This window comes from Caretta caretta, chromosome 2 (genome assembly GCF_965140235.1).
Source record: "Caretta caretta isolate rCarCar2 chromosome 2, rCarCar1.hap1, whole genome shotgun sequence".
NCBI classification, from domain to species: Eukaryota; Metazoa; Chordata; order Testudines; family Cheloniidae; genus Caretta; species Caretta caretta.
In genome coordinates, this window is record NC_134207.1 from 2,951,603 (window position 1) to 3,073,498 (window position 121,896).

General features: G+C 58.5%; 4 protein-coding genes and 1 long non-coding RNA gene across 10 annotated transcripts in view; 3 read left to right on the forward strand and 2 right to left on the reverse strand.

Moving 5' to 3' along the window:
* LOC125632946 (riboflavin transporter 2-like) overlaps nt 1-1,419 on the forward strand; it is a 12,515-nt gene extending 11,096 nt beyond the window's left edge. For both annotated transcript variants that reach the window (XM_048841899.2, XM_075124872.1), the window contains exon 4: nt 1-1,419. This exon is cut by the window's left edge and continues 447 nt beyond it. The gene's annotated coding sequence lies outside the window, so the exon portion shown is untranslated.
* Nucleotides 1,420-26,574: 25,155 nt separating this feature from the next.
* ADCK5 (aarF domain containing kinase 5) lies at nt 26,575-38,469 on the forward strand. 2 transcript variants are annotated; one of them, XM_048841897.2, is made up of 15 exons: nt 26,575-26,651; nt 30,406-30,506; nt 32,344-32,493; nt 32,694-32,769; nt 33,273-33,473; nt 33,935-34,075; nt 34,706-34,819; nt 35,155-35,286; nt 35,704-35,787; nt 36,231-36,312; nt 36,544-36,622; nt 37,197-37,288; nt 37,522-37,774; nt 37,952-38,068; nt 38,169-38,469. In XM_048841897.2, exons 1-15 carry the CDS (start codon nt 26,634-26,636, stop codon nt 38,272-38,274), a joined length of 1,746 nt encoding a protein of 581 aa, XP_048697854.1. In that variant the 5' UTR covers nt 26,575-26,633; the 3' UTR covers nt 38,275-38,469. The 2 variants fall into 2 exon arrangements, with proteins under 2 accessions (XP_048697854.1, XP_048697855.1); XM_048841898.2 differs by having other exon boundaries at nt 37,554-37,774.
* Nucleotides 38,470-38,818: 349 nt separating this feature from the next.
* On the reverse strand, nt 38,819-73,109 carry CPSF1 (cleavage and polyadenylation specific factor 1). Of its 2 annotated transcripts, XM_048841895.2 has the most exons (38): nt 73,000-73,109; nt 70,929-71,095; nt 67,037-67,064; nt 66,497-66,630; nt 65,887-65,967; nt 64,872-65,023; nt 63,793-63,939; nt 62,978-63,117; nt 61,748-61,858; nt 59,769-59,862; nt 58,631-58,718; nt 57,752-57,877; nt 57,057-57,108; nt 56,568-56,662; nt 55,900-55,974; nt 55,113-55,193; nt 54,209-54,298; nt 53,747-53,857; nt 53,099-53,240; nt 52,592-52,770; nt 51,180-51,316; nt 50,569-50,743; nt 49,467-49,673; nt 48,589-48,678; nt 46,764-46,907; nt 46,076-46,228; nt 45,721-45,837; nt 45,234-45,324; nt 44,685-44,769; nt 44,183-44,324; nt 43,502-43,654; nt 42,716-42,892; nt 42,413-42,479; nt 41,982-42,029; nt 40,944-41,099; nt 40,021-40,150; nt 39,117-39,255; nt 38,819-38,988 (listed from the first exon to the last, which is right to left on the reverse strand). In XM_048841895.2, exons 2-38 carry the CDS (start codon nt 71,070-71,072, stop codon nt 38,941-38,943), a joined length of 4,329 nt encoding a protein of 1,442 aa, XP_048697852.2. In that variant the 5' UTR covers nt 71,073-71,095; nt 73,000-73,109; the 3' UTR covers nt 38,819-38,940. The 2 variants fall into 2 exon arrangements, with proteins under 2 accessions (XP_048697852.2, XP_048697853.2); XM_048841896.2 differs by lacking the exons at nt 38,819-38,988; nt 39,117-39,255; nt 40,021-40,150; nt 40,944-41,099 and adding an exon at nt 41,256-41,515.
* A 54-nt stretch (nt 73,110-73,163) lies between these two features.
* LOC125632943 (uncharacterized) lies at nt 73,164-86,481 on the forward strand. 3 transcript variants are annotated; one of them, XR_012666846.1, is made up of 4 exons: nt 73,164-73,362; nt 74,953-75,051; nt 78,806-85,072; nt 86,216-86,481. It is a non-coding gene; the product is annotated as an uncharacterized LOC125632943 (long non-coding RNA). The 3 variants fall into 3 exon arrangements; XR_012666845.1 differs by lacking the exon at nt 74,953-75,051; XR_012666844.1 differs by lacking the exons at nt 73,164-73,362; nt 74,953-75,051 and adding an exon at nt 74,469-74,693.
* A 733-nt stretch (nt 86,482-87,214) lies between these two features.
* SLC39A4 (solute carrier family 39 member 4) lies at nt 87,215-119,286 on the reverse strand. Its single transcript, XM_048841887.2, has 12 exons — nt 118,956-119,286; nt 115,768-116,052; nt 97,542-97,746; nt 96,466-96,716; nt 94,188-94,359; nt 93,634-93,806; nt 92,272-92,433; nt 91,538-91,645; nt 91,066-91,120; nt 89,809-89,961; nt 89,327-89,514; nt 87,215-88,276 (listed from the first exon to the last, which is right to left on the reverse strand). The coding sequence occupies exons 1-12, from the start codon at nt 119,163-119,165 to the stop codon at nt 88,145-88,147; spliced, it is 2,094 nt and encodes a 697-aa protein (XP_048697844.2). The 5' UTR covers nt 119,166-119,286; the 3' UTR covers nt 87,215-88,144.
* Between the last annotated feature and the right edge of the window lie 2,610 nt (nt 119,287-121,896).

Sequence of the window (121,896 nt, forward strand, 5' to 3'; positions counted from 1 at the left end):
GAGTGGCCAGTGTGCAGTGCTGGGATAACTCGCATGGCCACAGATGTGTTTGTTCCACTCAGGTTATTACACTGTGCCCACCACCCTGGCATCCTCTCCCCCTGGGGACAATTCTAAGCACTGAGCAAGAGCTGCTCCATTAACCCCCTGGTAGATCAGGATTATGCCCATTTCACACATGGGGAAACTGAGGCACTGGGAGGTGAAGGGACTTGCCCAAGGTCACCCAGCAAGTCAGTGGCTGAGATGGGAATAGAACCCAGGAGTCCTGCCACCCGCTGCTGTGCAAGATGACAGGAGCAGCCCAGTGCCTTCAGAGATCCCCATCACCTGGGTACCGGAACGTGTCACCGGGCTGCTCTCGGTCAGCTGCTGAGCTGCCTGGTAAAAGCTGCTCTAGGAAACAACTCCCACTTCCCCCGGGGGGTTTGAAACATCAGAGCCAGGACGGGCTGGGACCAACTGTGCTGCCCCAGAGCAGGTAAGGACTGGACCCTGCTCCCCAGCCCGCCGCCCTCCCTCAGCCTGTCCTGAAATGGACAGTGGGGCCTGGCCTCCCTGCTTCGACTAAAGGTCACCAGGTGTGAGGTGTATGAAACCCATTGGTCAGGGGGTTTGTCCCCTCTAGCTGCTGGGCCACAGAGGATAAGAGCCTACTACTGCTGCAGCAGCCCATGACCAGAGTGACTCCTCTAGCTCAGACAGCAGAATTCTGTGCTGTGAAACCAAAGGACCCCAGTTCTAATCCTCCTGCCTACGTGTGCTCGAGCCATTCCCTGCTAGGCAGCCCACCCCCTGTGGGCAGCTAGCACCAAGCAGGGCAGCAGGTTGCTCTTAGTGTGGGTCGTAGGAAAGGCTGGGTGACCATGTTGGGGGGAAGGGGTGACCCGTAAGAACTCCCCGGTGAGGTGCATTAATTCCTGGGTAGAAGTTTGGCTCCCCTTCTGTGTCCAACCCAGCTGGCAGGTTCCCAAAGAAGCTCCCAGAGGCCATTGTTGTGGCTTGGGTGATTCAAAGGGGGAGCGTGATGGGTTCCCTGGGATGCTGCAAAGTGGTACTGTGGTACCACTAAGCTCTCTGGCTTACTCACTGGGGCTCCCTCTCACATGGTGAGGCTGTGGCAAGCTGCAAACCCCTCCAGGTCCTGAACTCACCCAGCCATCCACAGGCAGGGACATGTCCAGCTGAGTTACATGACTGCTTCTCCCAGCCACTTATGAGCTAACAGCAGAGAGACTCCAGCCAGTTGCCCCCAGAGCTGTACCATCCTGCCCTGATCACAAGCCTGACCAGTGTAAGTTTATAACCCAGCCTGCCCCCTCCCTCAACGTGGCGAGGACACGCACCAGTTTTTGGATACTAAGCAGAAGTTTCCCCAGCACTTCAAGCAAAATACACGGTTTTAGTTAAAATATAAAACACGTTTATTAACTCCAGAAAGATCGATTTTAAGTGGTTATAAGTGGCAGGCAGAAAAGGACAGAGATGGTTTCCAAGAGAAGAAAATAAGTGCCCAGTCTAAATTCTATAAACTAAAGAGCATTGGAAAGAAGCAATGTCCTCACCCCACTGCCGGTTACAGTCCTTAACGCTCAGACGTCCCTCCTGACGTCTGAACCAGTGCCCTCCGATGAGCTTCATCTTCTCGGCATCCCAGTTGTTTCCAGTGTGGGGCGGGGGGGGGGGGGGTGGAGAAAGGCTTCTCATGCTGCAACTGTTCCTTATTTTGTACCTTTGGCCCATGTGCCTGGCAGAAGCCAGCCCTGCTGGGCCCCGAGTCACGGTGACCGATCAGTTCCCATTGTGTGGTGCTTGGGCAGTTGAGTCACACATTTGATTAATGGGTGGTCACTGGTCAACCCCGACCGGCGCAGGGATCCTTTGCCGGTAACTAGGAACCTTACAGCTCATTTTGGTAACACTCATACAGCAAAATCGCATACCTGGGTACACGCTAATGATACACCTATTGAAATAGGACAACTGGTTTCAGCAGCTCTTGACTTTTCCTATGATACCTTACATGGGTGCTTTGTCTGGACTATCACAGCCATGTAGGAATGATGACTAGGGGGGTTCAGTGTCCTTCTGAGGTACAGTGTGTCACAGGAAGGGAGGGCAGCTGGTGCAAAGGATTTTGGGGCAACTCTCCCTGAAGACACCCAGCCCCCCTTCCCCTTCAGGGATCTAAGGGCAGAAGCAAGTGGCCCAGGCATGGCCCGGCAGCAGGTGAGCAGGGTCCTGCAGGACGTCTCTCCCCTGCCTCGGCGCCCAGGGAGCAGATGGCACCCAGAGCCCAAGAACCCGCCTCACCTCCCACTCTCGCCCATGCAGGGGGCAGATGTCTGGGGGCTGTCAGGTCTGAGGTCTTTTCCTTGTGTAAGCAGCAGCAGCCATGAGCTAAGAAGCAGAAATTCACAGCCTCACATTCCCTCTAAAGTACACCACACCATGCCCTAGCAGGACCCAGCGCCACCAGAGGAAAAAACAGATCTTAAGATGTTTACAGAAAACGTTGCTTGAAGCCTCCTGTCTGGCAAGGACCCACGTCTCACCAGCTGTGACTGTGAGATCCCCCCTTCTATTGTTCTGCCGTCAGGGTCCCCACTTCTCGAGGGTTTAGCTGTAGGATCCGGCTGGCTGGTTCCTTGATTGGTTCTGTCTGTTGCGTGGCTAGTCTTGCAAGGTGTAAGTCAGCCAAGGTGGTGGGGTCTGAAGGGGCTAGGACTGGTGAGAAGTACTGTCTTGTACTTTAAAATGACGGGTGAAGGCCCAGCTACGCAGGACTCAAGTTTCGCTGTATGAACTGGGGTCCACAAGGAAGTGCTTTGGGACCAACTCCAGGACACGGCCCAAGAGCAGAGCTGCCAGACCTCGGCACCCAGCCCGTGACACCGGGCAGAAACTGGAGTCCCCGGATGACCTGATCCTGACTGGCCACCAGGGAAAGCTCCGGTCTCCTTGGGAGCGGGGAGCGTTGTGTGCTCAGCGTGTGTGTTCTGTTGCGGTGACTGGTAATCAATAGAGGTTAGGGTTATTACTGTGTGAGGCTCTTTCTCTGGGAAAAGGCTCCACAAACCCACAGAAGAGAATGTCCTGAGCCCTAGGAACGGGGTAAGGGGGGGCGGTGCCTAAATGAAGCAGGTTATGCCTTGAGCCCACAGAACGGTAAAGGTGGGGTGCCCTAGAGTATGCGGGTAACAGGGACTTGCCCACATCCTCAGGGCACGGTCAGCACTTTCAGCCAGAGACAGGGGGGAGGGGGGATGACACATGAGGGGGGGGCCCCGCAGGGGGCCACGTGGCAGGGCCTCCAGGCGGTGCACGAGGGAAGAGGGGCTCAGCCGCTTGGAGGGGGTGGGAGACCCTAGAGAAACAGCAAAGCAGCCCCATCAATCTTCTCATAAGAACATAAGAACGGCCAAACTGGGTCAGACCAAAGGTCCATTCAGCCCAGTATTCTGTCTACCGACAGTGGCCAATTCCAGGTGCCCCAGAGGGAGTGAACCTAACAGGTAATGATCAAGTGATCTCTCTCCTGCGATCCATCTCCACCCTCTGACAAACAGAGGCTAGGGACACCATTCCTTACCCATCCTGGCTAATAGCCATTAATGGGCTTAACCTCCATGAATTTATCCAGTTCTCTTTTAAACCTGTTATAGTCCTAGCCTTCACAACCTCCTCAGGCAAGGAGTTCCACAGGTTGACTGTGCGCTGAGTGAAGAAGAACTTCCTTTTATTTGTTTTAAACCTGCTGCCCATTAATTTCATTTGGTGGCCCCTCGTTCTTGTGTTATGGGAACAAGTAAATGACTTTTCCTTAAAAAGAAAAGGAGTACTTGTGGCACCTTAGAGACTAACCAATTTATTTGAGCATGAGCTTTCGTGAGCTACAGCTCACTTCATCGGATGCATACCGTGGAAACTGCAGCAGACTTTATATATACACAGAGAATATGAAACAATACCTCCTCCCACCCCACTGTCCTGCTGGTAATAGCTTATCTAACGTGATCATCAGGTGGGCCATTTCCAGCACAAATCCAGGTTTTCTCACCCTCCACCCCCCCACACAAATTCACTCTCCTGCTGGTGCTAGCCCATCCAAAGTGACAAATCTTTACATAATGTGAGAAAACCTGGATTTGTGCAGGAAATAGCCCGACTTGATTATGTAAAGAGTTGTCACTTTGGATGGGCTAGCACCAGCAGGAGAGTGAATTTGTGTGGGGGGGTGGAGGGTGAGAAAACCTGGATTTGTGCTGGAAATGGCCCACCTGATGATCACTTTAGATAAGCTATTACCAGCAGGACAGTGGGGTGGGAGGAGGTATTGTTTCATATTCTCTGTGTATATATAAAGTCTGCTGCAGTTTCCACGGTATGCATCTGATGAAGTGAGCTGTAGGTCACGAAAGCTCATGCTCAAATAAATTGGTTAGTCTCTAAGGTGCCACAAGTACTCCTTTTCTTTTTGCGAATACAGACTAACACGGCTGTTACTCTGAAACCTGACTTTTCCTTATTCACTTTCTCCACACCACTCATGATTTTGTGGACCTCTATCATACCCCCCCTTCGTCTCCTCTTTTCCAAGCTGAAAAGTCCTGGCCTCTTTAATCTCTCCTCATATGGGACCCGTTCCAACCCCCTCGTCATTTTAGTTGCCCTTTTCTGAACCTTTTCTAATGCCCGTATATCTTTTTTGAGATGAGGGGACCACATCTATACGCAGTATTCAAGATGTGGGCATACCATGGATTTATATAAGGGCAATAAGATATTCTCCATCTTATTCTCTGTCCCTTTTTTAATGATTCCTAACATCCCGTTTGCTTTTTTGACTGCGACTGCACACTGCGTGGAGAGCTTCAGAGAACTATCCACAATGTTCTTCGGAGAACTATCCACATAGTTCTTCAGAGAACTATCCACGATGACTCCAAGATCTTTCTCCTGATTAGTTGTAGCTAAATTAGCCCTCATCATATTGTATGTATAGTTGGGGTTATATTTTCCAATGTGCATTACTTTACATTTATCCACATTAAATTTCATTTGCCATTTTGTTGCCCAATCACTTAGTTTTGTGAGATCTTTTTGAAGTTCTTCACAGTCATCTTTGGTCTTCACTGTCTTGAGCCGTTTAGTATCATCTGCAAACCTTGCGACCTCACTGTTTACCCCTTTATCCAGATCATTTATGAATAAGTTGAATAGGACTGGTCCTCGGACTGACCCTTGGGGAACACCATGAGTTACCCCTCTCCATTCTGAAAGTTTACCGTTTATTCCTCCCTTTTGTTCCCTGTCTTTTAACCAGTTCTCAATCCATGAAAGGATCTTCCCTCCTATCCCATGACAACTTAATTAGTGTAAGAGCCTTTGGGGAGAACAGGACATAACAGGTCATTGCGGGGAGAGGGGGGAGTGTCACTATATGTGAAAGAAAATGTAGAATCAAATGAAATAAAAATCTTAAATGAATCCACATGTTCCATAGAATCTCTATGGATAGTAATTCCAGGCTCTACTAAGAACATAACAGTAGGGATCTATTATCGACCACCTGACCAGGACAGTGACAGTGACAATGAAACGCTAAGGGAGATGAGAGAGGCTATCAAAATAAAGAACTCAATAGTAGTGGGGGATTTCAATTATCCCCATATGGACTGGGTACATGTCACCTCAGGATGAAATGCAGAGACAAAATGTCTCGATACTTTCAATGACTGCTTCTTGGGGCAGCTGGTACAGGAATCCACAAGGGGAGAGGCAACTCTCGATCTAGTCCCGAGTGGAGCGCAGGATCTGGTCCAAGAGGTAACTATAACAGGACTGCTTGGAAATAGTGTCCATAATATAATAACATTTAACATTCCTATGGTGTGAAGAACACCTCAACAGCCCGACACTGTGGCATTTAATTTCAGAAAGGGGAGCTATGCAAAAATGCGGAGGTTAGTTAAACAGAAATTAAAAGGTACAGTGACTAGAGTGAAATCCCTGCAAGCTGCATGGACACTTTTCAAAGACACCATAATAGAGGCTCAACTTAAATGAATACCCCAAATTAAAAAACAGAGTAAAAGAACTAAAAAAGAGCCACCGTGGCTTAACAACCATGTAAAAGAAGCAGTGAGAGATAAAAAGGCATCTTTTAAAAAGTGGAAGTCAAATCCTAGTGAGGTAAATAGAAAGGAGCATAAACATTGCCAAATTAAATGTAAAAATGTAATAAGAAAAGCCAAATAGGAGTTGGAAGAACAGCTAGCCAAAAACTCAAAAGGTAACAACAAAATGTTTTTTAAGTACATCAGAAGCCTGCTAAACAACCAGTGGGGCCCCTAGAAGATCGAGATACAAAAGGAGCACTTAAAGACGATAAAGTCATCGCAGAAAACTAAATGAATTCTTTGCTTCAGTCTTGATTCTATGATTCTTCATGGCTGAGGATGTTAGGGAGATTCCCAAACCTGAGCCGTCTTTTGTAGGTGACAATTCTGAGGAATTATCACAGATTGAAGTGTCACTAGACGATGTTTTGGAATTAATTGAGAAACTTAACAGTAACAAGTCACCGGGACCAGATGGCATTCACCCACGAGTTCTGAAAGAACTCAAATGTGAAATTGCAGAACTATTAACTATGGTTTGTAACCTGTCCTTTAAATCAGCTTCTGTACCCAGTGACTGGAAGATAGCTAATGTAACGCCAATATTTAAGAAGGGCTCTAGGGGTGATCCCGGCAATGACAGACTGGTAAGTCTAACGTCAGTACCAGGCAAATTAGTTGAAACAACAGTAAAGAATAAAATTGTCAGACACATAGAAGAACATGAATTGTTGCACAAAAGTCAACATGGTTTCTGCAAAGGGAAATCATGTCTTACTAATCTATTAGCGTTCTTTGAGGAGGTCAACAAACATGTGGACAAGGGGGATCCAGTGGACACAGTGTACTTAGATTTCCAGAAAGCCTTTGACAAGGTCCCTCACCAAAGGCTCTTATCTCCAGCCATAAGCACGCCCCGTCCTGTGCACAGGCGATGGGCAGACCTGTACCAGGCAAGGGGGGAGAGTGACTAGATTGCAGCTTGGCTGGCTCAGGACTATCTCCCATCAGCCTGACCCACCTCCAACCCAGGCTGGCCCTGCAGTGCCGGGAGAGGGGTATCCTTGGCATGAGACCTTTGCCCCAAGGCTGGAATGGCTTGGGGCAGGGCCAATGGGACATGGAACCAGTCACCACAACAGGCCCCACAGCATTCCCGTCCTACGTTCCACAGGGCAGACCCAGCCCTGCCCTCCTGTGGGCCAGAGACTGTCCTGGCGTCCCCGGGCAATGCTCTGGAACTGCTCCCTACGAAGCGAGGCAGGACTCTGGGGAAGTCTCCTCTCTGGGAGCAGCCTGTCTGCAGGGCAAAAAGCTCACACAGCTTCCACCTTCTTGGGTCTGACCTCGGAGCATTCAGCATCCTCCACCCCTCCGTGCGCTTCCCACAGCGAGTCCGCCCAGGCGGGGTCCTGGGGAAGCCAGAGGGTCCTGCCCCCCAACACCACAGTCAGACGGGACTCTCAGCCAGCCAGTAAAACAGAGGTTTATTAAATGACAGGAACATGGTCTAACACAGAGCTTGTAGGTGCAGAGAACAGGACCCCTCAGCCGGGTCCATTTTGGGGGGCAGTGAGCCAGACAGCCACGTCTGCCCTTCACTCCATGTCCCCAGCCAGCCCCAAATTGACTCCCCCTCTAGCCCCTCCTCCTCTGGGCTTTGTCCCTTTCCTGGGCCAGGAGGGCACCTGAGTCCTTTGTTCTCCAACCCTTTAGCTCTCACCTTGCAGAGGGGAAGGGCCCAGGCCACCAGTTGCCAGGAGACAGCGTGTTGGCCATTTATGTACACTGGCCCTTTGCTCTGCAACAATTACACCCCCTCATCCCATCCGCTAGAGACTTTAGAAATGCCTAGGGGAAGCTGAGGCACCCCTACAGTATTCAGAGGAAACATTAAGAACAGTCCCACTGCATCACAGAGACACACACACACACACACACACCAGGCACAGAGCCCCCAGAGGACTCCCCAAAACCCAGGGCATTGGCCAGTGCTCAGCTGACTGAGTGGGGCATACAGATAGCTTCTTTCCTGGGGTGAAATCATACCAGCCAGCACCTTTCTGCCCCTTTGCCATGGTGTGGAGGTCGCTGGCATGGGGGTTGGTGCAGCACAGGGCTGGGCTCCCAGCCGGTCTCTGCCCGGCCAGCGCAGTGCCAGGTCCTCTGGGGCAGGGCTGGATGAAAGCAACCCGCCTGCTAGCATCACGCTGTGGCCAGGGCACCCTGAGAACCCGTGCTGGGGAGGCTCAGGGACGCCAACCCCAATTTCTCCCCTAGGTGGCAGCATCTCCAAGGGGACCATGAGCCTGAGCACTGGCAGGGAACCGACCTGCTGGAGAGCCCGGGACCCAGGAGTCCGGTGTCGCGCCTGTCCAGCAGCCCCTGGGCTCTGTGGAGCCGCCGTGGCTCCTCTCCCCTTCCTAGCCCCACTAGACCGGCCTGGTTCCCCCACAGTGTCCTGGTGGGAGCAAAGGAGGGCGGGCGGGGGGCAGACGTATCTGTGGGGGGTGTCAGCCCATCCTGTGCCAAGGGCAGGGCCCCAGGGCCTGGAGCAGGAGGGGGAGGTGACGGGCCGGCCCAGGATGGGAGTTTCACAGGGGGAGAGCAGCCAGGCAGCGTTGTGGGGGCCACAGCTACGGTTCCACGGACACGCGGATGCCCGACATGGGGTTCCGTGGGGCTCAGTGTCAAAGGTGCTGTGTGCCTGCAATTTGTACTGGGCACTGCAGGTGCTCGGCACCGCCACGGGGGAGGGTCAGGCCCACGGGGTCTCGGCACCGCCGGGGGGCAGGAGGTCAGGCCCACGGGGTCTCGGCACCGCCGGGGGGGAGGGTCAGGCCCACGGGGTCTCGGCACCGCCAGGGCGGGAGGGTCAGGCCCACGGGGTCTCGGCACCGCCGGGGGGCAGGGGGTCAGGCCCACGGGGTCTCGGCACCGCCGGGGGGGAGGGTCAGGCCCACGGGGTCTCGGCACCGCCGGGGGGGAGGGTCAGGCCCACGGGGTCTCGGCACCGCCAGGGCGGGAGGGTCAGGCCCACGGGGTCTCGGCACCACCGGGGGGGAGGGTCAGGCCCACGGGGTCTCGGCACCGCCGGGGGGGAGGGGGTCAGGCCCACGGGGTCTCGGCACCGCCGGGGCAGGAGGGTCAGGCCCACGGGGTCTCGGCACCGCTGGGTAGGGGGGTCAGGCTCACGGGGTCTCAGCACCGCTGGGGGAGGAGGTCAGGCCCACGGGGGGGGGGGGGGGGTCAGGCACCCAAAATCAGTACCCATTTTTGGAGCTGTGGCCTTGGTGAGCAGGCACACAAGAGGATCAGTCAGGAACCCAGGCCATACCTCCAGCCGGGACCCCCTCTCCAGCAGTGGGTGCCTGCTGCTTGCTGGATTCGCCTCCTCGCTGGAGACAGCAAAACCATCAGGACACGTAGGGCTGGCTGTGGGGCCCCTTCTGGCCATGGGGCTCCTTCTGCAGGGTTCTGCTTTGGCCTTTGAAATGGGCCAGCTGCCACCACACAGAATCACTGTAACAGAATCATTCCCTGGGGCTAGGGGGTGTGGGGGTCGCCACGGGGTCTCTGTCCTCAGCTTCCAGTCCAAGCCACCGGCCTGAATGTCTTAGACCAGCCATGGCCCCAGGAGATTCCAGCCAAGTGCAGCCTAGTCCCGGTCTGGGGGGTGCCCAGGCAAGCGGCTTCCCTCCTCAGCTTGGTGAGCAGACAGCGGGGCTGGTTCAGTGGGAATACGAGTGAACAGATTCCTCCGTCCCCGGGGCAATCACAGCCCCACACATAATGTAGGCACGGACTTGGGCACATAGATACCCAGATTCCCTGGCCAGACAAGACCAGTGTGACCATCCAGGCCAGAGACCCGCCCCCAGATCATTCCCAGAGTAGAGCTGTTAGAAACAGAGCCAGGCTGGATTTTGAAATGGCCAATGATGGAGAATCCACCAGGACCCTTGGCAAGCTGGTCCAGTGGTGAATTACTCCCACTGCTAAAACTTCACTCCTTGTTTCCAGTCTGAATTTATCTCGCTTCAACTTCCAGCCATTGGATGGTGTTAGACCTTCCTAGACCTTCCTCTGCTAGACTGAAAAGTCCATTCTTACATTTCTGTTCCCACACAGGTACTTACAGACTGTGATCAAATCACCCATAACCTTCTCCTTGTTCAGCTAGATAGCTGGAGCTCCTGGAGTCTCAGATTTTCTAACCCTTTAATCATTCTCGTGGCTCTTCTCTGAACCCTCCCCAATTTACCAACATCCTTCTTGAATTGGGGGCCACCAGCACTGGGCCCAGGATCCCAGCAGCGCTCGCACTGAATGCAGAGGTAAAACCTCTCTGCTCCTCCCCGGGGTTGCCCTGTTTCTACACTGTAGGATCCCATTACCCCTCGTGCTCACAGCGTCACACTGTGTTCAGCTGATTATCCACCATCACCCCAAATCCTGCTCTGAGTCGCTGCTTCCCGGGACAGAGGCCCCCAGCATGGACTCACGCCTGCGTTCCTGGCCTCCAGCCTGAATTGCTGCAATTCATTCCCTGTGGGAACAAGGCCGCTTGCCCTGGCAGATCTCCAATTGCTGCAGAGGCCAGCCGCCTGTCTGCTCCGCAGCACGGGTCACTGTGAGAGCTTTGCCCGCTCCTCCAGCCTCAGCACTAACCCCGCACTGAGCAGAGCCTCGTTCCAGGTTATGGTCTCTCTCCTCCCGACCCTCAAAGCCTCCTGCCCTGGCCTGGCCCAGTGACCCAAGAAACCCTGCCCTGCAGCAGCCGGGTCCCACTGAGACAATCAAACTGCTGACAGACAGACGGGGAGGCCGACCGCAGGACGTGGCTATTAACCGGGAGCCGAACCTAGGCTGGGCTCCAGCAGCCCTGTCCATGTGGGAGGCGCTCTGGCATGTCAGGGGCTGGTGTAGGATCCACACACCGGGGGGCTGGGGCATGTCAGGGGCTGGTGTAGGATCCACACACCGGGGGGCTGGGGTGTGTTGGGGGGCTGATGTAGGATACACACACCAGGGGGCTGGGGCGTGGGGGGGGCTGGTGTAGGATCCACACACTGGGGGGCTGGGGCGTGTGGGGGGGCTGGTGTAGGATCCACACACCGGGGGGCTGGGGCGTGTGGGGGGCTGGTGTAGGATCCACACACTGGGGGGCTGGGGTGTGTTGGGGGGCTGGTGTAGGATACACACACCAGGGGGCTGGGGCGTGGGGGGGGCTGGTGTAGGATCCACACACTGGGGGGCTGGGGCGTGTGGGGGGGCTGGTGTAGGATCCACACACCGGGGGGCTGGGGCGTGTGGGGGGGCTGGTGTAGGATCCACACACCGGGGGGCTGGGGCGTGCAGAGAGCCAGGTTAGGACACACATCAGGGGGGCTGGGGCGTGCAAGGAGCCAGCGTAGGTATGACATTATGAGTGTTATATAATATCTCATTGAAAGGTGACAGGGCCAGAAAGAGCTAATTAACTCACAGACTGACCTGACCCATGGCCGGACTGTAGAGACTGGTTAGGAAGAGATGAAAATGAAGAGAGCTGTGAAATGCAGTCAGCATGGTTAGAGATAGACGAGTAGATGTTTGCTCAGGTCTTGTGATGTCCGCAAACAAGCCTTGTCTATGGCTACGGCTTTGATTCAAAGATTAAAAAAAAAAGAGGAATATTGACATTTATGAAGACACTGGAGTGACAGAGTATTATTGTCTATGTCTCTTTGAAGGTTGTGGTAACCTGTGTCTGAACTGTTTAATGGATAAACTACCCCGTGCTAATTGCCAGGATGTTTGGGAGAAGGAAAGTCAAGCCGATTGTTTTCTCAGGCCAAATAGCTGCAGGAAATGTATAAAACCCTGGGACATGATCCTTCTTCATCTCAGATCTGCTTTGGGTTTCAAGAGGGGGAAACCTTAAGCCATCAGGATTGAGATCCCCAGTCACTGACTGGAGTCACCCTGAACATGGCCATTGGACTATAACCTCTGGAATAGTTCTAAAAGGACTTTTGGCAACTACAAGCTCATCTCTGCTCTGTATCTGGACCTCAAGAATTGAACTCAAATCTGTCTGTATATTGATCTTTTAACCAACGAGCTCTCTCTTTTCTTTTTAAATACATTTTAGTTTAGTTAATAAGAATTGGCTATAAGCGTGTATTTTGGGTAAGATCTAAGTTATAATTGGACCTGGGTGTGTGGCTGACCCTTTGGGGTTGGAAGAACCTTTTGATTTATATGATGAGGTAAGATTTTCAGTAACCAACATCATATCTGACAGGTGTGTCTGGATGGAGGCCTGAGGCTGGCTATTTAAGGGAACTGCATTGTTTGGACGTCTGAGTACCCAGGGAGGTGCTGTAGAAGCTGCTTTGGGCTGGCTGGGTAAATCTAACTATTGCAATATCCATCAGCGTTTCGGGTTTGTCTGCCCTGGTCTGTTTGCAGTTCAACCTGATTGAGCGACCTCAGCTGGCTCCCGCGGGCAGCATGGTCACAGTGGCATAGTCAGCAGGATCCACAGAACCAGGTCAATTAATGGCCAGGGATCAGGAGGCAGGAGCACAGCCGTTACCTGATGCTACAGAAGATGCAGAAAAAATTAGACTGCAAAAGGCAGCAAATAAATTGCAACTTGAGCATGAACAGAAACTAGCAGATCTTCGATTGCTGGAAAAGCAAAAGAATGCTGAATTAGAAAGAGAAGCTGATAAAAGAAAGAAGGAGGCTGATGAGAGAGAAGAGAGAGCTCGTAAGAGGCATCTGGAGCTGCTGGCTGCTGAAGAGAAAGCTCGACAGACAGCCAAACTTCAGCTCCAAGTCATGGAAGAACAGAGAAAGTCATCACCACCTGGTACTCCACTTCCTCACTGCCACAAGAAAAACTGGGAGAGGATGTGTCCCATTTACGATACTGAGGATCTAGAGGAGTTTTTGTCTACCTTTGAATGCCTCTGCAATCTGTACCAGATCCCCGATGATCAGCGAATGCCTGTCCTGCTGACCAGACTGACTGGAAAAGCCAGGTAGGTATTTTAGGAACTGGGGGAACAAGAAGCCTTGGATTATGAGCGGTTTAAAGATTCTGTGTTGAGGCGGTTCAAGGTTACTCCTGATTCTTACCGTTTAGAAAGTCTAAAATGTCCAATGATTGTACTTCTGTAGAATGTGCTCATAAGCTGATGGGTTTTGTTAAAAAGTGGGTTGTGGGAGCAAAGGCGCAGGGGAGTTTTGAGAAACTGCTGGATTTGATAACTTGGGAACGGTTCTTAGAGATTGTGCCTGACCAGGTGAGAGCAGCTGTGTGTGATAGGGACCCTGAGTCAATCCTATGGGCTGCAGAGATTGCGGATGCCCATACCCAAAACAGGGCTTGGGAAGGGTATAAACCCCAGGAGAAAATTAATCACTGTTCTCCCCAGTTCAAGAGGAGGGAAGGATTTAAAAGTAAACCTGGCCCTGATTCTTATAAAGGAGCTCATGGGGGCCCGGAGCAGAAAAACTCCTACTCCAAGGGAAAACAAGCGGTACGTCATTTGTCTGGTACACCTGGGCACATCAAACCAGAGCGTCCAATGTAAAAAATAAAACCCCAAATGCCACTGTAAATGCTAATCCTGTTACTTTAAACTCACAGGCAAGCAGCACAGAGCCCAGCGTTGGTGCCCTGTGTGCAAATGCTGTTTCTGTGGTTTCTGAAGAATTTGACCTTAAAACTCATATTAAAGCTAAATATGGGAAAAATAATGCAGAGGTTATTAGCAGGGCAGAAGTGAATGGAGTGAGGTGTGTGGCATGGAGGGACACCGTAGCAGATATTACGTTGGTTAAAGCAAGTCTTGTCAGGGAGGAAGATTATTTGCCAAGTGAAGGTGTAACTGTTGTAGCCCTCTCTTGAGTATTTTGTCAGGGTGCCTTTGGCTAAAATCCACCTTAAATGGAAGGGATTTGAGGGCACCATGATTGTGGGAATGAAAAACACAATCCCTAAGGATCTTATGATTGAAAATGAGATGAAAGCTATGTTCAGTCAGGTTAACATGAACCAGGCACAGGAGAGGATTAATCCTAAGGTTGTGTCTATGGAGAGTTTTTCCAAAAGTTTGTCTTTCGAAAGTAGCTGTTTGGCTGTGAATGAAGTTTCTGAATGTCTATCTGATGTTCCAGAAGTAAATCTGGAATTAGATCAAGCAAAGGGAGAGGAGAACAAGGAGATTTTGGATGAGCCTAGGCAGCCTAGTGAGCTGATGGCTTTGTCTAGTCAGCAGTGTGGGAAGGTGAGGAGAGTGGAAGATGAGTGTCCCTGGACCTTACCTGTTACCTGGGTGCAGAATTGTGACAGTGAAGGGAATGTGCCTGTGTCTGTCAGGGGTATTGACTTGCCTGTGGAGGGAGCTACCCTGATCTCCAAGCAGTTGTCTTTGACCAGCCTTGTGTGCTGGGACAAGGGGAAAGAGATCCCAAGCTGTGTGTCTGGGAAAGGAGAAAGTGTCTCCGGCTCTTTGTCTGTGGAGCAGACAGAAGGGGCCTTTCAGCCTGTGATGGTTGAGGGTTGTGCAGTTGTCTCAGAGCTGGTTCTGGATTCAGCTAAAGCCCAGGAAGGGAATGGCCCTAAGTTTGTGTCTGCTCAGGAGAATGGCCCTGTAACTAGGTCGCATCCAGTTAGCGTCTATGTAAAATCCCAGAGACCAGACAATTCTGGTGCTTGTATTTTGCCTGTTGCTAGTGTGTTGTTGGGAAGGGGTGTAGCAACTCTGTCTAATCAGGGTGACACCCCAGCTGGGGCACAAGGAGAGCAGAAAGGTGATTTAATTGTGTTACCTACTGATGGTGTTGTTGCCGGCACCCAGTGCCCAGAGGCAAAACAACAGCAGGGGTTCATTACCCGGTGTGCTTCACCCAATAATCACAACAGGGTGGAGAAGCAGAAAAGTTTATTTGCAGCTGCAAACAAGGTACAGGGAGAATAGAATCTCAAATCCTGCACATCAGAGCAGGTTATTACACACACTTTTATATTTTTTAATGCTACTGCACTACACATTAGCCAATCAAAACTTTGCACAAATACTCTGTCTTCCTTATATGGGTTACAACAATGTTTATTTTCTGCAACCTTTAACAAGCATTTTTAGCAACTTAAACAACCAGCACATTTTGTCTGGCCTCGTAACTGTTTTTTTTTATTATTTTTAATTTGGCGTCAGCAAACCTTACACTATAAGGCATTATTTACAACTGCAACATTGTTTTAAGAGCAAAAGAGCTTACTTAAATCAGCCAGGCCTGAATTTTATTAAGGGGGGTTGAGAAGAAGCCCTTAGGCCTTCAGCAGGGAGACCTCCTTGACCCTTATGGCCTTCCATCCCCTCAACTTAACTAGTGGCCATGCCCTGGGGTCTCCAACAATTCCCTTTTTTGAGAATACTCATTTTTATTTCTTGAGTCTTTTCATTTTTATTTATTTACTAGTGGGCTATGCATAAAATTAAAATTTTTAAAACTATGCAAAATAAGCATTTTTACACAGGACCACATATAACACAGTAAACATAACATGATTAATACAGGGAAAAAAAACTTAAATAATAGGCTAAACAATCTACTTAGCCACGGGGAAAGGCCCCAACCAGAAAATAGAGAGCGTAGCCAATTTTTTCCAGTTTGCTGACGAATGCTCTTTGCCAGCTGCTTTAGGCGTTGTAAATTAGCTTGTACGGATGGCCCTGCTTCTGTTATATTAAAGCAACACATGCCTGCAAACTTTTGGCATAGGTGACCATGGCATAGAAGCAAATAGTTTACAGCCAGCCTGTTTTGGAGCATATTTTGACGTACTTTCCCTAACTCATGGGAGAGTTGGGCCAGGATGGTTGAGGTTAAATTAATGGCCGTAAAGATACCAACTAAGTTAATGGCCTTTGCCACCGTGCAGGCAAGGTGCTTTACTGCGTGATAATTATGCACCACAAGCCCAGGGATACCACCTAAGAAAAGGCCAGAGCTGCTGCCTCATTTTTTGAGAATAAGGTTACCTTTGACCTACAGGTGGAATTAAGGGGAATAGCATCCCTTTTATGACGGGCAGATAACTGCGGAGGGTATGGAAAAATTAATGGGGCCACGTGACCAAGAGAGCAGGGACCCCCAGAACTATTGGCCAGGACATAGGAATATGCATGTTTGCCACATATAAGGAACCACCCTGCTGGCAATTTCATATGCCCGTAGGCAAAGGAGATTTTTACATTGTTATTACATTTAAGTTTTTTATTGGTGAGATTTTTCCCAATGTGAGTAGCATTTACAAACCTCATACAAGAGGGGGCAAGGGTTGTATTGGCTAGGAAATAAGAAAACATGGAGGCATTTAACTTATACTGGGCAGATTCAAGGGTATATAAATCAGTATAAGTAAATGTTTTATTTATGGTTTTTAACAGGGAATAATGCTGAACCAGGGTTGGGGCTGCACATACACCAATAAAACAAGTCTCCATGATTGCACCCACTGAAAATGTATGTGGCAAACAAAACGACGTTGCGTTTACTGCACTCTGGACCAGTGCCACCCAGGTATTTACGGGTACAATGCCTGAAACAACAGTACCGGTTAGGCACATGGCCAAGAGGGGGAATAAAATATACCCTTTTATCTATTTTCCTGCCTTTTCGGCGGGCTGCCGTTTAAATAGTCATTTTAGTTTAAGATTTTTAGTGGAGGGGGCTGAATGCACGGTTTACCTTTTAGCCGGGGGGGGTTGACACCTCTTTTAGCTGGGTATAATGAATTTAATTTTTGTGTTCCTTGACCTTTGCTGCCGTGTGGGAGACCAGCAGGACGGTATAGGGTTTTTTCCACTTTTCCTGGAGGGGCTCGTCTTTTTAGGTACGTACGAGCACTGAATTACCAGGCTGCAGGGAGTGGATGGGCGAATTCAAGGGTAGAGGCTGGGAATTCTTAGTATACCTGTGAAGAGACAAAAGAACAGCAGACAGGAAACACATATACTGAGACAGAAACCCATTTTTTAATTTTTACTTTTTTCCTGACACAACCGGTGTACCATTTATAGACCATGCCCTTTCAAACATAATTTTAAAGGGACTGAGCCCTAATTTACCCTTTGGGAGAGCACGGATCCGGAGCAGAACTAGGGGCAGGGCATTAGGCCACCGTAGGGAGGCCTTCTGGCATACTTTTGAGAGATGTTGCTTAAGGGTTTGATTGGTTTGCTTCACTACCCCACTGGCTTGTGGTTTTTAGGGTGTATGGAGCTTTTAGGGGATTTGTAAGGCATCTGAGATGCTTTGGATGATTTTTGACGTGAAGTGTGTTTTATTGTTAGATTTTATTCACTGGGGAAGTCCAAAGCGAGGAATAATTTTTTTAACAAACTTGAGAGCCACTGTTTTGGCAGTGCAATTGTGATATGGAAAGGCTTTTGACCATTTACTGAATTTATTCACTATAACAAGGAGATATTTGAATCCTTGGGTCCGGGGAAACTTAGTAAAGTTTATTTGCCACACCCGTCCGGGGCCTGGAGTGGGTTTCAGGGCTGCTGGTGGTACTGGGTGTCCTGGTCGGGGATTATTTTTTTGACAGACTAGGCATTCCGCCTGTACCTGGGCAGCCAGGGGTCTGAGTCTGGAGGTTATGAAGTACTTTCCCATTAGTTGGATGAGTGCCTCCCTGCCAGCGTGAGTGGTTTGATGTCATTTTTGTAATACTGGCAGAATTGGGCCCTTTGGTAAGAGGACTTTCCCTTCCGGGGAATGAAGCCATTCCTTTTTTTTTTGGAGACCAAGTTTGTCAGCTAGCTGTTTTTTTTTTTTTTTTTAGAATACTGAGGGGTCGGGAGCTCCCCCACTGATGGGATCAGGGCATGCACATAGGTGTTCTCAGTCTGAGGGGACATTAGGGTGGCAGCATGCTTTGCCTCTCTATCTGCCCTGGCATTACCCCTGGTCACATCTTGATCCTCCCTCTGAGGGGCCTTACAGTGTACCACTGCCCCTTCCGAAGGGAGTTGCACGGCCTCTAGGAGCCGGAGAATTTGGGGCCCGTACTTGACTGGGGAGCCTTGGGCTGTCAGCATTCCCATTCTGCTTCCACAGGCCAGCATGGGCATGCAGTGCACCAAAAGCATATTTGGAATCAGTGAAAATATTGACCCGGTTTTTTTTGGACAGTTTGAGTGCATGGGTCAGGGCCACTAGCTCAGCCAACCGGGCAGAGGTCCCAGCGGGCAAACTTTTAGCTTTCACAGTGTTATTGAGGGTCACAATAGCATAACCCGCCCTTTTTTGCCCTTTAGTACCATGCTGCTACCATTAGTGTACCACTTATAATTTGCATTTGAGAGGGGCACATCCTTCAAGTCCGGGCGGCTAGAATATTGGGCATTTATGATTTTTAAACAGTCATGTTTTTGTTTTTTAGTTTTTGGTAAGAGGGTGGCAGGGTTAAGGGATGGACAAGGCTGCAGTGTGACCTTAGGGTTTTTTAAGAGCTTTGCTTGGTATCTTGCCATACGCGCTTGTGTGAGCCAGAGGCCGCCCTTAACATCCAGTAAAGCGCGTACCATGTGTGGTGTAAAAACCTGTATTGTTTTCCCTAGTGTTAGTTTTTCTGCTTTTGCCAGGGTCAGGGCGGTGGCTGCCACTGCCCGCAGGCACGCTGGCCAGCCCTTGGCTACTTGGTTTAATTGTTTAGAAAAATATGCCACCCAACGTTTTTATGCTTTTAGCAGCTGTGTGAGTACTCCCAGAGCCACCCCCTTTTGTTCATGTACATACAACTGAAATGGCTTGGAGAGATCTGGCAGACCTAGAGCCGGGGCTTCTATTAGCCTTTTTTTTTTAGGATTTTAAATGCCCTGTTAGCCTCTGGGGTCCAATGAAAGGGGTCATGGTTTGCTCCTTTTACCCAGTTGTACAGGGGTTTAGCCCATAGTTTAAACTTCGGGATTTATATTTTACAGAAGCCTGCCATTTCCAGAAATGCTTTGAGCCACTTGCGATTACTTGGGATAGAAACTTGGCATATGGATTCCTTCCTCTCATTTGAAATCTGGCATTTCCCCTGCCGTATGTAGAACCCTAGGTACTGTACCTGTGGGAGAGCAATTTGAGCCGTACTTTGTGCTACCCGATATTTTCGGAGTTTCACAAAATTTAGGAGACTTACGGTGGCTTTAAGGCAGGGAGTTAAGCCCACAGTGGCAATTAACAGATTATTTACATATTGCAAAAGGAGGGCTCTCTTATTATCCCACTCCTCTAGGTCCCTGGCCAGAGCCTGGCCAAAGAGGGTGGGGGAATTTTTAAACCCCTGTGCTAAAACTGTTCAGCAAAGTTGCTTTTTAACTTTGTTTCGGTCCTCCCATTCGAAGGAGAAAATTTCCTGTGATGAGGTGTCAACTGGGATGGCAAAAAAAGCATTTTTTAAATTAAGAACTGAAAAATGGGCATACTGTCCCCCTATAGAAGCCAATAGGGTATACGGGTTAGGGACAAGAGGGTGCAAAGTCTTAACCCATTCATTAACTGCCCTTAGGTCTTGTACCAGCTGGTACGTGGCATCAGGTTTCTGTACGGGTAAAATGGGAGTGTTCCAGGCTGACTGACATTCCCGGAGAATACCGTACGTTAGAAATCAATTTATGGTTTCCTGTAACCCCTTTCTGACTTCCTTCTTGATTGGATATTGCTTTACCCGCACCTGGCCTTTCCCGGGTATGAGCTGGACATGAATGGGGGGTTGGTGAGTAGCTTTTCCTGGGATCCCTGATGCCCACACAAGGGGATACACTTGAACTTCCCACTGGTCCCATTCTGGGGCTTGCATAGCTGAGGGTTCAACTGCAAGGGTCATAATCCATGCATTTTCAGGGGGTAAGGTAAGGGTTATTTCATCTTGAGTAAAATGCAGGGTGGCACCTAGGCGACACAGCAGGTCCCATCCCAGCAACGGTGTTGGGCATTCAGGGAGGTATACCAGCTTGTGGGATATTGTTCTGTTTCCCAAAGCATAGTTTGCTGGGGCATACACTAGGCTCTTGGTATCTTTGCCTCTGGCTCCTGTCACAGTGAGGGAGTCTGCTACTGGCAACTGAAGAGGTTGATTTACAGCAGTTTGTGCCGCTCCAGAGTCCACTAAAAAAATCTATTTTTTCATTTCCCACCCGCATTTTTACTCGGGGTTCTAAGGGTAGGATGATCCGTCTCCCCTGACACCCCTATTCCTGTTCTTCTGTTGCCATCATAGAGGTACCCCCCCTTTCCTTCTTGTTTGGGCACTCATTCTTCCAGTGTCCCTCTTGCTGACACAGGGACACTGATTGCTCCCCAGTTGTCTCTCCCGCGGGCCTGGACGTCCGCGTCCACGGCCCCTTCCTTCTCGTTCACTTTCCTTCGTGCGTGCCTGCCTGCAAAGCCGCTACCATCAATCTCACTTGCTCCTTTTTTCTTTTTCACTTCTTTTAAACTATACACTTGATTTGCTGCTTCTAAAATCTGTGCCATGGTCATACCCATTAAATCCTCCTTTTTCTGTAGCTTTCTCTTAATGTCGGGGGCTGCCCTGCTTGTAAATACTTCTTTAATAATTGCCTCAGTTTGCGGATCATTAGGATCTGCATTGGTATACTGTCGGATCGCGTCTCGAATGCGCTGTAAAAAGGCTCCAGGGCTTTCCTTTGGGTCCTGCACTACCTCATATGGTTTAGTCCAATTATTCTGTCTGAGAGCTGCATGACGGAGTCCAAACAGTAGCAGCTCCTTATAGGAGGTGAGGTGGGTCACAGCCTGATTGTCATTTGGGTCCCACCTAGGATCCTTTACGGGAACCTGATCATCTGGGGTCGGGATATTGTTACGGTCCTGGTCATATCGCCTCTTTGCTTCCTCCCTTGCTTTAGCTATGACCTGTTCTTGTTCAACCTCAGTCAATAATGTTCGCAGAAGGACATTACAGTCATCCCAGTCTGGCTTGTAGCTACTAAGACATCCCTCAAAAACCGATACAAACTTGCTTGGGTTGATAGAAAATTCTCCAGCCTGTGCTTTGAAAGCGGCCAGGTCCATAGGATTAAAAGGTGCATGAGTATAGACCTGCATGGTTAGGGCTGGTCTATCTTCTGCTGCATTCCGAGCAATTTTAGTCTCGGTAAGTAACGGGTATAATCCAGCAGATGGAGCTCGAACCTCACTATGAGCTTCACTAGGAATCTTACTCTGAGCCTCGCTCTGTGTGGGTGTAGGGGCCGAAGGGGGCACACTCTGTGTGGGTGTAGGGGCCGAAGGAGCCTCACTCTGTGTGGGTGTAGGGGCCGAAGGGGGCACCGGATCTGCCATTACATTTGGGGTGGGGGTCCGGGGACTGACATTAATTGCTACCAGGCCAATCGGGGTTAAATTACAGCATTGTAAAATATCAGTACGAGATCACAAGGTCATAAACAAGTAAGCATACAAATGCTCATTCCACTTCCCCGTTCACTGACAGAACAGGAGTAACTGGAGGATTGTATTATGATTTAGTGATCCTCCAGGAGGCCACTGTTCCTGGTCCTCTAATTGGTACTGAGGCCAGGCAACCGTACAAAATTGCTTCAATTTACCTTTAGTCGTTGGATCTGATCCAAATACCTTCCAATTTACTAAAATACACTCTAGGGGCATGCACCGTACCCTACCTCCCGTGCTCTGTTCCTGTCCCATACCTACAGGGTAACTCTGGGCGTCCCCAGGTTCCAACAGAGCATACAATCTGGATTTCAAAAGGTTCCTACCTTATCCGAGGGACCGGTTCCTCACCGTCGCCCACAGCTGCTTCTCCACTATATGAGTGCGTTGCACCGTTGTGCCCTCCGGGGTCGATCAAATCGCGTCTCCTCCGAGGCCCCCAATGAACTCACCGGTGCGCGCTGGGCGTCGATTGTCGCTACAATCCTCGACCTCCAGAAGGGATCCGGGCAAGGCTAAATAGCAGCCTCGTCGCCCCACGTTGGGCGCCAAAAGCTGTTGCCAGCACCCAGTGCCCAGAGACAAAACACCAGCAGGGGTTCATTACCCGGTGTGCTTCACTCAATAATCACAACGGGGTGGAGAAGCAGAAAAGTTTATTTGCAGCTGCAAACAAGGTACAGGGAGAATAGAATCTCAAATCCTGCACCCAGAGCAGGTCATTACACACACTTTTATATTTCTTAATGCTACTGCACTACACATTAGCCAATCAAAACTTTGCACAAATACTCTGCCTTCCTTATATGGGTTACAGCAATGTTTATTTCCTGCAACCTCTAACAAGCATTCCTAGCAACTTAAACAACCAGCACATTCTGTCTGGCCTTGTAACTGTCTCTCCTATTATCTTTAACTTGGCGTCAGCAAACCTTACACTATAAGGCATTATTTACAACTGAAACATTGTTCTAAGAGCAAAAGAGCTTACTCAAACCAGCCAGGCCTGAATTTTATTAAGGGGGGTTGAGAAGAAGCCCTTAGGCCTTCAACAGGGAGACCTCCTTGACCCTTATGGCCTTCCATCCCCTCAACTTAACTAGTGGCCATGCCCTGGGGTCTCCAACAGTGTGGAAACTTGTAGCAAGAAGGAAAAGATTCCTGAACTTGTGTGTGGCAAAGGGAAGGAGAATGCTTCTGACCTTTTGTCTAGTGAGTCTATAAATTTGCCTGAAAGGGGATTGTGTAGGAATCCGCCTGCCAAAGGTGATCATGGATGTAAGTGAGACCCAGAAAGAGTCTGTTGTTGCTCAGGAAAGTGTTCCTCTAGAGCAAGCCCTCGGTGAAGAGGGTAAGGGCAGAATTTCTGAGAGGGGTGAATTGTTGCTTAGAGAATCTCCCAGGAAAAGAGATCCTCATGGTAGTCTATGCAAGCAGTTTGCCGCAATTGAAGGGTGCAAAAGTGAGTTAATCAAGGAAGTTTCAGTTCCTAACAGCCAGAAATTTTCTGTGGTGAATGGATCCACTGACTTTCCTGTTGAAAGATCCAGTGTGGATAGCTTTGAGAAGGTCTCAGATGGAGTAAGAGCTGTTAAAAAAGTTGAACAGCCCTATAACCAAGTGGCTGTGCTTGACCAGTTTGTTGGGGATACAAGGTTGTTGAGAAAGGAATGTCTCCATGCCAATTCTTTGAGTGAGCAGTCTGTGCTTCAGGGTCTAAGGACAGATTTAGTTACTGGTGTTTCAGAGCAGAACACTTTTATGGCTGAACGCTTAAGGATGCAGGGGAGAGCAAGCAAACTGTTACCCTCAGACACTTTGGATTTGTGCGGTATCTCTTTAAGACAGAGTCCAGCCTTGGAATTGGTAGCAGCTGAAAATCTAAAAGCTAGTGTCTGTGTTGATGCAAAGTACCTGGCTGACAAGGAGAAGAAGGACTTGCTAATAGCTATTAGCACAGAAAGACCAATTCTGCTGAGCAAGAGAAATCAGGGTTTGATCCTTCAGGGCAAGGGAAAAGAAGAGAACTTACTTTTGCAAAGGGAAGCCACAGGTTAACCCTAAAAACGCCAAAACCCCAATGGTATTGAGTGAAAAGTGTGGCATGACGAAAATAATTGTAAATGGACACTTGCAATGAATTTGTTGTTATTGCTCATGGTAATTTTGTAATGAATGTGTTGCTAATACCAAGAATTGTAAAAATGTACAACGTGCCCAATCTTTTGGAAAATCCCTTAATCATGTTGAAAGTGATACATAAGAACACACCTTATGTTAAAAGGCCTTGCAATACGGATGGTGCACTGTTAATGCCTGTAAACAGTATTGGAACTTTTCACAGGGGAAAAGACATTCCAGACTTGATGTGCTGTATGAAAAGGGAAACTGAGGCACGCTACCATATTGCTTTCACGGCTAAATGCCAAGATTCCTGTACTATGGACAACATTAATATCTACATTGACTTGATGTAAATTGGATTCCAAACATTTGCAAGAGCTTGTATGGATAAAGTAGCTATTTTCTTTAGCTCTTGGCAAAATCACATGAGACATACAGGAACCACGCTGCAAGAGCAGATCCAATCCACTGTTGTTCTAATCAAGTTGTATCTTAAGTTTGTAAAGAGATTCAATCATGTTATTGAACATGACTTTGGAAAATAATTTTTGTTATAGACTAATATGGCTTCTAACCCAGTACAAGCTATAATGAGACAGAACCCAGGATGGGGAGCTCTTGGGATGCACTCAGTGATGTTTGTGTCATCCCCTCCTGCATCACTGAGGGTGTGACGTTAAGAGTGTGATATAATATCTCATTGAAAAGTGACAGGCCAGAAAGAGCTAATTAACTCACAGACTGACCTGACCCATGGCTGGACTGCAGAGACTGGTTAGGAAGATGTGTAAATGAACAGACCTTTGAAATGCAAGTCTGCATTGTTAGAGGAGTAGATGTTTGCTCAGGTCTTCTGATGTCAGCAAACAAGTCTTGTCTATGGCTACGGCTTTGATTCAAAGATAAAAAAAAAAGAGGAATATTGACATTTATGAAGACACTGGAGTGACAGAGTATTATTGTCTATGTCTCTTTGAAGGTTGTGGTAACCTGTGTCTGAACTGTTTAATGGATAAACTACCCCGTGCTAATTGCCAGGATGTTTGGGAGAAGGAAAGTCAAGCCGATTGTTTTCTCAGGCCAAATAGCTGCAGGAAATGTATAAAACCCTGGGACATGATCCTTCTTCATCTCAGATCTGCTTTGGGTTTCAAGAGGGGGAAACCTTAAGCCATCAGGATTGAGATCCCCAGTCACTGACTGGAGTCACCCTGAACATGGCCATTGGACTATAACCCCTAGACTATTTCTAAAAGGACTTTTGGCAACTACAAGCTCATCTCTGCTCTGTATCTGGACCTCAAGAATTGAACTCAAATCTGTCTGTATATTGATCTTTTAACCAACGCTCTCTCTTTTCTTTTTAAATACATTTTAGTTTAGTTAATAAGAGTTGGCTAGAAGCGTGTATTTTGGGTAAGATCTAAGTTATCATTGGACCTGGGTGTGTGGCTTACCTTTTGGGATCAGAAGGACATTTTCTTTTATATAAGATTTTCAGTAACCATCATCATATCTGACATGTGTGTCTGGATGGAGGTCTGAGGCTGGGCATTTTAAGAGAACTGCATTGTTTGGACGTCTGACTAACCAGTGAGGTGATACAGAAGCTGCTTTGGGCTGGCTTGGTAAATCTAAGTGTTGGGATATCCACCAGCATTTGGGATTTGTTTACCCCATTTGGTTTGCAGTTCAACCTGATTGAGTGATCTCAGCTGGCTCCTGCAGGCACCATCATCACAGTAGGATACACTCCGGGGGGCTGGGGCGTGTGGGGGGCTGATGCAGGATACACGCTAGGGCGTGTGGGGGGCTGATGCAGGATACACGCTGCGGCGTGTGGGGAGCTGGGGCGTGCTGGGGACCTGGGGTACGATACACCCCAGGGGGCTGGGGCATGTGGGGAGCTGGGGTACGATACGCACACTGGGGACCTGGGGTACGATACACCTCAGAGGGCTGGGGCATATCCTACACCAGCTCCCCACACGCTCCAGCCCCCCAGTGTGTGTATCCTACATCAGCTCCCCACATGCCCCAGTGTGTATCGTACCCCAGGCCCCCAGTGTGTGTATCGTACCCTGGCTCCCCACACGCCCCAGCCCCCCAGTGTCTGTATCCTACCCTGGCTCCCCACATGCCCCAGCCCCTCGGGGTGTATCATACCCCAGCCCCACCCATGCCCCAGCCCCCCAGTGTGTATTGTACCCTGGCTCCTCACACACCCCAGCCCCCCAGGGTGTATCCTACCCCAGCCCCCCACACACACTGGGGGTCTGGGGCATGGGTGGGGCCGGGGTACAATACACCCTGGGGGACTGGGGCATGTGGGGGGCCGGGGTAGGACACACCCTGGGGGTCTGGGACGTGTGGGGGGCGGGGTACGATACACACCAGGGGTCTGGGGCGTGGGTGGGGCCGGGGTACGATACACACCCGCACCCTGCAGGGCTCTGGCTGCTCTGTCCCCTCCAGACACAGCCCCACCCACCCTGAGACTCCGCTGGGCCCAGCCCCCACGAGCAGCCAGAGCCCCGACCTGCGGAACTCCCCGCCACACGGTGCGCGGCCACGCCCGCCCCGCCCCCAGCGCCTCGCCCCAGCCCCGCCCCGTCCAGCTTCAGGGCGGGGCCACATGAGGGCCCCGCCCATTCTGCCCACCACTGCGACGGGGGCCTGCGGGCCAATCAGCGAGCGCAATGCGGATTGGGGGCGGGGCCTGAGTCCGCAGGGTCCCGTCAGAGCGGGGCAGGAGAGAGGCGCCGCGATCCGGGCGGGCCAATCGGCGCTCGCGGTGAGCGAGGGGGTGGAGCCTGGGAGCGGGCGGGCCAATCGACGCGGGGCTGAGTGAGGGGGCGGGGTCTCGGCGGCCCGTGGCGGCGGTGGCGGACGGTGACAGCGGCGGTCATGGAGCTGCGGCGGACGGTGAGGAGAACTGCGGGCCCCGCGCCTGGGCGGGGGCTGCCGGGACCGGACCCCGGGGCCTGGGTCCACCCGGCTGCGGGGCGGGGGGCGGCCGGGACTGGGGCTGGCTCCTCCTCCGCCCGCGGGCTGGTTACTGGGTTTACGGTGTCGCCCCCCCCCCCGCCCCCGCCCCGCCGTGCATTCCGCGGGCTGGCTATTGTGTGCATTACGGTACCGCCCCGGTGCTTCCCGCGGGCTGGCTATTGTGTGCATTACGGTACTGCCCCGGTGTTTCCCTCGCGCTCGTTATTGGGTGCATTACGGTACCTTCCGCCCCCCGCCCCGGTGCTTCCCGCGGACTGGCTATTGTGTGCATTACGGTACTGCCCCGGTGTTTCCCTCACGCTCGCTATTGGGTGCATTACGGTACCGTCCGTCCCCCCACGCTTCCCAAGTTAGTGGGTTAGTGGGTCCATTACTGTGTGCATTACGGTACCGCCCCTCCCCCCGCCCTCCCTAGTGTTGGGTATTATGTGGATTTTAGGATATTCCCCCACACACACCTGTGGTTCCTGAGTGCTCGTTGTTATGTGTATTACGGTACCCCCCCCATGGTGCACTCACCCCCCCCTCATGGTGCCAGGTGCTGCACTGGCCTGGGGCTCCCACAGTCGGAGAGCCCCAAGCTCAGTGCTGCCAGTTTCCCCTCTGCCCCAGCCTGGCCGGGCTGCACAGACGCCCTTGGGAGTCGGTCTCTGCCACGCCGGGTCCCGGCGGGCTTTGACCACGCGTGGCCGGGGCAGGGGAGGCGGATGCCTGCTCCCGGGCCTGGTCTGCCCCAGACGTCGCCCCAGCTGGGACATCGCACCGGGGACCCTTGCCAGGCAGGGCTGGTGGCTCACTCCTGGGACAAGGGAGGCCGTTTGCGCCCGGGCACCAGATCCGCCCAGTGTGCCTGGCACTGGAAAAACACCCCGAGGCCGATTAGGAAACAGCTTCCTGAAGGCGACTTGCCAAGGCCGGCTGGGGGGCTGTGCTGGGGTGGGGGTGAGGGTGAGGGGGAGGAGAGGGGGCTGCGGCTGCAGCCTTGAACCACCGCCGCCATGGGACTGGCGGGAGGCTCCTTGATCTCATGTTTCCTCCCTCTCCCAAGGACAAGTTGTTAATCCAGCCTGAGGCTGGAAATGGGGATAAAAGCCGCCAGCTCCTTGTGAGTGCCCATGCTGGGCTCCCAGACAGGGACTGGGGTGCCCCATGGTGCTGCCCGGGGCGGCCCAGCTGTGCACAGCCTGGCAGGGAGCAGTCGGGGTGGCAGATCTGCCACCTCTCCTCCCACTGAGTGGCATGAGGGAGGGTGCGAAGGCAGGAGCCAGGGCAGTGTGCCCGCAGCTCGGCCAGGCTTTGGGCAGTCAGCGCCCATGGGGTGAAGCTGGTTTTGCCTGGTGGCTGCTGGGGGCAGGGACTGCCTGGGCTGGGCACTGTGCCAGGGGACCCTACGCCAGGGATGGGCAGCCCCAGGGCCACGTCGGGTTCCCAGATCATTTTATTTGGCCCACCACAGCCCAGGGCGGAGCAGCAGTCTGGTGGTGCCAGGGCTTAAGGCCACAAAGGGGTGCTGCGGGGGGAGGCCCCCTCCGTCTGTATCGTGTGATGCTATGGTGAGAGCCAATGGCCAGAGCCGGGCCCAGCCCTGCGGGACAGGCCCCTACCTGACCCCTCCTTCCCCAGCATCACTCGCCATCCTGGGGGCATGACCTGACCCCTCCTCCCCCAGCTTCAGCCACCACCCCTCCCCCGGCTTCGCCCACCCACTCCGGGGACAGGACCCGACGCCCCCCTCTCCCGGCTTTACCCACCCACCCCAGGGACAGGACCTGACCTTCCCGCTCCCGGCTTCGCCCACCCATCCACCCCGGGGGCAGGACCCGACCCCCCCCCAGCCCGGCTTCACTCCCTCCCCTCCTCCCCCGGGGCAGGCCCAACCCCCTCCTGCTCACAGCCCCTGGCCCACCAAAAGGTGGCTCTCTACCACCTGACAGCTGCCCATCCCTGGATGCCATTGAACTGTAGAGAGAAGTAGCGGCCAGCACACCTGTGGAAGGCGCAGTGAGCACCACGTGAACGGGCGTTACGCTCCCGGTATTGATCTAACCCACGTCTATGGGGAGTTGGGGTGTGACGTTCACCGACTGGAACGCGCTCTCCCAGCGTCTGGGTCACCCCAGCAGGTGTCCCCGGCACTTTGCCGGCGTTCGAGGGCAGGCAGGCTGTGAAAGCTGGGAGAGGAAGGGGGCTGTCGCCTCGCCCCTCCCCGGGCTGGCACTCAGCATCTGCCACGGAGACAAGGTGAGGACAGAGCAGGTTCAGGCCCAGGCGGGCACAGTCTGGTGACTGCAATCCAGCTGGGAACCCGGCTGGCTGGAATGCAGGTCCCCGAGGGGACGGGCTGCGAGATACGTCTCCTCTGGGTTCTCCTTTCCCGGGCTTTGCACCAGCGTTTGGCTCCAGCCGCCGTTTGGTCTCTAGAACAAGTCAGCTGCTCCTCTTCGCTAACGAGTGCGGCCGGGAGCCGGCTCAGCGCCCGTGGGGCTTGTTTGGGGCTGCGCTGAGCGGGCTTCTCCGCCGCGGAGGGGTGGGAAAGCTTTCTCCTAGGCCGGCTGGCCCAGACCATGGGGGAGCGGCCTGTTCCCAAACGCCCAGCCAGCCCCGAGCCTGCGCCCGCTTGCTGACTTCCCCAGTGGTTGAAGCAGTCGGCTCCCGAGGCATGTGCTTGCGACATAACACCCGTTTACCCAGCGTAACGATGCAGTGCTGATCCAAACAGGTCTAGCGGGCCCCTCGCTCTCCACGCAATGCCTCCGCCTGCCCGGGGAGCAGCGAGGTCTCACTGCGTCCTCACCTCCTGCGGACCAGCGCAGTCAGCTGGCAGGAAGTGGGCCTGCTCGGCAGGACTCCTGGGTTCTGCTGTAGGGTGACCGGCTGGCAAGTGTGAAAAATGGAGACGGGGGGTGGGGGGTGATAGGCACCTGTGTCAGGCAAAGCCCCGAATATCAGGATTGCGCCTATAAGATCAGGACAGCTGGTCACCGAGTTCCGTGCTCTGCCTCTGCCGCTGTGATGCAGCAGGGAGGGGGGAGCGTTGACCTGGGAATGTGCCCTGGGGAGGGGAGACCTGAGAGCCTGTCACCTGAGCCAGGAGGGGGAGGGGGAGGTAACACCTCTGCCCAGGAATGTGAAGACAGGCTAAGAAGGGAGCCTGCTGGGGGGGTTTAGTTTCAGTTTGGGGCTGGGTGGAGGAACACAGGGAACCCCAGGGCTGGGGTCTAAGCTCCCTGCTCCCCCAGAAGGACTTGACTCAGGGGTCCTGGGTGTGCCCACAAGCTCTGTTTTAGACTGTGTTCCTGTTGTCCAATAAACCTTCTGTTTTACTGGCTGGCTGAGAGTCTCAGTGAATCCCAGGAAGAGGGGTGCAGGGCCTGGACTCCCCCACACTCCATGCTCTGCAGTGCAGCTAGGTGGTGGTTTGGGTGCGGCTGAGCGAGGTGGGACGGGCATGCTGCCAGTTCTGTGCCTCTCCGGGTTTCCCTGGGGGCAGCTGGGGATGGGAGAAGCTCTGGCTGAGGGAAACTCTGGCTGGTGTCCCACGGTTCTGCTCTGGGAATGTCCCGGGCCCTGGCAGGTCCTGGTGGCAGTGAGTTCCGCAGGCAGTGCCCAGGGTGGCCGTTCCTCGCCTGCACTCTCGGGGTCCCACTGATCTTTGCACCTTGCCCCCCAGGTGCAGCTCTGCCGCTTTCACTCCCTCCTGCTGCAGAGGAGGTGCCCGTGGCAGCCGCCCGCCCTGCACTGCAGACACAGGCCCACCCCTCCGATGCAACGGTAAGCCCGGGGAGCCAGGAGTCCCCAGGACCATCCCCTGCCACCTGGGTGTGTTGGAAACGGCCCTCCCCACGGTGCCCAGCCCCGCCCAGGGCCTGTCTGCACCTGCCTGCCGGGCAGGGTGTGAAATAACGGGGTGGGACGGACCATTGGTGCCTAGGGGGGCCCACACTGAGCTTGCTCAGTCAGGGCAAACTGCGGAGAATGGGGCAGACGATCCCCAAACTGGTGGGTTATTCTAACACTTCGATTCACCCAGCCAGCAACAAAACAGCTTCTACAATACCTTGGTGGCGACCCAGGAGCCAACACACACTCCCCTAGAGCGACCCAGCCCGGGGCTCCCCGCCCCCGCAGCCCAGTCAGACGCCATGAGGATGCCTGAGAGTCTTGCTCATCGTGTATAAAGTTCTGCCAGTCCCCAGGGATCGGCCACGTCACCCCCCAGCTCAATGGATAGTTCAGATCTTACCCAAACACACGCTTCCAGCCAGCTCGTATTAACCACGCTAAGACTGATTAACCAAGACGAGAGAGGGTGGTGGGTCAAAGCTGGTTACACATCCGGATATGAACCGAGCTCTCCCAGCAGTTTCACAGCAGACATGGTGAGCTGCTGAGTGCAAAAAGTTCCTCAGGTTACAGTCCATGTGTAGGTTTCAGAGGAGCAGCCGTGTTCGTCTGTATCCGCAAAAAGAACAGGAGGACTTGTGGCACCTTAGAGACTAACCCATTTATTGGAGCATAAGCTTTCGTGAGCTACAGCTGAATGCGTCCGATGCAGTGAGCTGTAGCTCACGAAAGCTCATGCTCCAATAAATGGGTTAGTCTCTAAGGTGCCACAAGTCCTCCTGTTCTTAGTCCATGTGTAATTTGTTCTAATTCTTCCACAAGGAGGAGCAGGGACTCCAGACTGGAGCTGGAGATCTCAGTCTTGTGACTCAGGCTTCCTCTGATGAAGCTTAAGCAGATCTGAGCTACAGGATCAGGGCCCTAGAGTTCCTTTATAGATCCCCGGCAGCCTGCGACAGCCTCTGGCCAGCAGGCGTTCCTCGGGTGCAGCATTGTGGCTTTGCCGTAAAACCTCCTGTTGCCTGTGTATGCGCACGTAACTCGTTGCGTTCACCAGCACAAGGTAATTCTCCACTGGGCACTTGGCAAACTTCACTGAGAACTAGAGCCAGTGACGTCATCCCACCCAGGTTCCAGCTCCACGGTAATGTCCCCGTCTGATCTCGGGAGCAATAGGCTCCAGGGCCAGCCAGGGACCGGCTGGTTACCTGGGTACCCTCTGACAAGAGCGAGGCACACAGCCAGTTAGGATTCGCCGCTAATGCTCTCGCAATCCCGGTTTGCGTCTCCAAGCGCTGGTCTCTCTGCCGTGGCTGGAGCTGTTTGTCAGGACGGGCCCAGTGACCATTTACAGACTTTTCTAATATGTCTGTAAAGGTAGAAGTTGGGTCATTTCGCCTGCCAGTGGCATGACCCTGTCCGGCTCCATGTCACAGGGGGTTGGGCACTGCCCAGGCCTGGCAGCCCCGCCACTGCCCCTCCGCTAGCAGGCCCCGTCGGTTCACCCTTGCTGGGCCGCCAGCCAAGGCCTGTCTGGAGGGGGTGTGGCCTGGCTCTGCTGCACGGGGGGGGCATGGCAGGCACTGGCAGCGGGGGCCATGGAGGGTGGGGTGGGGCCGGGCAGGGCGGTCCCAGGTGCCGTGGAGGTCCCAAGAGCGTGGGGCAGTCACAGGGAGGCGTGGTGACCCCGGGGTGGGGTGGGGCAGTCACAGGAGGGGGCGGAGGTCATGGGGGGGCTCTCACCACTGTCCCCTTGTCCCTCCAGCGGGGGCCGGCGCAGGGGCCTGCTGTGGAAAGCGCTGCTGGCTGCGGGGTTGGGGCTGCCCCTGGCGGCCGGGACGCGCTACGGCCTGGCTGACGCCCAGGAGCGGAGGAAGATGCGGCTGCTGGTGGAGGGCGTCGGGCGCTTCAGCAGGTGGGTGTCGGCAGTGTCACACCCCCCTCCCCATCCCAGTACGAGGGGCTCCCTCTGCACGGGCGCCCAGGCGACTCCAGGGAAGGAGCAAGCTCCCAGGCCCCACTGCAGGGGGAATCAGGTCTCCTGGGTTCTCTGCCGGCCCCAGGCCAGTTGTCCTTCCCGTGGCCGTGCTGAGCCGTCCCGCCCTGTCGCTGCAGGTCCCTGTACCTGGGCATGCGGATCTCGTTGGATTACTGGTGGACGGCCCACGTGGTGCTGCGGGGCGTGGACGAGGTATGTTCCCTGCTGCATGGGGACCCGTGTGCCCCTTGGCTGCGACCCAGTGCCAGTCCCCTCCCGAGCCAGATGGGTCACTGCCAGGCGCCCCGATCCCACGGTGATGGGCATGGGGTCAGTGTGCAGGGGGTCACAGATGCTGGGTGGAGGGGTTTTCAGAGGGGGAGCCCCTCTCCTGCCACTGCTGCTGGCGTCCTGGGCAGGTCCCGCCTCCCTGGCCATGCAGCCCCCAGGGCGCAGCGCCCCCTGCTGGTGGGCGTGTCCCTCCATCGAAGCCCCATTACCCCTTTGCTTGGGACATGTCTTATGCTGGCCATCCCCAGGCGCCCCCTGCTGGCCGGGTCCCTGTGCCCCCGGCCGCACTCTGGCACCCGTGCCCCCTGCTGGCCGCACTTGGGCGCCCGCGCCCCCTGCTGGCCGCACCTGGGCGCCTGCGCCCCCTGCTGGCCATGCCCTGCCGGTGCTAACGGCTGCTCCCTGCCCCGTCTCCCTGTCGGCAGAACAGCCCGGAGTACAAGGAGGCGACGTCAGCCTGTCATCAGCGAGCGGCTGACTGCCTGGTGCAGGGCGCCATCCGCAGCGGGGGCCTGTACATCAAGCTGGGCCAGGGCCTGTGCGCCTTCAACCACCTGCTGCCGCCTGAGTACATCAGCACCTTGCGCGTGCTGGAGGACCAGGCCCTCAAGAGGGGCTGCGGGGAGGTGAGTGCCGGCTCTGCGGGGCTCCTGGAGATGGGCATCACTTCAGCCACCACCACTGCCCCCAGGGCGAGGGGCCAGGCTGGCAGCCCTGGGGCTGGAGCCCCCTCTGCCTCTAGCTTCTCCCAGCTGCACCGGGGGGTGGGGGGGGGCTGGGCAGAGCTCTCCATTCTGCACAGCACTGACTGAGCACCCGCCGGCCCCCCCGCCCTCTGGAGCATGGGCGCTGGTCGCTCCTGCAGGCTGGGTGAGGGGGACACCTGCCCGAATCCCCCCACCCCCCAACTCATAGCACACAGAGCACAGCTGGAAACTCTGCTGCCCTGGGGCCGCTCAGAACCAGAGCTCCCGCATGTGGCATCTCCAGCGGCTGAGCCCTCCCGGCCGGCCCTGCCCGCTCTGGGCACGAGCCGGTGCCGGAGGGCAGCTCCCTGATGGCCCGCCCTCCCTGTCCCCTGCTGCAGGTGGATGAGTTGTTCCTGGAAGATTTCAAAGCCACAGCCGACACGCTCTTCCGGGAGTTCAACTACGAGCCCATGGCCGCAGCCAGCCTGGCCCAGGTGCACAAGGCCCGGCTCCAGGACGGCACGCTGGTGGCTGTCAAGGTGCGTGAGCCGGAAGGGCTGCTGTGACTGACCTCCCTTGCTGGGGCTGGCTCCATACGGGGCCCTTGCCTCCCCCGCGGTCCCAGTCAGAACAGCCGGGCTGGGGTCCTGGAGCCAGAGGGGCCCAGCTGCAGCCCTCTTCAGCCCCACAGTCCTGGCCCCAGCCTGGGCTGAGAGCAGCCCTGCGTTGCTGGGTGGGAGCAGGGGCAGGCAGCTCAGGCTGATGGAGGGGGCCTGCAGGGTGGAGGACAGGCTAGGACCCGAGGCAACTCCCAAGACTTGCCTCCATGGGAAATCTCCAGCAGCTGCTCCCCTAGGGCTGGGGCTGGGAGGGAGATGGGGGCTCTGCCCCAGGCAGGGGTGTGTAGTGCCCAGCATGGAGCAGCCCCGATCCCTGCTGGAAGCCTCCCGGGCACGGATACTCAGCATGAGGAGCCAGGACGCTGCCGGCTCCGTGGGGCTGCAGTCTGAGCCCTGCAGGGGGTGCTGCCAACGCGAGGCCCCCTGCTCTGCAGGCAGACAGGGCAGCATGTGGGGGGGGGCGGCCCCAGGCTGGGGGTGGTGAATTGCATTCTGGGACGTGTCGTCCCTGAGGGCAGCCAGGGGCTGAGGCGGGTCTCTGCCCCCCAGGTGCAGTACATCGACCTGAGGGACAGGTTCGACGGGGACATCCGCACGCTGGAGCTGCTGCTGCGCATCATCGAGTTCATGCACCCCAGCTTCGGGTTCAGCTGGGTCCTGAAGGTACCGGCGCCGCCCGAGCCCCTTGGACTGGTGCCACATCCCGGGTGCAGGGCCGGTGCTGCCGGGTGCGGGCGCTCCAGGCTCTGTTCGCCCCGGGCGCCAGCCCAGCCCCGCCCTGGGCTTGGGCTGTTAGCACCCGCCCGTGGGCCCTGCCCCAGGCCAGGAGCTTCCCTCCGTGCCGGCAGGACGAGGCGCTGAGCGGAAATCAGGGCAGTTGGTGCCCCATGCTGCGGGATATGTGCCCCCCCTTGGCATAGGAACGCTCTGGCTAGCCCAGCTGTAAGGGGCCCCTGGCCATGCCATTGCCCACCCCTGCCCTCCCTCCCCCTCCGCAGGACCTGAAGGGGACGCTGGCCCAGGAGCTGGACTTCGAGAACGAGGGCCGGAATGCGGAGCGCTGTGCCCAGGACCTGCGCCACTTCCCATACGTCGTGGTCCCCAAGGTGCACTGGGACAAGTGCAGCAAGGTGGGGACGAAGGATGGCCGTGCCCCGGCCATGGCTCCAGCTGCCCACGCTGCGCCCCGGGCGTGGGGGCCCAGCCACGTCTCCAGCCGCCAGCTGGGTAGGACGCCTGGCTGCAGCCTGAGCTGCACAGGCCCCTCCTCTCCTGGGGCCGGGTGGGTTTAGCCTCCAGCCCCAGCAGGCAGCTGGGGTCACCCCCTCACCCCAGACATGGGCTCTATGGAGACTAGCTCCTTCCCCCCCAAGGGGACACAGGAGACCCCCTCGCCCTGGTAACTAGGCCCAACACCAGGGGAAGGACCCGCCTGCACCCCAGCCCCTGGGGCCGTAGGGCTTACCCTAGTTCTCTCTGGCTGCATCCTGGAGAGCACGGCCCCAGCCCCCGCCCACCCCCTCCTGATCCCCATCTGCTCCCTGCAGAGAGTCCTGACGGCAGATTACTGCGAAGGCTGCAAAATCAACAATGTGGAGAGCATCAGGGCGCAGGGCCTGGGCCTGAAGGACGTGAGTGAGGCGCTGCTGTTCGGTGAAGGGGGAGCTTCCCTGGGGTGATTGGGGACCAGGAAGGAGGGCCCAACAGGCAGAGTCCCAGTAGATTCTGTGAACCTGCCCCTGGGCATAGGGCTGCCATGTTTAAGCTCCCCACCCACCACAGCCGCTCGTAGCATTCCTGCAGGTTGGGACTCAGCTGCCACGGTCCACCCCAGAGGCGGCTGCATTCACCGGCAGGCAAAGCACTCCCCTTCCGCACGAGCACTGCGGAAGGGCTGAATGATGGCACTTGCTGAAGGCCCTTCCCTGTTCAATGGAGCCCCGGTGCTACCTTGGGCCCAGCTGCCCTTGGCTGCCAGGCACCAGTGTCTGCAGGCTTGGCCCATCTGCTGCCCTTGGGGTGGGTGTCTGCCTTCGGGCACTCAGCAGCTCACCCCCGTCTCGCCCTCTTGCAGACCGCAGACAAGCTGATCCAGATGTTTGCCGAGCAGATCTTCTACACAGGCTTCATCCACGCGGACCCGCACCCTGGGAACGGTACGGGGGCGGGGGGAGCAGGGAAAGCCCAGCACAGAGGCACTGCCCTCTCCCCTCCATGGGCACCTTTGCCTTCGTGGCCCCCAGGCTGGGCCGGGCCAGGGGTTCGATCCAGAGCAGGCCGGCTGCAGCCCCCTGCCCGAGCGCCAAGGGGAGGCGGCCAGTGGAGGAAGCAGGTTGGGCGCCAAGGGGAGGGCTGGCTGCTGTGCAGTGACCTGCTCTGTGTTGCAGTGCTGGTGCGGAAGGGTCCTGACGGGAAGGCCCAGCTGGTGCTGTTGGATCACGGCCTCTACGAGTTCCTCAGTGAGAGGTAGGGACCGGGCAGGGGGCCGGGGGTTCGTGGATCTGGGGTAGCGCACCAGGGCCCAATGTCTCCACCCCTGCAGGCAGGGATGTGGTTACACCCCCTGTGGGGCGGGCAGCCCCGGGTGACGCGGTCCCACCCCCTGTGGGGCGGGCAGCCCTGGGTGACGCGGTCCCTCTCCCCGTGCGGCGGGCAGCCCTGGGTGACGCGGTCCCTCTCCCCGTGCGGCGGGCAGCCCTGGGTGATGCGGTCCCACCCCCTGTGGGGCGGGCAGCCCTGGGTGACGCGGTCCCTCTCCCCGTGCGGCGGGCAGCCCTGGGTGACGCGGTCCCTCTCCCCGTGCGGCGGGCAGCCCTGGGTGACGCGGTCCCTCTCCCCGTGCGGCGGGCAGCCCTGGGTGACGCGGTCCCACCCCCTGTGGGACGGGCAGCCCTGGGTGACGCGGTCCCACCCCCTGTGGGGCGGGCAGCCCTGGGTGACGCGGTCCCTCTCCCCGTGCGGCGGGCAGCCCTGGGTGACGCGGTCCCACCCCCTGTGGGGTGGGCAGCCCTGGGTGACGCGGTCCCTCTCCCCGTGGCAGTGACCGGACAGCGCTGTGCAGGCTGTGGCGAGCCATCATCCTGCGGGACGACGCAGCCATGAGGGCCTGCTCCGCCGAGCTGGGCGTGAAGGGTGAGTGGGGCTTGGGGGTCTCTGGCCTGGGCATGGGAGATGTGGTGAGAGGGGCCCCAGCCAATTCCCATGCTGGGGGCTGGTTCACTGCACTAAGCTGTCTCCACCTCGCTCGCCGGGGAGGGGGGGCGCAGAGGCTGGGAGGATTGAGTGGTTCAGACCCTCCGGCTCCTAGCCTGGGCCCCTGGGCTCTGCCCCGGCTCCCCTGACGGCCAGGCTTGGCCTCGCCCCAGATTATTTCCTCTTCTGCGAGATCCTGATGCAGAGGCCCATCCACATGGGGCAGCTAAGGCTGGCCAACATCCTGACGCGGGAGGAGACGCTCTACATGCAGGCCATGGCCCGGCACCACTTCGACCGCATCATGCAGGTGCTCAAGGACCTGCCCCGGCCCATGCTGCTCGTCTTCCGCAACATCAACACGGTGCGCAGCATCAACATCGCCCTGGGCGCCCCCGTCGACCGCTACTTCGTCATGGCCAAGAGGTGAGCGGGGCTGCCCCCCAGCTCCCGGGTACAGGCTGCAGCAACGGAGGGGAGCCCGTGGCACCAGCATGCAGCCCTGCCCGGCCCCACTGCGCCAGGGTGGGCTTGTGCCCAGTACAGAGGGCGATGGGCGCCGAGGGGAGCCCCGGGCCTGACCTGGCTCCTCTGTCTCTGCAGTGCTGTGAAGGGCTGGAGCAGGATCGCTGGCCACAAATCCTCAGGCATCCGCAGCAGCAGCCTCTTCTGCTGGCTCCGGGTGAAGTGGGAGAGCCTCAAGTTCGAGATCGCCCTCAGGTACGGTGGGGTGTGGGTGCGGGCTCCTGCACCGGGATGTTGACTCGAAGCAGGGGTGCTGCCGGCGCACGCTTCACGGGGTCTCTTTCTTCCTCCCCAGGCTGGAGACGTTCTCCATGAGGCTGATGGCCTCCTTCATTCGCTTCCTCGCCGACGTGGGCTTCCTCTCCGAGAGTGACCAAATCTACGAGTACCTCCAGGCCTAGCTGAGCTGCCAGCGCAGACAAGGGCAGACCCAGGCCTGCTGCGGCCTCGCGGGCTGACCGGATTGGACGCCAGGGGCAGCGAGCCTTGCCAGCGGGAGCCTGGGCCTTTCCCTGTGGCTGCATCAGCTCCGGGGGCCGCACAGACCCTGGTCTTACACTAATAAAAGGTGTGTGTGTGCCTGTGGGCACCCCACAGCAGGTGGTCAGTGGTGCTGCAAGGGGAGCGGTGGGGGGAAAGGAGCCAGGCCCCCTCCCTCGATGGCTTTCCGTGCAAGGGAGCCTGTACGGTGGGGCGGGGACACCCACTTCTCCAGACAGGCTGCCCGTGCGGCCATGGCCCCTCCTGGCCAGCGCTGGGGCTGGAGGGCAGGGGATAAGGCACATGCCTGCCCCTTCACCCTGGGGTTGCAGCCAGGGCCATGCTCTGCCCTGGCCTGGCCCCCAGCCTGCTGCAGCCTGGCGGGCCAGCATCTCTCTCTGGGCCAGCCGCCAGCAGGGCTCTGCCCTGTAAGCATCAGCCCCCCGCAAACACCACAGCCAGGAGCGCATTGTGCTTTTTCTTTACAAACCCCTCCCAGTTCGTACAAAGCCGGGCTGGGCGCTCCTAGCCCGGACTCCACGGAATTTACAAGAGCTGGGGCTGCGGCCCCGTCTGCCCAGAGTCCATTAGAAATGAGCCGTGACGCGGTCAATTTCCAACAAGTCCTCCAGGATCTGCAGGGAAAGAAGCAGGCAAGTTAGGGGAGGGGTTACTGACTGGGGAGTGGGTGGCTAACCCCTCTGGGGTGGGGCTGCCACAGCCCAGGGGCCAGCCTGCAGTCAGAGCGAGGGGCCCGACTCACAATGTCTGGCGTGGTGCCGATCTTCTTGGCCAGCTCGTTGCGCTCCATGGCGCTCAGGTAGAGGTAGCGGGTCAGCAGCTCCCCGTCCAGGATGTTGCGCACGGCATTCTGCAGGGTCCGGCGGTCCACGTGCAGCATCCTGCAGGAGAGGAGCTGCAGCTACCAGCAGGGACAGCCAGCCGAGGCGGGGCAGCGGCCCAGGCTGGCGTGCCGCCCCGCTGCCCTTCCCACGGGGTCCGGGCACTTCGGATGGCCCAGGGAAAGGCACTGGGTGAAAGCCCTGTGTCCCCCTGAAGGGAGAGCTGGGGAAGCTCGCTGACCTTGGTGAGGCTGCTGGGATGGCAGGTTTGTGCTATGGCCAACAGGCCATGGGGGGCCGCATGGAGCCCCAGCTCCTCTCCCCAAGAGCCCCAGTGGAGGACACCCTCCTGCATCAAAGCCTCCCACCCTGCATGGAGTCCTAGGAAGAGGCTGGCCCTGCCCCAGGAGCCCCACACACTGTTCTGAGGTCTATCCCCCCTTGCTGTAGACCTGGGGGGCACCAGGGCTGAGTGCAGCCCCACGCAGGCTCACCCAGCACCTCCCTGGAGACACTTCACCACATCTCTCCTGCTACTGGCAGGGGGCAGCTGAGCCCAGGGTCATGCCCGTAGGACACAGCCCTTCCCCCTGACCGAGGGTACAGGGTACTGGCACCCAGCAGCTGATCCCTGCCCCTCCAGGGTCAGACAGGCTAAATACCATCCTTCCTTAAGGGTCCCCTAGAGCTCAGCCCAGATGCCTCCACCTCTGGGGTGGAGAGCAGCCACCAGGCGCACACCAGGAGGGGAGGGGGGGTCTGGCCAAGGGCAGCGGGGCAAGGCAGAGGCTGGGAGCAGATGGTGTGTGGGGAGCGGGGCAGTACCTGAAGGCCCGGGGGTTGAGGCCGGCATGGTGTGGCAGCATGGTGGTGAGGGCGTTCTGCAGCATCAGCAAGCGCCGGTACGTCTTCTCCAGCATGGGCAGGAGGAGGCCGATCCCACCGTCCAGCGTGGCTGGGGAGAGGAGAACGGCCCAGTCAGGGAAACCCGGAACGCCCCGCCGCGAAGGGAGGCTCCCTGGGCAGGGCCAGCAGCAAGCCCTGGGAGCTCAGGGTAACAGGGAATGGGCCTCAGGTGCCCCCTGCAAGATAACCCCTTCCATTGCAGAACCCGGAGCGAGGCCGGCAGCTCCAGCGCCTTCCCCGCCCGCTAGCCCCACCCTGTCCTACGCCGGACACCAGTGCTGGGACGCACTTCCCACAGGCCCAGGCAAGCCCCTGCTCCCATTGCAGGCTGTGCACGTCCCCCGTGGTCCTGACCTGGCCTGCCCCTGGCCCCACAGATGCACCTGATGCCCACTCCGACCCCATCTCCCCCCACAAGCCACCGCGTGGCTCCTCCGCTTCCCGGCACCGAACACGAGCTCCTCCACGACCCCGTCCCCCAGCAGACCTGAGCCCCGCACTGGTCTGCCCACGTCTCTTCCTGCTTTGCCTGCCTCCCTGGCCCATGTCAGCCCCTCTACATGCCTACCCCAACCCGGCTGGAAGCCTCTGGGGGGAAGCCTCCAGAGCACAGCCCCGCGCGGAGGACACAGATGCAGGGCCGGGGTGGAGACACACTCGACCTTCACTCCCCCCACCCACATGGCAGCTGCCTCCGCAGATGGCCACCTGCTCGGCCCAGGCACCATCTCAGTTTGTACAGCCCCTGGCACAACAGGGGTCCAGCCCGGCTGCTCCCCTAGCATGTGGATGGGTCAGAACTGGGCACAGCGCTGCCCTCTGCAGGCCGGAGCCCAACCTACCGAACCAGGTGATGTGCTTGCTCTCCCAGGCACTGGACTTCTTGGTGACGCCATCGGTGGCCCAGCGGCACGGCGTCCTCCAGAAGGTGTTGACGTGGGCGCCCACGTGGAAGTCGGCCCTGCGCAGCAGCCGCATCCCACCGAAGCTCTCCTTGGCTAAGAGAAGGAGCAGGAGCAATTCCATCAGGGCGAGGTGTGGCCCATGGAGACTACAGTTCCCAGCATGCTCCGCTCCACAGGTGATGGAGCATGGCATGCTGAGCGCTGGAGTCTCTATGGGCCACACTCCCAAAGGGGCTGGACTAGCTGGAGTCCTCAGGCTCCCACCCAGCTACCGATGCGGCTCTGGCTGCGCCGGCAGGAAGGACTTTCCAGTCCCATGTTCAGGGGGCCACAGGTTGTTAGATGTTCCTGTGGGTTCCATGCTGCTCTGTTTACCTGCAGCCCTACAGTATTATTATCCGGCACTGCAACAGCCCAGAAACAGGCAGATGGGGAACGACCACAGTGGGGCAGACCAATGGTCCATCTGGCCTAGTATCCTGTCTTCCAGCAGTGGCCGGTGCCAGGTGCTTGAGAGAGAACAAACAACGGGGCGATTTCAGTGACCCGTCCTATGAGCCAGTCCCTGGTTCTGGCAGTTGGAGGCTCGTGGTGGGTGTCCCTGGCTAATTAGACCCTGGGCTAATCAGAGGCAAGGTGGGTGAACCACAGTGGTCGGTGTAGCTGGAACGCCTGGCTCTCACCCAGAGAAGCTGGCCCAATAAAAGCTGTTCCCTCCCCCCTGGTGTTTCTGACACAGCTCAGCCAGCAGCCACCAACAGACTTGGCTCTTCTCCAGCCTATTTGGCTGGGCTCCCAAAGCACCAGACAAATACGAGTGTCATTGTGTCTGTGCTAGAGGGGAAGGGACTGGCCCCCTCACAGCCCCAGAGCGAGTCATTGGGAGAGCAGGGGCTATCCCTGGTCCTGTGTGCTAGCCATGGCCCTCTGCAGGGAGGGGCATGGCTTAGAAGCGGAGGGTGCGGAAGGCCTTACCTTCAGGCAGGTACATATAGACCATGAGGTTGCGATCGCGATCTGACACTGCGGGGAGAGAACAGATCAACAACGTTGCTCTGGGCAGCATTTCAGCCCCACCAGAAACACAGAGCTACCCAAGAGCCCCCACCCTGGTGGGCACGCTCCAGCTCCCCCGCCCTGGGTCCAAACCTGGATCCAGCCCCCATCCTGATCCGCCCACAGCTGCTGGCTCTGCCCTCAACACCCCCCACCCCCAGCAGCTCTCAGTTCTCAGCATGGTCACCACACTGAGAAGAGAGGGCCCAAGCAGTTCCAGCACCACCAGCTCGTCCAGCCGGGACTGGGGTTGCCCATGGGGGTCTCCCTCCCTTGCTGGCCTCCCTGGCTCTGGGCAGGACGCCCAGCCAAGCCCTATGTGCGGGGGATGGAGAAGGAGCAGCACATACCCAGGAAGCCCAGCTGGTCAGTGTCCACCATGAAGTCCACACTGTACACCTCCAAGGGCTTGGCATCCTGCAGCAGGAGAAACAGGGGTCAGGGGGAGTGCACACAGCCACGGGCGGGGACCCAGCACCCCCCAGCACCACGTCAGGGAGTGACTAAGGTACCATGCTGAGCCCTGCTCTTGGCCCCGGGCAGACCCCTCCTTCCCGCAGAGCCTCTCCACCCTCCCAGCTCCCCCGTGGGCCAGGTCCTGCAGACACCCCCCGGGCCAGGTCCTGCAGACACCCCCCGGGCCCAGCCCACACCCGGCTGACGAGCGACAGCGTCTTGCTCTCCTCCTGGTAGCGCAGCAGCGAGATGCTCTTCATGACGTCAGCCGCCAGGATGAAGTTCTTGACGCTGATCATCTGGTGGATGTAGAGCTGCGTGTCGATGAAGGCCATTCCCGTCAGGTCGTTGTCCTTCAGGCTCCACAGGAAAATCTGCAGGGGGCAAGGGCGCCAGGCTCACGGCCATGGACAGGCAATGCAGCAGGGGGCAGACTGCCTGAGATGGGGCCCGACTGGAACCAGTAACCTGGAATATCCCCCGCCCCACTCCTATCCCAGGGCTGGGTGAGAGCCAGCGCTCCCAGAGGGAACAGGCCCCATACTCCATAACCACACCCCCTGAGCCAGCCATTCACCACCCCCCCACACACCCTCTGGGGCTGGATCAGAACCAGCGCTCCCCAGAGGGAACAGGCCTCATACCCTGCTCCCTGCCAGCCCACCCTAAAGGCAGCGGCTGCCCTGTGGTGTCTCAGGCTGGCACTGGTTCATGCTCAGACTCCACCGCCCAGGGCACTTGGTCCCCAAGACCAGCTGGAGGAGACGGGACTCTGTTCCCCAGGTGGTGCCCTCCCTGAATCGGGACGGTTAGCGGCCAGGCAGCTGCTGGGATGGGGTGGCACCAAGGGCCCGTTTCTTGCCCACAGCCCCCTCTGGGCCAAGCTCCTCGGCAGAGTTTTGTGCAGTTTCTCTGTGGTGGGGGAGGACAATGAGAGGCTCCTGGCGGCCCCTGCTGGCCCAGCTGGGGAACAGGCCCCTCACCTTCTGGCCAATGGCCGACACCAGGTAGCCGTGGCAGTGACAGAGTGCCGTCACCGGGCCCTTCTGCTCCTTCTCATACAGCACCTTGAACTTGTTCTTGGTAAGCGGCTGCCCCGGCTCCGGCACCACCTCGATGATGTCCATAATGAGGATCTGCAGAGACGGGTGGGACAGGGGGCTGTGAGCGAGAGGCCGCTCCCTCCCGGCTGCCCTGAGAGCCCGGCCGCAGGGCCGCCCGCACCAGGCTCCACACACCGGCCTGGGCTGAGGGAGGGAGGCAACCCCCACCCCCAGGGCCCATCAGAGCCACGGAGAAAGCATGCCCCACAAGGAGCCCGGCTCCATGGAGAGAGTCGGGGAAGTGACACCTGCCCTCCTGCCCCCCATGACAGGTATCTCTTGGGCACAGTCCAGCAGCTCCCACGCGGCGACCTGGCCAAGTGCTGGGTGCAGATGATGGCTCCGCCGAGGGAAGGTGGGGTCAGCACAGTCCAGCCTCCAACAAGGTGCAAGCTGGAGGGGGCAGCCAGGAGGGCAGAGGGATGGGCTCAGTAGGGAGCGCTGTGATGCAGGGAGCAGGGCCGGGGCTTGGTGGGAGGACGTGCAGGGAAAGGATGGGGGAGGCAAGCCCCAGGCCCCCCAGGGTGCTGCTGGGGCAAAGCGAGGCCAGCCCGCACTCACCCGGCCGCGGCAGGTCACCTCCTCGCCCTGCATGAGACATGTGCCGGCGGCAATGTAACCCTTCAGCCCCGACACCGTCTCCTCGCTCTTCAGCGACACCGTCTTCATGCAGGTCACGTGCTCCCATTCCTCCAGCTCGATCCTGGGCAAGCGGGAGAGGCAGGCACAGGTCAGGGGAGCAGGGAGCCCCACACCAGAGCAGCCAGGGCCAGGATGGGAACTGGCCCTTTTGGCCCAGGGCACCAGGCTCCTCCTCCCAGACACAACCACTCATGGGCCAGCATCCTGCCCCATCTCCCTCTGCTGTGGGAGGCAGGGGGAGGCCAGCGCCTGCTTCCCACCCTCTGCCCTCCCGGTGCAGGGCCGGGCCCTTGCCCATGCAGCACTCTCAGGGCCAGCCTCCTTGTCCCCCTGCCTGGCAGAGCCCCGGGAGCCCGTCTCCAGGAGAGGAGTGCCAGGGCGCAGCCAAGCCCAGCCGCCTGCCCCACTCGTGGGCCCTTACCGGGTGTTGGGGATGGTCTCCCAGCTCACCGGTGAGATCAGCTGGATGGAGAAGGCCTCCTGCTGAGGGTGGATGTAGCGCTCGTCTGGGGGAGAGACCAACACAGCTCCAGTCCCCAGCTGGCCCCCAGGAGAGAGTATGGGGCTGGTGCAGGCACAGCAGGCCCCCTGCCGATGTCACGCACCGACCCAGCCCAGGAAGGTTTGATGGCACCCCCCATCCCACAGCTCTGCCCCATGGGAGGACACAGCTCTACCCCAGGGACCCCACCCCAGGACTCTGTGGGCTGGGGGGACCTTCACAGCCATGGGCACAACGGCGAGACCCCCGCGGAGCCCACTGGGACCTGTGCCAAAGGGGGCCAGGAGCCGGGCTATAGGGCCCACGCAGGACAGGGAGTGCTGGCCCGAACCTGGCCCGTAACTGCCCCGCAGGAACCTCTGTCAGCGCTGCACACCCAGTGCCAATGCGCTCCCCACACATCCCTCCCGCTCAGTGGCACCTGGGGGGGACCCGGGAGGGGCCCCTGCAGGGCAGGTCTCTACTCACCCCGCTCGATGCTCTCAAACTCCTTCTCCTCTCCCGTCATGCGGGGGATGCGGGTGCAGGGGTTGACGACACTGGTGGCCACGGCGTAGACCTGCCAGAGACATGCAGCCGTTAACAGGCCACCGGGGCGCAGCACCAAGAACGGGGTCCCCTCTCTGACCCCCCTGACTGCTGCAATCCTCCAACCACGCAGTGTGGACACAGGAGACACCAGCTGCTCCCTGGGGGCTCCCCTCCCCCTCGGCTGGCGTCGTGCAGGCTGCCAGTATGGGGCATGCAGCAGAGCCGGACAGGTCTGAAGCACCCGCTTTGGGGGCTGTGCTCTGCAAGGCCAGATGCCCCTTGACCAGGATGGGCAGCATCTGCAGAGTAGCGGGTCCTGGGCCGGCAGAGCTGAGCTCTCGGGGGGACGCTGTGCCCCAGAAGGGGATCCCCAAAGCAAAGCCCGTTCCCACACGGCAGAGCTGCCCCAGCAGCACCCCAGTACCTTGGACTCCACGTGATAAGCCACGTAGTGTGTGGTGCAGCGCAGCGGGATCTTCCTCACAGGCCACGGAGCGTCGTAGGAGAGGTACGCGGGCAGGACGCTGATCCGCAGCTCCCCCTGCGAGCAGAGCCCACCGTCAGCCCCTCCCCTCAGTTCAGCCCCCCCAAACAGCCCCCGCCTTTCCCCACGCCCTCGAGAGAAGAGCTGCTGGCCAGACAGCCATGCCCAGATGGAGCAGTGAGTGCTGGGACCTGTAGGCCTTCTGCACCCCACCTCCACAAAGAGCCCAGGCAGTGTCTGTCTGCCCCTTGTGGGGCCCTGGGCTCTGCCCCCAAGCCAGCCGTGCCCCACATACCTGCCGGTTGAAATAGAGAAAGCCCTTGGGGCAGTTGACATTGTGGAAGGGAGCGAAGGACTCGATTAAGCCGTCGATCGTCATGGGGTGCAGGCGCAGGGCCCCCCGGGCCGTCACCAGCAGCCAGTGCGGGGAGGGCCCACAGATGAACACCTGGGAGCAGAGCCAGCACCGGGGTCAGAGTGGGGAGCCCAGGGTCCGCTGCCAGGCTGCTTCGGACCAGGGGCTCCCGCTCGGACTCTCCACGGGCTCTTTCCTGGCCAGCACGCCTGCTGCAACACAGGGCTGACTCACCAACCCACAGCCCCGGCCCTGCCCAGGTCTCCCCTCCAAGTGCCGGCCGAGCCAGCCCTGCTTAGCTTCTGGGCTCTCACAGGATGGCAGCCCGCAGCAGGAGGTCGGGAAATCCTGCGGCGTCACTTCCCCAGTGCAGCAGCCAAAGCCGGCTGCAGACAGCGCAGAGCCCAACCTCCTACCAGCACCCTGCAGGGTCTAACTGCCCCAGGGACATGCCCAAGTGGGGCTGCCCCACCGGCTCTCTCCTGCTGTCAGCCCCCGATACCAGCAGCTGAGCCTGGGGTCAATCTGAACAGTGAGGGACTGACCCAGAGGCAGCCCCTGCTGCCCTGCCAGCCCCCAGGACAAGCCCTGGCAGTGGTTCTAAGGGAGGCCTGCCCCCGTGGCTCACCCCCGAGTAGCCGTAGATGTCCTCAAAGAAGCGGAAGCGGGCGACCCGGCCCCGCGCTCCCCCCGACTCCTCACCCCCTGCACTCTCCGATTTCTTTTTGGACAGCTTCAGCTTCTTCTCCCGGAAGTTGATGTTGTGGGGGACCTGACAGGGAGGAGAGATGGTCACAGACGAGCCAGGGCCTCCAGGCACCAATGGGACCGGAGCCCTGCAGTTGAGGCTGGGAGGGGAAAGCACCAAGTGGGGAACCCACACAACAGGTGGGGGGGGTCCCCACCTTTCCATGCCCACAGGCACATCACCTGCAGAGGGCACTGCAGACCGCACCCCAATACTCCCTGGCCCTGCCCAGCGCTGGCCCCCAGGGAAGTGGCTGAGGACAGTCTGAGCTGCAGCCATTCAGCTGCTTTGCACCTGGGACACACACTTTAAACCAGGGCACTCGCCCCAGACCAGCCCCCCAGAAAGGAACAAGGTGCTTGGGAGTTTTACCTGCCACTGGGTCAAGATGGTGCATTGTGTGCTGGGAGCTGAAGTCATATGGATGGGACCTCGAGAGGTCGTCTAGTCCAGTCCCCTACACACGTGACAGGTGTTTGTCTAACCTGCTCTTAAACTTCTCCAACGACGGAGATTCCACAACCTCCCTGGGCAATTTATTCCAGTGCTTAACCACCAGGACAGTTAGGAAGTTTTTCCTAATGTCCAACCTAAACCTCCCTCGCTGCAATTTAAGCCCATTGCTTCTGACCCTGTCCTCAGCGGTCAAGGAGAACAATTTTTCTCTCTCCTCCTGTAACAACCTTTTATGTGCTTGAAAATTGTTATCATGTTCCCTCTTAGTCTTCCCTTCTCCAGACTAAACAAACCCAATGTTTTCAATCGTCCCTCAGAGGTCATGTTTTCTAGACCTTTACTCATTTTTGTTTCTCTTCTCTTGATTTTCTCCAATTTGTCCACATCTTTTCTGAAATGTGGCGCCCAGAACTGGACACAATCCTCCAGTTGAGACCTAATCAGCACAGAGTAGAGCAAAAGAATTACTTCTCGTGTCTTGCTTACAATACTCCTGCTAATATAGCCCCGAATGATGTTTGCTTTTTTCTTGCAACAGTGTTACACTGTTGATTCATATTTAGCTTGTGATCCACTATGACCCCAGATCCCTTTCCGCAGTACTCCTTCCTAAGCAGTCGTTTTCCATTTTGTATGTGTGCAACTGATTGTTCCTTCCTAAGTGGAGCACTTTGCATTTGTCCTTATTGAATTTCATTCTATTTACTTCAGACCATTTCTCCAGATCATTTTGAATTTTAATTCTATTCTCCAAAGCACTTGCAACCCCTCCCAGCTTGGTATCGTCCACAAACTTCATCAGTGTATTCTCTGTGCCATTATCTAAATCACTGATGAAGATATTGAACAGAACCGAACCCAAAACTGATCCCTGCAGGACCCCACTCATTATGACCTTCCAGCATGAGTGTGAACCACTGATAACTCATCTCTGGGAATGGTTTTCCAACCAGTTTTGCACCCACCTTGTCGTAGCTCCATCTAGGTTGCATTTGCCTAGTTTGTTTATGAGAAAGTCATGCAAGACAGTATCAAAAGCCTTACTAAAGTCAAGATTACCACGTCTACCACTCTCTCACTATCCACAAGGCTAAACGCTGTCACAGAAAGCTATCAGTTGGTTTGACACATTCCCACTGGCGTGGAGGGTGACTATGAAGCAGAACTTTGTGGGTTGCCCCCCTGCTCCATATCGGCTGGGTGTGATGGCAGGAGGACACATGAGTGGCCTCAAACACTCCCCTGTTACCTTCTTAAACCGGACTTTCAGGTTACTCTGGCCCAGCTGGGAGTCGTGGCTGAAAGCCTCATAAATCAGCAGCTCCTGGTCCACGTGAACCTGCCAACAGAACGAGAAGAGCTGAGACTCCTGCCCCTCCCGTGCTCACCCAGAGACCACCCCACCTCACCCCCGTACCCACAGGTCACACTTGGTCCCTGCTCCAGGCAGCGGAGCTGGGGCAGTGGCAGGAGGCGTGTGAAGCTGTGCTATGAAAGGAAGCCTACCCAGCGATCGCAGGGTTGGAGTAACCCCAGCGGGTCCAACCCTCAAGACAGGGCAGGATGGTACCCCTCAGACAGACACCCCAGGGCATGGCAGGCGGGTACCCCTCACACAGACATCCCAGGGATGGGCTCCCACACTGCGCTGGGGAGTCAATTCCCAACCAGCGCTTCTTTGTGTGGCGAACGTTACCTTAATATTCAGCCTACGTTTCCCTTTGCTCCATCCCCCACTCACCCCCCAACCTCACACTGGTGGGCCAGCGCGCTACAGCCCCCATCCCCTGCTGTGCCCCCCGCAGCACACTCAGACTGCCCAGCCGGCCCCTCCCAGCTTGGTATCGCCCACACACTTTATCAGTGTACTCTCTATGCCATTCTCTAAATCACTGATGAAGATATTGAACAGACCCGGACCCAGAACCGATCCCTGCGGGATCCCACTCATTATGTCTTTCCAGCATGACTGTGAACCACTGATAACTCCTCTCTGGGAAGGGTTTTCTGCACCCCCCCGCTGCAGTAAGCAGCCATCTGCACCCCGCCCTGCAGCCCCCTCGCTGCTCCCCTGCCTGGTACGTGCACACACCAAGTGCAGCAGTGAGCGCCCACGACCCAGCTCACCAGCAGGTACGGCCGGCTCTGGCGATTGCCCAGTGCCACCAGCAGGACCTCCTTCACCAGGGGCATCTCCCCCTGTCGCGTCACCTCCTCCTTCTTGGTGTCCCCCTGGGCCGCAGGCTGCCCGAACGAGCTGTCCACCAGCACCCGCTGGCCCATGGGGAAGTTCTTCACCAGGAAGACCAGACGCCAGTCGGGCAGCTGATAGATCTGCAGGGAGAGAGACAGCAACTGAGCTAGGCAGGGGCCCAGGGAGGCTCCTCGTAGGAATCCGCACACGAGGTCAGAGCAGGGTCTGCCTCGCCCACTCCCAGCTGTCCCGAGGAAGCTGCAGGGAACCCTGCAAGGGCCATCCCCAGATAACAGCCCATGGAGAAATGTCTCCCAAGCCCCCTCCCTCGGCCTGGCACTGACCCGGGAGTAGGATGGCTGTTGTTGTTACTCTCATTAGCCACGTGAATGTTATGGCCTTTCTATGCTTCTAGATTCAGTCTTGTGGCCAGGAGTTCCACAGGTTAATCACACGTGCGGGTCAACATTATTTCCTTGTCTCAGTTTAACTGCTCCCCTTTAGGGCCCCTGCACACTGAACCAAGAGAGTGATTTCATGCAAGGGGGAACCCTAGAAACGCCCCAGAACAGGCCCAGCAGCAGCATGGGGTCACAGCTCAGTGGGAATCCTGTACCCAGCCGACTCGCCGGGGGATTCAGAGCAGAGCTGGGATCTGGCTGGGACTGACCGCCCAACTCTGGGGGTAAACACGAACTAGGCCTTGGTTTCACACCTCACCCACCAGCAGCACAGCACCTCCTGGGGGTCCCCTGGGGTCAGCGCCCCCACAGGCTCACTAATGCCACAGCGTCCCCTAGTACCGCACTGGGGCATTAGTCAGCACTGATTCCAGGGGGAGGACACCTCGTACTAAGCCCCCCACCCCACTCCCTGCAGGCCATTTTGAACCCGGAGGTCTCCCATCCAAGCCCTGACCAGACTGAACCTTGCTTAGCTTACAAGATCCAAGGGGCTCAGCACTAGGTGGGCAGGGGCTGCCCTCCAGGCAGTGCCAGATCAGGGTCCTTAGGGAGGGGCTGGACCAGGCCTTACCTCCATGGCTCCATTCTCCCGCACCAGCACACACCAGTGCGTGGGCTCCACTTTGTACTGATGGGGGTCCCTGTCAGACAGTGGGAGGCTGCTGCGGCGTGGCTCCTCCTTGGTGGGGCTGAAGAGGGAACTGGAGTCCCCGTAGAGCATCTCCTCCTCGTCGTCCACCGTGTTACTGTGCCGGGCGGCCGGGCCGGGGGAAGCAGGGAGAGGCTGTTACGGGGGGTCCTGAGCTCCTTCCCACCCTGTGCACACAGGGACACGCCCATGCTTGGGGGGAGGCTCATGCACCCTCTCTTGGCCGGGAGCGGCAGGCGCAGGACGTAGGGATCACTGCCAATGACTCACATGGTACAGAAGCAGCAGCCTGGAGGGGTGGGGGGGCTGCCCCCAGCTGTGCCCTGTCACACAGATCACCCACCCTCATTCCCTATGCCATTCATGCAGACACGGCTCCTCTCCCCTGCCACGTGCTGCTGGGCACGGCTCGACTGCCGCTCCTGGCCGCTGGGCCAGGACAAGGGGCGCTAAAGCCCCCCTGCCATGTGCGTCTCTCCCCGCCCACCTGCCCATCCCCGATGGCCAGGGAAAGGCCCCAGCCTCTCTCGCACCTGATGTCCTGGATGACGGTCTCCACCTCTGAGTGGCTCCTGAGGGAGAGCTCGTCCCTGGAGCTGGTCGTCCTGCTCTCCGTGGTGAACATGCCTCTGACGTCGCGGTACACGCACAGCGCGATCACCTTGGATTGCTGCAAGGGAGAGGCGCTGCAGGTCCCACCCCGCACAGCAAGGAGACGCCCAGGCTGTCCCCAGCCCCGGAGCCCTATGTGCACGTGACAGCACACGCCCCTGCATTCACACCCTGCTCGCTACTGTGACCATCTCAGTACAAGGTACGCCTGGTGAGGGACCACTGAAAACTCATCACGGGCTGGTCAGTATCAGCCTGGTAACGTGCGTGTGGCAACATTGTGTGATACGATTCCCCTGTCTGGTGCGATTTACACACATGCCAAACCCCACTTCCCTCCCCAGGCAGACGTTGGCAAACAGGCCTGTCCTACAGCAAGGAATGGGTGCTCCGCTTAATTTGCATTTAAGAGTAAACAGAGTCATCGAACAGGGAGGGAAGACAAAGTAAGTTCAAACAGGTGAGGAAAAGCAGCAGGGAACATCCTTCCACACAGACTCTGTGTCTCCTGGTGCCCAGCTGGAATCGTTTTTCAAGAGGGGGCCTGAAACTATAGAACTGAGGGACAAACACCCCCAGCCTCCCTCTCCTTCCCCATTGCATTCACTGCTCCCAAAGAGACAAGGGAAGCAGGCCTTGGACTCTGGGGGAAGGGGTTGGTCAGTAACCTGCTGGAGCATGTGGTGAGAAACTTTGCTTGAATCCAATATAGTTTGTTAAGTTAGTTATTAGTAAATGTCTGGTTTTTATTTTCTTGTGACCATTTCTGACTTTTAGGCCTCATTACTTGGACTCAATCTCTCTCAGTGTCGTTAATAAACTTGTTTTACTGTTTTATCTAATCCCGTGTGTTTAAACCAAAGCGTCGGAATAACTATTTGAGATAATAAACTGGCATATTCTTCCCTTACTTAAAGGAAAGTATTTGTCCTGCCCAGGAGTGGGCTGGGCAGTACAGGACATACAGTTCTGGGAGAAGATCCGGGACGGGGTTGGGGGTGTGTGTTGGGGTCACCCTGCAGCGTAACCGAGGCGTGGCTGGCAGGCTGCAGTCACACACACACATTCAGGGGGTAGCTCACATGCTGGCAGGCTGGTTGTGGGTGGCTCTTGGGGGAGCTGCAGCAGGAAGGCTGCAGGGCAGGGCTGGGGTGACACAGCTTCCCACTGGTCTGGACTGTACCCTGGTATGTCGTACATGCCCACCCCGACCGACAGCACCCAGGCGTGTCCCTCCAGCCCCACCCCAATGGACAGCCCCAGTGTCACACAGACATCGGGACAGGGGCATGGCAGCCTGTCCCCCACAGCAGCACCGCCTGCTCAGACTCACGTGGTGCAGCTGGGGCTTCTGCAGGGTGAGCCGGTGCGTCCTGCCCCCGTACGTGTCGCTCTTCAGCACGAACATGGTCACCTGGCCCTCGGCACTCATGATCACCACGTAGGGGTCGGCCACGGCGCAGTGCACGATGGGGGAGCCCAGGTCCACAGGGATGAAGTGCAGCTGATTCACTGGAAGACAGAGCCACCCGGCTGAGCCACGGCCATGCCCAGGGCCACAAGGCCCAGCCCCAGCCCGCCAACCTAGCAATCCCCTTCAGATCAGAGCAACGGGTTCCTCCAGCCCTGCATCCCCCCATGGGGAATAGACCAAGGTGGCCCTGCTCCCAGATCAGAATGGGGGGCCATGGAGGTCCCCAGCATGCACCAGTCCCGCCAGCACCAGCCACTGCAGATGGCCCCAGCTGCTCGGTTCCAGTGTGGTGACCAGAGCAGGCAGGCCAGCCTGAGGGGGTCGGCAGGAAGAGACATGGCGGCTCTGCCCACCCGCAGTGCCCACCTCCTTCCAGCAGCCGGATGCCCAGGGGCGACACTTGCACGATGTAGCGGTTCTCTCCGATGTTGCCAGCGAACACAGTGGGCCCCTGCGTGGCGAACCCACTTGTGTCCAGCTCCATGATCTCCTGACCCGTCTGCAGGATCTAAGGGGCACAAGACCAGAGGGCAGTCAGCGCGGAGAGTGCCCAACCCTGCCCGAGCCCCTACACTAACCCACCTGCCTGTGGCCTCAGCAGGCATACAAGGAGCCAACCCCGCCCCTTTAAAAACGGGACAGGTACCCCCCCACCCCCCCAATGCAGCCACCTCCAAGGTGTAGCATGTCAGCTGATTAACAGGGCCCAGCAACACCAGGGAAGGCAGGAGACGAAGCTCCCCATGTCCCGATGAACCCACAGGGAAATCAGGGAGTTGGAACAGAACGATCCAAGCTGGATGGGAGGTTCAAGCCCCACATGCCGGGAAAAGGGCCAGGGCCTGTGTTCTCTCTCACCCGAATACAGCCCCTCCAGAGGCACAGTGCACTCGGGTTCCCTCCACCCGGCCTCTGAGGCAGTTTCCCAGAGATGGAACCGACTCCATGCACACTCCAGTGCCACAGTCCCCTGGGGACAGCTGCCTGGGCTGGCGTCACTGCCAGGGCCCTTACCATGGTGGAGTCCTCGCGGCTCAGGATCAGGAACCCATGTCTCTTGCCATCATCCTCAGGTTCGGGGTGGCTGGGCTCCTTCTCTGCAGTCTCCCCTTTGGCACTCTCGTCCTGCAGAAGGAGAGAATGAAGCCAGGCCCTGGGAGTGCACAGCACCCCCCAGTCTCTAGGAGCCGAGCCCACAGAGATGGGGTGCTATGGGGCACAGTGCTAACCAGCCCAGCCAGAGGCCTTTACCCCAGCAATGGGGCTGGGGCACTCCTCCAAGAGACATCTCCTGCCTCGCCAGGCCAGACACAGCGAAGGAGCACACCCAGAAGCGAGTCCTTGGCATGCTGGGATCAGCTTGAAGGAACTGGGGCTTGGTGGAAGCCAGCGGAGGTGCCAGGAGCTCTAGGGGCAGGCGGCTGATGGGCCAACCCAGAGCCTCCCCCTCCAAGCTGCAGGCAGTCAACCACTGACCTCTTCCTTCTTCTGGGGTGAGATCACGGTCCACATGTCGTAGCAGCCGGGCAGCTCAAAGGTCGTCACCACTTGGGGGCGGATGCTTTTCTGTTGGGACGAGGCGGAGGCTAGAACTGCAGCTTCCCAGTCCCCCCAGCCCTGGTGGGAGAAGCGCCGAGACCCAAGACTCCCTCCCTGGAGACCCCCATTGCTCCTGAACACTGGCGCGGAGCCCAAACTCTGCCCAGCCGCGAGCCACCCCTCGCCATGTGCACTGCCAAGGGAGCAGCCCGCAGAGAGCACGCAGCCCTGCATGCCCAGCAGCTGCAGCATTGCATGCGGTCATGTGGCTGCGCCTTTAGACTGGAGAGAAGGGGCCACGCGCCAGCCAGCCCTGCCGTGACAAGCGCCAGACGCCCCCTTCCACCGAGCGACCTGGGGTAGCAGAGCTCACTCCCCCGGCCCTGTCTACTCCTCCCCACCCACCTCCCTCAGGCAGGGCCCGTCTCTGCCCCGCTGGGCGCTCCCCCTGCAGGGATTGCCAGGCACCGCACCCCACCCCACCCCTCCCATAGCCTCGAGGCAGATCTGCAGGGCGGGGATGCCTGAAGCCCAGAGCCCGGATGTGGGGCCTTCGCACGGTGACAGCCCTCCCCATGCCACACTTGGACCAGCCAGGGCTCACACAATACCCTCACCCCTGGGCACAGACTCCGCCTCCCCTGCCTGTGCCGGGCTCACTCCGGGGCACAGACATACCCCCCCGCTGGCCCCACGCTCCCCCAGCACAGATGCCCGCCCCTCCTGCCCATCGGGGCCAGACTCTTCCCGGCACAGATGCTCGCCCACCCACCCATCCCACCCATTGGGGCTAGGCTCCCCCCAGCACAGATGCTCCCCGTCCCACTGGCACTGTGCTCACCTGCAGGACAGAAAGGGCCCCGTTCTTCCCATAGCCTGAACAAACCACGATCTCCAGGTCTGGCTCCGGGCTGTTCTGAAACTGTAGCCATGGAGACAAGCACCGGATGTCAAGAGCTGCCCCACCCCCAAAGGGAGGGAAGCCCCCGTCCCCCCCACCCAGGACTGGCTGCTGCGAAGGGGAAGTGCCTCCTGCGGGCCCTGTGCTGGAGGGCTGGCACCCAGCCCTGGGGCTGCTGCTCCTGCATGCTGACGGCTCCACAGACCCCAGACCCCTGTAGCCCCCTGCCCTTCACCCCACTGGCTCTCACCGCCTCGGCTCCGTGGAGCACAGAGGGAGACCTACTCCAGCCCCTGCACCCATCCTGTCAGAGTCCCGACCTCCCGCCCAGTTGCCCTGCAGCGACAGGGACTCGGGCAGGCAGTGAGCTGGGAACGGCCATTGCTAGTGACTTGGCTTTGTGGGGGATTATACAGGACAGGAGGGAACAGCCGGACTGGACTTCCCAAAGCAGCCCACGTGCTGGCTGTTCTCAGGGGGCAGAGGGAGAAGAATGAGGATCGGAAGGGCTGGGGGGTCTTGGAAAGCGTTGTCAGCTCAGGTCAAATGCCACCCTGGCTCAAGCTGCACAGAGCACAGCCCTCCCATAGCAGGCAGCAGCCCAGGGAGACTCCAGATCCCAGCATGCACTGCAGCCAGGCCACCTGGAGCATGGCCTGCTGGGACCTGTAGGCAGCACGTGGACGCGAGGGGAGCAGAGCGCCGTCGGCTCTGGCGCGGTACGCACCTCCTCGGACAGGAAGGCCGGCTCCCCCATGGCTGCGTTGGCACAGGGCCCGATGTTGAGGATGCTGTCGCACACCTGCAAGATTCAAGAGGGGGTCAGCGCCCTGCGCCATAGACCAGGCTGGGGGAGTTCGGGGGGAGGGCTTCAGGGATTGGAAACGGAGCTTTCAGCCTCGGGGCAGCAGCTCCAATCCAGCCCCAGGGCCAGGAGAACGGGACACATGGCCCTACCCCGCAGGGCTCCAGCTCCAGCCTGGCCCCAACCACCATGGAGCTGGTGGGGATCAGCTCGGTTCCTACATGAGAAGGGTCAGCACCACCAAGTCAATGGCCCGGGCCCCTGCCGGGGACCATCTGAAGGGAGAGGCATGAGGGAGGGGGTCAGCGTGGGAGGGGAAACAGAGCCCCCACTGCCTAGCCGGGGCCCTGGGCGTGTCAGGCTGCTGGGGAAGTGGGGGGAACTCACCCCCTGGGCTGACACCAATGAGCAAGCGGAGCAGCCTAGGGAGAGCTCGGCTCAGGGAAGAGCTCAGTCCCTTGGGGCAGCAGGGGCCTGGGTCCCACCTAGCTGCTGCCAGCCCCCCAGGCCGCTGGGCAGGGAGCCACAGCCAGCCCCCCCGGCCAGAACGGCAGGTCCAGGGTGTTCAGGCAGCTCCGCAGAGCGAGTACCTCGAAGGAGTAGGTGGCCAGCTGGGTCCCGGACTGGGCCTCGCTGCCGTACACCTCGATCTCATCCACCTCGTCCTGCGGGGCCGACTTCCCCCCTGCAACACAACAGCGAGCCGGAGCCTGGGACAGAGCTGCACCCCCCTGTACTCCTGCGCCGAGCCACGCCAGCCTCCCTCTCCCCCCGCAACACAACAGCGAACCAGAGCCTGGGTCAGAGCTGGGGGCAACGCTGTGCCCCCCTATACTCCTGCCCCAAGCCACGCCAGCCTCCTGCACCCCACTGTGTGCCCCAGCTCCCCCACCCTGAGCCACACCAGCCTCATGTGTCCCCCGCATACACTGTACCCCCAGCTCCCCTGCACTGCGGTGCATGGGGGTCCGGCCCTAGGGCTGGACAGCCGCTGCCAGGCACCCCAGGCCAATCCTGGGATGCAGAGACTGGCTCAGTCGGACCCCTTCGCCCCCCGCCCCGAGGAGGCGCCCACCTACCAGCCCAGTTCCCGGACGACTCCGATCGCTTCTTCTTGACAGGGGGCTCCTCCTGTGGGGAACAGAGAAGCCAGCAGTGACTCCCCACCTCTGGCCCCGAGCTAGGGAACTCCAACCCTTCCAATCACCCTGCAAATGGGAGGAAGGATGGGGCTGTTTGCTGTTTGGTGCTGATGGCCAGGCCAGCAGTGACCCACAGCAATAGCCACTCAGTGGGAGGAGCTGGGGGCTCTCAGGCCTGCTCTAAGGAAAGCCACAGCACATGGGTACAAGCCAGACCCTACACTGGCAGCCTCCAGAGAGGCCAGGGACCAGCTGGAGACAGACACCTGGGCAGAGAAAGGGTGGGCAGGTGGGGTTTGCCTGCCCGGCTGCCCGCTGGGCTGTCCATGGTCTGGGACAGGGCTGAGCCTGGCACCTCTTCTGGAGCTTTCATCACCTCCAGTTCCTCAGCTGTCCAGCGGGACACCACACGGCGTGGGGCTAACGGCTACTAGGTCACAGAGCCATGCCCTGTAGCCCCTCGCCACGCTGACCCGTAGCAGCCGCTGGGCCAATCCCCCGAAGGACGGCGCAGCAGCGATGCAGGGAATGTAGCCAGGCTGGCTTGGGCCACAGCAGAAGCCCAGGAGGGGCAGGGTGGGGCAAAGAGCACATGGAGGAGGAAGCACCCACAGGCCCTGGGCTGCCCTGACCTGCTTGTCGGCCGGGTCCTTGACGACGTTCATGGGGGGCTCCTGCAGCTTCTCCGTGTACTTGAGGAGGAGAGAGTTACCGAGCCGCGAGCCCAGGAACAGGTAACCCGGCTCCATTGTGATCATCTGAGGGGAGCAGGGAAATGGACGCTCAACAGATCCACCCCTGCGCCGCTCTGGGACTCAGACACAAAGGGCCGGGCCACATGGCCCGCACCAGCCCGCCCCCGGGCCCGGTCCGCACTGGCACTCCCAGAGCCGCGTAGATGTTGCTGTCAAGCCTACACAGCTCTTTTTAGAGCGGCAGCACAAGCCGGAGTCTGTGGAGCCAGGCTCGGCAGCTCGCTGGCACTGGCTGTGTAGACGTGCCCTGCAGAGGGCAGTGAAACCAGGCCTGGGGCCACGAGCTCCTCTGAGCCCCCAGAGCACATGGGTCACTCGCAGGAATGCTGACACGGTCAGTGACTGATCCCCCCAGGCCTGGCCTGGAAGCCTAGCAGCCACCTGCTAGTGCATAAGGGCCCCACAGCAGCCCCTCTGACTGCCCATTCGGGCTCAGCCCTGCTGACCGGCCTCGTGCGGAGTCGGCATTGCTCTTGGCACCAGTGTCCCGCCCACACCTGCTCCCCCACATTGGGCCACCAGTTCATCCCCAGGCACACGACGGGGATCCCTGGGAAGCATGGCACCTACCCCATGGTCCCCATCTGCCCGCTGAGGTCTCTGTAGCCCAGTTACCCTGGCAAAGAGAAAGGCACTAGCCTAGCACAAGGCAAGAGCTGGGATCCCACCTAGCCAGGTCCAGGAGAGTCCCCAGGCAATTACTAGCACCCCCGTGACAGGCCCCCCGGGACACCCCTCCTCAGCCCAGCGGCTTACACAGGTGGTGAGGACACTGGCTGCTGCCTTGTCGAAATGGAAGGAGCGGACGCTTCTCATCCCGTCTGTGATGAGGGTCAGGACGTAGCTAAGGAGAGACAGGGAGAGCGGTGAGGCCAGAAGCTTGTCCCGGGTCCCGCAGGGCTGCTGTGGGCCAGCTGGAAGCTCTGACGAGCTGCTGAAACAGGCTCCGCAATCAGCCCCCGCTGCGGAGCCGGGCACGGCTCAGGAGCCTGGGGAGGGGCCAGGGCAAGCTCTTGTGCACCACACCGCGAGGGCGGCACCCAGGAGCCAAGCTCCACAGCAGATCAGAGCTTGCGCTCTGCGTGGCAGGGGAAGCACACGGGAGCAATGGACGGGGGAGGGGGAACCCCTGCATGGGCACGGACCATGCTGGCGAAATCACAGCAAGAGCACCAGTTCTGCACGGGTGAATTTCTAACACTGGGGTCGGGGGACTCCGTGGAGACTGGCAGGAAAGTGAGTCAGAGTCAAACCATGAGCTCCCCAAAACCGCAGGCACCTGCTGGCCATTCTCCTAGCCACTAGTGTTCTCTCTTACCCCCGGGGGTCTCCAGAGGGCACGCCAAGCAGCGTGTGTGGAGCCCACCCTGTGGCCCTTCGCCCATCCCTTTCCTCTCGGGGCTGGCCGCACTGTGCACAGGATGATTTAATTGGGTATGGGTCCTGCTTTTGAGCAGGGGGTTGGACTAGATGACCTCCTGAGGTCCCTTCCAACCCTGATATTCTATGATTCTATGATTCACCACCCAGAAGCACCTCCGACGCAATGAGCCAGTGCCACCATCCCTGCCTCACGCACACGCAGGGCAGGGACTTGCCCCGGGCCGCTGAGGAGAAATGAACAGACCCAGGAGTCCTGCCTCCCAGTCTTCCACTCTAGCCCTAGACCCCAGTACCCCCACAACAGCTCCTCCGAACCTGCAGCTGCTGGGGGGACCGGCTCCTTTCAAACCCTGGCTATTTAGAATCCGTGACCTCCCCACCACCCGCCAACTAGGAGCGAGAGGGAACAGCAGCAGCTCAAAGCTCCCAGCTCCCTGGGACAGACCCAGCTACCAAAGGCAAGGTCAGGTGAGCCGGGCCAAGCTCCCGGGGGCCACCGCTGAGGTCTTACATCTCCCCTCCTTTCAGCGAGATCACCATCTTGTCGTAGGAGATGAACGCCGCCTGCGCACAGTCCAGCGTTACCTTCACTCCGTCCTGAATGCCTGCAGAGAGAGGGCCCTGCTCAGTGGCAGTCCAGGGACATGACGCAGCCCCATGGCCCAGCTCGGCCGGCCACGCCACCACGACCCCCAGGGCTGTGCCTGAGCTGGGGGAAAGGAACCGGGACAGCTAACTGGCAAGCACGGCCCACACAGACTACATGTCCCAGCATGCACCGCTCTATGCACTGCATTGCATCAGGCCTATAGGCTGCACCTATGCTGCGACCCCCTGCTCTGAATGCTGCCCCCTCCACACCTCCTGGCACCACAAATGCAGGGGGCATAGCTCTGCCGTGGCACACACTGATGCCAGTGGTCTATCGGAGGGCAAAGGAGCGCACCGATGGGCATGTTAGAGACCCACGGGCACTGCTGCAGTCTCCCCGGGTGAGCAAGGCCACCCTAACCCACCGGTCCCTTGCAGACTAACGACCCCCCACAAAGCACGTCTGCAGCTGGCACCAGAACAGGTCCTCCAGTTGGAGCAGACCCCAAGTCCTGAGGGGAGGTTCACACCCCCAGCCCCACAACGAGAGCTGTCGTCTCTAGCCTGACAGCTGCTGGACCGATGGCAGGTCACTTTTACTGTCTCCGCGGCCCTTCCCCAGCGCGGCCCTTCCCCAGCGCGGCCCTTCCCCAGCGCGGCCCTTCCCCAGCGCGGCCCTTCCCCAGCGCGGCCCTTCCCCAGCGCGGCCCTTCCCCAGCGCGGCCCTTCCCCAGCGCGGCCCTTCCCCAGCGCGGCCCTTCCCCAGCGCGGCCCTTCCCCAGCGCGGCCCTTCCCCAGCGCGGCCCTTCCCCAGCGCGGCCCTTCCCCAGCGCGGCCCTTCCCCAGCGCGGCCCTTCCCCAGCGCGGCCCTTCCCCAGCGCGGCCCTTCCCCAGCGCGGCCCTTCCCCAGCGCGGCCCTTCCCCAGCGCGGCCCTTCCCCAGCGCGGCCCTTCCCCAGCGCGGCCCTTCCCCAGCGCGGCCCTTCCCCAGCGCGGCCCTTCCCCAGCGCGGCCCTTCCCCAGCGCGGCCCTTCCCCAGCGCGGCCCTTCCCCAGCGCGGCCCTTCCCCAGCGCGGCCCTTCCCCAGCGCGGCCCTTCCCCAGCGCGGCCCTTCCCCAGCGCGGCCCTTCCCCAGCGCGGCCCTTCCCCAGCGCGGCCCTTCCCCAGCGCGGCCCTTCCCCAGCGCGGCGCTCTGCTCCCCCGCAGGGCCAGGGCGAGCCTGGTGCACACACTCTGGGGAAAGCAGCACTCTGCAGGGACCTGACTGTCGGGCAGGTGGGTGCGGCATCCGGCTGTCCAGAGCAGGCGGGAATTCAGCACTGGAGAAAGGTCTCAGAGTGGAGAGCTCAGGACGTCTTCCCCCACCCATTGCCCACAGGCCTCGAACCGGACCCGGACAGGCCACAGGAGAACTGGCAGTGGAGTCGCCATTCAGGGCTGGCCTGTCTGATGACAATGCAGGAGCCAGCTGGCGGGAGCTGGCGGGAGCCCCTGGCTCATCTCACATGCATCACTGAGCGACAGCAGCCCAAGCAGGCACCACACCCCTCTACCCGCCACAGCTAGGCCCCCTCATGGGCTGTCGGCAGCAAACTCCCCACACCCAAAGTGGCCGGGGACAGTCGTTCTCTGGGCTACATGCGCCGCGGCCATCGGATTGCTCAGACCCCGGCTCCCAACTGGGCCAGAGTCAGTAACAAGCCCTCAACAGCATCACTGCCATCGCTTCGGCAGCTGGCATCTCCCACTCAGGCCAAGATCGCCCAGCCTATCTCCCCACCTTGGTGCCCATCAGCCCCCTAAGCTCTGCCCAGAGAACTGCCTCTCCAGAGGCCCATCCCACACGGAGCCAGGCCCAGGACAGAGAGCCACGAAGAGAAGGACAGGCACGCCAGCTTACGCAGGGGGAACACCGTGGTCCCGGTGGTCAGGCAGTTGAGAGACACGCCGTACGGCGGGACGCTCTGGTTCAGATACAGCAGGGAGTTAACCGCGAAGATCACCACGCCTCCTAGAGAGAGGACGAGCGCAGCTGTAAGTGTCAGAGGACACCAGGGCAGAGCAGGAACTGCCCTGGGGACAGAGCTCCTCCATGCTATCCACACATGAGTGCTGACTGGAGGGCAGTTTGTGGGGTGGGCAGCTGGCGTGAGACCCATGGACTCATTGCACACACGGCCCCACGCAGCTCTCCGGGCCAGCCTGGGCACAGTGAGCTGAAGGCGAAGGGCTCCGGATCCCGGCCCAGAGTGCCCCTCACTAGACCTGCAGTTCAGCCCATTCTTCAGGGAAGATTTGTCGGGACTTGGGCTCACGTTCCCCGGCATGAGCGGATCAGCTCCCCCAGGACCCATGCAGGTCCAGGGCTGGCGGGGCCAACCCACTCCCAGAAACCTCCCCCAGCTGCAGGAAGCTCTGCACCCTTGCTTATAGGACCCAGCACGAGGCACCCCCAAGCCAAACTGGGGTGGGTTCCTGCGCTGGGTAAATTAGATCAACCCGGGATCCTTGCCCTGCTTTAAACCCTTTCCCTGGGGCTGGGTGAGGAAGGATTTGCAGAACTCACGGCACCAGTTCCTGGGGAACGGGCTGGGTCTGACCCCTTCCTCTCAGAACCGAGGGGTCTCTCTGCACCAACCCAGGGGGGAACTGGTGGGGCTGGTGATGCAGGCTCACGTCTGAGCTCCAGGGACAGCAGATGGTCAGAGAGGAGTCTGGGAGGAAATGGGGCTCCTTTAGCGCCACCCTCAGCCCCCCCCATATCGTGCTCCAGGGGAGTGAGTGCCCCGCACAGCAGGTGCCATTCTGTCCGTACGGGTGGCGAGCATTAGCCAGTGCCCTGCATTAGCCAGACACTGGGCTGGCCAAACCAGGGAGGCGGTAATAATGCTACGATCCTGCACTTACCGGCCACCCGATGAGCCACATGCAAAGCCCCGCACTGCCGCCCAAGCCCCGGGGGATAGGCAACCACTGGACTCGTGTTCCAGGGTCTCGAAGAGGCTGAGCAATTTGGCCAAGGCCTCAAAGGGTCAGCAGCGGAGCGGGGACAGAGCCCAGGAGTCGTGCTAGAGTCATGCTCTAGCCACCAGGTCGCACCCCACACCTGGGAAGCAGACGCTCGTCTCACCTATTGGCTTGGGCACAGCCAGGGCCTGTGTGCAGTCGAAGGGCAGGTTGCTGAGGGACCAGATGACCGGATGGACCTTCTGCATGATGTTCAGAGAGATGGCCACGATGCTGCACGTGTCCTGGCGCACAGCCACCCGCCTGCACCGAGGGGAAGGAGAGACGGCAGCTCGCATACACTCCGCCCCCAGGCCTGCTCAGGGAGCCCGGAGCAAGACAAGCCGTAGCAGCGTGAGAAGCGAGCGGGGAGAGATGCCACGGGAAGTGGGTGGAAGGGGTCTCCCCCAGAAAGCTGGCTGCCCTGTGCTTCACTATCATTGGTCACGTGCTCCCCACTAGCCCCCACGTCCTCCGTTTCCCCAGTGACTACGTCCGTCTCTGCTGCTGCTCAACTCACCTCTGCGAACTCGTCTCCCCTGCTGGGTCCCACAAGGTTTGGTGCCACCACCCCAGCCCCTCCACACTGCACCACTGAGCCCCTCCTCCCAGTGCTGCGGGTCCATGCCGGGCAGCGAGTCGTGCCACGGCACTCACTGGGATTGATCTGCACTCCAGCTCAGCAGGGGCTGCACCAGCCGCCCCTGGCAGCCCAGAGCCCCCTGCAAACAGAAATCATTTCCCCCACCACAGAGACACAGCACAGCGCCCCCCCAGCACCAACTCAGACCAGAGTACCCCCTGCCAAGTCGCCCTCCAGCACCTCCATTCAGCACCTAGCAGGCCCAGCCTTGCATGGGATCCGTCCCGCTCAGTGCCCACAGTGGGCTGGCCAGGACTCCAAGCTGGCAGCAACCCAGGGGGGCAGGAGGGACGCACCCCGGCCAGGTCTGATTTGGCTCGAACAGGATGAGCAGGGTGGGTTCATAGTAGCCATACAGGAACTGCATGTCGATGATGTTAAGCAGCTTCTCGTCCAGCTCCCGCACGTCAATGATATAGCTGGGCAGGAAACTCGATTTCTGGCTGCAATTGGGCGGGGAGAGGAGGGAAAACACCGTCACACAGAGTCTGGGAGGCCGAGCTTAGCAGGCCGCCCCGCTCCAGCCCAGCCACCCCCACGACACCTTCCCCACAGCCTCCAGGCAGCTCCCGGGCGGGCCCCTTGGCACCCCATGCTTGGCCACACTCCCTCGGATGGGACCTGCGACCTGGTGGCTGGAGCGTGACCAGAGCCCTATCGGCTGCCGTCCTCTCTGAGGTGCAGCGAGGCCCGTGGGGAATACAGGTCTCAGCTCCTTGACCAGAGAGGCATGGCAGCACCGCTCCAGATAGAACATTGCACCCTGATGTCTGCAGCCCGCAGGTAATCGGCTCGTTACACGTGCACTGGATCCCCAGCACACTGCCAACGTGGCCACCCTGGGCATATCTGGTGCTGGGCGCATGCACCTTGCAGAAGATGGCTGGCTCCGTTCATGCAGCAGCATCCCGTCCCCACCCCAGCCACAGGGTTCCCTGCCTATTCTCGCACCCGTTCTGGTACATTTCCCAGCCCAGCCAGCACTGGGAATGGCCCAGCCAAAGTGCAGCCCCTCCTCCCTCCAGAGGGAGATCCGGGGCTTTCAGATCCCATCGCCCTCTTGCCTTTTCCACCCCCGAAAACGTGACTCCAGTGGCCAACTTCACAAAGTGCCAGAGTCCACCCCGAGGCATCTTGTGGGGGAAAGCTGGGAGCCGGGCTGTTGCGAGGCCTCGCCGCAATCACAGAGCTCAAGTGCAGGGAAGCCAGGTGGCGAGCAGAATGACGGGATCCCGTGAGCCAGCAGGGAGCTGGGAACGCTGCCAGCTTCGGAATGGGACAAGGGGCATGTCCTAGCCCGGGCAGTTCATAGGCTTTCACCCTGTGCCCACCAGTGCAGAGGGGAGTCCTGCCAGGGCTAGCTCTGGGACCTTACCCCTCTCCCATGACCCCCTCGTGCTCGTCCGTCAGTGTCTCTCTCCGGAAAGGCAGCACCACCAGGCGCGTGCCGTAGATCAGCATGACTGCGCAGCGCCCATCCGGGTCCACCCGCACCTTGGGGATGTGAACGTTCTGCACAAAGCCATCCTGGGAGCACAGACAGCGCAGAGAATGAGTCACACCAGCCTTGCCAGGGCCCAGGAGCAAACACGCCAACCCAGGGCAGCCCACGATAGAGCCTCACAGGGAGCTGGGGGGCTGGCACCCCCCCCACCACATGAGCTTCACCAGCCCCCACAGCCACCTTGAATGGCGGGTCTCATTCAGGGAACCCAGCCAGACAGCACAGGTCTGCTCGGACGCTCGCTGGGACCCATGGATCTCTCTCCTCCGAGGGGGGAGAGAGGGGACGGGATAGGGCACGTGCAGGTCACTCCCCCTCTAGCTCTGGGATGCCCAAGCAGTGGTCTCAGCCTGGGGAACGCAGGCTGTCTCCATTTGAATGCACAGCAGAAAGTCTCAGCCCGCACTGGTGGCTCAGATTCAGACTAAATCATTGGTGGCCATTGTGGCAGAGCCGTGCTGGGAGAGGGGGCCTGCCCCATCTCCAGGAGCTGGGCCATCACCCACATCTCCTCTGAGGTTAGGCCTGGAGGCGCTCTCCCCAATATCCTCAGCACAGCTCAGCCTCCTCCTTTCACAGACACCCCAGCACCGAGACCAGGGTCCCACCTCTTCCTGACACACAGCAGCCTGAGAACAGCCAGCCCCGTGGATTGGACACCTGCCCAAACACCTGGGCTGGGCCCTTTCCTGGCCATATTTCACACCCATCCCTTGGGAGCGGAGGGCAGGGCTGTCGGGATAGGAAGGAGCACAGAGCTCACAGCACTGAGTGGGCACGACGCCACAGGGCTAGTGGTTGCCACCGAACAGCCCCCAAAGCTGCCTCCGTGCTGCAGCAGGAACAGGAAGGTGCTGACCCCCACAGCCGGCACACAAGGACCTACCTTTAGCTCAGGCTCCTCAAAGTAATGGAGGGAGAGGGTCTTCAGGTCATGGGTGCCAGGGTCGTATTCTACCACTGACAGCTACAGAGAAGGAAGAGAAAGTGGTTAACGAGATGGCGCCCCTCGGTTCAGGTGGGTACCATCCATGTATACAGCATCTCCATGGACTTCAAAGGCCTGCAGGGAGCACTTTGCCCAGGCCTGAAATGCAGCCACCTCCCAGGAGAAGTGCCACGGCTCTCCTGCAAAGGGCGTAGGACAGGGCCAGCTGAGTTCAGCCTGCCCCTTGGTTTCATGCTCTGGCTGAAAGATGGGCCCCCATGGCACAGCACCCCCTGAGGCATTGCCTAGGTATGGACAGACTAAAGAACAGCACCCGAGACACTACCCAGCTCTGTTCTGAAGCACGCCAAGCTACTCCCCATGTCTCTGCCCCTCATCCCAGGCCTGACCAGTCACTGCCCCTCACTCCAGGCCTGCAGCCCCCTCAGCTACTCCAGTCCCAGGCCTCTGAACTGGGACTGGATCTAACCCCTTCTCCTGCTGGGCTGGGGGGATGGATGTAGCTGCTGATCCATTGTAGGAGCCTGCCCCCGCCCCGGGAAGTTACCTTGGCATCCTTGAAGCTGAGCAGCAGAGCGTCCCTCTTGGCTCCCGCCAGCTGCACACTGGCCATGGACATGACATTGCCGAAGAAGGAGAAGGAGGCCACCAGCTCTAACTTCTCCTTGTGACCTTTGCCCTCTGCATGGGCCAGCAAGACAGAGGGGTGAGAAGCCGAGGCTCTGGGGCTGGGCCCTGCCCCTGGGTCAGGGCAGGCCCGGCACGCTCTGCAGGGCTCCGCCTGGCCCACTTCCACCCCCTCCCTGCAGAGAGGAGTCACTGGCCTCACAGATGTCACCCCCAGATAGTCACTCCATACTGCCCCCTCTCATTCCACCCATGAGCCCTCCTTCCAGCCCCAGTGTGACCACCTCGCTGGGCCATGGCCTCTCTGCCAGCTCGTGACCTCAACAGGAAACGGAGGCTGTCCTGGGGTTCCATCCCTCCCTGCTCTCATCCCCCACATTCCAACCCCACCCTGGGGCGATCCCAGGAGCTGCAGCAGAGCCCAGACTGGCCCACCCCGGCATGCCCCGGTCCCATGTACCTGTGTTCCTGTCTCCTTTAGTGGAGGGCTGGAAGGAAGAGAAAGAACTTCATCAGAGTAGCTGCAATCAGACAGCCTGGATCCAGCGAGCCCAGCCGAGGCAGCTACTGCCCTCCTCTGGGGCAACTGGTCAAGGCATCTGTCAGTTCAATGCCAGAATGACATGAGTGCTCCTGAGGCCGAGGGGGTCTGGTCTTACTCAGAGGGGCAGCTCCAGAGCAGGCAACGGATGTAGAAGTTCCCCCTCCTCCACAGCTCTGCTGCTGCCCCTCAATCTTGGCCTGCAGATCCCCCTGTTATTCCTGGGCTTCCCCCCATACCCCCAGGCTCTGCCCATGCCTCTCAAGCCTGACCCACAAGGCCCAGCCCCCAGGCACATGCACCTAAACCCCTTTGAAAATAAGAAGAGACGTAAGTGCTAAGCACTCTAGTAACCCAGGCTAACCGAGCTAAGCCGAGCACAAGCACCTCTCTGGATTCTCCATCTAGTCTATGTCTACGTCCCACAGATTCTCTCTAAGATCCACCCTTTCCTATCCATCCACACAGCTAAATCTCTTGTGCAAGCTCTCATCAGCTTGTATCTTGATTATCACAATCTCCATCTCTCTGGCCTTGCTCCACCCATACCCTAGCCTGTCACGTTGAATGGGCCAGAGCTCTCTCTTCCTGCTGGGGAGAATTCTGCGCCACTGCGCATGTGCAGAATTCATGCCCCACACAGATTGCTTCGCTTCCCCGCAGAAAAATGGGGGGAAACAAAGGGAAGCCGCAAAAGCGGTCACGCGTCCCTCCCCAGCAGCATGGGTGCGTTGTTTCGGGCGCCCAGAGCAGCCAGCGGAGAGATAATCATTGTGGGGCTAGGGATGCTCTGGCCAGTGGCTCTTGCCCTGCACCAGGCTCAGGTGCTATTCCCAGCTGGGCTGGGGAGACGGGACTTTCTCTTCCCCTGCAAGGAGCAGCCGGGGCCAACCCACTCCCAGAAACCTCCCCCAGCTGCAGGAAGCTCTGCACCTCCCCCCCACTTCCTGCCCACATTGCTCCTCAGCCGCAGGGGAGGGGTCACTGTACAGGGAGCTGCTCCCCCATCTGTCCAACCCCTACGTATCCGAAACCCCCATACCCAGAACCCCTGCCGAGCCTCACCCTGCCCACATCTAGAACCCCCTCCCCACGAAGCTCCCCATGCCCGAACACCCACCCCACTGAACCTCACCCCCTGCATCTGGAGCCCCCCTGCACCCAGAGCACCCCCCACTGAGCCACACTCCCTGCATCCCAACCACGCCCCTCCAACCCCACCCCATCTACAACCAGACCCGTGCCGAGCCCCTCCCCTCTGCATGTGGTTCCCCACTCCTGCACCCAGACCATCCCCCACTGAGTCCCCCACACCCAGACCCCCCCCTCCCACCTTCACCTGGATCCCCATGCAAACTCCTATTCCCCCTTCACCTGGAACTCCCCAAGGAGGCCCTGTGCATCCAGATCTCCCACCAAGCCACTCGCACCCAGAGTGCCCCACACAGAATCCTCTCACCCCACACCTGGATCCCCCCACACTAAGCCTCTCTACACTCGGAAGCTGCTGGGCCGAGCCTGCTTGCCCCACACCTGGATCGGGGGCCAGGACTGGGTGTGCATGTGAGACTCAGTCCCTCTTGTTTGCTATCTTGGTGCACCTAGTCTGGAGGATTCTCCTGTGGGAATTCTGTGCCACTGCGCATGTGCAGAATTTATGTCCCCTGCAGATTTCTTTGCTTCCCTGCAGAAAAATGACTTTCAGACGGGGAAGCAAAGGGAACCCACAAGAGTGGTCATGCGACCCTCCCCAGCACTATGTTTCAGGGGCCCAGGGCAACCAGCAGAGAGGTAAATCACTGTGAGGCAGGACTCAGGAAGACCCGGCTTGCGGCTCTACCCTGCACCAGGCTTAGTTGCTAGTCTCGGCTAGGCTGGGGAGGATGGAACTTCCTTTTCCCCTGCAGAGCATCTGGGGCTGGGTCAGACACCCACCCCCAGATTTCTCCCCTGGCTGAAGGAAGCTCTGCAAACTCTCCCCCACACACACACTTCCTGCACCCATCGCTCCTCAGCTGCAGGAGCTGGGATCCCTGTACAGGGAGCTGCTCCTCCATCTGCTGTGCATCCAGACCCCCTCATACCCAGTCCCTCCCACTGAGCTTCAGACTCCCGCACTCAGAAAACCCCCATCCTCAATGAGCCCCACACCCCCTGCACCTGGACCACCCTGACGAGCAATCCACACCCAGATCCCCACCCCACCAAACCCCAACCAGCTGCAACTGGACCCTCCACTGAGCCCCCCCACACACACCCATACCTCCTGCCAAGCTCTATTGCCCCCACACCCAGACACCCCCCCGCTGAGCCCCAACCACCTTCACCTGGACACCCCTGCAGAGTCCCATTACTGTTGCACTCAGAACGCCCCCACCAACAAGCCCCTGTGCATCCAGATCCCCCTACACCTGCATCCCCCACTGAGCTACTCGCATCCAGATTGCCCCACACAGAACCCTCTCAACCCACAGCTCGATCCCCCACACATACTAAACCCCTCCACACTTGGGTCCTGCCTTGCTGAGCCTGCCTGCCCACACCTGGTGCACTTGGCACAGAGGGGCATGGCCCTGGAGTGATTCTGTAGCAGGCCTGGTCCTTGCGCTGTGTCAGGATTGGGTGCAGCCTCACTGCCGAGTCCATGTGCGGGGATGAGCTGCACACTGATCTCCCACCTCTGTAGAGCCAGAGGCCTGTGCTCTCCAATGCAGTGCTCCACATTTATTTGACAAATATAATTTGCAGAATTTTAAAATATCGTGTGCAGAATTTTTATATTTTTGGCACAGAATGCCCTCAGCAGTAGGAGGGGCAGGGCCCCAGGGTGTTTCTGGGACAGGCCTGGCCCTTGCGCTACAGCAGGGTCAGGTACAGCCCCACGGCCAAATCTGTGTCAGGGGGAGGGGAGACTGCAGGGTAATCTCCCACCTCAGTGCAGCCAGCAGCCTGTGGCTGCCATACCGGAGCCTCCACATTTATTGTCAAATAAAATATGCAGAATTTTGCAGAATTTTAAAATATTGTGCACAGAATTTTTATTTTTTTGGTGCAGAATTCCCTCAGGAGTAATTTTCAAACAAGCTCCTTCGTGCTTTCTGCCCTGCTGTCCCTCATGCTTGGGAAGCACTCGCTGTAAACATCCACAAAACTACCTCATCATCCTCCTTCAAAACCCTCCTCAAAGTTCTCCTTTGCCATGAGGCCTACAAAAATCTTAACAGTTAGGCTGCTGGTGGGCTGAGACCACAGCCTATCATGCTCAACAATGCTGTCTCAGTGCTTCTTTGTACTCTCCCGTCTGTCTGTATCCATCTGTTGTATCTTGTCTTATACTTAGGAAGCTGACTGAGATAGGACCTGCATTTTTGTTGTTTGTACAGCCCCTAGCATAGGGGGGTCCTGGTCCATGACTAAGGCTCCTAGGCACTATGGAAATACAAGTAATAAACAATAATAATAATAATTTACAAACACAGTTCCAGATTTTCTCTCTCCTTTGTGATTTATGAATGAAATTTCCTGGAAGGTGTCCAAAGCTTTTATGGTTATGCACCTCCACTCAGAGAAGAATTAGTTCTGAGGTCCCAGGGGTCAAAAAATATAATGCTTTAATTTGATTAAAACACAAATTGGATTTGAGTTAGGAACACAGGACTGTAAGGGACCTCCTGAGTCACTGAGTCCTGTCCCTGGTATCACAGGCAACCTGTAGACGCACATAGATAGGATCTGTAGAAACAGCTGCAGCACAGAAAGACACAGAGGGCTGGGTGGGATTGCTGGATGGTTTGGCAAGAGGACAAGGTACCTCTGAGTCATGGTTGAGCCTGTACACATAGAGCTGAGACGTTCCTGCCACTACCAGGTTGCGCTCCGCGTTGGAGAAGAAGTTGCAGTACATGGAGAACTCCACCCCCGTAGGGGGGTGGGCTTGTCTGTACACCGCATACATCCCCGAACGTCAAGGCCACCAACCTGCCCAGGGACACAAAGGAAAGAGAAAGACAAATCGGCTGTGAGAACCACCGATAACCCTAGGGTTGCCAGAGAGACTACTGCTGTCCCAGGCCCTGCGAGATGGTGAGAGAGCCTAGCGCTGCAAAAGGGTGACAGCCCAGAGACCAATCCTTCTCCCTTGCGCACACCAGATCCTTGGCCATAAGAACAGGCCCTGCCTTGGCAGCCTGAGCCTCCTGCCAATCGTGAGGTAAACGTTTCCCCCAGGGAACATCTTCACCCTGCTCCTCTGGGGGAGTCACTGGCTCTTGGGCTAAAGACATTATGGCAGCCAAGTTTCCCAAGCAAGATTTGAGACCTGTTTCAAATGGAAACCTCCACACCACCTTAGCCAAGGAATCTCCCGGCACCAATCAAAGCCTGATGCTGGGGCAGAACGAGGGGGGCTGTTAACCCCCAGGCTGCAGGGCGGGAAGGACCATTCCCCAGGACACAGTCCCACATGTTCATGGCTCAGCATTAAACCTTCCCTGGGGCCCAGGACACAGGCTGGGGGTGAGGGGCGGCTATGCCAGTCTGCAACCACCTCTCCCCACATCGGCTCTGGATGTGAACAATATAGCAAGGGTGCCCTGTCATCTGGGCACTTCCCCCTGGAGGGACACAGAGCACCCCCTCACCCTACAGACCACCCCCCAGGGACCCCTCCACACACAGCTACCCCCCCATGCCCTCTCGGGATCACCCCCTCACCCCACAGACCACCCCCCCAGGGACCCCTCCACACACAGCTACCCCCCCATGCCCCCCCGGGATCACCCCCTCACCCCACAGACCACCCCCCAGGGACCCCTCCACACACAGCTACCCCCCACGCCCCCCCAGGATCACCCCCTCACCCTACAGACCACCCCCCAGGGACCCCTCCACACACAGCTACCCCCCATGCCCTCTCGGGATCACCCCCTCACCCTACAGACCACCCCCCAGGGACCCCTCCACACACAGCTACCCCCCCATGCCCTCTCGGGATCACCCCCTCACCCCACAGACCACCCCCCCAGGGACCCCTCCACACACAGCTACCCCCCCATGCCCCCCCGGGATCACCCCCTCACCCCACAGACCACCCCCCAGGGACCCCTCCACACACAGCTACCCCCCACGCCCCCCCAGGATCACCCCCTCACCCCACAGACCACCCCCCAGGGACCCCTCCACACACAGCTACCCCCCATGCCCTCTCGGGATCACCCCCTCACCCCACAGACCACCCCCCCAGGGACCCCTCCACACACAGCTACCCCCCACGCCCCCCCAGGATCACCCCCTCACCCCACAGACCACCCCTCCAGGGACCCCTCCACACACAGCTACCCCCCCACGCCCCCCCGGGATCACCCCCTCACCCCACAGACCACCCCCCCAGGGACCCCTCCACACACAGCTACCCCCCCACGCCCCCCCGGGATCACCCCCTCACCCCACAGACCACCCCTCCAGGGACCCCTCCACACACAGCTACCCCCCCACCCCCCCCGGGATCACCCCCTCATCCCCGAGACCGCCCCCCCTCAGGAACCCCCAGCCCCCCAGACACCCCTACCCGTACGGACCGCCCCACCCCCCACAGACCTCCCCAGGGAGCCCCCACTCCCCCAGGGACCCCTCCACACACAGCTACCCCCTCATCCCCCCCCGGGATCACCCCGTCACCCCCCAGACCGCCCCCCCTCAGGGAGCCCCCCCCCCGAGACCCCTCCACACCCCTCTGCAGCCACGGACCACCCCCACCCCCTCAGGGATCATCCCCAGAGACCCCTCCACACACAGCTACCCCTCCCCCCGGGATCACCCCGTCACCCCCCAGACCGCCCCCCCGAGACCCCCCTGCGGCCACGGACGGCCCCCCCGCCCCTCACCTGCCCGCCCCCCCCGGAGTCTCCTCATGCAGCCGCCGCCGGAAGCGCCAGGTCCCGCGCCGGGCTGAGGCCACCATAGAGCGCAGCGACGTCAGAGCTAGAGTGGCCGCGAGGGGGCGGGCCTAGCCGGGACCATAGAGCCAGGGCCAGCCCCGCCCTCTCGCGGGGAGGGGGGTGGATTGCGCCTGCGCCGCCCGTCTCCCGCTTGCGGGGGTTCGAACCCGGGTCCCCAGGGGCGTCCCGCCCCTCTGCGCCCGGACGCCTGGGTTCCCTGCCCGGCTCGACGAGCGCTGGCCGCGCGCCGTGACGGAGCCCTGGGGCGTGGGGCAGGCCCAGGGGCTGGGACCGGTGGGCGTGGGGCAGGTACAGGGGTTGGGACTGGGGGAGCGGGGCAGGCCCAGGGGCTGAGCCCAGGGGCAGGGGGGGCGTGGGGCAGGCCCAGTGACTGGGACTGGGGGGCGTGGGATTGGGGGAACGGGGCAGGGGGTGTGGGGCAGGCACAGGGGCAGGGGGGCGCGGGGCAGGCACAGGGGCAGGAGGGTGCGGGGCAGGCCCAGGGGCTGAGCCCAGGGGCAGGGGGGGCGTGGGGCAGGCCCAGTGACTGGGACTGGGGGGCGTGGGATTGGGGGAACGGGGCAGGGGGCGTGGGGCAGGCCCAGGGGCTGAGCCCAGGGGCAGGGGGCGTGGGGCAGGCCCAGGGGCTGAGCCCAGGGGCAGGGGGCGTGGGGCAGGCCCAGGGGCTGAGCCCAGGGGCAGGGGGCGTGGGGCAGGCACAGGGGCTGAGCCCAGGGGCAGGGGGCATGGGGCAGGCACAGAGGCTGGGACCAGGGGGCAGGAGGGTGCGGGGCTGAGCCCAGGGGCAGGAGGGTGCGGGGCAGGCCCAGGGGCAGGGGGGCGCGGGGCAGGCACAGGGGCTGAGCCAGGGGGCATGGGGCAGGCACAGGGGCTGGGACCGGGGGGCGTGGGCCAGGCACAGAGGCTGGGACCATGGGGTAGGTACGGGGGTTGGGACTGGGGGAGCGGGGCAGGCCCAGGGGCTGAGCCCAGGGGCAGGGGGGCGCGGGGCAGGCCCAGGGGCAGGAGGGCGCGGGGCAGGCACAGGGGCTGAGCCCAGTGGCAGGGGGCATGGGGCAGGCACAGGGGCTGGGACCGGGGGGCGTGGGACAGGCACAGAGGCTGGGACCATGGGGCAGGTACGGGGGTTGGGACTGGGGGAGCGGGACAGGCCTAGGGGCTGAGCCCAGTGGCAGGGGGCGTGGGACAGGCCCAGGGGCTGAGCCCAGGGGCAGGGGGGCGCGGGGCAGGCACAGGGGCTGAGCCCAGTGGTAGGGGGCATGGGGCAGGTACAGGGGCTGGGACAGGGGGGCGTGGGACAGGCACAGAGGCTGGGACCAGGGGGCAGGTACGGGGGTTGGGACTGGGGGAGCGGGGCAGGCACCGGGGCTGAGCCCAGGGGCAGGGGGCATGGGGCAGGCACAGGGGCTGGTGGCAGCAGATGGTGATGGGGCAGGGCCATTGGCAACAGAGCGGTGGCGTAAACGGTGGCAGAACGAACAGCAGTGGTCAGAGCGAGCAGGGAGCAGCTGGAGGAACGAGCAAGGTGCCTTCTTGCCCCCCACCTGGGAGGTGAACTCACGTGAAAGCACCTCTGAACTCTGAGTCTCCACTGACCAAGGACAACACTGATGAGTGGGGTGCGGTGGAGGGAAAAGCGAGGGGCACGTTAAATAAACATTTGTTTGTTGGACTATATTTTAGTGACTTTGCTCCAGAATGCTAGATTTGTGACTGGGAATGGAAACTTGTAGACATATGTTTCCTAGTAGGCCAAGATTTTTAAAATGCATTATTTGCCAAGGTTGTTATCTCACCTCGTTGCTATCTTGAGAGGTCATTATGTTGGGGAGTTTCTGTACTAAACATTTTTATTATTATAATTATTTTTTACATAAGAATGGTCATACTGGGTCAGACCAATGGTCCATCTAGCCCAGTATCCTGTCTTCTGACAGTGGTCAAGACCAGGTGCTTCAGAGGGAATGAACAGAACAGGTAACCATCAAATGATCCATCCCCTGTTGCCCATTCCCAGCTTCTGGCAAACAGGCTAGGGACACTCAGAGCATGGTGTTGCATCCCTCCCCATCCTGGCTAATAGCCACTGATGGACCTAGTCTCCAGAAATTTATCTAGTTCTTTTTTTAATCCTGTTATAGTTTTGGTCTTCACAGCATCCCCTGGCAAAGAGTTCCACGGGTTGATTTTATGTTGTGTGAAGACGTACTTCCTTTTGTTTTTTTTAAAATCTGCTGCCTATTAATTTCATTGGGTGACTGCTAGTTCTTGTGTTATATGAAGGATTAAATAACATTTCCTTATTCGCTTTCTTCACACCAGTCAAGATTTTATAGACCTTTATCATATTTCCCCCCTTAGTCGTCTCTTTTCTAAGCTGAACATTCCCAGTCATTTTAATCTCTCCTCCTGTTTAATACCCCTAATCATTTTAGTTGCCCATCTCTGTACCTTTTCCAATTCCAATATATCTTTTTTTGGGATGGGGTGACCAGATCTGCACACAGTATTCAAGGTGTGCATGTACCATGGATTTATAGAGAGGCAATATGATCTTTTCTGTCTTATTATCTATCCCTTTCCTAATGATTCCCAACATTCTGTTTGCTTTTTTTGACTGCCGCTGCACACTGAGTGGATGTTGTCAGAGAACCATCCACAATGACTCCAAGATCTCTTTCTTGAGTGGTAACAGCTAGTTCAGACTCCATCATTTTGTATGTATAGTTGAGATTGTTTTCCGGCAGCTCACGGAAGCTACTAGATCGCATGCCCTGATTCTCATGGGTGACTTTAATTTTCCTGATATCTGCTGGGAGAGCAATACAGCGGTGCATAGACAATCCAGGAAGTTTTTGGAAAGCGTAGGGGACAATTTCCTGGCGCAAGTGCTAGAGGAGCCAACTAGGGGGGGCGCTTTTCTTGACCTGCTGCTCACAAACCGGGTAGAATTAGTGGGGGAAGCAAAAGTGGATGGGAATCTGGGAGGCAGTGACCATGAGTTGGTTGAGTTCAGGATCCTGACGCAGGGAAGAAAGGTAAGCAGCAGGATACGAACCCTGGACTTCAGGAAAGCAGACTTCGACTCCCTCAGGGAACGGATGGCCAGGATCCCCTGGGGGACTAACTTGAAGGGGAAAGGAGTCCAGGAGAGCTGGCTGTATTTCAAGGAATCCCTGTTGAGGTTACAGGGACAAACCATCCCGATGAGTCGAAAGAATAGTAAATATGGCAGGCGACCAGCTTGGCTTAATGGTGAAATCCTAGCGGATCTTAAACATAAAAAAGAGGCTTACAAGAAGTGGAAGGTTGGACATATGACCAGGGAAGAGTATAAAAATATTGCTCGGGCATGTAAGAATGATATCAGGAGGGCCAAATCGCACCTGGAGCTGCAGCTAGCCAGAGATGTCAAGAGTAACAAGAAGGGTTTCTTCAGGTATGTTGGCAACAAGAAGAAAACCAAGGAAAGTATGGGCCCCTTACTGAATGAGGGAAGCAACCTAGTGACAGAGGATGTGGAAAAAGCTAACGTACTCAATGCTTTTTTTGCCTCTGTTTTCACTAACAAGGTCAGCTCCCAGACTGCTGCGCTGGGCATCGCAAAATGGGGAAGAGATGGCCAGCCCTCTGTGGAGATAGAGGTGGTTAGGGACTATTTAGAAAAGCTGGACGTGCACAAGTCCATGGGGCCGGACGAGTTGCATCCGAGAGTGCTGAAGGAATTGGCGGCTGTGATTGCAGAGCCATTGGCCATTATCTTTGAAAACTCGTGGCGAACGGGGGAAGTCCCAGATGACTGGAAAAAGGCTAATGTAGTGCCAATCTTTAAAAAAGGGAAGAAGGAGGATCCTGGGAACTACAGGCCAGTCAGCCTCACCTCAGTCCCTGGAAAAATCATGGAGCAGGTCCTCAAAGAATCAATCCTGAAGCACTTGCATGAGAGGAAAGTGATCAGGAACAGCCAGCATGGATTCACCAAGGGAAGGTCATGCCTGACTAATCTAATCCCCTTTTATGATGAGATTACTGGTTCTGTGGATGAAGGGAAAGCAGTGGATGTATTGTTTCTTGACTTTAGCAAAGCTTTTGACACGGTCTCCCACAGTATTCTTGTCAGCAAGTTAAGGAAGTATGGGCTGGAAGAATGCACTATAAGGTGGGTAGAAAGCTGGCTAGATTGTCGGGCTCAACGGGTAGTTATCAATGGCTCCATGTCTAGTTGGCAGCCGGTATCAAGTGGAGTGCCCCAAGGGTCGGTCCTGGGGCCGGTTTTGTTCAATATCTTCATAAATGATCTGGAGGATGGTGTGGATTGCACTCTCAGCAAATTTGCGGATGATACTAAACTGGGAGGAGTGGTAGATACGCTGGAGGGGAGGGATAGGATACAGAAGGACCTAGACAAATTGGAGGATTGGGCCAAAAGAAATCTGATGAGGTTCAATAAGGATAAGTGCAGGGTCCTGCACTTAGGACGGAAGAACCCAATGCACAGCTACAGACTAGGGACCGAATGGCTAGGCAGCAGTTCTGCGGAAAAGGACCTAGGGGTGACAGTGGATGAGAAGCTAGATACGAGTCAGCAGTGTGTCCTTATTGCCAAGAAGGCCAATGGCATTTTGGGATGTATAAGTAGGGGCATAGCGAGCAGATCGAGGGACGTGATCGTTCCCCTCTATTCGACATTGGTGAGGCCTCATCTGGAGTACTGTGTCCAGTTTTGGGCCCCACACTTCAAGAAGGATGTGGATAAATTGGAGAGAGTCCAGCGAAGGGCAACAAAAATGATTAGGGGTCTGGAACACATGAGTTATGAGGAGAGGCTGAGGGAGCTGGGATTGTTTAGCCTGCAGAAGAGAAGAATGAGGGGGGATTTGATAGCTGCTTTCAACTACCTGAAAGGGGGTTCCAAAGAGGATGGCTCTAGACTGTTCTCAATGGTAGCAGATGACAGAACGAGGAGTAATGGTCTCAAGTTGCAGTGGGGGAGGTTTAGATTGGATATTAGGAAAAACTTTTTCACTAAGAGGGTGGTGAAACACTGGAATGCGTTTCCTAGGGAGGTGGTAGAATCTCCTTCCTTAGAGGTTTTTAAGGTCAGGCTTGACAAAGCCCTGGCTGGGATGATTTAACTGGGATTTGGTCCTGCTTCGAGCAGGGGGTTGGACTAGATGACCTTCTGGGGTCCCTTCCAACCCTTATATTCTATGATTCCAATGTGCATTACTTTGCATTTATCAACACTGAATTTCATCTGCCATTTTGTTGCCCAGTCACCCAGTTTTGTGAGATCCCTTTGTAGCTCTTCACAGTCTGCCTGGGACTTAACTCTCTTGAATAGTTTTGATCATCTGCAGATTTTGCCCCCTCACTGTTTACGCCTTTTTCCAGATCATTTATGAATATGTTGAACAGTAATGGTCCCAGTACCTACCCCTCAGGGACACCTCTATTTATCTTTCTCCATTCTGAAAACTGATAATTTATTCCTACCCTTTGTTTGCCATCTTTTAACCAGTTACTGATCCATGAGAGGACCTTCCCTCTTATCCCATGATGGCTTACTTTTCAAAAGTCAATTTAAATTAAATACATTTTTTTTAATTTATATTTTTTTAGAAATCTAGACCTGTTATGTGTTTTGGTGTAACTTGCATTATCATGATGTTAAATTTGCATTATCCTAACAAAACATTTAGTTTATTCATATCTCTTTTATATGTTGCAGGTCAAAGTGAAAATGAAAAGACAAAAAACAATACAACAGGTTTTCCACTCAAAGGCCTCAAAAACTAACCAAGGTGAAGAACACGTCAAGAACCAAGAATATATCAACATGTCATCTGAAGGTTCAAGTGGTGGATCTACATCCGACCAGCCCAAAGCACAAATACAGTTACCTACTGAAGAAACCGTGTCTCCAAGACCTAAAGGCAGTTCCCAATGTTTGTCGGTCAAAGTGTTCCCATTTATTGAAGTTACAAAAGATGGCTACTGGTGCACCTCTTGCAAAAAAGCTTATGAAGAAGGAAAGCTTCCCAATGCTACAATTGGTAAAAGTGGAGGAGCTGGGTTTGTCAGACTGATCAGCAAAGCCAATGTTGACAAAGTACGTGAAAAGGCTGCAAAACACCAGGCCTCTGGAGTGCATCAACATGCAGAAAGCCTTATAAGCCCCTTTTCAAAGCCAATTTTAGACATACTTAATGAGGCTGATAAGAATGCTGGAGACACAACACAGTTTATGCGAACAAACATGGCTGTGGCATCCTACTTTCTATTTAAGCAAGAGACACCACACACTACAAACTGGAGGCCAATGTGAAGTGCATTGTCACTTGTTCATCCTGGAGTTGAACGCTGGTTCCGAAAAAGACCCGCAAATGCTCACTGTCTTTCTGCAAGAAGCTCAACTGACTGGCTAGGAGCATGCGGTGCAACAGTGAAAGACTCAGCAGCTGAAAAAGTGAAGAGCTCTCACCACATTCAAAAAATTTGCATACATGGCTGATGAATGAACCGGTGCAAATGGGCATAAAGTATTAAGTCATTGTGTGTGTTATCTTGATGTCAGGGGTAGGCCAGATGCATTTCTACATGTTCAAGTTATAGAAGACACATCGGCTGCATCTGTGATAACCCACATCTTAGGAGAGTTAAATGCTTGTCAGTTGGACCCCAGACAGATGGCTGCTTGGGCATTTGATGGAGCTGCAAACTTCTCTGGAAGACATGGTGGAGTACAAGCTTTGCTCAGAGAAAAGTGTAACCCTGTTCTCTCCTATACGCACGGCAGAGGCCATCTACTCCAACTAGCACAAGTACGAGCTGCAAAATCTTCAAAAGACATTAAAAAAGCTATAAATTTAATGTCTTCATTGTATTCTTTTTTCAGCAAGAGTCCAAAAAGACTGAATATCTTGGAAAATATAGAAGATACACTGGGACTGAAGTTCAAATTAGTCCAACCTGGGAAAACCCGCTGGCTTTCTCATGAGCGATCCTTGGCTGTTGTCTTAAAAGTACTCCAGCCATTATTACTGGCTTTGGAAAATATCTACCAACGTGGGATGGATCTAAGTAGTGAGGCTGGTGGATTACTTTTGATACTACATTCAGAGAAGACTATTGCCATTCTCTCTCTCTTAAGTCTACTGTTGAAACCACTTGGATCATTAAACAATGCCATCCAGGCATCTGCTACAACAGTAGTAGATCTTTGTCCAGCAAGAGAGGCTACATTTGGATCAATCAGAGAGCTATCCATTGAAAAAGTACTGGAAGAAGCAAAGACTTCAGTCCAGAAGTTGACTAATGAAGGCATTTGTACTGAATCCTTAAGTGAAGAAGACAAGAAGTGTTTGTTAAGACAACTGAAAAAGTACACAGCCTTGATTCTTAAAAATCTACAACAGCGACTTCTAGATTCTACTCACCATCTACGCAGCTTTTACAGATCCCTGTCCTATAAAACACCGACAGCGGAGTGGAGTGAGGCACCATCAGCCATGGGGCTGCCATGTGCTCAGGACAAAATAGAGAATTCGAACACAGAGTGGAATATCATACGACGAATGAATGAAGATTTGACTTCAACTTCTTTTTTATCATCACTAGTGGCTCGACCCGATCTTTGTGCTCTGTTTCCTGGGATGAAGGAAGTAGGAATTCATCTCTTGCTACTCCCAGTCACAACAGCGACAGCTGAGCGTTCTTTTTCATCATTGACTAGAATTTTGTGTTCTGAAAGAAGTCGCCTTCTGCCTGATCCTGTGAATGAACTAGTGAGCGTATCAATTGAAGAAATGGAAGTACCGGACCCATGGGAAGCCACCAAAGATGAACGCATGGCATTCAAGAAGTTCATTAACAGAGTTGTGCAAAATTATAACAAGAAACCAAGAAGGATGTAGACGTAGTGATTCATAGAATGCTTGAGTAGCCAACTTTCATAGAATCATAGAATATCAGGGTTGGAAGGGACCTCATGAGGTCATCTAGTCCAACCCCCTGCTCAAAGCAGGACCAATCCCCAATTAAATCATCCCAGCCAGGGCTTTGTCAAGCCTGACCTTAAAAACTTCTAAGGAAGGAGATTCTACCACCTCCCTAGGTAACCCATTCCAGTGTTTCACCACCCTCCTAGTGAAAATTTTTTTCCTAATATCCAACCTAAACCTCCCCCACTGCAACTTGAGACCATTACTCCTTGTCCTGTCCTCTTCTACCACTGAGAATAGTCTAGAACCATCCTCTCTGGAACCACCTCTCAGGTAGTTGAAAGCAGCTATCAAATCCCCCCTCATTCTTCTCTTCTGCAGACTAAACAATCCCAGTTCCCTCAGCCTCTCCTCATAAGTCATGTGTTCCAGACCCCTAATCATTTTTGTTGCCCTTCGCTGGACTCTCTCCAATTTATCCACATCCTTCTTGTAGTGTGGGGCACAAAACTGGACAGAGTACTCCAGATGAGGCCTCACCAATGTTGAATAGAGGGGGACGATCACGTCCCTCGATCTGCTCGCTATGCCCCTACTTATACATCCCAAAATGCCATTGGCCTTCTTGGCAACAAGGGCACACTGCTGACTCATATCCAGCTTCTCGTCCACTGTCACCCCTAGGTCCTTTTCCGCAGAACTGCTGCCTAGCCATTCGGTCCCTAGTCTGTAGCTGTGCATTGGGTTCTTCCGTCCTAAGTGCAGGACCCTGCACTTATCCTTATTGAACCTCATCAGATTTCTTTTGGCCCAATCCTCCAATTTGTCTAGGTCCTTCTGTATCCTATCCCTCCCTTCCAGCGTATCTACCACTCCTCCCAGTTTAGTATCATCCGCAAATTTGCTGAGAGTGCAATCCACACCATCCTCCAGATCATTTATGAAGATCTTGAACAAAACCGGCCCCAAGACCGACCCCTAAGGCACTCCACTTGACACCGGCTGCCAACTAGACATGGAGCCATTGATCACTACCCGTTGAGCCTGACAATCTAGCCAACTTTCTACCCACCTTATGGTGCATTCATCCAGCCCGTACTTCTTTAACTTGCTGACAAGAATACTGTGGGAGACCGTGTCAAAAGCTTTAATTTGTGTGATTTTAAAACATGAGTTAAATCTAATAAAATGGTCATGAAACATTTTTCAGTTTTTACTATGGTGCCATACAGCCCACCTTCACCCTCATGGTCTCACCCTTCATCAGCCCTGACACACACCCCCTGTAAATTTGAACACCCCCTCCCCATTTCAATTCCTGGGGAAACCACTAGTGGGGCAGGCACAGGGGCTGAGCCCGGGACCAGGGGGCAGTAGGTGTGGGGCAGGCACAGGGGCTTAGCCTGGGACCAGCGGGTGGGGGTGTAGGCCTGGGTCCGGGAGCAGTAGGCAGGGCCCACCGGGCTATCAGAGAGGGGCCATCCCTAGCATGGCTCTCGCTGAGTGGCATGGGAGGAGGTTATGGGTATGTTATAAGGGAACATGCCCCCCCACACACTGGGTGCATTGCAGGGGGGATGTGCAGGGGAGCACCCGGATTTGTCCCCTAGCCCTGTTCCCCCCGCGGAGGAGCCGTCGGATCCGGGGGCGGGGATTCCAGGTGCCTGCTGATCAGTTTGCCCATGTGGGCTGCCTAAGGGAAGGGCAGGGATCAGCTCCCTCGCAGCTCACGCGGGGAAAGTGACCAGCAGGCACAGAGCCCCTGGAGTCACTGCTTGCCCCTTCCTGCCAGGCCATTAGGGCGGCAGAAGGAATGTGCTTGGGGGGGCACTCTGTGCCCGCTGGTCAGTTTCCCACATGGACCATGGCTGTTTTCAGCGAGGAGAGCCAGGCTTCCAGGCTGCTTCCCAACCCAGGGGAGCACTCAGCTGCTAGATGGGGGGACAGGACTTCCCTTGCAGGGAGCCGCTGGGGTGGTCAGACCTACCCCCAGGAGCCTCCCCCAGTTGCAGGAAGCTTTGCACTCCCCCCTGCTTCCTGCCCCCATCGCTCCTTACCCATGGGGGGCGGGGTCACTGTATGGGAAGTTTCCCCCCCTTCTGCCCAACCGTCATGCATCTGGACCCCACCTGCTAAGCCCTCCCCCCAGCACCCAGACAGCCCCCCACGGAGCTCCAACCACCTTCACCTGGACTCCCCCTGTAGAGTCCCATTCCCCCTGCACCCAGAATCCTCCAATGAGCCCCTGTGCATCCACATCCCCCCCACATCTGAGAACTAGAATCCTGCCAGGCTGAGCCTGCCTGCCCCATATCTGGCTTGGAGGGCACAGCTGGGCATGCCTGTGAGACTGTGTCTCTTGCTCACTATCCTGGTGCACCTGGCATGGAGGGGCAGGGGACAGGCTTTAGCAGTGGTTTGATGTGGGCATTGCATGTGTTGAAGCAAAGCATAATTACTGGGTGTGACGTTATTGACTTGAACTGGGACCATATAGAACATCGTTGCAACCAAGATCCTGTAGTGGCACCAAATCATGTATAAAGGGGGTCAAATAAGGCGTCTAAGATGAGGTTATGGTTTGCTGGTTAGGATTATGCGATCTGTTTGCATGTATCATTTTTGTATTTAAAGATATATGTATTGGCTCTATACTGTCTGTATGCTATGCTTCTGGGTGACACCCCAGACAAGTTGATGACAGCTCTGCCTAGCCTGCTTGATGGCCCATTAAGGACCATCCACTGTACAACTGACCCATTAAGAGAAGGCAGACGCCCCTTGGGACTCAGCAAGGTAGGCAGGGACCTGCCTAGGGACAGAACTCTGAGGTTTTTCCAGGCCATGGGATGGACAGCTTGTCTTTGGGACAAAGAAAGACAGACCACATGGCAAAAGACTATAAAAGGCTGCTGCAGCTCCTCCATCTTGTCTTCAATCCTGCTTCCTACCTCTGGAGGGACATTGCTACACTGAAGCTTTGAACCAAGGACTGAAGGACACATCCCCGCTGTGGATGGACTCCAGAGACTGGATTTGAACCTGCCGTTTATTCCATCCCTGCTACAAGCCTGAACCAAGAACTTGGCCGTTACTGTATGTCATTGATTCCATTTCACCCATTCTAGCTCTCACCTCTATCCTTTTCCTTTTATGAATAAAGCTTTAGATTTTAGATTCTAAAGGATTGGCAACAGCATGATTTGTGGGTAAGATCTGATTTGTATATTGACCTGGGTCCGGGGCTTGGTCCTTTGGGATCGAGAGAACCTTTTTCTTTTCCTGGGGTATTGGTTTTCATAACCATTCGTCCCCATAACGAGGAGCACTGGTGGTGATACTGGGAAACTGGAGTGTCTAAGGGAATTGCTTGTGTGACTTGTGGTTAGCCAGTGGGGTAAAACCAAGGTCTTCTCTGTCTGGCTGGTTTGGTTTGCCTTGGTGTGCACAGAAACCCCAGCCTGGGGCTGTAACCGCCCTGCTTGAAGCAATTTGTCCTGAGTTGGCACTCTCCGTTGGGTCCCACCAGAACCAGCATCATTACACTGGGCATGGTCTGTTTTGGGCTGAAAAAACAGTTTAGACTTGTTTTACTGAACAGCAACAAAAGATAGCAGCCCTCCCATCCCAGGAGAACATGACACAGGGAAAGAGAAAATTTATCTCCTGGTCTTTCTGAAAGACATATTTGATCATATGTCATATAAGGGTTTTATTTCCATTTTGTAAGGATAATAAATACAATGTGGTTATTAAAAATACCATTAACTCTGTGGCAAGCGATGCAGGCAGATCTGCTTCGTGCAAAGGGTAAGATACAGGTGCCATAAGGAGAACTCAGTTTGGAGTGGGCCATACAAATCTTGTTTTGTAGATGTTTCTTTCCCTTTTCTTCCCTTCCTGCCTGCTTGCCCGGAGTCTGGGGACAAACTGAAAGCTGAATTCAACGGAAGTTCCTGTGATTTCAGGTCCTCGCTTTCAAGCGGACCCAGGTTCGCTGGACACCTAAATGGAGCAGTTGTACAGAATCAAGAGGTGTCTTTAGACACATCCTGGTAGGGCCCTACTAAATTCATGTCCATTCTTGTCAATTTCACAGATGGAGCTGCACTGCTGTAGGGGTCTGGAGAAGATGCTTGTCACGGGGTCCCCGGGCGATGCTCTGGAATTGCTCCCCATGAAGCCAGGCAGGACTCTGGGGAAGGCTCCTCTCTGGGAGCAGCCTGTCTGCAGGGCAAAAAGCTCACACGGCTTCCACCTTCTTGGGTCTGACCTCGGAGCATTCAGCATCCTCTGCCCCTCCGTGCGCTTCCCACAGCGAGTCCGCCCAGGCGGGGTCCTGGGGAAGCAAGAGGGTCCTGCCCCCCAACTTCGCAGTCAGACGTGACTCTCAGCCAGCCAGGAAAACAGAAGGTTTATTAGACAACAGGAAAATGATCTAAAATAGAGCTTGTAGGTGCAGAGAACCGGACCTCTCAGCTGGATCCATTTTGGGGGCAGTGAGCCAGACAACCACATGTGTACTTCACTCCACGTCCCCAGCCTGTCCAAACTGACTCCACTCCAGCCCCTCCTCCTCTGGGCTTTGTCCCTTTTCCGGGCCAGGAGGTCACCAAGTTCCTTTGTTCTCCAACCCTTTAGCTCTCACCTTGCAGGGGGGAAGGGAAGGGACCAGGCCATCAGTTGCCAGGAGACAGAGTGTTGGCCATTTATGTACACTGGCCCTTTGCAACAATTACTCCCCCTTATCCCACCACCTAGAGACTTTAGAAATGCATAGGGAAAACTGAGGCGCCCCTACAGTATTCAGAGGAAACATTAAGAACAGTCCCACTTCGTCACAATGCTTTAAGCCAATGGAAGAAAGACGCTCTCCCACTGACACAGCAGTGCCTACGGGGCTGGGGGGGGGGGGGGGGTTGGGTCACTATAACTATGTAGCATGGGGGTGTGTGGATTTTTCACACCCCGAGTGACGTCATTATACCACAGCAAGTGTGTAGTGTAGACTTTGCCGAAGACTGCTATTGACTTCCATGGGAATTAGATCCAGCGCATTGAGAAATTACTTTAAAAACCTATGGCAGGGATAACATTTTTGATTAGACTCTAGAGGGTGATGCAAAGTACCTACAGAGAAGTGACTGTGACCTCTACAAGTTTGAACTTGAGTAAAATATTGTTCTGTTTTAATTTAGGCCCATCAAATTATTTTACTCGAAAACCAAGAAAAGCTAACCCAAGGGAAGACGATTGCTTCTACATGAAGATAAAGACAGTATTTCTATAGTAAGACAATGTTTATGTAACTCTCAGACGAGGAAGACGTGATTCATAATTACATGAGAGTGCTTGGTTCTCTTTATTCAAGAATTTGTTTCTATGCTAATGTTGATTTCTCAATGGCAGCTGGTAAACATGGCAAATAATTATGTTAAAATAAAAAAGGTGATTAAATAATTAATGTAAACTGTATTTGTGATTTCAAGTCCATTATAATTTAACTACCACTAACATTCGGTAAATCCAGAAATTAGGCCTCTATATATTATTAACCCCCTTGACCCCCCAAATAGACGTCAAAGTACGCCCATGGAGGGGACCATGCGTGTTCAGCCAGGGCTCATTGGCTGCCAGGGCTCCCTCCCGAGCCATCCGAACAGCTGTGGTTGGGGGGTGCAGAGCACCCAATTGGAGTTGATGCATATGGGGCACGGCCCCAACCCCCAGCACTGCAGGCCCTGGGCCAGGAGCCACCTGGGCCAGAGTCTCAGGAAATCTCTCCCAGGTCAGAGAGGGAGGGCGGAGGGCAGGGAGCAGTGGGCAGGTGGGGCCTGGAGGGCGGAGGGTGGGAAGAGGTGGAGTGAGGGTGCAGCCTCAGGGAAGGGGGTGGGTCAGAAGTGGGAAGAGGCACAATGAGGGCGGAGCAGAAGCAGAGTGGGGCAGGGCTTTGGGGCAGAGCAGGCATGGAGCACCCCTTGGGGGAAAAGAAAACTCAGTGCGTAGGCTGTACCCCTTCCCAGGGACCGGCCCTGTGAGCTGCCAGCCCCTGGCACGGCCTCTGAGCAGCGGGCAGAGGGGGATGGAACCTTCAGCCACTTACGGGCCCCATTGGCACAGGTGCCTGGGCACGTCCCACCCCCCTGCCCCGGGCCCGTCACAGCCCCAGCCCTCGCCCACAGCAAGGCAGAGAGAGCTTGGGAGACGCATCGTTTTATTGTCCATGGGGCAGGCTGAGCTCTGCGGGACTCGGGCCTGGCATGAGCCATCACGGATCCCCCAACACAACCAAGCCAGTGGCCTCCTCCCAGCCCCTTCTGCTCTCCCCACTCCTGCGGGGCAGGGCTGAGTGTGAGCAGGGGGCGGCATGAGGCTCCTTCACTGAGCAGCCGTGTGGGATCAGCGTGGGGCAGAGGGTCTGTGGGGGGAGTTTGGGGTCTATGGCTGGGCTGTGTGAGATGGTGGCGCCGGGAGGCCCCGGCAGAAATTGGGCCCCCTTGGGCCAGGCACTGAGCAAGCAACAGGCTGCTCCAGAGAGCCCCAGGCCATCCCTGTCCAGAGGGGCTGCCCAGCTGCATGGCCTGCAGGGCACCTGGGGTAGTTTGGAGGGGGTGGGGGCAGGGCGGCAGGACCTGAGCCAAGCCCCAGGGAGCGGAGCCACGCTGGGTGAGCAGTGCCGTGGGAGGGGCGATCCCTGGGGTGGGGGAAGAGTGTCCCTGAGATCTGTGTTTGGGGTGGCTGCCCTGGGAGTGAACGGTGCCTCACCTCTAAGTGCCCGCGCAGGGCCTGGGGGCTGGGTGTGACCTGTGCCATCCCTCTGAGTGTCCACGCGGGGGCTGGGTGGATGGGTGTGAACCATGCCATCCCTCTGAGTGCCCACCCAGGGCCCGGGGGCTGGGTGTGAACAGTGCCATGCCTCTGAGTGCCCGCACAGGGCCCAGGGGGTGTTGCTCTCCCAATAAATAGCACAAACAGACAGGGGTACAGGGTGCTCTGCAGACAGTCCACGGGCATCGCTGAAGAGCAGCCTCCCCTCAGTCATGCCCATTGCTTGGTTGTGCCCCTCCCCCCTGGAAGCAGCCCCACCTCCCCCTGTGGGCTCAGGTCCATGGGGGGCCGGGCAGGGGTCACAGCAGGGTAAGGTTCTCCTCATACAGGGACAGCAGCAGCAGGATGGCCCAGCCCCCCAGCAGGCCCAGGTTGTGCAGGGCGAAGAGCAGCCAGGGCCGCTTGTCCTTCACGTTCATCATGGTGGGCAGCTGGAAGGGAAAGGGGGGTTAGGGCAGGGCCTGCACCCACCATGCCCGGTACGGAGCCGCAGCCTGGGGCGCGTGGCCCTGGCAGCCCTGCACTGTGAGGGCGACTCGGTCAGGGGCTACAGCACTGCAGGGCCCACAGCTCTCCCAGCAGGATTCACAGCGCCCACCACTGAAATGCAGCCACCTCTGGGGTGGGTCAGGGCAACTGGCTCACGGCCACAGCACCACTGCCCAGATAAATCCCAGCTGCAGGGGGGGCCGAAGGGAAGCGCCCACACTGGGGTTTGGCCAGGACAGGGGGCTAAGGCCCCAGCAGCGGGAAAGTACCCTGGGAGCTTTGCTGAGTGCAAGAGAGCAGGGGCCTGCGTTTCACGTCTCATCCGAAAGGCAGCGCCCCGTCGCGCTGGGCCGGCATACCACAGCCATTAGGGACCCTGAAGGGAGCGCGCCCCCTAGCAAGTCCCCACCCCGCTTTCGGCACCACAGCCCGATCCGCCCTGACTGGGCGCGTGCTCGCTGCACTGCCCTGGCTTCCCCGCAGGGCTCCCAGCCATGGGACGCCCTGGCCAGCCCGCGGAGCTGGGGAGCTCTGCCGGAACCCCCGGCCGGGAGCGGGAGGTCGGTGCCCGTGGGCTGGACGGAGGGGGGCGGGTGTGACAGGGAACGGCAGGGGAGGGCTAATGAAAACGAGGGGCATTGAGGAGAAAGCCAGTACTAGGCTACCCCCCATGCCACTATGCCGACACCCTTCAATCCCGACCCGGAGCCCCCTGCTTGCCCAGCCCTGGGCTCCCCCCTCCCTCAAGCTCTGCTGACACCCCTCAGTCCTGACCCGCAGCCCCTGCTAGCCCAGCCCTGGGCTCCCCACTCCCCCAGCTCTGCCGATGCCCCTCAATCCCGACCCGCAGCCCCCTGCTAGCTCAGCCCTGGGCTCCCCACACCCCCAGACTCAGCTCTCAGCGGGACCCTTGGATTAGGACTCTCGTGAGCTGGGCGTGGGGGCAGGGCAGGGGTCCGTAGCCAGGGGAAGCCTGCGTGCGAGCCGCTCACCATGTCGCAAAGGGCCACGTAGAGGAAGAGGCCCGTGGCCACGGTGAAGATCCAGGCCTGGAACTCCTCGCCCGTCGTCACCGAGAGGGCGATGTAGAGGCCGAGGAAGGCGGTCAGGGCGCTGCCGAAGTTCAGCAGCAAGGCCTTCTTGACGCTTAGCCCCGCGTGCAGCAGAGCCGCGAAGTCCCCTGGCAGGGCGGGAACGAGAGCCCGTCAGCGGGGGCTGCCATTCGCCTGGGCGGCCGGTCGCCCCCCACTACGCCAGCCTGGGCTGGGCGTCACCTCCCCTGGCTGGCCCAGCCGGAGCCTGGAGTCACCCCGCAGCTAGCCCGGTAAGAGCGGCTCTGAGCCGGTCCCGGGCCGGAGTCCCTGGGAAATTTCCCCTGGGGGTCTGGGCTGAATACCCCGCAGCACGGCCTTGGGGCAGCCCAGCGCTGGCTGAGCATCCGGCGACTCCCCCACCCCCCGGGGCAGCCGCCCACCTAGCTCGTGCGGCAGCTCGTGGCACAGCACGGCCAGCGACGTGGCCAGCCCCGTCTTCCAGGAGGTGGAGAAGGCGGCCCCCACGGCCAGCCCGTCGGCGAAGTTGTGGATGGCGTCTCCGATGGTGATCATGTAGGGGATCATGCGCTGCTCTGTGGAGTGAAGGGCAGTCAGGGCTGGGCCAGGGGCCAGTCCCCTCCCAATGGAGAGACCACCGCCAGCCTGGGGCCCCCCACCCCACATATCCAGACCCCCAGGCCCAACCCCCAGGCCCCCTGCCCCACCCACACCCCCAGTCCCAGCCAGCCTGAGTCCCCTGCCCTGCCCACAGCCCCAGGCCCAGCCAGCCTGGGACCCCCGGCCCCACCCACCCAGACCCCCAGGCCCAGCTTGCCAGGATCCCCGCCCCCTCCTGCACAGGCTCAGCCCAGCGACCCTGGTGCCCGTCTCTGACAGCAGTGAACGGCGGATACTTTAGGGATGGGTCATGAAGCCCCGAAGACCCAGGTGGCCCCAGGCCTGGTGCCTCTGCTGGGGTGGAACAATGTCAAGCCCTTGTCACTGTGTGAGTGTGAGAGCAGCTCCCATACCAGTGGCCTAATGGATAAGGCACCAGCTTCCGGAGCTGGGGATTGTGGGTTCAAGTCCCACCTGGGTTGGGGGGGCAACAAATATTTCTGCTTTTCCCAAACCACTAAGCTGGGGGGTGAGTGCACCAGGGGCAGCGAAGTGCCGGGGGCACCAGGCAGGAGCAGCAGCAGAAAGATGAAGCCCCAGGGCTGCGGGTAAGAGGCTGTAGGTCCCACCTGCCCTGGCCCCCCAGACACAGGGTGGCCCTTACCCCAGGGATTTCCTCCGCTCCAGCCTTCCGGTGCCTGAGCTGATCCTACCCCCGCTGGGTGGGGTCTGATTGGGGGTTCCGAGGTTGGGGTGGGGGGGTCTGATTGGGGGGTGTTGGGGCTGGATGGGGTCTGATTGGGGGTTCTGAGGTTGGGGTGGGGGGGTCTGATTGGGGGGTGTTGGGGCTGGATGGGGTCTGATTGGGGGTTCCGAGGTTGGGGTGGGGGGCTCTGATTGGGGGGTGTTGGGGCTGGATGGGGTCTGATTGGGGGTTCCGAGGTTGGGGTGGGGGGGGTCTGATTGGGGGGTGTTGGGGCTGGATGGGGTCTGATTGGGGGGTGCTGGGGCTGGAGAGTGGCACCGAGGGGCTCACAGGGCTGGCGCCCCTTGCGGGGTAGAGGCACTAACTCACTCACCCCGGGTGCGTCTCCCCTGCCCCGTCTTGCTGAGACTGACTTCCTCCGCGGTGACCTGGAGGAGGGAGGGATGGACAGGGAGCGTGAGGGTTGACCCTCACCCGGGGGAGCCCTCTGCTGGCAGCAGCTGCCTGAGGATGCCCCGTGGGGCCCAGACCTCCACCCGAGCAGTGACCCTGGGACCCCTGGCCACACCCCCAGCAGGGCCAGGCACAGCCGGCATGGGACACGCGCCCCGCTCCGCCCAGCAGAGGGCAGCCGTGAGCAGGACCCAGAACTGCCCCTAACCCCTTCACTGCCAGGCCAGCCCCAGAGCTGTGCCAGGCTGCGAAGTTAGCAAGGGGGAGGCGACGTTCAGGAACGTGCTCACCGGGCTGTACCTGGCGCTGCCCAGCGGGTGAGGCCCACCTGGCTGGCCCCGCCCTGCAGCCTGCGTCACCCCCCCCCCACCATCCTGGGGGCTGGGCCTTACCAGGTCGGCCTGCGAGGCTCCTTTCTCCTGCTTCTTCCTCTTCTGCTCTGCCTGGTAGAGCTGCAAGGTCATGGCGTGGTCGTGCGGGTGGCCCCCGCCAGCCTCCTCCTGCCAGAACAACACACACAGCTCACCCAGCGCCCTCCCCCCCGCCATGGCACCGACAGGGAGCGGCCCCCGGGCCCCGCGGGCACCCCCCTCGGGGGCATGGCAGGTGCAACAGCCGCCCGCAGCCCAGGGCATGGAGCACCAGCACCACCTGTGCCCAACGGGAGGCAGGGAGGCAGCCAGGCAGCGCCTGACGGGGTGTTGGCTAAGACGCGGGGAAAGGGCCAGGAGATCTTTAACCCATTCCAGCAGCACAGTTCCCACTACCCCCACCCCCTGGGGCATTGGGGTGAGCGCCCCCTGCTGAGCCCCCCTCCCAGCTCCCCGTGCTGAGCCCCCTTCCTGCAGTACAGCACCTCCTACCCCACCCAGGGCATTGGGCTCAGGGCTGAGTGCCAGGGGAGAGCGCCCCCTACTGAGCCCCTGCCCCATTCCCTATACCTCAGCGCCCCCTGCTGAGCCCCTGCTCTGCTCCCAGCACCACAGCACCCCCTAGTGCCGCACTGGGGCATTGGGGTCAGCGCTGGCTGCCAGGGGAGAGCACCTGCTTTTTCTGTGAATCCCGCCCCTCCAAAATACCCCATCTCCCTCCCCCACCTGCCCCCTGCCTCCGTCGCCCCCCAAACCTTGGGCTCGTCGCCCCCCAGGACGCTGAAGAACTTCTCCAGGAGGAAGAAGGCATAGATGCCACCCAGCACGGCCAACAGCTTCCAGGTGGTGTCCCTGGGCCCGGCCTCCTCAGCCCCATGCGCGTGCCCCTCGTCCGCGTGCGAGTGCAGGCCCAGGAACTGCAAAGACAGCACTAGGGAGTCTCAGCCGGGGCGGGGAATCGCTTGGGCACGCTGGGACTCCCCCTCTCTGCCCACGCACTCCCCGTGTGTAAGCACACGCCCCTGCCATTGCCACACACCCATGTGCATTCTCCCCCCCGCCCCGCCACTGGCCAGCACGCATGCAGCCATCTGCACACCCACGTGCACTCACTCCCACGTGCCCATACGCACTCGCATGTGCCCTCATGTACATCCACGTGCCCATAGCTACACCCACATGCACACCCACGTGCCCATACATACATCCATGTTCACACACTCTCACATGCCCGCTGTGACGAAGCAGAACTGTTCTTAATGTTCCTCTGAATAGTGTGGGGGTGCCTCAGTTTCCCCTAGGCAGTTCTTAAGTATCTAGGGGGTGGGGTAAGGGTGTATGATCGTTGCAGAGCCCTAGAGGGCAGGTGTGTGCAGGGGTCTGGACACAGAGAATGGCCGACACCCTGTTTCCTGGCAACTGATGGCCTGGGCCCTTCCCCCCCTGCAAGGTGAAAGCTAAAGGGTTGGAGAACAAAGGAATCAGGTGCCCTCCTGGCCGGGGAAAGGGACAAAGCCCAGAGGAGGGGGGGGTTGGAGGGGGAATCAGTTTGGGGCTGGCTGGGGACATGGAGTGAAGTGCAGACGGGGTTGTCTGGCTCACTGCCCCCCAAAATGGACCCAGCTGAGGGGTCCCGTTCTCTGCACCTGCAAGCTCTGTTTTAGACCATGTTCCTGTCGTCTAATAAACCTTCTGTTTTACTGGCCGGCTGAGAGTCACGTCTGACTGCGAAGTTGGGGTGCAGGACCCTCTGGCTTCCCCAGGAGCCCCGCCTGAGCGGACTCGCTGGGGGGAAGCGCACGGAGGGGCAGAGGATGCTGAATGCTCCGAGGTCAGACCCAGGAAGGTGGAAGCTGTGTGAGCTGCGTGTCCTGAAGACAGGCTGCTCACAGAAAGGCGACTGCCCCAGAGTCCTGACTGGCTTCGTGGGGAGCAGTTCCAGAGCATCGCCCGGGGACGCCGGGACACCCACACACACTCCCACGTGCCCGTACGCACACCCATGTGCACCCGCCCCTGTGCCCACGCACACAGCCACCGGGGTGCTCACCCACGCCCATTTCCGAGCTGTGCACGCAGTGCCCAGGCGCGGACCCCCGGCTGGCCCGGCAGCTCACCTGGGGGATGAGGTGGAGCAGGGCGTCCCCGGTGAGCGAGCCCACGGCCAGGCTGACGAAGCCCTGGATGACGTAAGGGTAGGTGCTGGCACAGACGGTGCACAGGAGCAGGACGATGCCCAGCAGCGCGCACAGGCAGATCACCAGCGTGGCCAGCGAGCCATAGATGTACCCTGCGCAGAGAGCGGGTGTCACCCACCCCGGCCCGCACAGGGCAGGACGCGGTACTCCCAGCCAGCCCGATGCCCCCGCCCAGCTCCTCCCCCAGGCACTTGAGGCAGGAAGGAGCTGGGGTCTGCCCCCGCAGGGCACAGGACGTGGGAGGGGGCACTCACTCTTAGCGGCTGTGGGGACATGGGGCACCGGGGCCACCGCATCCCGCCCCACAACCAGCTGCTTGGAAATGGAGAGATCTCCGCACGCCCCGGGGGCTGCCCCGTGTTCTAACCCAGGCGGGACATAACACACGAGCACCGCCAAGCCCAGCCACGGGGCCCCTCTCGCCTGGCAGCCCCGGCTCGGCACGGAAAGCAGTACAGGAGACAGGGCCTCACTTTCTGCCACGGTCAGGCGGCCGCTGGGCACGCTCAGGTGAAGGACAGAGCAGGCCCCGCTGAGCTGCTGCTGGATCAGAGCCGGGCTGAGGCTGGTGAAGTCCGGGCCAGAGATCCCTGCGTCGGGCTCGAGGCTGTAGATCTCCAGGAGGTCGCCGGGGCTCAGACACACCTGGAAACACAGATGGTGAGTTACTGACGGAGTCAGGGGCACCCAAGCCACGGATCTGAGGCCCCCACGGCCCAGGGCCCTCAGTCAGTGGATAGTGGCTTCTCCAGGGCTTTGTCCCAGCTCCAGCGACATGGGTCCAGCCCACCCTCAGAAGGTTTCCTGCTTCTCAGCCTGCTCTGCCCTGGTTCGCTGCCAGCCCGAGGCCCAAGCATAACGCTCTTGCTGCCACACTGCCTGGGCTGGTGGCTCTTCATAGAATCATAGACTATCAGGGTTGGAAGGGACCTCAGGAGGTCATCTAGTCCAACCCCCTGCTCAAAGCAGAACCCACCCCAACTAAATCATCCCAGCCAGGGCTCTGTCAAGCTGGGCCTTAAAAACCTCTAAAGATGGAGATTCCATCACCTCCCTAGGTAACCCATTCCAGTGCTTCACCACCCTCCTAGTGAAATAGTGTTTCCTGATATCCAACCTAAACCTCCACCACTGCAACTTGAGACCATTACTCCTCCTTCTGTCATCTGCTACCACTGAGAACAGTCTAGATCCATCCTCTTTGGAACCCCCTTTCAGGGAGTTGAAAGCAGCTATCAAATCCCCCCTCATTCTTCTCTTCCGCAGACTAAACATCCCCAGTTCCCTCAGCCTCTCCTCATAAGTCATGTGTTCCAGTCCCCTAATCATTTTTGTTGTCCTTCGCTGGACTCTCTCCAATTTATCCACATCCTTCTTGTAGTGTGGGGCCCAAAACTGGACACAGTACTCCAGATGAGGCCTCACCAATGTCAAATAGAGGGGAACGATCACGTCCCTCGATCTGCTGGCAATGCCCCTACTTATACATCCCAAAATGCCATTGGCCTTCTTGGCAACAAGGGCACACTGTTGACCCCCAGCCAGCTTCTCGTCCACTGTCACCCCTAGGTCCTTTTCTGCAGAACTGCTGCCGAGCCATTCGGTCCCTAGTCTGTAGCGGTGCATTGGGTTCTTCCGTCCTAAGTGCAGGACTCTGCACTTGTCCTGTTGAACCTCATCAGATTTCTTTTGGCCCAATCCTCCAATTTGTCTAGGTCCCTCTGTATCCTATCCCTCCCCTCCAGTGTATCTACCTCTCCTCCCAGTTTAGTGTCATCTGCATACTTGCTGAGGGTGCAGTCCACGCTCTTTGCTTCCTGCCACTGAGACCTGCCCCGAGGTCTGTGACTGCCCTTTGCGCACCAGACAGCAGGACACGACTCCAGCCCCAAACTGAAACGTGGGTGTGAAACTTCCCTATCCCACGGCTTTGCCCCCAGGCCTCTGCCCAGCCAGACTGCTGCCAGGCAGTACCCACTGCCCTGAGAAAGGCTGTTCTCAGCCCTGGGAGGGGAGCGTGGCTAGAGGGAGCCTGGGAGTCAGGACTCCTGGGTTCTGTTCTCGGGCTGTGGGACAGCCTCCCACTAGTGGTTCTGGGGAGAGCAACTGAATTGGGGTTAGGAAGGAGAAAGCTGGATGCATTTCTGGTGGGTGGCTGGTGATGGTGGGGGCAGGGCTCAGCAGCCCAGGGCTCACTTCCGGTTTGTGTCTATGCTTCAGGGCTTCAGCCGGCCACTGGCGGGGTCAGAAAGGGATCTGTCCCAGTGTATCCTTGGAGGATTTATCTCCTTTCTCAAGCACTGGGGATGGCAGTCCCTTTCTCTGGTGTTTGGCTGGCTGGTTCTTGCTCACATGCCCAGGGTCTGACATCCCCACATGTGGGGTGGGCAAGGAGTTTCCCCCCAGTCAGACTGGCAGGGACCTCAGGGGGGTCACCTTCCCCTGCAGCATGTGGGTCACTTGCCAGGATTCGCTGGGTGTAGCTCACTGGGACACTGCCCTGCCATTGCGGGGCCTCGGGCACCGGTACCCCACAGTCCCTGCTGTGCTCTGCCTGTGGGCTGGGGTGCATCGGTCACGTTTCAGCTGTGGGGTTCGCATGGGGGTGCTGGGGGCCTGGGACACCCACGAGGTCAGACTATGATCTGGGTCCCTCTGGCCTTTAACCCAGTGATTCTCCAGATGCCCCTGCCCTGGACTCTGGGTCCCTCGGACAGCTGACCTGGGGAGAGCAGTGGCCCTGCTGCCTACCGTGTCCCAGACAAGACCGGGATCATCCAGCGCCCGCTGCCCGGGGAGGCTCCGTCTCAGCTTCCTGAGCGTGTCGCCGGGGTGCGGGTCCAAGTGATCGTCGGGGTCTGTGTGATCGCTGTGGCGCTGGCTGTCATGGGGAGCTGATGCGGGCTCCGTGTGGTGATCGGCGTGTGATTCATTGTCATGGTGGTGGTCCGCGTGCTCGTCCTCTGGCCCCAAGGCCAGATGGCCCATCAGTGCAGTCAGGCCTGTCCCAGGGCAACCCTGTCATGCCAGCTCCCTGCCCAGTCGCCCCCGGGCAGGAGCGGCCCTTCCCCTGCAGTCTCCTGCCCTGTCCCCTTCTAATCCTCCCTCACCCCAGGGCTCAGAGCTGGCTGGGGCCCGGGGATGCTGGCGCACAAGCTGCCCAGAGCTCCAGGAGTGGGCAGCCGGGCACCATTGATGTTGTCAAGTGGAACATGGCCGGGGAAATTCATCCCAGCTGCTCCCCCCCACCCTGGAGAGGGCGTTGCTGAGGCGGGGTCTGGGATGGGGCTTTGCAGGAACTTCCCCCTCTGGACCCGGCTCCCGCGGCGAGTGGGGAGAGCCCAGCCAGGCTGTCGGGAGCCCAGGTCTCTGGGGTGCAATGGGGACGCATTAGCCTGCATCACACCATCGGCCTGCCGGGGGCCAGAGCAGGGCTTTGCCCGGGGGCCGCTCAGAACTGGCACCAGTCCTGGCCTGGAGCGACAGCAGGGACCGGGCTCATGGCTGTCCCTGAGCCTACCACCGGAGAGCGCCCTGCTCACACCTGGAGCCAGCAGTTGGCACACGCCCCGTTGGCAAGGAAACCCGTGCCAAGTGCCCGCTGGCCATGGAGCTGAAGGGCTGCAGGACCCATCCGCCTGTGCCATCCTTTCCCACGGGGTGGGGGCTCAGCAAAGCATCGTCCCCACCAGCCATCCCCCTGGGAACCCAGCCCTCCCCCAGTGGCCTGCTGCAAAGGACTCTGGGGCCCTGCAAGGAGGAGCCTGGGGGGGTGGGGAGGAGAACCGAGCCCTCGGTTACCCCTGGCCACAGCTGCCCCAACTCACCTGCCAGCGTCAGGTTCTGGGACTCGTTGCCGTAGTGACGAAAGATGTACCCCAGGAAATAATGGGGGGGCGGCAGGGCGTGGAAGCAGTCCCCCAGCAGCGCGTGGTACATGACCGTCACCAGCATCTTCCCGGCCACGTCGGCCGTCACCCGGCCAGAGACTGCGGCGCTCTCCTGCAGGACATGGCCCGCGTCCAGGCACGGCTGGGGGGAGAGTGCCGATGAGAATGGCTCCCAGCCCAGCCCCACCTCCGCCCCATGGGTCTGGGCTCCCCCAGCAGCTGTGGCGGGTGGATTCGCGGTGCGGGGGGTGGGACACACAGGGTAAGGAGAGCGAGAAAGCGCCCACCAAAAGGAGATGAGAAATACCAAAGGGGGGTATCGGGGGGGGGGGGAAACGTCTCCTGCTTTTTTCAGCAGCCCACAGGTCTGGAAGCCGCTGGGTGTTTGTTCTGCGAGTCTCCCATAATCCTCTGACTCCAGGGCCTGGAGCTTTAGGACCCCCCCAGGTACCATGAGATGTGCCTGTCACGGAGTGTGGGGTAGTCCAGGCCCTGCCCCCCTCTTCCTTGGATTCACTGAGACTCTCAGCCAGCCAGTAAAACAGAAGGTTTATTGGACAACAGGAACACAGTCCACAACAGAGCTTGTGGGTACAACCAGGACCCCTGAGTCAAGTCCTTCTGGGGGAGCAGGGAGCTTAGACCCCAGCCCCGGGGTTCCCTGCATTCCTCCACCCAGCCCAAACTGTAACTAAACCCCCCCCAGCAGTTCCCTGCTGCAGTCTCCGTCCACTTTCCTGGGCAGAGGTGTTACCTCTGTGACGATGTGACTCAGCAGGGAGGGGGGAGTGTTGACCTGTGAATGTGCCCTGGGGATGGGAGACCTGAGAGCCTGTCACCTGAGCCAGGAGGGGGAGGGGGAGGTGACACCTCTGCCCAGGAATGTGAACAGAGGCTGCAGCAGGGAACCTGCGGGGTGAGTTTAGTTGGCAGTTTGGAGGCTGGGGGGAGGAACACAGGGAACCCCAGGGCTGGGGTCTAAGCTCCCTGCTCCCCCAGAAGGATGTGATTGAGGGGTCCTGGTTGTACCCACAAGCTCTGTTGTGGACTGTGTTCCTGTTGTCCAATAAACCTTCTGTTTTACTGGCTGGCTGAGAGTCTCAGTGGATCCCAGGAAGAGGGGTGCAGGGCCTGGACTCCCCCACACTCCGTGACAACTGGTGGCAGCGGTGGGATCTACTGCACCCCGTGAACGGCGCTTCCTGCAGTAAGTGACTGGGGAACAGTAAAACGAAGGGGAATTGACGGGGACCAGGCGTGCTGAAGATTCAGAGACGGTTTCGGGGGGCGGTTAACCCCTGGGAATGTGTGACCAGAGAGAAAGACTTTTGCAGTAACAGGGTCCCCCGGGGGATTGCAGCGAGCAGTCCCAGGGGCGGAGGAGTCTGCAGCTCGACCCTGGCAAAGAGGTGGTGACCTCAAGAAGGACTGGCACACTAAGGGCTTTTCCTGGAAACCGTGGGAAGCTGCCCGGCCTGCGAGTGGCCAGCAGGGAGATGTACGCTAAACGCCTTAAGAGTGACCTGGTGGAGCTGTGCAGGCAGAGGGGGCTGCGCATCGGGAGGTCCACCAAGGAACAACTGATTGCCCAGTTGGAGGAGAGGGATCGCTTGGATGACCCGATCCCTATCCCTGAGGGGAGCCGCCCGGCAGACGCAGCGTGGGCCCTGGGGCCTGACCGGGCTGGGAGGGGTCAGACTGCTGCCGAGGACATCCCGAGACCCTTCCTACCTATGTCTGGGGGAGGGGTTGGGGGAAGCCCAGCGAATACCGAGGGCACCCTGACCCCAGCACCCAGCAGGGGATCCTCCCGGCGGAGCTCCCCATCCCTGGAGCGGAGGCGGCTGGAATGGGAGAGGGAGATGAAAATGAGGGAGCTGGAGGATCATGAAAAACAACGTCAACATGAGGAGAAACAACGTCAACATGAGCAGGAGGAGAAGGAGAAACAACGTCAACATGAGCAGGAGGAGAAGGAGAAACAACGTCAACATGAGCAGGAGGAGAAGGAGAAACAACGTCAACATGAGCAGGAGGAGAAGGAGAAACAACGTCAACATGAGCAGGAGGAGAAGGAGAGGGAGCGTCAGGAGAAGGAGAGGGAGCGTCAGGAGAAGGAGAAACAAAGACAGCACGAACTGGAGCTGGCCAGGCTGAAGAGCAGTGGGGCCCCGGCTGTGGTGAGTGAGGGGGGACCCAAGACTGCAAGGAACTTTGATAAGTGCTTCCTGGCCCAGCGTAAGGAGGGGGAGGACATAGATAGCTTCCTGACGGCCTTTGAGAATGCCTGTGAGCTGCACAGGGTTGACCCTGCAGACAGGCTCCAGTTTCTCACCCCCTTACTGGACCCCAAAGCCGTGGAGGTGTACAGCCGGATGACAGGGCCGGAGGCAGGGGACTATGAACTGTTCAAACAGGCCCTGCTCCGTGAGTTTGGGCTGACCCCCGAGATGTACCGGAGAAGGTTCCGGAGTCAGCGTAAAACGCCTGAGGTCACCTACCTACAACTGGCCAACCGGATGCAGGGGTATGCCCGCAAGTGGACAGCGGGGGCCCGAGCTAAAGAGGACCTGCTTGACCTAATCGTACTGGAGCAACTGTATGAACAGTGCCCTTCCGACCTGAGGCTGTGGTTGGTGGACAAAAAGCTCGAGAACCCCCAGCACGCAGGGCAGCTGGCCGACGAGTTTGTGAACAGTCGGTCAGGGGGTAGCCGGGAGGAGTCCCAAAAGAACAGGCCCCCCCCGATGCAGAGAGAGAGTCACCAGGGGGCCTCCCAGCGGGGAAATAGGGAGAACCCCCTCCCAAGGGGAACGCCTGGCGTCGGGCCCCTCCGACCCGCTCGAGGGGACCAACGTGACCTGAGCTGCTATCACTGTGGCCAGAGAGGCCACGTACGGTCCCAGTGCCCTGGGCTCAGGGACAAACTGAGCAGACCCAACCTACCCAGGGTTAACTGGGTAGGGACCCAGCTGGACGAGGGGCAGACGACTCAGGCAAGGGGGGCTGCCAGTTTACCACCTGCCCCGGAGGGAAGAGTACCCCAGGCCAGCTCCACCAGAGGGCTGGAGGCTCTGGACTCAGGGCGCTCAGTTTACAGGGTGGGCGCGGGGCTGTCCCTCCGGAGAGAGTGCCTTGTTCCCCTGGAGGTGGATGGGAGGAAGGTCAATGGATACTGGGATACGGGTGCGGAGGTGACGCTGGCCCGGCCCGAGGTGGTGGCCCCAGATCGGGTGGTGCCCAACACCTACCTGACCCTGACAGGGGTGGGTGGGACCCCATTTAAGGTGCCCGTGGCAAGGGTACACCTGAAATGGGGGGCCAAGGAGGGCCACAAGGATGTGGGGGTACACCACCATTTGCCCACTGAAGTTTTGATGGGGGGGGACCTAGAGGACTGGCCAAGCAAGCCCCAGACCGCCCTGGTTGTGACCCGTAGCCAGAGCCGGCGAGGGCCACTGCTCCCTGACCTCGGGGAGGGTACCGCACCGGAGGCGCAGGACCCTACCCTGGTGGGAAGGGAGGGCCGAGGGGCACGGCTCAGAGAGGCTGAGGCCTCAGACCTGGCCACTGAGGGGGAACCGGTCCCCATCCCTTCCCCAGCTGCTGAGTTCCAGGCCGAGTTGAGGAAAGATCCCTCCTTGCGGAAGCTCAGGGACCTGGCCGACCTCAGGGTGGTACGGACCATGAGGAGAGGCTGCCAGGAGAGGTTCCTGTGGGAGAAGGGGTTCCTGTACCGAGAATGGGCTCCCACAAGGGAAGTGGAGTCCTGTGGGATCAGGAGGCAGCTGGTGGTCCCCCAGAAGTATCGCCGCAAGCTCCTGTACCTGGCCCATGACATCCCCCTCGCAGGGCACCAGGGAATCCGGCGCACCCGGCAGAGGTTGCTACAGAACTTTTACTGGCCCGGGGTCTTTACCACGGTCCGGCAGTATTGCCGATCCTGTGACCCCTGTCAGAGGGTGGGGAAGGCCCGGGACAAGGGGAAAGCGGCTTTGAGACCTTTGCCCATCATAGAGGAGCCTTTCCAGAAGGTGGCCATGGACATCGTGGGGCCTCTCAGCAGGACGACCCGGTCGGGGAAGAAATACATTCTGGTGGTGGTAGATTTTGCCACCCGCTACCCCGAGGCAGTGCCCTTAGCTTCCATTGAAGCAGACACCGTGGCCGATGCGCTCCTGACCATTTTCAGCCGAGTGGGGTTCCCCAAGGAAGTCTTGACAGACCAAGGCTCCAACTTCATGTCGGCCCTGCTCCGGTGCTTGTGGGAGAAATGTGGGGTCCGGCACGACTGGGCCTCAGCTTATCACCCCCAGTCCAACGGGCTGGTGGAGAGGTTTAACGGGACGCTAAAGATGATGCTGAAAACCTTTATGAACCAGCACCCACAGGATTGGGACAAGTACTTACCTCACCTGCTGTTCGCGTACAGGGAGGTGCCACAGGAGTCTACCGGATTTTCGCCTTTCGAACTGTTATATGGAAGGAGGGTGAGGGGCCCCCTGGACCTGATGAGAGACGAGTGGGAGGGGAAGGCCACTCCCGATGGAGAGTCAGTGGTGGAGTATGTCCTGATCTTCCGAGAGAGACTTGCTGAACTCACGGGCCTGGCCAGGGAGAATCTGGCCAGAGCCCAGAAGAAGCAGAAGGTCTGGTATGACCGCACGGCAAGGGCCCGTGCCTACGCCACCGGGGATCCGGTGATGGTTCTCATCCCAGTGAGAAAGAACAAACTACAGGCCGCCTGGGAGGGCCCTTTCAAGGTCGTCAAGCAGCTCAATGAGGTAAACTATGTGGTGGAGCTGTCGAACCGGGCGCACCACCGCCGGGTGTACCATGTGAATATGATGAAGCCATATTATGCCAGGGGGAATGTGGTGTTTGCCGTGTGTGGACAGTGGGAAGAGCAGGGAGATGACCCTTTAGTAGATCTATTCCCTGGGACCAGAGCTGGTTCCCCCCTGGAAACAATTCCCCTCTCGGATCAGCTAACCCCTGCCCAGCAAGCTGAGGTCAGGGAGGTGCTGCATCCGTACCGACAGCTATTTTCCAACCAGCCTGGACGCACTAATCTGACTGTCCACCGGGTGCAGACAGGGTCGCACCCGCCGATAAGATGCTCCCCCTTCCGAGTCACAGGGAAAACTGCTCAGGACCTGGAAAGAGAGGTCCGGGACATGCTGGCTTTGGGGGTGATCCAGCCATCTGCCAGCCCTTGGGCCTCGCCGGTGGTGCTGGTCCCCAAAAAGGACGGGTCGGTCCGGTTCTGTGTGGACTATCGGAAGCTCAATGCCATCACTGTATCGGATGCCTACCCCATGCCCAGGCCTGATGAGCTCCTAGACAAGCTGGGAGGAGCTCGGTACCTTACCACCATGGACCTTACAAAGGGCTACTGGCAAGTGCCGCTGGATGCAGATGCCCGGCTGAAATCGGCCTTTATCACCCCTCTGGGGCTCTATGAGTTCCTGACCCTGCCTTTCGGCCTCAAGGGAGCGCCGGCCACCTTCCAGCGCCTGGTGGACCAGCTCCTGAGGGGGATGGAGAGTTTTGCCGTGGCGTATATTGATGACATCTGTGTCTTTAGCCAGACCTGGGAGGACCACGTGTCCCAGGTTAGACAAGTGCTGGACCGACTCCAGGGGGCTGGGCTGACTGTAAAAGCGGAGAAGTGCAAGGTGGGGATGGCGGAAGTGTCTTACCTGGGCCATCGGGTGGGGAGCGGCCGCCTAAAGCCGGAACCAGCCAAGGTGGAGGTGATCAGAGACTGGCCCGCTCCCTACACCAAAAAGCAGGTCCAAGCCTTTATTGGGATGGCAGGATACTACCGAAGATTTGTGCCTCACTTTAGCGCCATAGCCACCCCCATCACTGAGCTATGCAAGAAGGGGAAGCCAGACAAGGTGGTCTGGACCGAGCAGTGCCAGGAGGCTTTCCGGGCGCTGAAGGAGGCTCTGGTCAGTGGCCCAGTTCTGGCGAACCCGGACTTTGACAAGGCCTTTGTGGTGTTCACCGACGCCTCCGACACGGGACTGGGGGCGGTGTTAATGCAGGAGGATGAAAAGGGGGAGAGACACCCCATCGTGTACCTGAGCAAGAAGTTGCTACCCCGGGAGCAACACTACGCGGCCATCGAGAAGGAGTGCCTGGCCATGGTGTGGGCCCTCAAGAAACTAGAGCCCTATCTCTTCGGGCGGCACTTCACCGTGTACACCGACCACTCGCCCCTGACCTGGCTGCACCAGATGAAAGGAGCCAACGCCAAGCTCCTGAGATGGAGCCTGCTCCTGCAGGATTACGACATGGACGTGGTCCACGTGAAGGGAAGTGCCAACCTGATAGCGGATGCGCTGTCCCGGAGAGGGGGCCCCGAACTTCCCCAGGTCACTGGTCACAGTGACCCCGCTCAGTTCAGTCTCGAAGGGGGGAGAGATGTGACGATGTGACTCAGCAGGGAGGGGGGAGTGTTGACCTGTGAATGTGCCCTGGGGATGGGAGACCTGAGAGCCTGTCACCTGAGCCAGGAGGGGGAGGGGGAGGTGACACCTCTGCCCAGGAATGTGAACAGAGGCTGCAGCAGGGAACCTGCGGGGTGAGTTTAGTTGGCAGTTTGGAGGCTGGGGGGAGGAACACAGGGAACCCCAGGGCTGGGGTCTAAGCTCCCTGCTCCCCCAGAAGGATGTGATTGAGGGGTCCTGGTTGTACCCACAAGCTCTGTTGTGGACTGTGTTCCTGTTGTCCAATAAACCTTCTGTTTTACTGGCTGGCTGAGAGTCTCAGTGGATCCCAGGAAGAGGGGTGCAGGGCCTGGACTCCCCCACACTCCGTGACAACCTCCCCGTCCCCCTCCTGGCTCAGGTGACAGGCTCTCAGGTCTCCCATCCCCAGGGCACATTCCCAGGTCAACACTCCCCCCTCCCTGCTGCGTCACATCGTCACATCTCTCCCCCCTTCGAGACTGAACTGAGCGGGGTCACGCTGACCAGTGACCTGGGGAAGTTCGGGGCCCCCTCTCCGGGACAGCACATCCGCTATCAGGTTGGCACTTCCCTTCACGTGGACCACGTCCATGTTGTAATCCTGCAGGAGCAGGCTCCATCTCAGGAGCTTGGTGTTGGCTCCTTTCATCTGGTGCAGCCAGGTCAGGGGCGAGTGGTCGGTGTAGACGGTGAAGTGTCGCCCGAAGAGATAGGGCTCTAGTTTCTTGAGGGCCCACACCATGGCCAGGCACTCCTTCTCGATGGCCGCGTAGCGTTGCTCCCGGGGTAGCAACTTCTTGCTCAGGTACACGATGGGGCGTCTCTCCCCCTTTTCATCCTCCTGCATTAACACCGCCCCCAGTCCCGTGTCGGAGGCGTCGGTGAACACCACAAAGGGCTTGTCAAAGTCTGGGTTTGCCAGAACTGGGCCACGGACCAGAGCCTCCTTCAGCGCCCGGAAACCCTCCTGGCACTGCTCGGTCCAGACCACCTTGTCTGGCTTCCCCTTCTTGTATAGCTCAGTGATGGGGGCGGCTATGGCGCTAAAGTGAGGCACAAATCTTCGGTAGTATCCTGCCATCCCAATAAAGGCTTGGACCTGCTTTTTGGTGTGGGGAGCAGGCCAGTCTCTGATCACCTCCACCTTGGCTGGTTCCGGATTTAGGCGGCCGCTCCCCACCTGATGGCCCAGGTAAGATACTTCAGCCATTCCCATCTTGCACTTCTCCACTTTTACAGTCAGCCCAGCCCCCTGGAGTCGGTCCAGCACTTGTCTAACCTGGGACACGTGCTCCTCCCAAGTCTGGCTAAAGACACAGATGTCATCAATATACGCCATGGCAAAACTCTCCATCCCCCTCAGTAGCTGGTCCACCAGGCGCTGGAAGGTGGCCGGCGCTCCCTTGAGGCCGAAAGGCAGGGTCAGGAACTCAGAGCCCCAGAGGGGTGATAAAGGCCGATTTCAGCCGGGCATCTGCATCCAGCGGCACTTGCCAGTAGCCCTTTGTAAGGTCCATGGTGGTAAGGTACCGAGCTCCCCCCCAACTTGTCTAGGAGCTCGTCAGGCCTGGGCATGGGGTAGGCATCAGATACAGTGATGGCATTGAGCTTCCGATAGTCCACACAGAACCAGACTGACCCATCCTTTTTGGGGACCAGCACCACCGGCGAGGCCCAAGGGCTGACAGATGGCTGGATCACCCCCAAAGCCAGCATGTCCCTGACCTCTCTTTCCAGGTCCTGAGCAGTTTTCCCTGTGACTCGGAAGGGGGAGCATCTTCTCAGCGGGTGCGACCCTGTCTGCACCCGGTGGACAGTCAGATTAGTGCGTCCAGGCTGGCTGGAAAACAGCTGTCGATACGGATGCAGCACCCGCCTGATCTCAGCTTGCTGGGCAGGGGTTAGCTGATCCGAGAGGGGAATTGTTTCCAGGGGGGAACCAGCTCTGGTCCCAGGGAATAGATCTACTAAAGGGTCATCTCTCTGCTCCTCCCACTGTCCACACATGGCCAACACCACATTCCCCCTGGCATAATATGGCTTCATCATATTCACATGGTACACCCGCTGGTGGTGCGCCTGGTTCGACAGCTCCACCACATAGTTTACCTCATTGAGCTGCTTGACGACCTTGAAAGGGCCCTCCCAGGCGGCCTGTAGTTTGTTCTTTCTCATGGGGATGAGAACCATCACCGGATCCCCGGTGGCGTAGGCACGGGCCCACGCCGTGCGGTCATACCAGACCTTCTGCTTCTTCTGGGCTCTGGCCAGATTCTCCCTGGCCAGGCCCATGAGTTCAGCCAGTCTCTCTCAGAAGATCAGGACATACTCCACCACTGACTCTCCATCGGGAGTGGCCTTCCCCTCCCACTCGTCTCTCATCAGGTCCAGGAGGCCCCTTACCCTCCTTCCATAAACAGTTCGAAAGGCGAAAATCCGGTAGACTCCTGGGGCACTTCCCTGTACACGAACAGCAGGTGAGGTAAGTACTTGTCCCAATCCTGCGAGTGCTGGTTCATAAAGGTTTTCAGCATCATCTTTAGCGTCCCGTTGAACCTCTCCACCAGCCCATTGGACTGGGGGTGCTACGCTGAGGCCCAGTCGTGCCGGACCCCACATTTCTCCCACAAGCACCGGAGCAGGGCCGACATGAAGTTGGACCCTTGGTCTGTCAAGACTTCCTTGGGGAACCCCACTCGGCTGAAGATGGTCAGGAGCGCATCTGCCACGGTGTCTGCTACAATGGAAGCTAAGGGAACTGCCTCAGGGTAGCGGGTGGCAAAATCTACCACGACCAGAATGTATTTCTTCCCCAACCGGGTCGTCTTGCTGAGAGGCCCCACGATGTCCATGGCCACCTTCTGGAAAGGCTCCTCTATGATGGGGAAAGGTCTCAAAGCCGCTTTCCCTTGTCCTGGACCTTCCCCACCCTCTGACAGGGGTCACAGGATCGGCAATACTGCCGGACCGTGGTAAAGACCCCGGGCCAGTAAAAGTTCTGTAGCAACCTCTGCCGGGTGCGCCGGATTCCCTGGTGCCCTGCGAGGGGGATGTCATGGGCCAGGGACAGGAGCTTGCGGCGATACTTCTGGGGGACCACCAGCTGCCTCCTGATCCCACAGGACTCTACTTCCCCTGGGGGAGCCCATTCGCGGTACAGGAACCCCTTCTCCCACAGGAACCTCTCCTGGCAGCCTCTCCTCATGGTCCGTCCCACACTGAGGTCGGCCAGGTCCCTGAGCTTCCGCAAGGAGGGATCTTTCCTCAACTCGGCCTGGAACTCAGCGGCTGGGGAAGGGATGGGGACCGGTTCCCCCTCAGTGGCCAGGTCTGAGGCCTCCGCCTCTCTGAGCCGTGCCCCTCGGCCCTCCCTTCCCACCAGGGTAGGGTCCTGCGCCTCTGGTGTGGTACCCTCCCCAAGGTAAGGGTGCAGTGCCCCTCGCCGGCTCTGGCTACGGGTCACAACCAGGGCGGTCTGGGGCTTGCTTGGCTAGTCCTCTAGGTCTCCCCCCATCAAAACCTCAGTGGGCAAATGGTGGTGTACCCCCACATCCTTGGGGCCCTCCTTGGCCCCCCATTTCTGGTGTACCCTTGCCACGGGCACCTTAAATGGGGTCCCGCCCACCCCTGTCAGGGTCAGGTAGGTGTTGGGCACCACCCGATCTGGGGCCACCACCTCGGGCCGGGCCAGCGTCACCTACGCACCCGTATCCCAGTATCCATTGACCTTCCTCCCATCCACCTCCAGGGGAACAAGGCACTCTCTCCGGAGGGACAGCCCCGCGCCCACCCTGTAAACCGAGAACCCTGAGTCCAGAGCCTCCAGCCCTCTGGCGGAGCTGGCCTGAGGTACTCTTCCCTCCTGAGCAGGTGGTAAGCTGGCAGCCCCCCTTGCCTGAGCCGTCTTCCCCTCATCCATCTGGGTCCCTACCCAGTTAACCCTGGGTAGGTTGGGTCTGCTCTGTCTGTCCCTGAGCCCGGGGCACTGGGTCTGTACGTGGCCTCTCTGGCCACAGTGATAGCAGCTCAGGTCACGTTGGTCCCCTCAAGCAGGTCGGAGGGTCCCGACGCCAGGCGTTCCCCTTGGGAGGGGGTTCTCCCTATTTCCCCGCTGGGAGGTCCCATGGTGACTCTCTCTCTGCATCGGGGGGGCCTGTTCTTTTGGGACTCCTCCCGGCTACCCCCTGACCGACTGTTCACAAACTCGTTGGCCAGCTGCCCTGCGTGCTGCGGGTTCTCTAGCTTTTTGTCCACCAACCACAGCCTCAGGTCGGAAGGGCACTGTTCATACAGTTGCTCCAGTACGATTAGGTCAAGCAGGTCCTCTTTAGCTTGGGCCTCAGCTGTCTACTTGCGGGCATATCCCTGCATCCGGTTGGCCAGTTGTAGGTAGGTGACTTCAGGCATTTTACGCTGACTCCGGAACCTTCTCCGGTGCATCTCAGGGGTCAGCCCAAACTCACGGAGCAGGGCCTGTTTGAACAGTTCATAGTCCCCTGCCTCCGGCCCTTTCATTTGGCTGTACACCTCCACGGCTTTGGGGTTCAGTAACAGGGTGAGAATCATAGAATCATAGAATATCAGAGTTGGAAGGGACCTCAGGAGGTCATCTAGTCCACCCCCTGTTCAAAAGCCGGACCCATCTCCAATTAAATCATCCCAGCCAGGGCTTTGTCAAGCCTGACCTTAAAAACTTTTAAGGAAGGAGATTCCACCACCTCCCTAGGCAACGCATTCCAGTGTTTCACCATCCTCCTAGTGAAAAAGTTTTTCCTAATATCCAACCTAAACCTCCCCCACTGCAACTTGAGACCATTACTCCTTGTCCTGTCCTCTTCTACCACTGAGAATAGTCTAGAACCATCCTCTCTGGAACTACCTCTCAGGTAGTTGAAAGCAGCTATCAAATCCTCCCTCATTCTTCTCTTCCGCAGACTAAACAATCCCAGTTCCCTCAGCCTCTCCTCATAAGTCATGTGTTCCAGACCCCTAATCATTTTTGTTGCCCTTCGCTGGACTCTCTCCAATTTATCCACATCCGTCTTGTAGTGTGGGGCCCAAAACTGGACACAGTACTCCAGATGAGGCCTCACCAATGTCGAATAGAGGGGGACGATCACGTCCCTCGATCTGCTCGCTATGCCCCTACTTATACATCCCAAAATGCCATTGGCCTTCTTGGCAACAAGGGCACACTGCTGACTCATATCCAGCTTCTCGTCCACTGTCACCCCTAGGTCCTTTTCCGCAGAACTGCTGCCTAGCCATTCGGTCCCTAGTCTGTAGCTGTGCATTGGGTTCTTCCGTCCTAAGTGCAGGACCCTGCACTTATCCTTATTGAACCTCATCAGATTTCTTTTGGCCCAATCCTCCAATTTGTCTAGGTCCCTCTGTATCCTATCCCTGCCCTCCAGCATATCTACCACTTCTCCCAGTTTAGTATCATCCGCAAATTTGCTGAGAGTGCAATCCACACCATCCTCCAGATCATTTATGAAGATATTGAACAAAACCGGCCCCAGGACCGACCCCTGGGGCACTCCACTTGACACCGGCTGCCAACTAGACATGGAGCCATTGATCACTACCTGTTGAGCCCGACAATCTAGCCAACTTTCTACCCACCTTATAGTGCATTCATCCAGCCCATACTTCTTTAACTTGCTGACAAGAATACTGTGGGAGATCGTGTCAAAAGCTTTGCTAAAGTCAAGATACAATACATCCACTGCTTTCCCTTCATCCACAGTACCAGTAATCTCTTCATAGAAGGCGATTAGATTAGTCAGGCATGACCTTCCCTTGGTGAATCCATGCTGACTGTTCCTGATCACTTTCCTCTCATGTAAGTGCTTCAGGATTGATTCTTTGAGGACCTGCTCCATGATTTTTCCGGGGACTGAAGTGAGGCTGACTGGCCTGTAGTTCCCAGGATCCTCCTTCTTCCCTTTTTTAAAGATTGGCACTACATTAGCCTTTTTCCAGTCATCTGGGAGTTCCCCCGTTCGCCACGAGTTTTCAAAGATAATGGCCAATGGCTCTGCAATCACAGCCGCCAGTTCCTTTAGCACTCTCGGATGCAACTCATCCGGCCCCATGGACTTGTGCACGTCCAGCTTTTCTAAATAGTCCCTAACCACCTCTTTCTCCACAGAGGGCTGGCCATCTATTCCCCATGTTGTGATGCCCAGCACAGCAGTCTGGGAGCTGACCTTGTTCGTGAAGACAGAGGCAAAAAAAGCATTGAGTACGTTAGCTTTTTCCACATCCTCTGTCACTAGGTTGCCTCCCTCATTCATTAAGGGGCCCACACTTTTCTTGGCTTTCTTCTTGTTGCCAACATACCTGAAGAAACCCTTCTTGTTACTCTTAACATCTCTCGCTAGCTGCAGCTCCAGGTGCGATTTGTCCCTCCTAATTTCATTCCTCCATGCCCGAGCAATATTTTTATACTCTGGAAACTGGAGCCTGTCTGCAGGGTCAACCCTGTGCATCTCACAGGCATTCTCAAAGGCTGTCAGGAAGCTATCTATGTCCTCCCCCTCCTTACGCTGGGCCAGGAAGCACTTATCAAAGCTCCTTGCAGTCTTGGGTCCCCCCGCACTCACCGCAGCCGGGGCCCCACTGCTCCTCAGCCTGGCCAGCTCCAGCTCATGCTGTCTTTGTTTCTCCTTCTCCTCCTGCTCATGCCTACGTTGCCTCTCCTTCTCCTGACGTTCCCTCTCCTTCTCCTCCTGCTCATGTTGACGTTGTTTTTCATGATCCTCCAGCTCCCTCATTTTCATCTCCCTCTCTCATTCCAGCCGCCTCCGCTCCAGGGATGGGGAGCTCCACCGGGAGGATCCCCTGCTGGCTGCCGGGGTCAGGGTGCCCTTGGTATTCACTGGGCTTCCCCCAACCCCTCCCCCAGGCATAGGTAGGAAGGGTCTTGGGATGTCCTCAGCAGCAGTCTGACCCCTCCCAGTACAGTCAGGCCCCAGGGCCCATGCTGCATCCACCGGGCAGCTTCCTTTAGGGACAGGGATCGGGTCATCCAAGCGATCCCTCTCCTCCAACTGGGCAATCAGCTGTTCCTTGGTGGACCTCCCGATGCGCGGCCCCCTCTGCCTGCACAGCTCCACCAGGTCGCTCTTAAGGCGTTTAGCGTACATCTCCCTGCTGGCCACTCGCAGGCCTGGGCAGTTTTCCACTGTTTCCAGGAAGAACCCCGAGGGTGCCAGTCCTTCTTGAGGTCACCACCTCTTTGCCAGGGTCGAGCTGCAGACTCCTCCGCCCCTGGGACCACTCGCTGCAATCCCCCGGGGGACCCTGTTACTGCAAAAGTCCTTCTTTCTGGTCATACACTCCCAGGGGTTAACCGCCCCCTGAAACCGTCTCTCTCTGAATCTTCAGCACACCTGGTCCCCGTCAATCCCCCTTCGTGTTACTGTTCCCCAGTCACTTACTGCAGGAAGCGCCGGTCACGGGGTACAGTAGATCCCACAGCTGCCACCAGTTGTCATGGAGTGTGGGGGAGTCCAGGCCCTGCACCCCTCTTCCTGGGATTCACTGAGACTCTCAGCCAGCCAGTAAAACAGAAGGTTTATTGGACAACAGGAACACAGTCCACAACAGAGGTTGTGGGTACACCCAGGACCCCTCAGTCAAGTCCTTCTGGGGGAGCAGGGAGCTTAGACCCCAGCCCTGGGGTTCCCTGCGTTCCTCCACCCAGCCCCAAACTGAAAACTAACCCCCCCCTCCCCCCAGCAGGCTCTCTCCTGCAGCCTGTCTTCACATTCCTGGGCAGAGGTGTTACCTCCCCGTCCCCCTCCTGGCTCAGGTGACAGGCTCTCAGGTCTCCCATCCCCAGGGCACATTCCCAGGTCAACACTCCCCCCTCCCTGCTGCGTCACATCTTCACAGTGCCCTAGAGGTGAGATCTGGTGATAGGGAGAGGGGGGCAAGGCGTTACCATGACAGCGACAGACCAGGGTGTCCCACAGGCTCCCGGGGGGGACCTCAGCCCCTCTCCCTACCCAGTGTTGAGGGGGGGGTCACAGTTTGTGGTTTGGATTCCCCTGCTGGGCTCTGCCAGCCAGTTCCAGCCTCAGCCCCAGGAGCTGTTTGCTAACAAGTGTAACCAGCCAATTTCCTCCTTGGCCGCAGTCCCAGCTCTCTCGCCAGCAGCCCTGGCAGCGTCACTTGGCTGAAAAGGGCCTGGCTCACGCGGCCGCCTCGCTCCAGCTCTTGGGTGGCCCTTGGCACCACACGGACTGTCCCATGGCCTCGCCTGAGCTGCTCCGGGGCAACGCAACCAGCCAGTGACGGGGGCAGCCAGGTGGAGACACGGTGTCTCGAGTCAGCAGGGGTGACTGCTGGGGCAGATGGGCGGGTGACAGACTCCTGGCCCCATCTGCACTCCACTGAAGGGCACAGGGCTCGTGAGCAGAGGGCATTGGGACTGGAATGGGCCAGGATCCCGGCACACAGAACCACTGGGCAATCGGACCTGGCTGTGAGTGCTGTCCTCAACTGCGCGTTGGTGTTTTCCGAGAGGGACTCTAAGCTGACTTCCCCCCTACACACACCTCGCGCCCCACCTCTGCCAGGGACCACAGCAGAACCGTGCCACGGGGCTTGCATGACTTGAGTTTAATAGTCAGTGCTGGGCAGGGGGTTGGGGAGGACGGAGAATGGGACTGTACAAAAATACGACGCAGTCTACGTCAGCGACTGGTGCACTGCAGAGCAATACAAACCTACAGAGCACCGCACCCAGTTTGTTGTGCTAGAAATGGTGTTAACATCCCGACTCCAGTGTGTGGCCACAAAAATCCGGCCCAATCCAGTGGAACAAAGAAGGGGGTCGCTCCTGTTTCCTGCCCAGCAAAATTTCCCAGATGGTAACAGCCCGCAGCAAGAACAACCCATCGCATGGCTGGACAGTGCTGTGTCGAACTAGAGACATGGCACTTCTAGTGAAGGGCTCTTTTGTGATGTCCCTGCTCCAAACGCCTGTTTTGCTTCTTATAGACACAGCACTGGCAAATAGCCTAGTTACTCCGAATCAACTGAGAATTATACCCCGCAGTCAAAGTCCCAGACCCAACCTCTCCAGGCCCATGCTCCCCGCCATGGGGCTAAAGCCCCGAGCCCTGGTGCCCCTCTCCGCCCAATGGGGCTAAAGCCCTGAGTCCAGAGGTGAAAGTAAGCCAGTCCTGTCCAGTATGGCGTACCGGCAAGAGCCAGTACGCAGCCAACCATATCGGCAGGGGGCAGCTTCCCCAGGCCGGCAATTTAAAAGGGCCCAGAGCCCCGGGCCCTTTACATCACTGCGGGAGTCCTGGGGTAGCAGCGGCGATTTAAAGGGCCCAGAGATTTAAAGGCCCCACCCCCTTCACCCGAGGCCCAGCCCCTTCTGGTCGAGCCCCCCTGCCACTCAGGACCCCGGCCCTGCGTATGGGCAAGTCCCTTAAGTTCCTTTCACCCTGCCTGAGCCCCAGCACCCTGCCTGGGGGGCTAAAGTCCTGATCCCTGGCGTCCCCCGCACAGGGTTAAAGCCCAAGTCCTGCCCCCACCCGAGGGATAAAGCCATGAGCCCGGAATGGCGGGCGGGGGGGGGCCCGCTGGGCTCTGGGAAATAGTCTTTGAGGATTTAAGCCCTGGTGCAGTACATGAACGGGGCAAAGTTCTTGCTAGTGTCCCAGGCTCTAGATATTTCCATGAATATATTCCAGCCAGTACAGCCCCCCTCGCCCCCCGCCCCCGTCGGGTACAAGCTAGGACGGTTCAGCGGACGACGGCTCGGGATGGTTTGTCCAAGACGGGGTACGCTGGCTGTGTGGTTTGGTCTGTACGAGTCGGGGGACTTCGCCTTCATTCTTGGTTCGGCCGCAGGGGCAGCGCCGAGTCCCGCCGCTGACGGGGCCGCTCCTCGCCACAGGGCCCTCGTGCGCTCGCGGGCCGGGGAGCGCGTGGACTGCGGCGTGAGAGCACGAAAGCGGGCCGCGCGCCGTGGTCACTGAGCCGCGTCCGCGGAGCTGCCCCGGAACACGGCAGCGCCTGGGCTGGACGCACTGAGCAGCCAAAGCAGCGCCCCCGAGGCAACGACGCGTCAGCTGATCCAGCGACCTGCGCCGAGCGGGGACCGCACACAGGCCGAACACGCACACGCCAGCTGACAGCAGGGACACGGGGCCTTTCCTCAACAGGGGGCACCGGCTCCGATCCGGCCCCAGGGTGGGAGGACTGGCAGGGCTGGGGATGGGACACAGAGCCCGGGAGGAGCCAGTTTGAATCTAGCCCCAAAGCCGTCCAGTCGTGGGATTTATCTGAACCGGCCTTCGAGGGGGATCGCAATTTGGGGCCCTGGTTAGGGCTCCGTGGAGAGATGCTCTGGCCTCCCCTCCCTCCCGCGTCATTCCCTCGCAGTACCCGGCTGTGGGCGTGCTCAGCGGTTTCGCTCTGCGCCCTCCCAGCGCTGGTCCCAAGGTGCCATGCAGCAGGGTCCCTGCCTCCCCCATGGGTTTGTCCAGTGACCTGTCCCTGAGCCCGTGTCTGCTCGTGCACTGCTCAGCCAGGGCCTGGCCGGGGGCACACGCCCGCACGCGCACGTCGTGAATAGGCTGCGTACGGCAGCACGGCTGCTTCACTCCGCGATCGTCTCATTGTTCCCGTTTGCGCTCTCCACCTGCTGTCTCTGCCCGTCCTCGAGGGGGAGCTCTTCAGGGCAGGGAGTGATGTTAGTACAGAGCCCAGTGCAATGGGGCCTGGCTACGTCTACACTGGACACTCAGCTTCGTACCCGAACCCCCCATCTATCCACACGCAAGCCAATCTGAATTGGGTCAGACACCACTCAGGAGCTGCTAGAGGGTGGGTCACAGCCCGAGTCCCGCGGTGAGCCAGGTCCCAGCCCTGTCACTTGGCTCAAGCTGCAGAACCAAGTCAAAATGGCTGCGTAGTGCAGTATGGACCTGTTGGCTCTTGACTGGGCTGTGAGACCCATAGTGCGGTACGGACCAGTTAGCACGACTGGGAGACCCGGGTCCAGCAATGGTAAGCCCAGGTTTACAATGCAGTGTGGACGCTGAAGAGCAGGCTTGGAATCACGTGCACCCAAGTCCCAGAGAGAAGGCAGTGTAGACACACCCTAAGTGCTGCTGAATACAAATAATCATGCTCTAACAGGCGTCACTCGGTGACACTGTGATGCACAGTTTGCCGAGTTTGCAGTGAGTGAGCAAGGGTCCAGTCTTAGGAGAACTGTTTGGGTCCTGGGTTTGTGGAGCTGTGTGAGCTGCAGGAGTTTGCTCTGTATCAGGGTCAGTTCTTGAGGCACAGTAGCTCCCTGGGAACCGGAATCAAATTCCTGAAGAAGGGATTGTCCTGTACACTGTTTGACCCCCTTCTCCCTCCACCCCCCGTTTTCCAGGACCGGTGCATGTATATGAATAAACAAGTCACTCTCAGAATAGACCGAGGCCCCGTGTCACTGATTTCTCTTCCACTGAGAAGCTGACCTGCAAAGCACCAGATATCTGCTGCCACTTGGCAGAGGGCGAAACTGGGGTCAGAAGGGGCAATAACAATAATAATAAACAGATCTCATTCCCTGCAGTAGGGGGCAGCAGTGACACACACATGATTCCCCAGCAGGGGGCAGTCACACACACACACACACACACACACACACACACTCTTACCTGGTGCCTGTCTGCGTCTCTGTAATTCTCCCGCATGCCTCCCAGCAGCTCCGCCACTTTCTCCGCCGTGGGCCCGGCAGTGGGATTCCCGCTGGAGAAGCTGGTGAGGAAGGCCCCGGCCTCGGCCACCCACCGGCCGCCCCTCACTGCAGCGCAGGTGGCCGCGGGGTCTGTCAGGTAGAGCAATACGCCGGCGCCCAGCTGCGGGAGCTCTGCAGCCGTGAGGTTGGCATCGCCTGTCCCTGCCTTGCCCACAAGCGTGAAGACGTCCGGCACGGAGATGCACTGTGGGGAGAGGGGCAGAGCTGGGGCTGGCATGCACCACACCGCGCTGGGACCCAGCAGCCTCTGGCCATCGGTGACAAGCTGTGACGATGGCCTGGGGACTGCAGAGCCCACTGAATGCCCAGCGTGCCCTGCCACGCCTGCCCTTGGCTGCACTGCGGTAACTACCCCAATCCATCTGTGGGGTGGTGAGCCCCTTGAGGTGACGTGTGGCCCTGGGGTCAAAGGGGGCATTTTACCCCAGCTTCAGACCTTGGTGCCCTTGAGGCAGTGAGCCTGGGGCCCGAGGAGCTGGGATCCCCAGCGCAGGGCCTGGCTCCGGGCCGTTGCTGAGTCTCTGTGTGAGCTTTGGGCCCGGCTGCTTCCAGTCAGCCGCGGGGAGCTGGGGACGGGTCTAGGCCAAGGGTTTCCAACCTTTCCCATCCCTTGAGGGGGACAGGGTGGCCCCTGGGCACCATCCCTGGCTGAGATCCCTCTGAGAAGCAGCAGCCCTGGGGATCACAGGGCTTCCCTTATTCTAACAAAGTTCTCATTCTGCATCAGAAGAAAGCGGCTCTTGCTGGGGTTCTGCACCAGGACGGTCTCACAGTCGGACACCTGACATTGGCACCCGGACGTGGGGCCGGATTCTGGGACGTGCTGAGCACCCAGCAGCTCTCGGGGGCGGTGGGCACCGGGCACCTGTGTCCAGCAGGCCGGTTGTGTTTGCCACCTCATGCCTCGGTTTCCCCATGTCAGGTGGGGGTAAGGCTGGGCTCGCTCGTGAGCTCGCACACCAAGCTCTTGGCAGGCCCGATGCACTGAGACGCCCGCGTGTTGGGGACAGGTCCGACGGTGGCCAGGTCAGGAAGGGACCCTACTGCTAACCTGGCCACAGGGTAGCCCTGTCCTAGGGGACCGTTTGCCTCTTATCTACCTTCGGCAGCTCTTATCAGGCGAGCAAGGCTGGCTGGGCATCGTGTGTGGATGCGCGGCCCCCGGCAGCAGGGAACGGCCAGCTCCCGGCTTGCTCTAGCTGGAGTCACTGCATTCATCTACAGTGCAAAACACGCCCCCCCCCCCCCCCCCCCCCCCGGGGCAGCCAGTCTCAGAGGCCAGATCTCCAGCCTCGGACAATGGCCGTGTAGCCGCGCCGGCTTGGCCGCACCTACACACTGCACACCTCCACTGCATGCACACATCCGTACACACTGCACACCCCCACTGCGTGCACACACACACGTACACACGGCACACCCCACTCTGCGTGCACGCACACTGCATACCTCCACTGCTTGCACGCACACACCTACACACTGCACACCCCCACTGCGTGCACACACACACCTACACACTGCATACCTCCACTGCGTGCACACACACACCTACACACTGCGCACCCCCACTGCGTGCACACATCCGTATACACTGCGCACCCCCACTGCTTGCACACACACACCTACACACTGCGCACCCCCACTGCGTGCACACACACACCTACACACTGCACACCCCCACTGCATGCACACATCCGTACACAATGTGCAACCCCACTGCGTGCACACACACACCTACACACGGCACACCCCCACTGCTTGCACACACACACCTACACACTGCGCACCCCCACTGTGTGCACACACACACGTACACACTGCACACCCGCACTGTGTGCACACACACACACACATACACCGTGAATCCCCACTGCTTGCACACACACACATACACACTGCGCACCTGCACTGCATGCACACACACACACACACAAACTGCACACCCCACTGCGTGCACACACACACGTCCACACTGCGCACCCCACACTGCGTACAAACGCACATAGTTTACATATGCTACACACACACATATAAACAGTGCACACCCCACACTTCCACAGTGCTCACATGCCAGACACAAGGGGACCATGCAAACAGAGTGCACGTGTGCACACGCACACTCACACACTGGACGGCGCACAGGCCCTGTGCCCCTTCCCTTGCCCCTCGGTTGGCCATGGACACCCAGACGAAGCAGGTGTGCCAGGCTCCCGAACTCTGAGCCTTGCTCCCTTGCAGTGCAGGCCAAACTCCCACTGACTTCCTAGGGAATTTCCCTGACCAGAAGCTGCCCAGGATTTGGCCCAGTCAATGGTAATAGTCCGAGTCACCTCAGTAACTGCAGCCCTGGGCAACAGCCGGAGCCCGCCAGGCGCCGCTGAGACAGACGCAGTAGAATCGAGGCCACAGGCTGGCTCTGCCCTGGCAGCCCCTTGGCACTTGCCCCAGCCCTGTGCAGGTCCCCGGCTCCACCCCGCTCCTGCAGACCCGCCCCGGCCAGTCTGGGCTGATTCTGCTCACAAGAGGCTTGAAGTGCCTGCTCCCGTCTACACTAGCTCCCACCGGGCTGCCGCTGGGCCGGTGCAGGCAACGCCCCAGGGGAGGAACCTGCCCGGGAAACGGGCCAAGGGGCCGGTTCTGTGTCTGGGGACAGACACCCTGTGTTTGCGGCAGGGGCGTAGGGGGTGGCAAACTGTTGGGAACCAAGGAGCTGCCTCCCCGCCCCTCCCGGTGCCGGAGCTGTCCTGGATCCCAGCCGCCAGCCGGGGCAGCCAGGAGACCCTCCCGCCCCTGCCCCCCCCCATGCTACTGGCAGTACTGGACGCACTAGGCTCCCCCATCGCTCAGGGCAATGCTCCTCCGGCCGGAGCCATCCCTGCTCCCCCGCCCTTAACATCTCCTCATTGCGTGGCACCCCCGCCTCTCCCACCCCAAGGCGGGGCACTCCCCATGAAGCCCGACCCCCCGGCGGGGAACCTGCCGTTCCTGCTGCCTCGCCCCTCCCGCCCGGGCTGGAGTTTGCCCCGGCCTTTGCTCCCAACTCGCAGAGGAAGGAGGGGAGCGGACTGCGCCTGGCTGCAGCCTTACCTTTCCACACGGCACTGCTGGGCACTGCACACGGGCCGCCACGATGCTTAAGAGGGAGTCCAGGGCAGCATGGGGCAGAGAGCCTTCTCCCGACGCCAGCAGGGCCCACACGCTCTGCAGCACCTCCTCCTGGCTGGGCACCGGCGCCCCTCGCCCCAGGCACATGGCCCCCCCCAGGCAGAGCAGAACCAGGGGCACCGGGAGCGCCATGGCAGCGTCCTTGAGGGCTGCACGGGCTCGGGGAGACGCAGCGGCTCCGGCCAGGCTCCCCGGGGCCAGAGAGCCAGAGCTGTGGGGAGCAGTGGCTCTAATCCGGCAGGTATTTGCTGCTGCCGGCTGTGATTGGCTCAGGGTGAGATTGCCTCGGGTTAACCATTCCACAGAACCCGTCCAGCTCTGCAGATCCTCCTGCGATAGGGGCAGGGCAAGGTGGCTCCGAGTTACCCAGCCCAGCCAGGGAGTGGCGGGGCTCTGCTCTGCCAGGAGAGCGGGCACGGCCCCGCTCCAGCATCGTCAGCAGAGCTGCCCCCGCCGGGAGGAAATGAGCAGGCAGGACCTGCTCTGAGGCTATTGCCCAACACGGCTCCAGCCCCGGCCCTGGAGACAGGACAGCTCATTCACCCAGTGGCCCCAGCTCTTCCACGAGGAAGGAAAGGCCTGCACGGGGCAGACGCATGGACGACAGGCTCCTGGTCCCCGCTCCACTGCCAACCTGTGCCAATCCTTTCCCCTCTGTGCCTTAACTCCCTCCCCTGGAGGACAAGCCCTGTCTCCCACATGGGGACGGTGTGGGTTTGTGAACAGCAGGGATGGTTCTGCTGGAGATGGGCACTTCACTCTGCCCTGGCAAGCCCCGACCGCCACACCGGCCTCGTCAGCCCCAGCACGCAGCACAGCCGGGGAACGGGCTCCTGGGGAAGTGACTCACACAGGGTCATGCAGTGAATCAGTGGAGAGTTGGGGCTAGAATCCCTGATGTCACAGCCCTCAGCTGTAACCACTAGGACACGCTCCCCTCCCAGAGCCAGGAACCCCCGACTCATCCTTCCTGTGGCTCTGACTGCTGGAGCCCACTTCCCTCCCAGAGCTAGGACAGAACCCAGGAGTCCTGGCTCCCAGCCCCTGCTGCTCTATCCCACTAGGCCCCACCCTCCTCCCAGAGCTGGGGATAGAACCCAGGAGTCCTGGCTCTCAGCCCCCCAGCTCTATCCCACTAGACTCCACAGCAGACTCTTTAGCGTCCCGTTCATTCTGGGCTGGGGCTGGAAGGGTCCTCCATGTACCCCGATCAGTGGCACTGGAGTCGGGGGGCCCGTGGAGGGAGGGTCTGTTGTTGAGTGGGCACCAGTGGACCGGGGGAGCAGGGCTGGGCGCAATGCGGCCATGTGGACAGAGCAGAGCCCAGGATTTAGTGACGTTCCACCTGTGCTCAGCTGCCCTGTGTGCTGTGAGCTCTCCCCAGGGCAGGGCCGGCATTGGGAGCCATGGCACTCGGGCTGCAGCCCTGGGTCGTGCAGACACAGGCGTAGGCCAGCGATGGACCCGGTGGGAGGAGGCGTTCCAGCCGCACGCAGACCTGGCCGTGCAGGAGGGTGACAACGGCAGGACAGTGGAGCTGTTAGTGAACCTTCCTGGGGAGCGAGGCCGAGACACCACTGCCTCGAGCTTCCCAGCATCCCGGGTCCCTGGGGCCCGAAGGGGAGGGGACAGCCCTCTATGTTACTGCCTTACGCACACGGGCTGCGCCGGGCAATCTCGGGGAGCTGACAGAAGCCCTAATTCCAGACCGGATAGTCGGCCCTGTGGGAGCAGCTGCTCCAGGAAGACGATCTCACATTAGACAGATGATCAGCCGTGGGGCACGCAGCTGAAGCCTCAGGAATCATAGAATCATAGAATCATAGAATATCAGGGTTGGAAGGGACCCCAGAAGGTCATCTAGTCCAACCCCCTGCTCGAAGCAGGACCAATTCCCAGTTAAATCATCCCAGCCAGGGCTTTGTCAAGCCTGACCTTAAAAACCTCTAAGGAAGGAGATTCTACCACCTCCCTAGGTAACGCATTCCAGTGTTTCACCATCCTCCTAGTGCAAAAGTTTTTCCTAATATCCAATCTAAACCTCCCCCACTGCAACTTGAGACCATTACTCCTCGTTCTGTCATCTGCTACCATTGAGAACAGTCTAGATCCGTCCTCTTTGGAACCCCCTTTCAGGTAGTTGAAAGCAGCTATCAAATCCCCCCTCATTCTTCTCTTCTGCAGGCTAAACAATCCCAGCTCCCTCAGCCTCTCCTCATAAGTCATGTGTTCCAGACCCCTAATCATTTTTGTTGCCCTTCGCTGGACTCTCTCCAATTTATCCACATCCTTCTTGTAGTGTGGGGCCCAAAACTGGACACAGTACTCCAGATGAGGCCTCACCAATGTCGAATAGAGGGGAACGATCACGTCCCTCGATCTGCTCGCTATGCCCCTACTTATACATCCCAAAATGCCATTGGCCTTCTTGGCAACAAGGGCACACTGCTGACTCATATCCAGCTTCTCGTCCACTGTCACCCCTAGGTCCTTTTCCGCAGAACTGCTGCCTAGCCATTCGGTCCCTAGTCTGTAGCGGTGCATTGGGTTCTTCCGTCCTAAGTGCAGGACCCTGCACTTATCCTTATTGAACCTCATCAGATTTCTTTTGGCCCAATCCTCCAATTTGTCTAGGTCCTTCTGTATCCTATCCCTCCCCTCCAGCGTATCTACCGCTCCTCCCAGTTTAGTATCATCTGCAAATTTGCTGAGAGTGCAATCCACACCATCCTCCAGATCATTTATGAAGATATTGAACAAAACCGGCCCCAGGACCGACCCTTGGGGCACTCCACTTGATACCGGCTGCCAACTAGACATGGAGCCATTGATCACTACCCGTTGAGCCCGACAATCTAGCCAG

Coding starts and splice junctions, on each gene's coding strand:
- ADCK5 (XM_048841897.2), top strand. Junction 32,770..33,272: donor TGCTGCGGGGCGTGGACGAG/GTATGTTCCCTG, acceptor CCCTGTCGGCAG/AACAGCCCGGAGTACAAGGA. Junction 36,313..36,543: donor GGACCCGCACCCTGGGAACG/GTACGGGGGCGG, acceptor TCTGTGTTGCAG/TGCTGGTGCGGAAGGGTCCT.
- CPSF1 (XM_048841895.2), bottom strand. CDS start 71,072: ATGTATGCGGTGTACAGACAAGCCCACCCCCCTACGGGGGTGGAGTTC. Junction 63,118..63,792: donor CCAAATCAGACCTGGCCGGG/GTGCGTCCCTCC, acceptor CCCTCGGTGCAG/GCGGGTGGCTGTGCGCCAGG. Junction 56,663..57,056: donor GTCGTCCGGGAACTGGGCTG/GTAGGTGGGCGC, acceptor GTTGTGTTGCAG/GGGGGAAGTCGGCCCCGCAG.
- SLC39A4 (XM_048841887.2), bottom strand. CDS start 119,165: ATGGCGCTCCCGGTGCCCCTGGTTCTGCTCTGCCTGGGGGGGGCCATG. Junction 97,747..115,767: donor GAGACGCAGACAGGCACCAG/GTAAGAGTGTGT, acceptor CTCTCCCCCCAG/CCGTGCCTGGACGCGGGCCA. Junction 88,277..89,326: donor ACGTGGCCCTTTGCGACATG/GTGAGCGGCTCG, acceptor TTTCCCTTCCAG/CTGCCCACCATGATGAACGT.